The sequence below is a fragment of the Clarias gariepinus genome, chromosome 11 (assembly GCF_024256425.1).
Source record: "Clarias gariepinus isolate MV-2021 ecotype Netherlands chromosome 11, CGAR_prim_01v2, whole genome shotgun sequence".
NCBI lineage: Eukaryota > Metazoa > Chordata > Actinopteri > Siluriformes > Clariidae > Clarias > Clarias gariepinus.
The window spans coordinates 22,058,891-22,176,247 of NC_071110.1; the positions used below are offsets into that span (position 1 = coordinate 22,058,891).

Genomic DNA, 117,357 nt, shown 5'->3' on the forward strand with positions numbered 1-117,357 from the left:
TACCAGGCAGTCCACTCATGGCTCTGGCATACTTAGAAAACTTATTACCTTGATGGTATCCAAGCACTAGTTGAACACTAGGATAAGCGCATTTGTGTAGCAGACGATTATAAAGAGAAAATAATGGTATATTTTACTCTCATAACTGTGTTCTGTTATTATGCACAAAGTCCTGGTTTGACCCGAAAACCCCTTGTATTACATTGTCCTAATTTTGATGAATGGTGTATAATTATAACTAAGTGAGGTAATAAAACAAAAACTTTGGCTGCCTGTGTCTAAAATTTTACACAAATACAGTAGGTGTAAACTGTTAAGCAAAACCAAAGACATGAAGTATGAAGTATAAACATATATTAAAAAAAAAAAAAAGGTAAAATGAATAAAATAACAGGAAAAGAAGAATAAATTGATGGCAGACAATGACCTGACTTCCGGTCCTATCATTGCTTAAATTCTGTAATTGGCAGTGACTCAGGTGGAAAAAGTTTCAAAAAGCAGAATCAATTAGATTCGAATTTCAATGTGCAGTAGACTTGTTTTTTTACTTGAAGCTGGGGTTCAACATGCCAGTCAGAGATGTGGGACTGGATTTGCGCAGAAGTCTGATGGAAAGGATGAAGAAGCTCAGGCTCATCAGGCCCAACACTGCCACCCCAGCAATAAGAGCACTTGTCACCGTGTCCATTGATGAGGAGGGGTCGTTAGATGGAGCTATTAGTAAAACAGAGTGATTTAATAATAATAATAATAATAAAATGAATCACATTTTTTGTAACAAATGTCACTTGTAGCAGATTGTTGCAGCCTTTGTTCCTTGTTACACAATCACACTTAAAGCATATAAGGACTCCTAGTTCAGTTCACACACTCACTATAAAGTCAATGCTTTGTAGTATCCATCCATTGTATTATGTGGTTCTTACACTGCCTACCATCGTTTTTTCTGGTTCTCCGGGTTTTAATATCCTGTTTAATCTATTGTTTGCCAAGCTTCCTGACCATTGGGTGCTTTTTTTATATGAGTGTCACCATGCCGCATATATGACTGTGCTGTGTGTCTCGTCCCATGTAACCACTTTTACCATTTGCCCACTACAGAAACATGCGCCACGTGATGAATACATCAACAAAGCTTTGAAACAGGGATCTATTTACCCCTCAACCTTGTCAACAGGCTTGCATCGGCTATCCACTTTTTATGGCAATGAAAGGCGGCAGCCTGTGGCCATGCATAGGCTACCACAAGCACACCTTTTTGAGGCTATAACCTGAGACATTAATTGGGAGAAAGGGGACCCACCGAAGGTGAGAGTTCCTGCACAATGCCCAGCATTCGAGAAATAACTATCTTCTCACCTCTTGACACTGGATACCCTGGCACTCTTAGAACATTAAAACTTCAGTGTAAATTCTGGTTGCCCCTCTCCAGGACATCCACAAGTTTATCCTCAAATTTATAGTTGTGCTCTTTATGTGCCCAAGCCAAAGTACCCTGTGCCCATGAGAACATTGACTTTGTTCTTGATCTCCTCATATCTCAGAACGACACAGATGTTATGGTAATATGGTATATTTTCAAAGCTCCTTAACCTACTCCCTCTCACTGGACTTTGGAATCCTAGAGGACACTGTGATTGACCAGAGAGGCTAATTTATTTTTCAAGGATGGGAAAATTCATGGAAAAATTATTATCATCTAGGTTACTATCATAATAGCAACCTTTCTTCCCCAACCCAATGGCCAAGTGGATGAAGCCAACCAGGAGATCAGTTGACTTCTGGGGAAAATTATACTGTGCATCATTCATTCCATGGGCAGACTACACCCGAAAGTCTCCAGCACTCTGCTCTTAAGAGTGTCTCCAATGTGTCTTTGGCTATCAGGTCCCTATTTTTCCAATGAAAAGCCAACCTAACTCATCAAACTCATTGACTAATGATGTCAACAACATTACTGTACTTTACTGTAGTCCAGTTTTACAGTATCTGTTCCTTTTTTATTTTCAACGTTATCATGCTAGGTAAGATATGAGAAATTAGGAATAAACCTGTTGAAAAATTATTCTAAGATAAGGTAAAGTGCTCGCCCTATCATTCGGAGATTGCGAGTTCGATTCCCAGGTGATGCCATAACCTCTCACAGCCAGAGGTCTAGAGAGAGCTGATTGGCAGAGCTCTCTCAGAGGGGAGATGAGAGGTATTTAATGCTCCCACATTAATCATGGCTCTACAGCCAATCAGGGGCATCTGTGAGCTCACGCAAGCGGAAGGAGCGGATAGAGCTGTCCTCCGAGTGTGTTACGCCGCCCCCAACGGTCCGTGAGCAAGCAGTTCAAAAAAATGCGGTCGGCTGACGTCACGTGGTTCGGAGGAAACACGTGATAGTCTTCAGCCTTCCCAACTGAGTGGTAGAAGTAGCCCTAATGTGGAGCCCCCTAGTGACAGGGAGGAATTGGATATGACTAAATTAGGGAGAAAATCTGAGAAAAATCCTCCCCCAAAAAAAGAAATGTGGCCTTGCACTTTCAGACTTGAGTCCTACCTCTGGGGCTGTGTGCATGGAGTTTGCATATTCTCTCTCCGGTGTCCTTGCAAGACATGAAGAGTAGGCTAATCAGTGTTTGCAAATTGTACTGTGTAAGTAAGTGTGTGAGAGTGTGTGTGCTTGTGCCCTGTGATGGTTTGGCAACCAGATTAGTGCCCTGGGTCCCCTGGGATAGGCTCCAGGCCTCTCGTGACCCTGAGTGGGATAAGCTGTATAGGGAATGAGTGAGCGAAATAATGTATAACCATGTTTCGTGTGTTCTTGCGGACCAACAATTTACCATCTATACCTAAAATATGTTTGATTTGTCATAGACTTCCTTGTTTCTAAAACTGATCAGAGTAAGCAATTTGGGTTTTAGCATATGAATATGCACTTCATCTGGCAATTTTGGAAATTGTTGGGGAAGACAACAGAGTTGTTGCATGTGACAAAATTTGGTACATGTTAATAACATACAGTCAACAAAAAAGAAGAGCTTACCAAGCTGTGAGTTGGAGCTTGGGGTTTCATCTACAAAAGAAAGAGAAATTACTGTAATAGGTTATGTTAAAATGGACTATATACAGTATGCAAAGTCAGAAGGCAAAAATATTTGTCAAAAACTTTTTTAACAGATCAATTCTAGATGATATACTGTATGTACCATGTGCTATGCTCTACAGTGGCAGCACCTTAACTGCAAACATGGTTTGTCGTTATGCTTTCACTGTAAATTTTCTTTTTACACTACTCCCTTTTCCAGCCGCATGGTGGAGTAGTGGTAAGCACTGTGGCCTCACACCTCCAGGGTGGAGGGTTCGATTCTCGCCTCAGGTCTGTCTCGAAAGTTTGTATATTCTCCGAATGATTGGTGGGTTTCTACTAGATACTCCGGTTCCCTCCCACAGTCCAAAGACTGGCATTCCCAAATTGCCCATAGTGTGTTGTGTAAATGAGAAAAGTAATCCATTATTCTGACACTTTAGGCAGACAGTAATCATTGCAATCTGTTATTGTGTGTTTGTGTGTGAAAGTCGTCCCGCCCTCCTCTGTTATTCCTGCTGTTATACCCCTATCTCACCTATGCGGTTTGACTATGTGAGGACTGACGCACGGAAAGATGGAACCCTAATCACAGCACCAAAACTCGCGGTGAATCATGATTAACCGTACTTACAGCCACCGCGCAAAACCACGTAGGTGAGATTTGGTATTAGTAATTAACAGATTTTGGCCAAACTTCGCTGAGTGATGATGGTAGAATAATATTATAATTATAAAGGTCTTGACTAAAACAACATGCATGAGGAATCACAAAGGAGCTTTCATTTTCTGCAATGGAAAAGTACTCTAACTAGTTACTTTTATTAGAAAGTAACACTGTAATCATGATTACTTTTTAATGACAGTAATTTTGTAATGTAATTAGTTACTCTAAAAAAAGTAACGTCCCCAAAGACTGCTCAGTTGTGATCATGTGACAGTCTGTAAGCAAAGCGTATACATACTACAATACTCGTATAGCAATACCTTGCTCATTTAACAAGTTAAAATGTAATAACTTTTTTTTGTTTGTTTGCAAAATGCTTACAGACCAAGTCACTCGCAATCCAAGATTTCTCTGTAACTGAATAAGAAGAAATATTCTCTCACCACCTCTGGTGATTATAGGGCCTGCAGTTATAACAGCATCTTCAGTGGAGGCATGAGGAGCTGTATCGTCCTCTCTCCTTCTTCTTTTTCCACAAATCTGAGATAAAACAATAGTATTTAACATAGACATTAAGTATTAAAATGAGACCCTGCCCAAAATGTCTCAGTTAGTTGTCAAAATTGTACTGCAATAATCCTAACACCACTTAGACAAACAGAACACAAATTTACCGGCATCAACAGTGCACAATCATCTACCCGACACAACTTAGTGACACAGTGCAAGAAGACAGTGGACATCTTCTGGTTTTTGTGTTTCACAAACCGGAAAACTTCAAAGGCAAAGCGGCCCATCTGGCTTTTCCCATTCTCAAAAACTGTGGTCTGTGGGTCTTTGTGACATCTATTAGAGAAATGAAACTAAGAATCAGACTGAGTGCATGAACAAACACACAGACACACATACACAAAGACACACACAAAGATAAAGCATTCTGTAAAGAGCCATTGTGAGAGATTTGTATAGTGAGCGGTTGGTTTAAGCAGGTAATGACCTCTCTGCTGGTTAATGCGCACCGCTTAACGCACCACTTTAGATAATGTGAAATTACCCGAAGAAAAGATCGTAGCGTATCTCATCGTTGGGATTCCCAGAGGGAGTGGTGTAACAGTAATCCATCAGTATGTTCCACCTAGAAGGTGGGGGAAGGAGACAACCATTTGTGTTACTGAGGCCAACCAGATCTCTGACCTTAAACATTTTCAAACGAAATATATATGCTATACATTATTTCAATCGGATCATAATTTCTCTTGTAATATGAAACATAATAAATATGTAACTAATATATGTTTCATGTTTATCATGAAGTATTATGAAGTATAAATACCTCCTATCCAGATTAGTGGCCTTGACACCAGCAAACACTCTAGTCTTTAGAGCCAGACCAGCCATGGGAACTGACAACTGCTGACTGAAGGATGAATCCTGAGAGATTATTAAATTATAGATAAACATTTAGCAAAATGTAATTTACCCATTTAGAAAACAATTCCTATGGAAAAAGCATGCATAGCAAAACTAGGAAAAGGAGTGTGTAATGTGTGTAATGTTTAATTTTCATTAATTGCTATATATAATTATTTTTATTTTATTTTATTTTTTGATTGACTTAACTTTGCATCTTAAAGTTTTTACTTTAATCTAAGTTATAAAGACCGAACACAAAATCCCATAACATAATCCCAAACATACCAAACATACCATCCTTCATGGTAATTATTGACTGCATTAAGACAAATAACTGAATAATAAGAAATATTCTCTCGGAATTTTGACTTCTTATTTTTTTTGAGAAATAAGAAAATAATCAGAAATAATCTGAGATTAACGTTACATTAAAATCTTTGAGAAAGTCTGAGAAAAGTTTCTGAAAAAGAATATAATTCTAAGATGAAAGTCAGATTTCTGAGATGAAAGTTAGAATTCTAAGAAACAAGTCAGAATTCCAACATTATACAGTAACATTGTAGACAAAATTCTAACAATAAAGTCAGAAATCCGAGAAAGAAAAAGTCAGAGCTCAAATACATTTTAATAGTTGCCCTAAACTTATTACATAACGGTTAACACAAGCTTTATAAATATGATATGTAATTAAAATAAATGACTGTATATAATGCAAATATTTACATAGAGACTGCCCTCTCTCTCCCCATCTTTCTCTTCCTGATGCAAATGAACTATAATATCAACTTCACTCACATTGTATAGAATCAAGCTCAAGGTGCTCACAAAGGTGCCATTGTTTTCTTTTACTGCTATTGCTGCTGATGAGCTTGAAAAAGTGCAGACAAGATTGATCAAAGTTATAACACAGAGCATTAAGGTAATTCAAATGCTTTTAAAACACTGCTAGAAATGTATGCAATATTTAATTGATCTAAAATGATCTAAAAATATTTGTCATGGTGAACAAATAGTACACTTCTACTAGCACCTTTAACTCATTGGTGATTAACAATTATTTTAAAAAGGCGAACAAAGGAGAAGACTTACGATGCCAGCTGAGAGTTGTTAACCAGGTACTCTAAAGGATAACTGCAACTGAATTTATAAAGCAAGCCAGGCAGGTAGCTAATGATGGTTGGAGGGTCAGGAGTGTCGATGTAGCCTGACACGTTCCCTATCTGTACCAGAGATATATTCCCAAAAGCATTGCTGCCCTGAGTTGCAGAAACCTGGCAAAAGATGCATTTTTATAACAAGGATATAATGGTAATAACATAAAAAATATATCTAAATCTTTTTTTTTTTTTTTATCAAGCACACCAATACTAGGCACTCGTCCTGATCAAGCAGTCACATTAGTCTAACACAATTCAGTTTGTCTCACCACCAACATGTTTCCACAAGCCTCCAGTGTGCTAAGGCTGATACTGAACAGCACTGCTGTCGGGAAGGTGTTGTTGTTAATGAAGCCACGGCACTGAGGATCACCGTGATGGCCATTTAGAGCAAGGTCAGCATCAGTGTAGCCCGAATAGAGCACTGGACAGAAGTTGATCTTCAGTGTGATGGTCTGCACACCGCAGTACACAGTGATATCCCGCTCAGCTTTACATAAAGATAACATGAAGAAAAAAGGACAGCAAAGTTTTAAAAGCAGCACTTAGTCCAGAAAGAAAAACTGCAATGCTCAGTTGTTTGTATATCCTTACCTGGGAATCTACTGTGGAAGGTGGGATCACAGTTGTAGCCATTAAACTGGGTAAAAGCTAAAGGTGTTCCATGTATTAAAAAAAGAAAAAGGCATATAAGCTCCATTTCAGCACCTGGGAAGATGGACACATCCAAACCTCTCATTCAAAACAAAATAAACAGCTGAAATAAAAAAAAAAAGAATTTTTTATAATAAAGCCTGGTATTTTGTGTTTTAAGACACCCACAGATATCCACTAAAACAGATGAGTTTAGCAAAGCTCCATGAGCTCTGCCCTGCTGCCTGCAAGCGAATGGCTACAGCAAATAACTTCAAGAAGATGGCATCTGCAATCCAGCAGCCTGCTTGCGGCCAAGATACGGAGTCATTATCAGAACTCTTCGACAATTTGAGCTGCCCTGCACAACATGGGAAAATGCATCAAATTGGAGTGCCTTGAACAAATCTTTTCACAGGCCTGGAAACATGAAACTCTTTTACAATTTCCCACTCATATCCTCATACCTTGATCTGCTTCTGTCATCAGGCACTAATGTCTGCTCTCAGCAGGGGGCTAAATCAGGGAATTATGTTTTCATCAGTTACTGAGGGGACTAAACTGGCTTTTCTCTTGTACTGTCTATCAGGAAAGGATGGAAGGGCAAGCAGGTGACTTTGACGCATTGGGCCTCTGGTTCATGTTCTACATCAGGCCACTTATTTGCCGGCTAAATTGAGCTGGATGCTTACTTCAAACTTTTGTTTCTAATCATAAAGGGGTAACTCTAGGGATGAAACATATAGGGTTGTTTTTGTTGCCAAAGTGTGCCACTGCTATTGATCACTAGTAAATATAAATAAAAAGACTCTCATTCAAATTCAAAATAAGCTGGCCTTCCAGGAACTCCTTTAAATGGTCCAAACTAGTGGAAATCACTTGGTCAGGTCAGGATTTATAGAGATTCCCAGCCGAATTATTATAATTTTCAAGTGGTCCAATTTGCAGTATGAGGTCATGGCTTGTCCTACAAAACAGAACACCTTTAGTGATCAAACCAAGTATTTTTCGCCCAAGAGCGGTCTACTTGCTGAATGGTCAGGGGAACGATTGCAATGAGCCACCTTTACCATATCATCGTCATACACAGACATACGGGCTTTTTTAAAATGTTTGCACAATTCAAATATTTTACTGCGGCTAAGAGCCTTACATTGTACTGTCCTTTAATGTCAATCATGTTAAGGTCCTTACTGATGACAGTGTATAAGTGTATAGAGAGCAACACCAGGATAAAGGCTTTAACAAATATATTTTAACTTCAGTGTTTGGAAAGAAACTAACAGTATTGAATGTATGAAGACTGTTATGTTTGCATGATAGCAGAATTACAGCAGAAAATAACAGCAGAATTCAGACAAAGACTAATAGGATGTGGTGTGACTGTGGAGCAATGCACTGTGTGGCACTGGCTTGTGGAGCTGTGCACTGTGTTGTGGTTGGCTTGTGGAGCTGTGCTGGGGTGTGATTGGCTTATGGACCTGTGTACTTTGTTAAAACTAGATTGTGGGACTGTGTTGTGATTGACACTGTCCACTATACACTTCACATATTTTGATCTTTTTCTTTTGTTCTTCAGCTCACATCCTGTGTTCTGAACCCTTTCCCCATATAAGTTCTGTCATCTAGATCAGCATTGTTAAGTTGTTAGGCAGTAGTTACTGTATATTGTGATGAATAGTGTCTTTATTAAAATGGTCTTCTTTTTGTTTTCCTATCTTTTCTGCTCTTTTCTTGCCTGAGTTTTTTTTGGTTTGCAATGAATTATAGCTGTGTTAAAATAAACCAACTTGGGAAATCTGTACAATTACATCTTCATTCACAGAACATTTCATTACACTGGCTCCCAGACACTTTCAGCATGGATTTATAGCACTGCTACTGGTTTTGACAGCACAGAATGGATTAGCACATCATACATTATAGAGTGTCTTACCATATATACCGCAAAACAGAATGCTTTATCATCGCATATCAACCTCTTTATACACTATTACTCAATTTTACTATACTCCATTTTATTCTAAACACTGCCACTGTGGGATCAACATTATATTAAAAGCTCAGTGTGTCTGTCTGTGTGCATCCCGACATTACCTTAAAATTTAACTAGTGTTTTCCTTTTTTTTTTTAAGGTTTCTTGGGTGTTGTAGTCTAGTTGTGTACTTGTACTTTGGCTCGGCTTTCACAGATTCTGCAGCTATCCATGCAGCCAGCCTTACTCTGACTAGGCACAATGACATGTCTGTGTGTATCACAATGAGATACAGATACCCACATCAGAGTTAGTGACACTGCACATAGAAAATCCACAGTATATGTAATATTTTGTGTGATTGTGTGTGATTGTGTTTCTGATGTTACGCAGGTGATGGTATTAAATGCCTGATGCAGTGCTAGCATATTCAAACTTGTGAATCTGTACACTAGGTCTGTTTATCTGTAAAAGGCTCCCATTTGTTTCCGTTTTATTAGAATAAACATGCCAACATTAGTCGACGTGATGAGTTTCCAGAGGAAAATTTTCTTTCCCTTACTGATTAATCAAGTCTCTCCCATCTGTGTTATCTACTGGATCTTTGGCTGAGGAAGTGGCCCTGATTGGCTCAGCATTTCACACATAGTAGAGCATTTAATCAATCATAGATCAGACTACATTTTTGTAACCAATCATAATGCAAAAAGAGGAATATGCCAGAAAATAGGCGATGCCAGTCCTAACCTCAAAGTTTCCTACTTCTTTTCCTTCTTGTGTTATATTTCTGGCAGATTAAACTCATCACATAAAATAAAGGTATTTGGACAGATTATAAAAAGATCTAGGAAGCGTTGTCCGTATAAGTGGAGCTATTGTTTGTTTTTTATGGAATATTATATTTGGTGAAGGTTATAACTTAACAGTAATACATGTCAACATGTATGTAGGGAAACACTTACCTAAGTAGTGGGCTACTAGAAGGTGTTTAGCATATTGGTGTACTATATGGCATGCTGTTAGCATTCTAGCATCCCATTCCATATGTTACCACAAACAGGGATAAGAAACTAAAAAACTATGCTAGCAAAAAAACTATTGATAAAAAAATATATAATTGGTGTAAAATGCTAAGAGGAAGTGCTATTGTGTTAAATATTAGCACACCTGTGATGCAGTCATAAGCATGAGGGCACAGCTGTGCTGATATTCAATACAACAGCACAACCTTGAGTGTGATATTTATACAACAGTCCAACAAACACCATTTCTTATCAGCAGATTAGTTTTTTTTTTTTTTTTAACTACTTATTTTGATCCGCCAGCATATTAGCAACCGACAGTCACTGTCAGGGGTGAAAGTAGCTTTAAATTCTTACCGATACTATGTAGCCAAAAGATAAGAAGAATAAACCATGGAGGTGATGGACAGTCCTGAGGAACTTATAAGGTTTACTTTATATTTCCACTTATTCCTCTATAGATATATCCCAAATAGCATTAAAAAGTAAGTGTAACCTAGAATCCCTTGTTCCATACACCCAGTAGTGCCCTAGATCAGGGGTTAGACAGGGATTTGGGATTAAGGCTTGTGTTAGAAGCTAGTTGGGTTTGTATCTCTTGTTAGCTGTGAACAAAACAACATGGACAGTTCGGAGGCAGGCTTCTGTAAGAGGTTCTGGCCTCTTTTCAGTACTGAAGACCGTAGAGCCCTACTTTTACCCATGCTGATGACTGAGCGTTAGTGTGATTGTAAGAACATGTGACGTAATGTGATGCATGAAGTTAAACGTCCCAGTGCTGTTATACTCTATTATTACAACTCATGGAATGTCTCTTGTCCAATCAGGTTACTCAATCAGAGCTAATTGTTTTATTGTAATTTGTAATAGGTTACCATTTCTCTAATAATTAAAAAAAAATGGTGAGAACCTCATGTAGTTGCTCATAATTCACCTAAGAACATAGGTGCTTCACATACAGGTTCACTGCCTACATAAAAGTGTTTCAGCACCCTGTCTGAGTGTGTATGTAAGATAATGTAAGGCTTGTTGAAAGCAAACCACTGGAAGCGTTTTAGCTGTTCAAGCGTTTATACTCAGTTAGGATCACTGTAATGAATTCTACTGAGACAGCTCTAAATCACATCAAATAACAACCTCTTTTAAATGCTTGTGCCTCACATCTCAGACATCCGAAGGTTAAACTTGTTTTATCATATCCTGTCTCGACACCACAGTTATTTCAGTTTTGGAAAATAACTGGAATACTGTAATATTATTAGACATTCAGCTGTCAGTGAAGAAGTGGATTTAGGTATAGGTCAAAGATGACAGATTACCTTCAGCTGATGATGAGTGCAACTGTAGATTTAAGACCCAAACTGTCAGATTTTTCGTTTTTTACTTGACAAACTAAAAATGTAAATTAAATGTACTTTCTTTCAAGAAACTGTAGTTGAATTTATATTAAACATTATAGTAAAAAAAGAATAAAAACTCATATTAAAAACCTTAAATAAATACCCAAATAATACCCTTATAAAATAAAACAGATTTTACAGGCCTAATTTCACTATGAGCATTAAATATGTTAATTAAAATCTAACAACCTCCAGGGATTTATGCTTACCATAAATTTGAAGATGTTTTCTCGGGTAGAAATCTTTCACACTGTTAAAGGACACTGTTGTGTAACCTGGTGAAAAGTGTTTTTGTTTTGGTGGTCTCTCTTCTACCTTGTGTGTAATAGGAACAGTAATGTGTGTTGGTTTAAATCTTGCAATCATTTAAAATGCCAAATATATCTGACTGCATGTGAGTTCCAGAGAGCCGATGGGCATCTTCTGTATTTAGGATTCTAAAGGGTTCTCAGAGACACACAGCAGCTCCCCCTAGTTCCTTTTAGACTTTTAGGCAATTGAGACCCTCAACCCTCATACTGGCATTTTTTTGGGAAGTGGAAAGAAACCCGAGATCCCTAAAGAAACCAATGCAAACAATGTATTTATGTGTGTACCATAGCTTGCTACCAGGCCTGGTTTAAATGATCAACTTCACTGAAACTAGTAAATATTTCCTTATGACTTCCACTAACAAGAATAACAGCACTTCTGACAAAAATGCTGACATTGTGGATGGTCCAAAATTTATATTTTGTCTTCACATGACCTTAATACCTGATGACATAACACCTGAACACTTGAATATGAATTTATTAAAGTGCTAATTATGTTCTTTTTAAAAAGCTAATTTGAACGACTGATTATTATGATCTAAAAATTAACATGGGGTTTAAAATTAAGTTTGAAACGATATTCTGAATTGAAATTCTGTCTAGCTCTCCCATCTCCTCAGTTTCCAAAGCTTTAACTCTTATGTCAATATACCATCATCAATGCCATTACCCTTGCCAACTAAACAAACTGAGCTTTCATTTTTGAACTGCCTTTTCACCATGATGGGATGTGTCAGAGAGACATAATTTCAACTGTCATCAAACGTCCAAATGTTTGCTGGGCCTTATCATCTGATTTTAACTGGGCAGTTAAGGGCCTTTCCTAAGGGCCCGACAGGGGATGCCTTACCAGTGCAGGGCTTTGAAGTCTGATTTGAATCCCAACATCTTAACTACTGATCGAATCCCTACACTTGATCGAATGTAATAAACAGGGTGGTATAAAGGGCTACGTGGAAGGGTAATTGTTGAGCATGGCATGATGAGAAGGCATCGCCCTCTTGTGGATGTGGGGTTACATCAGGATGCTTAGGACTGTTTAATCAAGTCCCTTATGCATGTTTTTAGTTTGGTAGTGGAACCTGAGCAAGAATCACACAATCACACAAAGTCTGAGTTGGCTGTTGTTATTAATGAAATTCACTAATTACTTGCCTAGTAGCTATAGAGGCAACAGGTGGAAGAAAGCTATTAGGATTCAAAGACTTAATATATTTATAGTGTCAATAAAGAAACTTTGAAACCATCCTAATTAACATCACCAGCCTAATTTATGTTATGGGAGCTAAGTGAAACGTTTTCTGGACTGAAAGAAAGCCTGGGTCATATATTTTTCATGAACGATCAGAGCAAGTGCGTTAATGATTGCTTTCCTGGCCTAGGTGTGGAGCCTAGTTACGACGGGCAGAATCTCAACTCGCGTTCTTCAGGAAGTAGAGCTAACTATATAGGATGTGCGGGCCATTATTACACCGCCAATGTAGTGTGCCTACGCAGGGAAGAAGGAGTAGTTGGGATCGAGCCATCGCCTGATCCAGGATCAGCCTGTAGCGCAGTGTCCTATATTGGAGGAAGCCGCACAGGCCCGCCATTTCACTGAACGCCTTTCTGGTGCTTTTAACACGCCTGCAGGGTGGCGGAAAAAAGGAGGAGGGGAAGAAGACAGTGGGATTTGGGCAGAGAAAGGGATGAGAGATGAATCAAAGAAGCTGTGATTTTTTCCCCGGCACATGTTTATTTAACAATGTAACGATATAGTAACGTTAGCTGATATTAATCTCGCCTCGGTTCGGGATTTTTCGTCTCGGCGCGTGCGTGGACCAGAGCCCGGGCTTCGTTTCATCTCAGCCTGATAGACCTCTACCTCTGTTTCATTTCTTCTTCTTTTCTTCTTCTTCCACAACCACGGACTAAAAACAGACGCGCAGCACGACACATCAGTGCTGTCATTATTTTTTTTATTTTTTAACATTTTTTTTTTATATATAAAATCCGACATTTTTCCCCTTTAACCGCCTCGCCGCGCTGAAGATGTCGGGCCAGAGCATTACGGACAGGATCACGGCCGCTCAGCACAGCGTTACCGGCTCGGCCGTGTCCAAAACCGTGTGCAAGGCGACCACACACGAAATCATGGGTCCTAAAAAGAAACACTTGGATTGTGAGTATTTAATCGACCTGACAGGTTAAGATTTTGGCGCAGTACAGATGGAAAGATGCTCGAGATTCCCGCTTCGGCTTGTATTGTTATGGCGACGTTAACAGCAGCGACAATGGGCAGCTAAGCTAATAGTTATTATAATAGTTATAAATAAAGTTAAAGATTGATTTATCGTCCACGTTATTTTGAACGACATAAGATTTTTGCCTGTACATCTAGGGCCATATATTTGCACGTATGATATTGATGTAGGCCCAGGTGTAGCCTGTGTAGACAAAGATGAAAATAATCTCTTGAGGGTTTTACATTGCAGCGGCAGGAAACGGAATCAGCTCCACATCTGTTCAGAGAGCCGGGTTACATTAGTCTCAGGTAGTACTCTACCATGCTTTTCAGTCATCGCTCACTCAACACAAATTACGCAATCACCTGAGAAAATGTAGTTTTTGCTGTCACTTCAGTGTTAAAGTGATGCTGATGTGATTTCTGGACAGTTTGTGTAATATCCTAAAGAATGGTTTGCAATCTCATCACTGTCCTGTGCATCCCAGAGATTATTCATTCATTCACCAGATAATTTTTATGTTTTTAAATATAGATTCAGAACAACACAAGTGTGAAGAAGTTTAGAGTTTTTCTCAAGGGCTCAACATTGGCTGGGATTTGAACTCGTACCCTTCCAGTCACTAAAAGAGAATTGTTAACTTGAAGATGTACAGATGTACCTCGGCATACAAATTTAATCGAAATTTCGTGTTGCGAAACACATTTTCCCATAAGAAAATAATATAAATGCATATCCATTCCAGCCACCCTTAAATATTACCCATATTATCAATTTCCAACACTATAATTATATTTCTTCATATAAAAACAAGCAAAGCATTAAGAAAAGACATGCAAAAGAAGTAAAATATGAAATAAATAGATATTTAATCTCACTTATCTTTAACTTATAAATAAAACTTGGCATCTTTTTTCATTGCTAACAGTCTAGGGACCCATGGTGCTATGTCTTTACTAAATCTTACTAAATCTAAAAATCAAAACAAAACCACACACCAAAAAAATGTAACTCCCTTTGCTTGGCTTTCCACTGTCGCAGACAAGTTTTGAATGGTTATCGAAGTACGCACAACCGGATGTATTTTAGGTCTTACAGCGAGAATTTGCTAGGTGGGGGTGTTTGTATGCCAAGGGGCCACTGTATTTGACACTTACGCTTCAACATATTAAGGCTGAGAGTTTGACTCGTGTTAAACTTATAGTGGTTAGCATTGTGGCCTTGTACCTCCAGGGTCCAGGGGTCAAATCCTGCCTTGGGTCTGTGTGCATGTTCTCCTCGTGCTGGGTGGGTTTCCCCAAGGTACTCTGGTTTTCAGTGCAAAGACATGCAGATTAGGCTAATTGCCGTACCCAAGTTGCCTGTAGGGTGTGTGCCCTGTGATAGCTTGGCACCCTGTCCAAGGTATATGACACCTTGTGCCTAAAGTCTCCTGGGATAGGCTACAGGCCCCCCACTAATCACCTTTGAAGAGATGCAATCATTTTTCCTGAACAAAACTGAGATAATATACTTTAGGACAACAGTTGACAGTGATCGTTATTTCATATATTTTGCATAAAATTTAACAATTAGTAGTAGTAATCTGGGATTAGGCTAATTGGTGTTCCCAAATTTCCTGGAGTGTGCGCGCGAATGTGTGCCGTGAGACGGATTGGCACCCTGACCAGAGTGTATCCCACCTTGTGCCTAAATGTTTCTAGAATAAATTCCAGGCTTACTGCGACCCTGTATGGGATAAGCAGTATAGTATAGCAGTAGTTCTGATTTCGTGCAATATGTAATTCTTGTGCATTTTAAAAGAAAAGTATAACTTTTTACGTTTATTACCTTTACCTTTACTGTTACCTTTACGTGTCTCGGATTTCTTGCATGCAGAAATTCTTAAAGGATCAAAAAAATCAGTAAGACAGTCCATTTGTAAGGCTCTACTTCTCCAAGAGTTTTATATACTTTAATAAATCTGATCCAGCCTATGTATGGAGTTTGAAGCCTGTCATGTGCTGAATTAGGTCTTTAAAAGTATATGAGCATGGAAAATGCAAAACCATTCAAAGCATGTGGTTCACAGGAGTAGAAATAGCTATGACTTATTTGGTCCCAGGGATAAGCCTGCTCATGATGCCTGGAAATAACCAAGCAATTTCTTAAGTCTTAGTTGCATTGCAGGTATAAATACTTGTATTTGACTTAACCCGATCAGTCATAACATTAACTGCTGGCAAGCGAAGTGAAGAATTTTGATCTCATTACAATGGCACCTAGAAGTGTGGGAGGGTGGGGTATATTAGGCAGTTATAGATTATATTTGTCCCTATAAGTTGATTTGGGTGACTTCGACAAAGTCCAAATTGTTATGCTAGACAACTGAGTAGGAGCAACTCCCAAACTGGAGCTCTTGTGGGATGTTCCTCGTCTGCCGGGGGTTAGGACCTCCCAAAAGCAGTCCTAGGAAGGAAAATCGGTATACCAGTGACGGGGTCATGGGCAGCCATGGGCAGGGATTTGTTGGAAGAACAAGTCCAATTATCTAATGACGGCTCGATGTCAGATACTACAGCACACCTGTAGAGGTCTAGCGGAGTCCATATCTCAACAGGTCATGGCTGTTTTGGGGCCAAACGGAGGATCTCCTCAATATTATTGTCATATGGGTTACGGCTGATCAGTGTATGCATATGTGTGCAAGGTTGTGTGAATTGTGTGGTGGTGGACAGTGTGTATTCCCCTCTTTCAAAGCATTTCTTTAATGGCTGGACCACTAAGATGGTTTAAAGTTTTGTTTTGTCCAGTGCTGTCTGTACTATTTTTGTGTTTCTTAATTGCTGTAAAAGATCTATTACTGTACAACATAAGTTTGTTTTGGTCTATTTTAGTAGCTATAAGCCATGTATGGTGAAGGATTGCTTGTCCTCTGAGACAGTAGAGCATGAATCAAAGTTGGCAGCAGTTTCAAACCCGTCCTGGCAGACATATTATTAGAAGTCAGGCTTCCTTTTTCACTAAACTAAAAAAGACGTTTGCTGAATATCAGTCCCGTACAAGCCGTTTAACGTAGAAGATTTACCGTAAAGTGATTGTTGTTTTTCAGCTTTATTTAAAGGAGAGGTGAAATTCTTAATTCCGCTGCCTTTAATGTATAACTGTGACAGTCTCACATCACATAGATCCCTGTTACCTGAATACTAGTCCACCTCTGGGTCACCTGTTTCACATTGCACCTTCATTTATTTACTCACTCCAGGTAGTAGTGTATTTTTGAAAAGTCTCAGTTTTGAGCCTTAGACTTTGTGCTTGTATTTTAATATTCTGGATTGTTTATTTATATTTATCGTTTTCCTGATCCTCTCTCTCTTTAGTGATTGCTTGTCCTTTTGGTATTTAGTTTTTTGAATATGAAGTAAACCTTTCAACCTTCTCTCTGTGTTATTGCTACAGTACATTATATTGCCTAATAGTTACTATGTGGATGTCTTATATGGTCAGTTTAGTATGAATCTGTCATTTGTCATTGTGTACGACGTAGCGAGAAAAACACTGACTGAGTGTGTAGTATGAGCCTAGGAAAGCTTTAAGTGAGTCATGAGCAATAGTAGAGGAGTGGAGGACTTTTTTTTCTTATGTTTAGAGCCTGGAGTTGAAGATATGGGCGTAGAAATAAAGTTGGCCTAAAGTGAAATATGGATTATATATTTTGTTAATAGAATAGACACGAAAGATGAAGCCCTAAACACAGCATTATCAGTTTTAAAGTTAGGTAGATTTGGTTTTAAGTTAAGGCACATTTGTGATTCTTCTATTTCTCAAAAAAGAAACACACAAAAAGGTCAAAATATATCTTTTCTTACCCTGGGCTGAATAATCTTTTGCATTTTATCCTAAAGTAAAGCCAGCTGAAACTACTCTGTCTACTTTGAAACACAGATCACCGGTGCTTTATAGTAACTGAGTCAGTAAGGGAGCATCTGAAAGTGGGCAAGAATGTACTTCTCTACCAAGAGCATAATTGTGTACTCTGCAGGATATCTACATTTTGCAGAGTTGGCATACAGTTTGGCTAAAGGATTGTATTTACTCTTTATACCATATACTAACAACTACAGTAAGCTGCTTTAAAAAAAAGTATTTTCTATTTTTTCTGCAAACATAAAACTCTTTATGATTTGCAGTATATTACACTCTATTCTTTCTATCAAAAACAGATTGATTTTGAAAATAATCAAACAGTTGTAATGACATTACCTTGTACTTGGTTTATCTACTCACTAGGGCTGCAACAACGAATCAATAAAATCGATTACTAAAAGCATTGGCTTTTGAGCGTGGAGCGGAGTGAACACACTCGGTCTCGCACACTGATGCTAGCAGAGTTTGGCGCCTCACAGACAGGACGGAGCAAAATTTTGAAAAAACGAGCGGAAGGTAGAGAAAAGATACATAGCTGAGGCTGCTGGGTCTTAGTGCACGTCTCTTACTGGTATAATTAACATTTAGGCGCGCGTGTACAGTTTACTATAACAGTAAACCACGTGTGTGTGGGTAAAACATTTTATTTTGTGTCTGTATGTGTGTGTGTACAGCGTGCGTGTAAAATTTGGTTTACGAGTGATTTGGAATACGAGCCACTTCAGAAACTAATTATGCTCGTAACCTAGGATTCCACTGTATATATTTGGCAGATGTAAAGCTTAGAATTTTAGTTCTGTTTTTGAATGAAGGATTGGAAAACAATGCTTTTATTTGGTCTTCGGCTTTTATCCAATTAATCGAAGAAGAAGGGGGGTGGGGGTGGGGGGGATCGACAGGTTAATCGATTATTAAAATAATCGTTGTTTGCAACCCTACTACTCACCAAAATGTTTTCTAGGTACAGTAGCTTGTGTGCATTTTTTTTTATAATTTCAAGAATACAAGAGTATTAAATTTTGCCTAAAATTTAATTAAACAAAAACAATTGTACTGCGGAACCTTGGATTATGAATATAATTTGTTCCAGAAGCAAGCTCATAAATCAAAGCGAATTTTCCCATAAGAAATAATGAAAACCCAAATTATTTGTTTCACAGCCCAAAATAAAAATTAAATACATAAAAATAAATACATAAAAATAATCAATACAAAATATAAAGTAAAAATAAAACAAATTAACCTGCACTTTACCTTATAAATCCCGACTGAAAAGTGTTTTTGTGCTTTGCAAGGAACATTGCTAATAAGTCTCGCGTAAGCGCACGCTAACAGAATCACTGTAAAGTAAAAAAAAACAAATAACAAATTAACCTTCACTTTACCTTTGAAAAGAATCGCGACAGAGCAGTAATTTTTGTGTAAAGCAGAGTGTGTGTGTGCGCGTGCGTGTGCGCCTGCGTGTGTGTAAGAGAAAGCGAGAGGAGGAGGGGTGTGTGAAGAGGCACGGTGTCCAATGATGCGCACGCACACATAACTGCTGACACACTAATCTCTCTAACAAGACTTCTTTTGCTTTACACGTGCGCACACACGTTTGCTATAATAAACAGTACATGTTGATTATACCAGTGAGAGATGCGCACTAAGACCGAACAGGGGAGACAATTACCCACAATTCCACAGTGCAAGAGAGAGAGAAAACCATTGGCTCTGTTGTCAAAACGAGTAGCGCATGCGTGTTACATGATACTCTGCAATCGCGAACCAAGACTGATTTGTTTTCCAAGTCAAAATTGATAAAAAATCTTTGGTTGTCTTGAGGAACACTCACAAACCGAGTTACTCGCAATCCGAGGTTCCACTGTATATTGTTCCACAGCAGCATGTATCTCTGGTATGCCAATCACCATAAATGTTACTTCTAAACAAACTTTACTTCTGCTACATAGGATTTTGTGGTGCATGCCAGTGTATGTACAGTTTAGAGTGTGCCATCTCTAGGATTATAGACAATGATGGACATTTAAGAAGACTTTAAGCACAGTACAGTGAAAAGACTCTCAGCCACAGTAAAAACATTTGAATGGTACAATCGCATTAAAGATGTCGGTTCTGTATGGTGAATGACGATACCTAATTCATGTAAATTAAGTAACAATAACACTTGTTACTAGGAATAACACAAAGTTGTAAGGAATAACTTATAAAGATTATTTCCTGGGTATAACTATATAATTAAATTATAGCTATTGACTTAGTTTTCAAAAATAACAAAATGTACAACATTAATAGTAAATCGAAGTTCAAGAGGAGAACCTTCATTGATGTTAAAAAACTAAAAATTCTACATGCATTTTATTATTGCATTGAATAAATATCAATCCCCTGTCATGAAACATCTTTAGTATTGCTTATTCGACTCCTTGGTTAAAATGCTATGTGGTTCCAAACTACAGTATGCTTCCACCAATGTGTGGTTCTTTGGTTTACAGAGTAAAAAAACTCTTAGTGACTCATGCATTGATTTGTCTTCTTTCTAGATTTGATCCACTGTACCAACGAGATGAACGTGAACATTCCTCAGCTGGCTGACTCGCTGTTCGAGAGGACCACCAACACCAGCTGGGTGGTCGTCTTCAAATCCCTCATCACAACACACCACCTAATGGTTTACGGCAATGAGGTCAGTGCTGATGTCAACCATTTTTACTATTCAGGGTTATTTATATAAATGTTAATATACTAAGAAACACTATTATATTTGGTGTTGTTTTTCAGCGTTTTGTGCAGTATCTGGCCTCCAGGAATACTTTATTCAACCTCAGTAACTTTTTGGACAAAAGTGGACTACAAGGTACGATGCGTGAAAGTTCCAGGAATTAATTTTTTAAGTGTATATAAAGTGTATTGATTATTTTACTTCTGGTTTCTCATAGGTTATGACATGTCAACATTTATTCGGCGGTACAGCCGATATCTAAATGAAAAAGCAGTGTCATATCGACAGGTGGCTTTTGATTTTACAAAAGTAAAGCGTGGGTAAGACATTTCATAAAATACATATGTTCTTTTAGCTATCATATTTTAAAAAATATATAGATATACTGTCTATGAGTATAATTAAGCAATATCTCCCAAGAGGGAGTGCCGTTGTGATGAATATCAGCAGCCCTGTTGCTTTTATACAACAGTTCGGAATGACTTAGAAACAACTTCTAAGTAGAAAAAGTTGTTGACATAACATTATCAGATGTGTTTTCTTGCCCTAAAGTGTGTCTAAAGCCCGATTCGGACGGGACTAGTTTTACAGGGGGTCGTTAGAGAAATTTCTGTTTCACAGACGTACTTTGTGATTTTAATCCCGTTCGAATTTGCCATGTCTGTCTTTCTCTCACACGACCTCTGTAAAAATTCCAGAGCAAATTACATACTGTTTTTCAGGAAACTCAGAGGTCCTCTGAGAAATCTAATCCCGTCCAAATGTGAATGTCTGTTATTGCTGAATTTTTTTTTTCCAAAACGCGTTTTCCTTTGTGTTTTGGTCAACATGAATTACCGTACTATCTCTAGCGCGCCGGTATTCAAGTTTGTGCACCAATAATGGATGTAGATGTGGACATGTGATCTTGTGCAACGTCCACATGTAAAACACAGACACTCCTACCCCCATAATAAACACGGAGATGTTAGTCCCGTCCGAATGCATACATGAAATGACAGGCGTCGTCTGAGAAAAATTCTAATTCAAACTCAAACGTCGTTTGGAAAACTAGTCCCGTCCGAATAGGGCTTATGACTAGTGTTAAATGTGGGTTTTGGCATGTAGCTGCTCTCTCTCTTCTGTACCATCCTATTTGCACCCATGCTGCGACTGACAGTTAGTTTATTAAATCATGATCGAACTGTCCTTAGAACTTTTGGGAAGCCTCTCGTCCAATTAGATTCTTTGGTCGGAACTAACTGTTGTATAAAGCTCTAATCTCAGAATTATGAACATCAGATTGAGAGACCTAATTTTTAGGACAAACCACTGAAATAATGCGCAATAATGTTTTCCTTTAGGGTTGATGGAGTAATGAGAACCATGAATACAGAGAAGCTCCTCAAAACCATCCCGATCATCCAGAACCAAATGGACGCCCTATTAGACTTTAATGTAAGCTTTTGCACGATCCTAAATGTCATATTCTGGTCTAGATCTAGACCTGATGGAATTACTATTCATACAGAGTGAACCGCTTTCCATCAGATCTTTTTCTTAAGTGTGATAAAAGTTACTGTTTATCAGTAAATCTTTTTGTAAGGAAAATCTAATTATTTTTCTTTGTTCAGGTCAATGCCAATGAGCTCACCAACGGGGTCATTAATGCAGCCTTCATGCTCCTCTTCAAAGACTCAATCAGGCTTTTTGCTGCATACAACGAGGGGATCATCAACCTGCTGGGTAAAGCATGCCACACATCCATGTATGCTAGAAAGAATGTATTCAGTTTTCATGCATGTTCACAAAAGAGTTAACAGCTTCAGTTCATGGTGTACTTTTATAATAACGTCTTCGTTTTATTATTATCATTATTATTATTATTAGTAGTAGTAGTAGTATTTAATAACAATACTAATTAATTAAGCACAATTATTCGGGATATAAATTTTTATTTTGTAATAGTGTTGCAAACGTATACTATTTTCCTCCATGAATTTGTAGCTTTTTGATATTGTTGTTAAGTTGTCTTAAGTTCTTCCAGCCATGGCTGTTCTAATCCAGGCCTGGGGGTGCCAGTGTCCTGCACAGTTTGTTATTCGTCAACTTTTAATCCCGCCCATTGAGCATGGCAATTAACAGATAAGCTGAATCAGCTGAGATTGAGCAGAGAAATTCTCAAACTGTGCTGGAATTAAACAGCCCTACCGTAGACAATGCTTAATGAAAATAGTTATGACAAATACCCCAAGTTCCTTTAGACATTATTCTAAATTATTGCAAATACTGTAGCAGTGTTTAAAGGGCATTGGTGACTCAGTGGTAGCCTTCATAAGGCTGATTTATGCCTCTGTGTCAAGTCTACGCGTGTTCTAAGCAGTGCGAGCATTTACACTTGTGTGCTGGTGTGTCTGTGTCGCTTTGCAATTACACTGCCGAACCACTAGTTGGTGGTGGGGTTTTGTGTGCCATAAAAATGTATAGAAGAAGAAGCTGCGTCCTGGGAAATCAATCACAGTTGTTGCGGTCTGCCTCATCACAACGTTAGCTTGCGTTTCTGGGGAGGTGCACGTCAGGCTACACTGTAAGGAGGCATTAACTTGATGCAGGAATATAAATCATGCTTTAGCTGCCACCTGGGATGCCCAGGTTCAAATTCTAGCCAATGTCCCAAAAACCAGACACTAGATGCAAAGCATCCTTAGTACTGGTTCCAAGTCAGGGGAAAAATAGGAGGCTTGTGTCAGAAAAGACCTGCATAAAACCTATGCTAAGCTGCATGTGTGATTCGGATGGTCCTCTGTGGCATCCCCTTATCAGGACCAGTTGAGCGAACAACGAATGTAGCACAGTGTACAGTAACATTCATAATGCAGCTTTGTGCTTTGCAGAAAATGCTTAAATAGAACACCAATTCAGAACAAAACCATAAAAACTTGTATTAGCATGTATTACGCTCTTATTTTCATTAGTGATGAAATGATCCTGCATCCTTTCATGTTGTTAAAAAAAGGAGAATTCCTTTCACTGATACAGGACAGTCTTGAAAAAATAATTAAGAAAAAAGGCTAGAATCAATCAATGTATAAAAAATGTGTTCACCTCGCCGTGTTGAAACTGCAGGTAAAAAAACTACTTAATCACCCCTGATCTTTTTCTACCCTTTACTGTGATATACAGCCATGGCTAAAAGTTTTGGAAATTACACAAATATTATTTTTCACAAAATCTGCTGCTTCAGTGTTTTTAGATCTTTTTGTCAGATGTTGTGGTATACTAAAGTATAATTACAAGCATTTTATAAGTGGCTAAAAAGGCTTTTATTCACAATTACCTTAAGTTTATGCAAACAGTCAATATAGGTGTGGTGATTACCGTTCTTTACAAGACCTCTGCAATCCATCCTGGCATGATACATCCTGACTGATGGCAACCCATTCTTGCACAATTAATGCTTGGCGTGATTTTGTTTGTCCACCTGTCTCTTGAGGATTGATAAGTTTTCAATTGGATTATGGTCCAGGGAGTTTCCTGGCCATGGACCTAAAATTTCTATGTTCTGTTCCCCAAGCCGCGTAGTTCTCACCTTTGTCTACTGGCAAGGTGCTCCATCATGCTGGAAAAAGGCATTGACCATCACCAAACTGTTCTTGGATGGTTGGGAGAAGTTTCTCTAGGAGAATGCAACTTTGTACCTTTCTTTATTTATAACTGTGTTTTTAGGCAAAATTGTCATTGAGCCCACTCCCTTGGATGAGAAGCAGCCCCACACATGAATGGTCTCAGGGTGCTTTACTGTTGGCATGACACAGGACTGATGGTGGCGCTTTATCACAAATTGTGAGCAGCCTTTTTTATAGACCCCACGTTTGTAAACACAGAGACAGTTTTTTTGGGTGTAGCCTAGATTGAGGCAAAATAATGCCCAGAACACGTTAACTAACACTGGATAGTCAGTTTTGTCAGCTTGTATTTTAACGTTAAATAAAAAGTTTATCTGAATGCGTATGGTCACTCACTCTCTTAAAGCCATGAGGGTAAAAGCTTATTAACCTGTGGGAGCGAATCTGCCGACCCATATGGCTCACTGGATGATCGATATAGATTACTTACTGTGGAATCAGCAGACATTTAAACCTGAAATCTGATTATTAAACTCTGTCTGCAAACCTACAGCTCATCTCTTAAATCTTTGCATTTTCGCATGGTTGTACATGATCATTACCGCAGTGTTATAATACAATACATCTTAATTTATCCTAACGTTATTCCTGCTAGTTCCAAAATTTCTGATTAACATTTAGGAATTTATTCATGCCTACAACAAACAATACTTTATAAAGAAAGTGCGCTACAAACGTGGGCGTTTCTGATAACCGCCTTAGAAAGATCCTTTTTTCTTATTGTGTTTAACTAAAGTTTATATATATATATATATATATATATATATATATATATATGTATATAGACACTACCGTTCAAAGGTTTGGGGTCACTTGCAAATTTCTTTTTTTTTTTTTGTTTAGTGATTTATTTTCTACATTCTACAACAATACTGGGGATTTCAAAACTATAAAATAACACGTATTTTATTTATATATATTTATATACACACTTTATATAAACTCTGTCAGCTGCCGTTTGTAGAGTTTATATAAAGAGCTTTAAAAAGAGTTTTTACAAATAGTTAAAAGGTAAACGCTAAAAATAAGATGATCAGCTTTAATGTAATCAGTGATATTATTATTTCAGGATGAAGGTAGATCATTACATCTGGCACATGACTGTAATTTCTGTGTCTTCCTTATACTCTGTATTTACAGTAAACTGTTGCATTGATTGGCTCTGTTGAGGGACGTATATATCCCCCCCTACTTCGAGGGCAGAAGCACTGTATGCGTCTAATAAAAACGATGGCTACTGTGAGGTCATCTGGCACAAAACTGATATTAACGTCCCTTCTACTCAACAGTTTGATTTAATCTATGGCACAGAGTTAACTTCAGGCAAATGCAGAAGGACTGGCAAAGTTTCATTAAATTCTGTCGAACCAGTTTTGCTAAATGCCGTGACAAATTTGGCTGGACAGACATTTAAAATGCAAACATACAGACAAAAACATTACCAGGACTGGTTTAGCATCCTCCAATGTAGAAAAAGGAAAAGGTATAATTGAAAGGGCGAGTTTTGATCAATGTACAGACAAAACCTTTCTTTCATTTGTATTGTTACTGCTGTTACTGTTGTTTGGAAACCTCACTTGTTGTAATGCTATTTTAATCAGCTTGCGGAACAATGATTTATAACATACACTCCTCAGTCTGGCAGATTATTATGATGATCGCAGATGGTAAGAGAATACATATTTATGGATAGTTCCTGAGAATTTACATATCCTCTTCTGTTACCAAAGTCAGTTACAGTGAAACCTCGGATTGTGAGTAATGCGGTTTGCGAGTGTTTCGCAAGGCGAGCAAATATTTTTTTTAATAAATTTTGACTTGGAAAGCAAACAAGTCTTGGTTTACGAGTATCATGTATCAAGCGGCGCTTCTTGTTTTGACACTAAGCGCCACGTGATCACAACTGAGCCAACGGTTTTTCTCTCTCATGTGCTGCGGAATTGAGGGTAATCGCCTGCACGCATGTACTGTTTACTATAACACTGTGACCACGTATGTGCATAAAACATATTTTATTTTGTGTTTGTATGCGTGTGTGTACAGCGTGCATGTAAAGCAAAAGCAAGTCTCATTAGACAGGTTAAAAATCCATTTTCTTTCTCTTCACAGACACACACACGCACTCTTTCTCTCTGCTCTACACAGAAACACCGCTTTGTCGCGATTCTTTTCAAACGTAAAGTGCAGGTTAATTCGTTTTATTTTGACTTTACAGCAGTGATTCCGAGATTTCTTGTTTATTTTTCCGATAAAACAGTGTTCCGTGTGTGTGCGGCGTGTGAAAAGAGTGAAGGAAGTGTAACTGTGTAAGACGAGAAGGGGGAGAGGCGAGCTTACTTTAGCTTCACACACACACACACACACACAGTGCATGCGCGCACAAACGGAAACACTTATCTATCAGGATTTATTTTTACTCTTTAAAGGTAAAGTGCAGGTTAATTTGTTTTGTTTTTACGTTATATTTTGTGTTAATTGGTTTAATGTATTTATTTTTGGGGGCCGTGGAACGAATAATTTGAGTTTCCGTTTTTTCTTATGGAAAAATCTTATTTGGTTTACAAGTGTTTTGAAATACGAGCCCACTTCCCGAATTATGCTCGTAATCCAAGTTTTCACTTCTAAGCAGTTTCTGAGTACTAGGAGAAGACTTAAGCTAATCTATACTGCTTAATCCTTTTTAATGGGTTGCGGGGGGCCTGGAGCCCATCTCTAGAACTTTGAGCACAAGGCGGGGTGGACAAGGTGCCAATTCAATGTAGGGCACACACACACACACACACTCATTTACAGTGGGGCAAAAAAATATTTTTTGTAAAGACTTGCAGAAAACGTTTGACTTTTGTCATTGCCAACAAAAGGTATATAACAAAGTATTGAGATGAAATTTTGTTATTGATCAAATACTTATTTTTCACCATTATTTGCAGATAAATTCTTTAAAAATCCTACTATGTAATTTCCAGATTTTTTTTTCTTATTTTGTCTCTCTTAGTTGAGGTATATCTATGATGAAAATTACAGGCCTCTCTCATCTTTTTAAGTGGGAGAATTTGCACAATTGTTGGCTGACTAAATATTTTTTTTGCCCAACTGTATTTAGCAATTTGCAAATGCCAATTAGCCTAATCTGCATGTCTTTGGACTTTGGGAGGAAACCACAGTACCCGGTAAAAAATCCACCATGCACAGGGAAACATGCAAAAACTCATGCACACAGAGGCGGGAATTGAACCTGGCCAGGAATCGAACGCGGACCCTGGAGGTGCAGGGCGTCAGTACTAACTACTAAGCTACTCCGGAGAGCTAATCTATTATTTGTTAGGAGATGAACTTTCTATTTCTTTAAGTTATATTTTATGAAATGTAACAAACAAAACTGTTTCTCTATCCACAGAGAAGTATTTTGACATGAAGAAGATTCAGTGCAAAGAAGGACTGGACATTTACAAAAAATTCCTCACCAGAATGACCCGTATCTCTGAGTTCCTCAAAGTGGCCGAGGTGACTTTCTCTTGCTGTAGTAATGATAAAAACGTGTAAAAATTAATTGCTGTTTTAACACCCATGCTCTTGTCTTTTGACAGCAGGTGGGGATAGACCGAGGGGACATTCCCGATCTCTCTCAGGTAAAATCACACGTTTCTGTTGTGCACTAGCTCCTCAGAGAACATCTTGATCAGGGTGCCCAAACTCTAATTCGTTTCTGCTATTTTCCCCTGCAGTAACTTTATTTTGCTCTGTTAGAGACTGACCTTGTTATTCTTTAAACCCCCTTATTATAGTTTTCTTCACTGAGTAAAAAGAATGAAAAAATAATGCATGAATCTTCCTAAAGATCCGCATGTAACTGAAAAAAAAATCTTCACTTTGCTTTTCTAAACTTTCCACTACAGCAAATAAAGGTGTTCTGAGCACAGGGAATCACTAGGTGATTGGAAAATGATTCTATGTAAAATATTTGTTCCTTACATTACGGTGTAAAAGCAGCCATTATGTAGTTATAACAGTGCAATCAGTCTAATTCTAAAAACTGAGCCCAAGCAACACTTTAATGCTTTAAAATTAAATTTTTATGCTATGGACCTGATTTATAAATAAAACTAACAATAAACAGTATGTATATTAGCTGTTTTGAAGTGCAAAACAATTATCTCTGATCAATACCACCTTTATATTCTGTATCTATCCTTATGTTTCCACTTCCTGTCTACCTTCAGTTTACAGTATGTGTAAGTACTTCTTTCCTCACCTTTTCTGCACTTGTTTTTTGCTACGTTTCTTTTTTTTTTATAGGTGATTTAATGGGTTTTTTGTTTGTTAGTGACATGTCTTGTCTGGGTTGTGTTACCTGAGCACATGGCTGAACTGAATAATTGCTTGCTTTGCCTCAGGCACCCAGCAGTCTCCTGGATGCTTTGGAGCAGCACCTGGCCTCTTTGGAGGGCAAAAAGGTCAAGGACTCTACCGCGGCCAGCAGGTAGGCTCCACAGGCATGTTTTTTCAGAATCAGCATGCTTTATTAACCATTTTTTAACCCTTGATAAGAACCGGCTGTTATGAATTCTCTCAAATTTGTAATCCTGAGAATTTTACCAGAATAGACCATAACTTAAAGACAAGTTAGATAGATAAATGGATAGATAGACAGAACCTGAAGTGCAAATATAAGCATTACGCAACTCCTAAGTTAATAAAGAAATATGTCTTTTGATGGAGATGTGATATAGGTAGCAAGTTGCCTAATATTATTCTTTGTAGTTGTGAAATGCACATAGTTATATCCAGAAAGCTGAAATCTGCAGTAATGTTTTTGGGATTCACAGGGCAAGCACACTGTCCAACGCGGTATCGTCCCTCGCCAACACTGGCATGTCTTTCACCAAAGTAGACGAGAGAGAAAAACAGGCAGCGCTGGAGGAAGAGCAGGCACGTCTCAAAGCACTGAAGGTGACTAATCAGAACCTAGTTAAATATACAGGGGTGATATTAACGTATCAAATCATCCTGTATGTGTTATAATTGTTATATAATATATCATTACTAGGGGTTGAAAAATAGGCACTGGTGGCTCAGTGGTAGGTGTTTTGCCTGCCATGCGGAAGGCCCGAGTTCAATTCCCAGCCAGTGCCCAAACTCCAGCCACTGGATGCATTGCCGGTCCCAAGCCCGGATAAATTGGGAGGGTTGCATCGGGAAGGGCATCCGGCGTAAAACCTGTGCCAAGTTGTAGTGCGGACTGGATATTCCGCTGTGGCGACCCCTTGCCGGGAGCAGCCGAAAGACCAACGACGTTGCTAGGGGCTGAAAGTGGTTATTATTACCCTTATTATATCCCAAAAAGTGCAGATGGTTTTCCATAAATTCTCATCGTTCTAAGATTAAAAAGACTGTATCTAAAAAAAATGCAGCATTTTTGAGTTATGAGAATTCTTTTCTCCATAGGGCCTAGATATCTACTATGGATAAAAAAGAAAATTTGGGTAAATTGGCTAAATTGCTCCTGGCAGTGAATGAGTGTCAATAGACTAGGGTGTATTCCTGCCTTGCACCATAGCCCCCCTATACCTCCCCCTGACGAGGATCAAGTGTCTGCTGAAGATAATTGAATGATGAAAAGCAAATATAACCTCAGTAGAAATATTGTTTGTCTCATAAATTGGAATAATTCGTCAGTGTGAACTTCAACCATGACACAATGAAAAATGTATGTTTTGTTCAGTATGCCACACTTTTAATTTTTAGCATCGTTTTTTTTTTTTATATTTAAATGATTCTAATGAACATTTAAACATGTGCCTGGCCTAATGTGTGCCTCTCCAGGAACAGAGGTTGAAAGAGCTCTCTAAGAGGCCCTCGTTTGCCACTACAGACACATCTCCGGTGTCGACCACAGCAGCCAGCATCAGTACCGCTCCTGTCATTGACCTGTTCTCCACCCCAAGCTGCTCTAATGGGTAAATCTTTTAAACATTTTTGTCACCTTTTTAAAAAGACAGAATGTTTTCTTCAATTAGATGTTTTAGTATTAATTTAGCAGTCAACGTTTCACATTTAAGTGGCGAATGTGTATCATATATGTCAATACACACATAAGTAGAGATCTTGAGGTACACATACTGCAGGTACAAGATCATAGCTTGTCACATAGTGGCAAACGGTGTTCTATTTTGTAAAAGGTAGAGATGTACCAGTACCTGTGTCAGTCCAGTTCAATGCTTATACACTAGTACTCATAAATCTGTTCCAGTACTATTGCGGAGGCTGATGCAAAAAAGCCTCACCATGAACATGAACTACAGGAACAATGTGTGTTCTTTGTTTGATGTCAGCAAGTATGCAAAGTTCTACATGCAAAGCATTTTCGAGATTCTCACACTACCAAAGCCATAGAAGGTGCATTTGATATGATTCACACATGGGGCATTCCAAAAAAGCTCCGTTCACATTGGGACAATGGCAAACACTCCTATCAGTACTTTGTATTGGCGAGCACTCAAATGGAAGTATTTGTACTGACTCATGCTTGGACTGGCAAAAAGAGGTATCAGTTTATCCCTAGTAAAAAAATGTCTTTATAAAATAATTACTTTTTCTAACTAAAAATAGTGTGGCAGTACAGGGCTAAGCTGTGGCACAGAGCTAAACCATGCTCCCACCTGATACGTACACCCACCACTTAATCCAGGCCAGGGCTCATCAAGTTTAAAACAACTGATGCCAGTGTAGTGCAGCTGCTGCGGGCAAATGTGGTAACGAACCATAGAAGAATCATTAGATCCCCAGTGATGCAGTTCACCAGGCAGTCCTCACCCTCCAGCACCTGAAACAGGACAGTTCCAAGTCCACTGCCTGCCATGTCATTGACTCTGTATACAAAATAGATATAAAGTCCAGGGAATGAAGCAGGGTACCCTACTGGCACTGATCTGAGCATTAGCACCCCCCATCCTAGTGAGATCAATCAGCAAGCTAATGAGGTTTGAATAATTAGACACAAACCTACGATGATATCTCAACAGCCCCAGGAAGGATATCTCCAGGGTGGGGCCCATCCGTCCAGTCAACCTGCTGTGTATGTTCTTACAGCATACCAAGATCAATCATGAGCAAGTGAGCAGGTTTCTCAGTGACAGTAGTTCACTGTTTCCTTTAGATCTTATTAAAGAAGTGTGTAAGTTAGTTTGTACACAAGTAGTTTTGTGTAAGTTAGATGTACACAATGGTAAACTGGCATACAGTATGCATGTAATGCAAAAATTAGACACTAGGTGGCAGAAGATTCCACACCGCCGAGACATTTTCTATAGCTTTAAACAAACAGTATATTTACTCACCTTAGGCCAGTGTTTCTTTGAATAGTGTTGAATTCTACTTATTTCTGTCTTTACTAAATCTGAAATGAATGAAGTTATTGATTTAGTATTAATATAAAATTTAAATGCAAGAATTTTAACAACTATTATGAATTACCATAAGCAATAATAAAATTAGTACTAATGGATTGATCAATGTTTTATCACTTAACAAACATTTAGCTAATTATATTCAAGGTTATTTTGACCAGAGATTAATGTTTTTTAAAAAATATTTAAATAAAAATTATTGTTTCCAATTTTTTAGGAAATTCTTAATCCAATACCGTTTCTTTCCACTAATATCAAACTGCATTTAAAAACTTTTCCTTTATTCTCAGCACCTTAAAGATGGAGAGCGACCTCTTTGACCTGAAGAGCACTTTCCAGCCATCCGTGCAGGCCGGACCCTCACTGACCACACCATGGGGAGGTACTGTACATCTGACACCTCTGTGTGTTGGTGTCAGAGATTCTGCACGATATAGTCGTTTCTATGTTTTCATTCTGTTTGACTGTTCTGTTCTTTTCTTCCTCTTTTTCTGTCTCTTGCCTTTTGCCTGCTCAGATCCTTTTTCTTCTTCCGAAGCTGTCGAAGGCTCCATCCCAACCCTAAACCCTTTTCTAACCAAACATGTCGATCCTGCTCATCCACCTCCTGTGTCATCTGACGGTGTTAGTTTTCCCTCTAGGACATCAGGGCATGAGCTATTCGGTGGTAAACGCACTTTGCTTTCCTCCTCCTCCACAATATATTTGTGTTATAAGCACCGTATTACCAATAGCACCACATGGATGTGAGTTCTTGAAATATACGGGAGTAAACATATTTGTTTACTGCATATTACTTTTTACACATACAGTTCCTCAGCAGATGCCTGTGTTTATATAATAATACCCCTTTATATATTATAATCTGGTTTAAAGATGTAATTACTTTAAAGTTAAAAGTGGCTTTGTTTCCTTTTCCACTGTAGATCAGTACAATCCCTTTTTTGATTCAAGCTCATCCGTATCAGCCAATTACAAAAGAACAGTGCAGATAGAACACTTAATCTCAGGTAGTATGATATAAAAACCATCCCTACCTATGTTCTTCAAGAAACATAGGGCACTGAGTCCGTGCAAAAGGGATGATCTTTAGTACATTAGAAGCTTATCATCTCCACTGAATACCATTTGTCTTTTGAACAAACAAGGATACGTACTGTAGTGCTGGCTGGTACATCTGCTACATGCAAATATTGACCTTGGCTCTAGTGTTGACTCTTCAGACTAATATAAAATACATCACACCTCAAGTGCCTCTAATGTTCGAGATGCAATTTCTCCTTCTTTCCAATCTTGTGTTAGATTCTTTTGGTCAAGCGTCTATGATCCAGCATCTCACAAATCCCTCTCCCTTCCCGCCTGAGCCTTCCACTGTAGCAGGTCTGTTTCGAGGTAGGGGGCCTGTGACTGCAGCTTGCTTTACCTATAACTCTTTTTGGCTCCTTGTGTCTGCTCTCAGTCCTGTTCTGTGTCCTGTTCTCCTCTCCTGCTTCTTTTTCTAGTTTTGTCTGCTGTTCTTCTTGCCTGACTTGAACGTCTCTGCTTGTTTAAATTGAAATGACTTTTTTAAATAAAATAAAATAGTGAAATAATACATGAATAATGATTCTACTTCAGGTTTCCCAGTTTGTACTGACTGAGGAAAAGAGGTTGTAAGTTTATTAACACCGACACAAGACGAAAGCAAAAGAGCAAGGCAATAATCAAAAAACATGAAAAAGGCTGGGCAATGCGCTACAGGGCATAACCTACGCAAATTCAAAAGATTGAAAGCTAAATGAGATCAGTGTCAAAATCAATGGAACTGTTCTACAGTATCACAGAGAACGAATGATTCTGGAGCAAAGCTGCGTAAAGGTTTAATAAACAGTTTTTGAATTTATATAAATACATTAATTAAATAACAGGTGACATGGTCTAGTGGTGAGTTTGGTCAATTACAGGAAGCTCCAAAAGCATGCTCACTGAGTCAACTCTCATGGCAATGATCTGGACAACTAAAATTTGGAAAGTTGGGAAAGAAACTAGGATCTCTTGTACAATGAACCAGCAGCATTTCTTAGGATAACATACACCAATCAGACAGAACATTACAACACAAAACATTATTCATAATATTGTATAGGTTCGTCTTGTGGCACCTGGTCCCTTTAGGGCAAGATGCTTGTGGGTGTGCTGCGGTGTCTTGCACCAGGACATTGGCAGCAGATGCTTTGGGTGCTGTGGGATGTAGACCACAGCCTTGGGTGCCCATGATCCTGTTACCAGATTGCTAGTACAGTATATAATACTGGCAATTTTTCTTGTGTTAATGTTTTGTGGTGTTAATGGTATGGCTGAATGATGTATACCTCCTAGTCAATACTGGTGTCTTCCTTCATGACTGTAGGACTTAAGGATGGTCCTGACTATGTACAATATGCTGTTAGAGTTTATCCCTAATAGATTATCTTTTGGTCATTCGTAATCCCACTTGGTACCACATTCCCTTCAAACCATAAGCATTGGCTCAACATTATTTGGCATTCCTTTAGAAAAAAGTAATCAAGACTTTTATAAGGACTTTTTTGTGTTCTGGTGTTTCTGAACAGCTTAGTCACTCAGTACGTTTACATGACATTCTGTTAGTCCGACATTAAAGGAGGTTTTAAAAAAAATTGTAATCATGTAAGTCCGTCTGAAATTATACTAAGTCAGACTAGCACACTCAGATTGATGCGGGTGGTTCCCACCCCAGGCTTTCACCCACAAGTTGAGCAGAATATGTCAGTTAAAGGAGCCGCTAACAATATGGCGGTGGCATCTGCCTTTGGATAACGCCATAAGGGATCATGTAAATTTAATTTATAGAAAAAGAGTAAAGCATACAGCACATCAATCTGCTACCATTTTACCATTAACTTGTTTATCGATTGTTTTGTAAGGCAATAGCTTCACTGGGAATACAATACTGACAAGCTGACAGGGGGAATATCGCCACCTTTCGTAGTGCAGTCGAACCGACGTCTGTCAATAAATCGATTCTCATGCCATGGTAGTATAATTTGACGAGGACAATAGTCCAATTTAATGGCCTAGTCAAGCTGTAACCATGTCTCGACTTAACTGTGCATGTAAACGCACTGACTAGCAGTTTATTAAGTGCTGTAAATATAAATTCTGGAGATTTATGTCATGCTGAATTGCCTGCTCCAGATGCCTGTGGGCATTAAAATGATGTGAGCTGTGTTGCTGTTTTACTGACTGGATTTTGTGCAAATAAACCCAATGCCAAACTTCAAGAGGATCAGCAGAAAAAGTTTTCAAATGTTACCAGGGGTACCAGGGATAGTGCGGAATTGGAAGCTTGCTGGCAAGCGGAAATCCAAGAAGCATGGCTTGGGCACACATCTGTCATGATTTCCATAAGTGCTAAATGCAAGTATTTAATTTTGGCTGTAAAAAGTTATATTTGAAATGAAAGTTTTGTCTGATTGGCACAGACACATGCAGTCATAAAACAGGACATAAGTTTCTAGGACATTTTCTAACATCAATCAATATTACCAATAAAATTGTTAGCGTGACTTTTGCACAATACTGTTTGTTTCTTTGTGTGTAAGCATTTCCAGTTTATTCAAGTATATTTGCATTATGTTCAATTCTACAGCTTACTAGAATCTACGATTGAAGAAAAATATATATAAATAACAGTGTTTTTGTCTTTAACAGGATATGGGCCTCCACAGGTTCCTCCTCCACAGAGTACAGGGGAGCTGAATGTTGACTTTGAGTCTGTTTTCGGAAACAAAGCTGCATCCTCTAGTAACCTGGACACCAATGGTACTGTAAACTACACTTAACACTGTGTATCACACAAGTACTTAAGATTTCAGTTTCTTTGCCTGTGCTTTTCTAGCTCTCTTGATGAAAAATCAGCTGTTCTCTTTAGTCAGAATTAGTCCAATCACGCAAATGCAAATGTTTTATCTTTTAGGTGGCATTTTAAAGCCCACAATGGCCAGCTCCAATCAGCCTTCATCTCAGAACCCGGAAAAGCTCATGTCAAATGACCTAGACTCCTCCTTAGCAAATCTCGTTGGAAGTAAGTTTGTGTATAGAATTACTTAATAAATTACTACAAGTTATGCCTTTGTTGCAGACAATGTTCATGATGTATTAATTATCAATTAAATTTCAATTATTTCAGACTTGGGAATTGGAAATGGCACCACTAAAAAGTATGTTTTTTTAATTATTAAATGGTTAAAATAAATTCACTTTTTCAGCACTAACTGACTCTCTTAATGTGATGACAGTGATATCCACTGGAACCAGCCAGGAGAGAAGAAACTGACTGGTGGAATGAACTGGCAGCCCAAAGCAGCCCCTTCCACTACATGGAACCCAGTCTCAATGGTACATTTTGGAGTTTTTTTTTCATAAAAAGCTTGGCAAAGTAAATTGCTTATGTTTTCACCAGTGCCCAATTTGTCTTGTAGCCTCCGTCAGTTATGGCTTTCCCTGCAACAACTCCAACAGGCATGATGGGATATGGCCTGGTACGTATTTTGAGGTTTTGGGATTTCACCCTCTGGTAAAATAAACCCACTGCAAGGTTTTGCACCGTTACTCCATGCAGAGCTCACAGCTACCTCAGCACGCACCCACTGCAAAAAGTGAGATCATAGCAAATGAAAATGTATTCAAATTTAAATGACTGAATTTAGTCAAATACAGTGAAACCTCGGATTGCGAGTAACATGGTTTGCAAGTGTTCCGCAAGACAAGCAAAGATTTTTTAATAAATTTTGACTTGGAAAACGAACAAGTCTTGGTTTACTAGTACCGAGTATCATGTATTACGCATGCGCTACTTGTTTTGAGGCCGAGCGTCATATGATCACAACTGAGCCAACGGTTTTTATCTTTCTTGCACTGCGGAATTGTGGTTAAATCGTCTCCCCTGCTGGGTCTTACTGCGCGTCTCCTACTGGTACTGTATATGCAACATCCGTGCATGCGTGTACTGTTTACTACAACACTGTGACCACGTGTGTGTGCATATTGTAAAACATATTTTGTATCTGTATTCTTGTGTACAGAGCGCGTGTAAAGCAAAAGCAAGTCTTATTAGATAGGTTTACATTTAGGCATTTGGCAGACGCTCTTATCCAGAGCGACTTACATTTTTATCTCATTACACATCTGAGCAGTTGAGGGTTAAGGGCCTTGCTCAAGGGCCCAACAGTGGCAACTTGGCGGTTGAACCTGGGATCCTCTGAACCGTAGTCCGATGCCTTAACCACTGAGCTACCCCTGACCCCAGGTTAAAGATCCATTTTCTTTGTCTGGATCAGTCTGCGTGTGTCAGTGGACACCGTGCCCCCACCCCACACACACACACTTTTTCTCCCTGCTCTACACAGAAACACTGCTCTTTTTAAAGGTAAAGGGCAGGTTAATTTGTTTTATTTTCACTTTACATCAGTGATTCCGTTAGTGTGTCGCTCAATCGAGTGTCATTAGAGAGATTTCTTGTTTATTTTTCCGATAAAACAGTGTTTCCCTTGTGTGTGTGCGTGTGAGTGAAAAGTGTGGAGTAAGAGTAACTGTAAAACGAGAAGGGGGAGAGGGGGAGGGGTTCCTTACTTTAGCTTCACACCCACACACACACACACACACGCAAGTGCCTGCGGCACAAACGGGTACACTTATCTGTCAGGATTTATTTTACTTTTTAAAGGTAAAGTGCAGGTTAATTTTTTATTTTTTTTACTTTATATTTTGGGTTTAATTATTTTTATGTATTTATTTTTTGGTTTGTTGCAATCACATATTAAGAAATTTCTGACTAGAAAATTGCAGTGTTATCAGTTCCTAATAGTCTTTACTGTGCACAATGAGGTGCTTTTTTATTTAATAATAAATGTTATATGTAATAAAACAAATTAATTATCTATTACTTACTCACTGTCTACCTAATTTGTTCTTATCTCTAAGATTCTATATTATTCTTTATGTTTTTTCAAATCATGACTTTCTGTAGCCACCACAGTTGCCCTCAATGGCCATGATGACGCAGCCCACAATGATGTACACACAGCCTGTCATGAGGCCGTCCAATCCATTTGGAACAGTGTCCAGCGCACAGGTACGGTGCTTAGAGAGTGCAACTGGTCCACTAAGTTTATATTGGCCATAAGACCAAAAGATCTGACTTTCAGACAGCAGTCTGGCTCTAGATTTTCTCTTTTGTTTGTTCCTACCTTTACCTCTTTGAGCTCTTTCCTTCTGTGTTTCTCTCTTCGTATCATGGCGTCTGCTTTAGCCCTCTGCTGCCTCTAGTCCCTCCAGTCAGAGCCCTCTTCGTGCTCCAGGACAAGACCCCTTTGCACAGCTCTCTCTCAAGGATTTCTTGTAGAACCTCATCTCGTGTCTAGGTACTGCGTGCTCCCTGTGTTTTCAATCTAGGTTCTGCATGACCCCTGTCCTTTTGTCTAGGTACTGCATGACTTGTGGCATTGTCTAGACCTGTAAAACATTTTTTTGTTCTTTCCCAGCTACCATCCACCTTTTCGGTTTGGGTTGTTGGTAGCTAGTAGAGGTTGAAAATGGATTCTTAAATGGATCCTTAAGCCCCAATTATGAGTTTTTAGGTTAGCTTATTGTTTTCTAAATATGTTTTTAATATTTGTTGTACATTTAGTTAATAGATCATTTATCGTGTCCTGATTACTGTGTAAATTTTAGATATATTGTATGCAGTATACACCAATCAGCCATAATATTAACATCACAAAACATTAACAAATTAACATTGATAATCGATTATTAACTGGTACCAGGATCATGGCCACCCAAGTTTCCCACAGAATAGCCAATGCAAAAAGTTGCAAAAAAAAAGTTAATGCTGTTTATGATAGAAAGGCACCAGAACACCTAGTGCTCACAGAGGCCAAGACCCCCAACTTGGCTTCCAGAATACCCAGATCCCATTCAGGCATCCATGCAATGCACCAGACAAACATCTGATCCAAAAAAGCCCTAGCACACAGCACACCTCCATAGGCCCTGCAGAGCCATGCCTCGACGATCTTGAGCAGTTGTAATATTAGGGTTGATGATGTATGTGAGCATTTCATTTATTGGACTGATAATACATACATTCCTTTATATATAGTTAGTAACCACTGCATTTTGGTAAGTAATGCATTGTATTCAAGTAATGCATTGTACTAAAGTGTTACCCAACCTTAATAGAAATGTTAATACACACATTTAGTAATGTTCGTTTATGTAAAACAAACTAAAACCGTTTTCTTTGCGAAAAAATCATACTTAAAATGTTCAGTCCATAGCAGCAACTGCTTTCTGTTCCGTGTTGAATGAATTATCAGTACTCCTGTGCTTGCTGAAAGTCATGCACTGAATTAATGAATTAATTGATGCACTAAAATTAATATGTTTATATATAAATTATGCAACAAATTGCAGACGAAGTATTGGGCTAATCTGAATGCTCTTGAAATTGAACCACAGCCGAGTCTTACTTTGTATTGTACCAGTCAAACGTTTGGACACAATTTTGGATTTATATTTTTCTACATTCTACAACAATCCTGAAGAATTCAAAAGTATGTAATTGCACATGTGAAATTATTATCCATATTTAATTAAACCCCTCCCGTTTCCACCAGATCTCATAGAGACTATTCCAAGAAAGCAAGACCAAAAATGATCCATTATGAAGGCTTTACAGAGCCTAAGTAGCTGACTCATCTCAATATCAGCTGTTCAAAGGAGATTATTGTATATTTTGGCTGCCTTCAGCATTGTTTTGCAATGTAGAAAAAATAAAAAAATCAAGAAAAAACATAAAATCAGAAGGTGTGTCCAACTGTTTGACTGGTAGTGTTTATATTTCATTTGACTGCAGTAAAACTTTGAACATTGTTCTTGCAGATGCAGTTTATGTAATTCAAGCTGAATTCACTCCCTGAAGTCAAAGCATTGTCCAGCGCAGCTCTGTGGTCTGTGCTGTCCTGCTCTTCAGAGGAACCAAACATGTCTAAAAACATCAGCGGTGCAGGAACTGAAGGTGTAATAAGACTGAGAGCTTATTAGAATCATTTTGTAATTTGTCTGCGATATGAAGTGATGCTGCTGTTCTACCCTGATGGGGATTCCTCATGCATTTTATAATCTTTAAAGTTAGGTAAATGGGACTGAAAGAGTTTAACATTGTGTGAGAAAATCAATGTTAATATTCCCGGTTACTGTTCTTTTTTTGTTTGTTTGTTTATTTTTTTTTTGTTTCTAACCGGGGAGAGAGGCAGGAATCTCCCTATCTCAGTCAGAAACTCCAACAGTAACTAGGATACAGTGATGATATTTTACCACTTTGTTTAGTTTTGTCTTTTTAATTACGTTCACAAATAGACCTCACTTGTGTGTTTGTATTTATTTATGGTTTATACTCAAAAAAGAGACAAAATGTACGAATGTGTATGCATTGGAAAAACTTTAAATAATTTAACATTACACATGGGTGTTGGATTGTATAAGGCGATTAAAGCAATTAGAGATTTTAAACTAGCTATGTGAAAATTACACCTGTAAGTTAAATAATATAGAACACTACGTATTCTCTATGTTTCATGTCTAGAAATATGCTTTGTAGATCAAGCATTCACAACCCAGAAGTATTGGGCAGATAAGATTTAGAACCTGGTTTGCTAATGTGTATAGCCGGTAACCACGCCTAGGGTTTGTGAACTGATTTGGTGTTGCACTTGGGAAGAGATGTGTTTCTGCATTATGCATGGCATGCCATTGTCTCACATACACAGTTCAAGATGGCTGCCTCTCTGGATGTGAAGATTTGCCCTCATGTTTCAGATTTGAGAAAAAACAAGCCACTTCCCCCAGGACTACTAGCTGGGCCCACTTGCCTAATTTGATATCGTAATGGACAAAGGTCATATTTATCACTGTATATCTATCATGTAAAATACAAAAAGAATGTCTTGACCAAAACAAACATTGAGCGCTGTTGACCAGTGCGTTATGTATATACCGAATACTGAATACTGGGTGTTTAGCGAAGGATGGATTGAAATGTGAAAAGCAATTTGATTGAACCTGACTTTATTGACGTTCTGCTAAATATTGTTGTCCTCACAGATTGTTTTCTTTTGTTTACATATTTAAAAATGTAAGAAAACTAGTGTACTTTTTTTTCAAATAAAGTGCAGCTTCCACAACACATGCTGTCATCTTTATACTTACTAAGGCTGTAGTTTTCTTTTTTTTCAAGTAAAATTTAAATGTCTTTTCAACACAGGTGCATCCAGCACTCTTGAGAACCAAACAAGACAATACATGAGGTCTATGTAGGTCTATGCACAGGACTATATAAATAAAAACTATTATGACACACATGAGGTCAAACCACAGCATATACATATCTAGTAAAATACACTATGCTCATACAAATAACAGTTACCTATGACAGAAACATAAAATATAGATGAGTACAAATAATTTTCTGGTTATATATACCGAAAAAGACACCCGATAGCTAAATTTACTCATAGACTGAACATGTATATCAAAACCACCTAGGTGTTGGGGTTCCGGGGTGTCTCGGACCCCTTTGGTGTCTGCCACCAAAGCAATGGGAAGAGATCCTTTGGGTGCTGTGGGCCTCTGTGGATTGGACTTGTTTGCCCAGCACATTCCATGGTTGCTTAATTGGGCTGCAGTCTACAGAATGATGAGGTCGGGTACAAGTACTGCAGAAAGAGATACGTCTTGAGTCATTGTTTAAAGATAAAAACTAACATTCAGAGTGTGTGTATTTGTTGATGTAAGGTTATATTAATAAATTAAATGAGTTAATTGGCTTTTCTGATGTTTGTCCATGTACTTTGGCAAAGGGAAACTAATTTGCTATACTGACCATACATTTATTAACTTTATGAATAAGTACTGTACGTTTAGAAGTTTGCAGGAAATGTTGAGTATTTGCACTTTTATGCATTTATTATTTAAAAAAAAATAGTGTGTAGGGAATCCCTAATGTTTTAGTCCCATCATGACTTCTGTTTCAGTATGTTTAATTGCAACTACAAAACACATTCAGATCAAAACACAAATAGGTACAGGAACACAAGCTGTTCAGATTTAACACTGATTCTCAGAGCATTATATAGCCTATAAGTGCAAACTTTAGGATTGAAGTGAACATGAACTGTTTTGAATGGAGAAATGCGAGGCCCATATATATTGAAAAGGTATGGTGTTACATTATTTATAAATCAATTAGAACCCATAATTATAACACATTGTATATATGAATTTAGCTCATTGCCTTGAATGTTATAGCTAACAGAACCTGTGCCTGGACTTTGGTTAGGAGGAGACAGGCTAAAACAAGCACAGCTAAAGAAACAGTGGCGAATGCAGGCGTGAATGGTTAGTTCTTCCCTGACACACACACGCACACACACGGCGACTCTGTAAACCTACTACAGCAGGATCTTCTCACAGAGGGCTGAAGGTAAAAACAAGCTTTACTTCGAGTGAATAGCTGACAGGAAATATGATGCTGTGTGAATTTAGTGCAGAATTCGGGTTGGAGGTTTTTCCTCGGTAGCGTACAGCGTTCAGAGAAACGTTTAAAATAAGGTTACCTACAGGAGTGGTATTTCTATTGGACGTAAATGTACACCGTATGTGTGACTTTAACGGATTTTTTAAAACCTGTTGGCTTCGTATTTACTTTCAGAGCACCGAGGCTACATCTTTACAGTAAACACCTGAAGTGCTGAATCAACATGTAACCTGTTTATTTGTATGAGTTGGCGTTATTTACAAATGTAGTGTTTAGAATTAACGCTAAGTTAAGTAAGTTACACAGACAACAGAATATTAAACCTAATACAGTACATAATGTGGCTTATTTATATATTGAGTTAACTTTTCTTGTTATATATATATTTTTTTTACAAAAATGGTGGAATGTGCTGTCACTTTTGCAGATGAACAGACACAGTACAGTGGTATATGTTGTAAAAATATAGTATATACTTCATGAAACAATACAATGTATGTATGACTGTACAATCATGAAATACCTTTTCTCATTTTAATATTCAATATTCAATTGTAAAATTTGTTTTAAAGGCCAAGTTCAAGGAAATGTCTTGTCACTATGATCATACATGGAAGTGACCATATACTGTACTTTTCGTCTACAAACATTTTTAAATTAAATAAATCTGATTCACAATAACAGTCACAATAATCACATCTGATCTCTATTAAAAAAAAAAGGGTTTTGTCTGTACATTGGTCAGACCTTACTCTTTCAATGATATCTTTACGTTTCATTGCGTTAAAGGACCTGAAACCATTTCAAAAGATTTTGTCATAGCATCACGCAAAACCTGCTAGACAGAATTTAATGTAACTTTGCCAGTCTTTAGGTATTTGCCTTAAGTTAAACCTGCACCATAAATAAAAACAATATGATGAGTAATTGTGACATTATGAGCAGTTATGTGCCAGATTATAAACCACAAGTTTTGACAGCGTACTGTACATCCGTCAAATCGTGACGGATGCACAGTAAATCGACCGCTGGACAGAATTTAACCCTGGACAGAATTTAATGGAAATTTTTCACTACTTAGAGATCATCTTGAAATGTAACTTGCAACATAAGTGAAATCAAAATGGTGCGTAAAAGCAATGCTATGTACAGTAAGGTACCGGATTTAATAATCTACTTTAAAATAAGCTACTAATAAGCTACTTGCTTAATGTACCAATAGACTTTAATTAGAAGAGCTAAACTGAGATGGCTCATCTCTGATTCACTCACTGATTACTGAACAGGGAGTCTATTGAAAGAATGATGACAGAAGTACAGCTTAGTATAAACAAGGCGTAAAATACTTAACTTACCAAATTCTATTTCTTTGTATTAATCAGTTAGGCAGAGAGTTCTGCTGTACAAAAAGACAGGCAAACATATATGCGGGCTTCAACCTGAAATAATAATATCACTGATTACATCAAAGCTGATCAGCTTTTTAACTATTTCTACAAACTCTTTACTCATCAGCAAGGGGTATTTACACTAGTATATTTTAAAATAAGTCAAACTCAAATAATAATTGAATTTGACATACTTGAAACGCATGTGGACTTTCACATGGAAGACATTTTGTACGTAAATAGTTATGGTTTTTCACTAACAATGGTGTTACTGTCATTGGTGTTACCAGGAATAGAAGTAACACCAGTAATTAAATGTATTAAAAAAAAAATACAAATGCACTTAGCTCTACTTTTTGTGGATTTATAATGTTTAAAAGAAAGTTATTGCTACTGTGTGTGAGTAGAGGTGTGAAAGAAGAAATTAATTTCAGGAGATTTTTATGAACCAAATGCCATGTTTTCTGTAGAAGGACCCAGATATATTAAATAAGCAAATTCAGTGTTGTATTGTCACTTAAAGTTACAGTTTTAAAAAGGATAGCATTAAGATTAGATAGCAAAAGAGGAACATGATTAAAATAAATAAAAGTCCAGACTAAAGTGGTTTAAACAGTGTTTCTAGATAAATTATCGTACAGGGTCTGTAGATGTACCGTTACTTTTGTGTACTGCAAAGTCAGGATCTATGATTATTCTTTTCAGTGGTTGAGCTGTTTATTAATGTGGATGGTGGGATGTGTGTTTGACTCTTATCTGGCTGTGTGAGGCAGGATGATGGAGAGGATTGAATGAAAAGGAAATAGATCTTAATATTGCACAGATATGACAAGGACAATTATGTATTAATTTCAATTAGAAGGTAGAGGATTTCATTGGACATTCATAGACAAGTCAAGGAATGCTATCACAGGTCATGATTTCACTTTGTACTTATTATTAAACCATTTGGTTTATAAAAGTGCTCTATAAATATCAGATTTTTTGCCTGCTTCACTTTGTCAGAGTAGTAGACAGTAATTACGTCTAGGTGTGAAATTTAACTCAGCTTTCCAAAACATTTGGTAAATCATAGTTCATTCATGATTTAGTGGCGGTGGGGGGCCAGGTCGGTTTGAACAGCTTTTTTGTTAATAAATGAAATCATCATTTGATTAAAAAATGCATTTTGTATTTTCTTGGGTAATTGTGTAATATTAAAATGTATTAATGATCTGAATCAAGTGTGACAAATATGCAGTTTTACAGTACACAACCAGAATTCCACAAAAGTTTTAACATTTTTTAAATTTGATTAAAAGACTTCACATAAGCAAATATTTAATAAATTTTTTTATTACACTTTTATCCACTAAACTTTTTATCCATTTCAAATTTCATGCCTGCTACAGGTCGAAGACCTTTGTTGGATGCCTGTGGTCTTAGGTCCCTTGGACGACATTACATCACTTAATAGCATGATTGTGTTATTGATATTATTAAAAGGGTACAGGAATACTAAAAACAAAATCCACCTTGCCATCTGCAGATGCCAACTTAAGCTCTATCATGCAAAAAGGAAGCCATACCTGTATGTGAACATGGTCCAGAAGCACCATCATATCCTGTGGGCCAACACTCATTTAAAATAGACTGCATCAAAGTGGAAAAGTGTTCTTTGGTCAGACAAGTCCAAATTTGACTTTCTTGTTGAAAATCACAGATGCTGTGTCTTCCAGGCTAAAGAGGAGGGAGATCTATCAGCGTGTTATCAGCATTCAGTTTAAAACCCAGGATCTCTGATGGTATGGAAAGCAGTGGGAAGCATAGGTGCATATAGTGTGGTAAACTTGCATGTTTTTGAACAGATGAATGCTGAAAGGTATATAAAGATTTTTTTTAGATCTATTTCAGAGAAGGCCTTGTATATTTCAGCATGACAATGCAAAATCACATACTGCAGCTATTACAACAGCAGGGCTTCATAGTAGAAGAGTTTGGGTGCAAAATTGGCCTGTCCGCAGTCCAGATCTTTCACCTATGATGTTTCACCTATGCACCTAACAGGCATATTATTTAAACGAAAAAAAAAAAAGTCTAAGATGACCACAAACACTTTAGCAGCTGAAAACCTATATCAGGCAAGAATGGAACCAAATTCCAGCACCAAAACTCCAGAAATTCATAACCTCAATGCCCAGACGTGTTCACACTGTTGTGAAAAGAAGAGAAGATGCTAAACATGCCCCCGTCCCACCTTTTTTGAGACATGTAACAGGCATCAAATTTAAAATGAGCTTAGTTTGTGCATGGAATTGTAAAAATTCTCCATTTTAACATTTATGTCCTCAGTGTTTTATTGTGAGTAAAAAATGGCTCATGTGATTTGAAATTCACTATATATGGGAGCTTGTCTTTAAAAATTGCTTTGTACTGGTAAGTGCAGTAGAGTGTCCACCCAGGTCTGAAGTCTGCACATTCACACATGCTTGTATTCATTTACACCAAGTGGGAATTTAGAGTAGCCAATTCACCAATCAGCATATTTTTTGGGAGGTGAATGGAAACTTGGTAAATGGAGTGAAACCATGCAAAAACAATGAAAAAAAAAAAAAAAAAAAACGGCGCGCGCACACACACACACACACACACACACACACACACACACAAAGTAACCTGAGCCATAGCTGATATTTGAAGACTTTTGTAAAGACTGTTCTATAGATTTAGTTTACAGACATCTACACTGTGTGGCATTTAAACCTAATATATGGGTTACTTTGGATACAATTATTGCATATACATGTACAGAATGTAGTCCCTTTGGTGCCTTCCAGTATATTATTCTCTGTTTATACCATCCATCAAGATAAAAAAAAACAACTAAAGAACAAGTTAATATATCAGATTATATCTACTATTATTTAAAATTGTACTTTTGTTCGTATAGCAGGGACACTGCCATGATAGTGGCATGTAATACTGGTGTATCAGTAGCCCCAAGCCTACAAACCAAAATTATTATTTTTAAGAAAGGCAAAGCATGCTTAGCCTCAGTATTACAGTGGGTACAGAAAAGAATCATCCTATTAAAAAAAATAATAGGCACAAGTCAAGAGATATCAACAAATTCTAAGGCTTTATCACTGTCTAGGAGAACACTGAAGTCTGTTATTAGGAAGTGGAGGGTATTGGGTACAACAATCAGGACAACAAATCAGGTCGTCGCAACAAACTGGATAAAAGGATGAAAGACCCAGGAGGAAACTGTCACACGCCGACCTGCGTCAGCAGGCTAAAAGGACCCACAAGCAGACACAACAGATCAAATGGAAAAAAGTATTTAATTGGAAAATATGCTAGAAGCAGATAAAGGGAACATTAGGCAGTATATATATATATAGAGATAGATATAGATATATATAGATATATATAGATAGATAAATAGATATAGATATAGCTATGTATAATGTAGTTCTTTTATATTGAATATATATATATATATATATAGTTTACTCTAGAGGCGGTCAGGAGTAGGCAGCAGGGCAGGTTGGAAGTGGCTGTGGGCAGAGCTATAGCAGATGAGATTATGCTGAAAGTAGATACAGAGGAAAGTTAGGCAAAATATGTGGTTCACTCAAAATGCCACTAGGAATGGGCAGCAGGGGAGGTTAGAAGTGGCTGAAGGCAGAGGTCTAGAAGATGTGAGATCCAGAGCCCATACAACACGGGCGAGAGAGCAACAGTGAAAGATCAAAGGGCAGAGCGCTTGCCGTCTTAGACTCACTAAATAAGAGCAGCCAAAAGGAGTCAGGGTAGAGAGCAGAGGCACTGACCAACAACTGAATAAGGACAGCACACACCTGTAGTCCAAACTAGAATGATCCAGGGGGATCGAGACAAGCCGTAGTCGAAAGTGAAAGCAGAGAATCAAAGCCGGTAGAGCAGTCAGCGTAGCGAACGAGTTTAATCCGAGAGGCAAGAGCGTAATCCTGGGGAGCAGAAAAGAGAATCAACAACGTGAAAACAGGCAGATATACTTGACAAAAAGGCACGAGACAATAGAGCATTGGCACGCAATAATTCGGCAAGGGTTCGCTGCTTGAGGGAGAGTTATATAGAGTGGTGGTGATGAGGCGCAGGTGTGCGCCAGCATGAGTAACTCAGGCGGCAAAATGGAAGCCGCGGAATGGAGTGTGGAAGGGAGTTGCGGGAGATCAGGACTTGTCCCGAGAAGCGGGCATTACCCGGCGTACCGTGACAGTACCCCCCCCCCTATGGGCGACACTGGGCGTCCTAGCTGGTGCTTTTGGGTGTTGCCGGTGGAAGTCTGAAATTAGGGTTGGGTCGACAATGAACCTGGCGGGAACCCAACTTCTCTCCTCTGGGCCGTATCCCTCCCAATCGACAAGGTACTGTAGGCCACGCCCTCGGCGTCGAACCTTTAGTAGTTTACGCACTGTGAAAACTTCACCCCCGTCAATGAGTCGAGGAGGAGGAGGAGGATGGGGGGGTGGGTTTAACGAACTGTGTACTAGTCGTCTGAGTTGTGAGACATGAAAGGTCGGGTTGATGCGGCGCATAGTGAGTGGTAGGGAAAGCCTGACGGAGACAGGATTGATTACCTTGGTGATTGTGAATGGTCCGATGAATCTGGGTGACAGTTTGCTGGAGGTTGTCTTAATGGGGATATTTCGGGTGGACAGCATCACTCTCTGACCTACTCGGTATCTGGGGGCTGTTGTGCGGCCTCGGTCCGCTTGCCTCTTAAAGGTGCTAACGGTGTGTAGGAGACGAGTTCTGGCCTGGGACCAAATCTTCTTGCAGCGGCGTACAAAAGAACTGGTTGAGGGTACCATCACCTTTCTTTCTTGTGCTGGGAACAGGGGTGGCTGATAGCCAAAGCAGCACTGGAAGGGGGAGAGACCTGTGGAGGAGGTCGGTAATGAATTGTGCGCATACTCTATCCAGGGAAGCGCCTTGCTCCATGTAGTCGGATCACGAGACACCATGCACCTCAGGGCTTTCTCCAATTCCTGGTTGAGTCTCTCTGTCTGCCCGTTCGACTGGGGGTGATAGCCAGAAGATAGGCTGGGTGTCGCTCCAATTGATTTGCAGAAGTCCCTCCAGAACTCAGCCGAGAATTGGGGCCCACGGTCAGAGACAATGTCAGTTGGGAGGCCATGCAGACGGAAAACGTGGAGAATCATTAGTTCCGCCGTTTCCTTGGCTGACGGAAGTTTAGGCAAGGGAATAAAATGAGCAGACTTTGAGAAGCGATCCACCACAGTCAGGATGCAAGTGTTGCCATCAGAGTTGGGGAGACCAGTAACAAAGTCCAGGGCGATATGTGACCAAGGCCGACGTGGAACAGGGAGGGGTCTCAAGAGGCCGGTAGGGGGTTTATTGATTGACTTACTCCTAGCACAGGTGTCACAGGCTGCCACAAATCTCAGGACGTCATCCTTCATAGAGGGCCACCAGAATCGTTGCTGGAGTAGGTATAGGGTGCGGGCCCCCCCCGGGTGGCAGGCAACCCGAGAGCTATGTCCCCATTTTAACACTTGAGTTCGCACAGAGGCCGGGACGAAGAGACAATCGGGGGGCACGTTGCTAGGGCCTGGTTCCTGATTAAGTGCCTTCTTAACCTGCCTCTCGACATTCAGAAGTGCGGCTGCTACTAGGCAGCGGGAGGGCAGGATAGACTCACTCGTTGTTGGTTGTTGAGGTGTGGAGAACTGTCGAGACAGGGCGTCAGGTTTGGCATTTTTGGAGCCAGGGCGGTACGAGAGCATAAAATTAAAGCGTGAAAAGAATAAGCTCCACCTTGCCTGGCGGGCGTTGAGCCTCTTGGCTGATTTGAGGTACTCTAAGTTCTTGTGGTCAGTCCAGACTAAAAATGGGGTAGCAGTACCTTCCAGCCAATGTCTCCACTCCTCTAGAGCAAGCTTTACTGCCAACAGTTCTCGATCTCCTATGTCATAATTTCTTTCTGCTGAGGTGAGACGGCGGGAGAAGTACGAGCAGGGGTGTAGCTTTTTGTCCTTGGGTGATCGTTGTGATAAGATAGCCCCAACTCCGGACTCGGAGGCATCTACCTCCACCACAAACTGAAGGGAAGGATCTGGGATTGTTAGAATGGGCGCAGAAGTGAATCGGTGCTTGAGGTCAGAGAATGCATTCTCGGCCTGTTTGTTCCAACGGAAGGGGACTCTTGTGGAGGTTAGTGCTGTGAGGGGAGCTGCCACTGAACTATAATTCCTGATGAAACGCCTGTAAAAGTTGGCAAACCCGAGGAATCTTTGGAGGTCTCGCCTTGAATTGGGGGTCGGCCAGTTTGTGACGGCCGTTAGCTTGGACGGCTCCATCTGTAGGCTAGAGGGAGCAATAATGAACCCAAGAAAGGCCACAGAGCTGCGGTGAAATTCACATTTCTCTGCTTTTACGTACAGTTTGTTCTCCAGGAGTCTTTGCAGGACCTGTCGGACGTGCCGCTTATGCTCTTCCAAGGAACGAGAGAAAACCAGGATATCGTCTAGATAAACAAAGACAGAGATGTTCAAAAAGTCTCTCAGGACATCATTAACGAGGGCCTGGAAAACGGCAGGGGCATTAGTTAGTCCGAAAGGAACTACTAGGTACTCGTAGTGGCCTGTTGGTGTGTTAAAGGCGGTCTTCCACTCGTCCCCCTCCTTTATCCTTACCAGATGATATGCATTTCGTAAGTCCAACTTTGTGAAAACACACGCCCCTTGCAAGAGCTCGAAAGCAGTAGACATGAGAGGAAGGGGATAACGGTTCTTGATGGTAATGGCATTAAGCTCACGATAGTCAATGCAGGGGCGAAGGGACTTGTCCTTCTTATCCACAAAAAAGAAGCCGGCTCCTGCGGGCGAGGAGGAGGGTCGGATAATTCCTGCCGCCAGTGATTCGGTGATGTATTTGTTCATGGCTTCCCTCTCTGGAGCCGATAGGGAGTACAGACGTCCCTTAGGGGGGGTAGATCCTGGAAGGAGATCAATGGAGCAATCGTAGGGTCTGTGCGGTGGTAGAGAAAGAGCACGTGCCTTACTGAACACCTGTTGGAGGTCGCTGTATTCAGGTGGGACATTGGATAGGTCAGAGGGCTCAATAACCTCTTCAGTGGCAGAGAGCGACGAGTGGGTTCTAGCAGCATGAAGGCACGAGGAGAGACAGGCAGGACTCCAATCAAGGATAGTGCTCTTGGCCCAGTCAATGTTGGGGTTATGTCTAATTAGCCATGGGGTGCCAAGGACGACAGGGGCATGAGAATCCTCCATAATAAGGAAGGAGATGGTTTCAACGTGATTGCCAGAGATTCTAAGAGTGACTGGAGGTGTACGGTGAGTGATTGATGGAAGGAAACTTCCGTTGAGGGCCTGGACAGATAGGGGGTTATCTAGGGGTAAAGAAGGGATGTTCAATTTCCTGGCTGTTGCAGCACAGATCAAGTCCTGGTCTGATCCAGAGTCAATGAGGGCTTTTAGTGGTTGAGCCTTGTTACTCCAGATGATCATAACCGGTAGTAAGGGGCGTTGGCTTGGGAGGTTTGTGTGAGAAGGGCCCTCCAAGGCTCCCAGTTTCAATGTGGGCCCCCTCCTTTTACCGGGCATTGGAGGCGGAAATGACCTGTTTGTCCACAGTAGAAGCAGGCCTGTTTATCCCGCCGACGTTGGCGTTCCTCGGGAGAAATTCGGGCTCGGTCCACCTGCATAGGCTGGTCAGGTGAATCAGCAGTTTGTGGGGGGGACATTGGTCTGGTCCTTACCAGGGGTGGTGTGCGTTCTTTGCGCCTGAGCCGGAGACGTGCATCGACGCGCCCCGCTAAATCCATGAGCTCGTTTAGGCCAGAGGGGAGCTCTTGAGAGACCAGCTCATCCTTGACGGTTTCGCTTAGTCCATGAAAAAAAACATCAAACATGGCACACTCATTCCATCCACAGGAGGCCGCCAGGGTGCGAAACTCGATGGCATAATCATAGGCTGATCGTGTTCCCTGACGGAGTCTTAGCATCTGCCCAGCTGCCTCCCGGCCTGAAAGGGAACGGTCAAAGACCCTCCTCATTTCATTGGTAAACGCATTGTAGTTGGTGCAGCATGGGTCATCGGCATCCCACAGCGCTGTTCCCCACTCACGTGCCTTTCCCGAGAGGAGGGTAATAATATAAGCTATTTTAGAGCGTTCTGTGGGAAATGTTGAAGCCTGTAACTCTAGAGAAAGAGAACATTGCGAGAGGAAAGATCGGCAGGTGCCAGGTTCTCCATTGTATGACTGAGGAGGGGGCAGGCGAGGTTCCCGGGGAAGAGGGAGTGGAGCTGGAACTAAGGGAGATGGAGTCTGCAGTTGTTCGATACGAGAGGTGAGTGCACTGAGGGTGTCCGCCATAGACCTTAGATTCTGATTAACCTGCTGAATCTCCCCCTGGTGTGTACCGAGGAGGGAGCCCTGTGCCTCTACGGCGGTCCTAAGTTGTCCTAACGCTGCTGGGTCCATGCTTGGCCGAATTATTCTGTCACACGCCGACCTGCGTCAGCAGGCTAAAAGGACCCACAAGCAGACACAACAGATCAAATGGAAAAAAGTATTTAATTGGAAAATATGCTAGAAGCAGATAAAGGGAACATTAGGCAGTATATATATATATAGAGATAGATATAGATATATATAGATATATATAGATAGATAAATAGATATAGATATAGCTATGTATAATGTAGTTCTTTTATATTGAATATATATATATATATATATAGTTTACTCTAGAGGCGGTCAGGAGTAGGCAGCAGGGCAGGTTGGAAGTGGCTGTGGGCAGAGCTATAGCAGATGAGATTATGCTGAAAGTAGATACAGAGGAAAGTTAGGCAAAATATGTGGTTCACTCAAAATGCCACTAGGAATGGGCAGCAGGGGAGGTTAGAAGTGGCTGAAGGCAGAGGTCTAGAAGATGTGAGATCCAGAGCCCATACAACACGGGCGAGAGAGCAACAGTGAAAGATCAAAGGGCAGAGCGCTTGCCGTCTTAGACTCACTAAATAAGAGCAGCCAAAAGGAGTCAGGGTAGAGAGCAGAGGCACTGACCAACAACTGAATAAGGACAGCACACACCTGTAGTCCAAACTAGAATGATCCAGGGGGATCGAGACAAGCCGTAGTCGAAAGTGAAAGCAGAGAATCAAAGCCGGTAGAGCAGTCAGCGTAGCGAACGAGTTTAATCCGAGAGGCAAGAGCGTAATCCTGGGGAGCAGAAAAGAGAATCAACAACGTGAAAACAGGCAGATATACTTGACAAAAAGGCACGAGACAATAGAGCATTGGCACGCAATAATTCGGCAAGGGTTCGCTGCTTGAGGGAGAGTTATATAGAGTGGTGGTGATGAGGCGCAGGTGTGCGCCAGCATGAGTAACTCAGGCGGCAAAATGGAAGCCGCGGAATGGAGTGTGGAAGGGAGTTGCGGGAGATCAGGACTTGTCCCGAGAAGCGGGCATTACCCGGCGTACCGTGACAGAAACTGGTCAAAGAGACTACCAAGAGGCCTACAGCAACTGTAAAGCTCTTGCAGAAATTTATGTTAGGGTGCGCTCATTGTGTGCATTGACAATACGACAAATTCTCCACAAATGTATGAGAGGGTTGCAAAAAAAAAGCCCCTCCTCAAGAAAGGCCACATGTAGTCGTGACTGAGTTTTGCAGAAATACAGGTTGTCAGATAAGACTCAAATTTAACTATTTGGCCACAACACCACGATGTCTGGCGGAAATCCAATACAGCTCACCATCCAAATAACACCATTCCAACAGTGAAGCACGGAGGTGGTAATATCATGTTATAGGGTGTTTATCTGCATCAAGGACTGGATAGGATAGAAGTACCCCTGGGGCCAGGGGTAGCTCAGTGGTTAAGGCATTGGACTACGGTTCGGAAGATCCCAGGTTCAAACCCCACAACCACCAAGTTGCCACTGTTGGGCCCTTGAGCAAGGCCCTTAACCCTCAACTGCTCAGATGTATAATGAGATAAAAATGTAAGTCGCTCTGGATAAGAGCGTCTGCCAAATGCCTAAATGTAAATGTAAATGTAAGTAAAACAGTTGGGGCAAAATACCATTACATTCTTGAGGAAAATCTGCTGCCCTCTGCCCAGAAGTTTTCAATAAGAAGTAGGTTTACCTTCCAAAATGACAATGACCCAAAGAACACACATACAGTGGTTAAACGAGAAAAAAGTCAGAGATCAGACTTAAACCCCATTGAAAATCTGAGAAATTACTTGAAGATTGCAGTCCATGAATGGTCACCATCAAATTTAACTCCAGTTGAGCAGTTCTGCAAAGAAGAGTTGACAAATATTGCAAAGTCTAGATGTGCAAAGCTTTGTTTGCCATTGAGAAACTTATTAACTCACCTGATTGAGGGTAGGAGTCGCTTTTAGGAGGGGCTAATCCTTTTCCAAATTAGTGATTCTGTCAGCTGGATAAAACAAAAAATGTCTGTTGTTATTTCTGGCTGCAAAGCAACAAAATGTCATTATTTTGAAAGGGGAAGAAATTCTTTACTATACCCACTCTTATGGCCCTTTGAATTTCTATAATCCTCTAGCACTGAAAAGTTTTTATTTCTTTCTGAATACTGTATTCTGTGCACTTTTTGACATCTCTACTGCACAATGTTTGCACAAATATACTGTATATTACCATACATGTCCTATTTTTAATTCTGTAATGCACCTTCTGTACATAAGGTGCTTTAATCAAGTACTAAGTGAAAAATCTAAATATTTTGTAAATTAAATACTTCGGGCTTTATTATTTATTCAAAAATTTAAAAAACACACCAAACTACTTTTTTTTTACTTTGTCATTGTGGAGTATTCTGTGTAGAATAATAAAGAAAAAATGTAAAACATTTTAAGATAAAACATTTTTTGATGTATGAGACATGCCTGCTGTAAAAATGAGCCAACTGCATCCTTGATATCTTTGTACAAATATTTGCTCAGCTCTCAAGACACACCGTAGTTCTAAATGTTATGTGTTAGGTTGTGGCTTATAACTTTTTTTTATTTGGGACTGTAATACAATATGTGCCATTTTCACTTAATCCTAATTTTAAAGAAGGTAATAAATGTTAATGGTGAGAAGTCATTGAAAATAGAAGGTACGCCGTACACATCATAACTAATTTGGTCAAATGGTATTTTTAAAAAAATGATTTGTTATACCGTACATGTAAACATAGACACTCCTTAGTTCTACTTAGACTTTTGGGATGCTGTTTTCAATTGAATCTTGTCAAAGCCAAAGTACACACAGCAACTGTGTGCAGGCAAAAACATTTGTGACCCGTCACATCAAATCAAGTGTTATGTCACATTTTGGTGATTTAGGTTTTTGCATATTTTCAGATTTCTGGTTCAAAGAATTCCATTTTGGTAACCAGGTTTATTACTGTATAATGTCCTGGTGCTAAGATACTGTATGGCCAGCATTTTGAGTTTGTTTACAAGAAGGCCTGGGAAAATTGTTGAAATCTTATCGAATATGACACAGTAATAAAGCGGGAACTATCAGCCTTATTTTGACACAAGGATAGCCACCCCTATAACTTGAAAAAGTGGTAGAACAATAGTTGTCAATGGAAAATGCAGTAAAAAAATTGCATCATTCGCTTTCTGCCAAGCCAATAGGCTAAATGATCAACATTTATATCTGGTGTGAAAAAAGATGGTCAATTGAGGTACTGTGTTAAATCTTACAGTACCTAGTCTGACTGTGTGTTTTGTAGATGGTGTGATTCAGTACTGTGTGATGGAGGATTTTAAAGGCCAGAATTATAAACAAACTTCAGTGAAAGAACCAGTGCCTACCAAAGAGAACATCATCGCTTTCCACATAAGCTTCAAGAACATTAGGAAGATTTAGTGCCGAATTAATCATCATGATAGACCTCAGCTACCTGACTGAGGAGGAGCAGGAGGCAATTATGGCAGTGTTAAAAAGGGATGCAGAGCTGAAAAAGACAGAACAAGAACGAGTCAAGTAAGTTCCCCCAAATGATATTGAACATAAGTACTGTAGATCCTTATTCCGTATACTGTAAAACATGCTGCTCTCTCAAAACGCAACAAGCCACAGTGAAAATGTGATGTTTGTCTTGTAATGCAATAAAGCTTCGGCTGATCTCTACTTCTTATCACTCACAGGACTGCTTCAGGGTGAGTCGACTAATTACATTACCTTCAGCTTGAATGTGAAAAACATTCAGATGGTGCTAAAATGACCATATCAGGGAACCTGAAATGGTTCTTCACTTTGTTACTAAGTGTGAACCATATTGAACAGCCAGTACTAAACAGACTTGTAATGGAAGAATATGGACATAAAAGGAGGAATGCAAAAACTGGCCACAACTACTGTAGGTGATTTCTTTGCTTTATTCATGCTTTTATCCATGGATAAAAGGATTAAGTCTACCCTTGTGGAATAATTGCCCCACCCATTTCACATGACCAGCATAGTTTTCCTGAAATTGAGAATGTTTTGGACTGGCCATGTCCAGATGCACGATTTTAATTAAATTGCTTTTGTTTACTGCTAGAACACATAGTTTTGTGTTAGGACCTATGTAGATAAGTGAAAATCAGTTTTAATTAATTTAATTAAATTGTTTAATTAATTTTTTATTTATTTATATATGGCCTTGCTTTAATTTAAGAAAGTATTTTTTTTTTTTTTTACAATTAAATTAATCCTTAAAATGGGAAAAATTGTACCTTTGGGGCAAAAAGTTATAAAACTGTGTATTGTTACTTGTTTGACAAACTATTCTCTGTCCTTATTGAGCAAACATAATTGTCTCGAGACACAATTGTCAGTATTGTTAGTCATATTCCAAAGGTTTAAGAGCAGTCTGGTATTGCTTGTGATTAGCTTAGTGGAAATTGATGTTGCATTAAAGGCTAATGATTTCTCACTACACATATTTTTATTGTTATACACTGACATAGTAGAACTGGTGCTAACCAAGTGGCTAGGTGTAAAACTGTTTCCATATAATACATAGGCCATACTATTATTATTGCACTTTTTGCACCAGCAGGAACATGGCCCTCATTAGTCATTACTCAAATAAACCAGTCAGAGAGATAGGAAATAAATTGAGAGTGTCCAAACAATAGTTTGGAACATTCTTAAAAAGAATGAATAAACTAGCAAGCTCAGCAACAGTAAAAGCCTAGACGACAACTAAAGTGGATAATTGCAGATTTCTGTCCATGGTAAAAAAGAACCCCTTAACAACATCTGGCCATGTCAAGAACACACTTGAGGAGAAAGGTGCGTCATTGTCAAAGTCTACAGTCAAGAGACAGCTTTATGATGTACATACTGATGCAGAAAGTTCCACAAACAAGCAACAGGCCTGGCAAAGCATCTGAAGGCAGGAAACTTAACATTTGGTCATGACCATGGCCTTTAGGGTTCAGGTTTCTCATTGACTGCAAAGGATTTTCATCCATTTTCTCATGTTTGTAATTATGTTAGTTTCTTCCATAGATTATGACCACCACCAAATGTGTGTGTGTATGAAAATGGCTGTAACCAGAGAATTGAGTCTCCTGACTGCTCCCAAAAAATGTTCTAGCACTTATGATTTCCAAGATATCTGGGTAAAAAATACAGCACAGTCACTTTCCGATTAAAGGCAATGGAAGATATCAGGTTACAGGGAGAGCTGTGGCCAAGACAACCAGGCCAAACCATTCCCAAGGTAGTTGAATGGCCATACTGTATCTCTGGAACCTTATGGCCTACTTAGAAGCTGTTTTCACCAATTTGGCCAGGAATTGCCTCTAGTTTGATTTTGTCTTTGCAAATGTGTGAGACATTAATAGTATATAGTATTGGACTTTAAGCCTTTTTTCTGATATAAAGAGTCAAGATGTCATGGTCTTGACCTAACTATCAGTCAGAAGAGCTTGCTAGAGTTACATGCCCAATAGTAAACAAAGAAGCATACAGACTTCAGTGCATTACGCAAACACAATGATGAAAAAAAAATGCCTTAATTTCTATTTGCATATTAGGCATTTGCAAAAGCAAGGCCCTGAGGAGGGCAAACTGAAGTATATCACAGGGGAGTGGTTTTATGAGGTAAAGTCTCAGAGACACCAGGACAGAATTCATGGCTCGGATATTATCATGGCATCCATGAAACAGAAGAAACCCATGTCAGTAGGTGAGTTCCTTGGCATTAAATAAACTAAAATAAATGATGTGCTGGAAAAAACAGTAAAAAACAGACACAATAATTTACTTATCTGTGCTACCATGCTTGTCTTCTATTTAGAGTTTTTGGCACAGTCATGGAAAGAGCACCCGAATAAAACCAACAACGATCTCATGACACCACAACCAAAGTCAACAGACAGTCTAAAGGAGAGGTGATAAACATTATTTATTTTAACAGTTTTTCCTATTTCAATACTACAATATCTGCTTAACTCAACACTGTGTTTTTTACAAAAAATGTAAGAGTTTATTGTCATAGGGACGACAAATCTGTATAGTAGGTATGTAAATTTAGGTGGAACATAAAATTCTTCCCATGGCTCATACCAGAAAACATTGGGCAATGTACGAAATTGCTGTTTGACTAGCTCCCACTTCTTCTACTTTGTACATGTGTGTTTTTGAGGTGTGGAAATCTTATGATTCGAAGTACCGGGTGACTCAAACAAGAGTCAACAGAGGCGTTTGCATAACATGCTTTTAGTAGACCTTAGTCTAAAAGCCTTTATTATTGCTATGCATGTAAATATAACTTCATTGGCTCAGGATATTAGTGACAGGTAAAAAGATGGTTGAAGTCTTTAATGAATGAAGAACAAACAGAATTTCCTACAGCTGATTTATAATTACTTGAATGAATATTTTATGAGTCTTTAAAAAATTATTTTAAATGATATGGATATTTCTTGATTATATTGATATGTAATCTAAATGTTATTTTTAAATATGGCACTTATTTTACACATCCTATTCAAGATGAATCACCCCAATGTTGTAATACAGTAACCACCACTCTTCTGTGAGGCTTACCGTTAGATTTTAAAATGTGACTTTGGGGATTGGGAATTTGCCCATTCAGCTAGAAGAACTTTTGCTTTCTGTTTTTTATTTATTTATTTATTTATTTATTTATTTATTATTTATTTTTACAAATTTCCAAAAAAAAAAAAAAAAGAAAAAACCACGAAACAAAAAAAATCCCCTCTTTTCTCTTTGTATCCATAGCAGGAGAACAACAGAGACTCAGCAACAGCGTGTAAACAGGGTAGGCAAATTGCTTACTGTTCACTATGAAACTATATTTTTACCCTGACTTTAAAATCATTCAAAAGAAAATAAATGTTTTATTTATTATTGATTCAACAAATTAGATTTTTGTACTTCATTTGAAGATCGCCATGTTTTATAAAGAATATTTTGCTAATCTTAATTTTTATTTTATTTGTTTATTTGTTTCCAGCAAAGGCACAATCCATTTGATAATGTGCCTGTTGACCTAGACCTTGATGTACCAGACAGTGCCTCAGTGACTGTAGACATTACAAATCCACCAGGTACAGGTTACATTCCATATGTTTAGCAGTATATACAGTAATATATATAGCATATAGTAACAGTGTATAAGGTATACCCAACTAGTAGCCTGTATATTAATATTTCAGAATAGTATGACTTTGCCTAGGCATGGAAGATAGAAATGCTGGGTTGTGTAGGATTATTGTACCAACTACACTATATAAATAAAAGAAAGGTTTTGTCTGTAAATCAGGTTTTGTCTGAATTCGCTCTTTCAATAATATCTTCCATACATTGGAGAACCTGAAAGGAGTTTGTATTTTTCTGTCTGTATGTGTGCATGTCTGTATGTACAGAGTGTCCATTCTGTCAGATTTTCAAAACAGAGTCACTAATTTAACCGTCACTCAACAGAGCCAATCAACCTGATAGTTTACCATGTATAGATAGACTTTGCAGAACACAGAATTAATGGCAATGCACCTACAGGCAACTAAAATCCTTAAGAAATGAAAGCGCGACACAGCATGGCTAACCTTTAAAAAAATTCGAAAAAAAACGTATCCTTCAAAAATTTATGGACAGATTAATGTATGTTTTTTCTTCCTGCGGTAAGTACAAACACAGGTTGTCTCATATGTTCCGAAACCGTAGCACTAAGAAAAAGCAGCAATGTGAAGCGCCACTATGAGAAACACAGGTCATTAGAGCAAACATGTCTGCAGCAGTCTGAGGTGAGGGCGTGTAAAATACCTAAACTGAGAGCCCTGTGTTATGTGCTTAAATACCCCCTGGCACCGGATTGGCCTCTTACATATTCACCATTAATCTAAATACATTAAAGAAAGGTTTTGTCTGTCCATTGGCCAGAACTTACTCTTTTAATAAAATCTCTACATTTCATACATTGGAGGACTTAAAAGCAGTCTCAGAAAATTGTCTGTCTGTATGTTGGTTTTTCTGTCTGTCTAGTCATCAATCTGTGCATAAAAAAACACTCACAGTCTTAAATATGAAGGCACCATTACCTGACTATCACCAATGATAGATACATGAGCACTTACAGTAATCATTTGACCACAAGAAATATATCGACAATAGTCAAAAGGCATTTTTTTATTGTGAGGCATACAATATCATACCCTTTTAAGTAACCTTATCCAACACGTCACAAGTAATGAGCCAGAAGTGTGGCTGGTCCAATTATCAAATGACTACAATATTTATAAGACATACAGTACCATACATTTTGCATACAATTGCATTAATATAAATTGCACATATGGGCGAAATTGTTCTCGTTAAAGAAAAAAAAATGCACAATGGTCACTGAAATAACTGAAAACTTGCAAAAGTATTGTAAAGAACGATTTTAAAAAGCAAACTAATTAAACCGGCCAGGACAAAAATGATGGTACCCTTAACTTAATATTTTGTTGAACAATCTTTTGAGGCAATTACTGCATTTACTTACTTACTAGTTTACCGCTAATCTCTTCAGAAGTTGTTCTGGGCTCCTTGGTTTTATTTGTATTATCCGTTTCTTAAATTTGTTCTAATTTTTTTTATCTTAACTTTCTGCGGTCCATGTTTAATGCGGTACACTATACAGTACATCACAATACCAAACAGCACAGTGATTACTTTTTACCCTTTAGACAGGCTGCCTGAATACAAATTTGAAGAAACATAGTTTTGTTAAGGATATAACATGATGTTTGAGCAACATCCAAATCTCATAATGCCCTGTTTTAAAGAATGCATCATAGATGTTAAGCTGTGCATAGTTGTTATTTTTACAGCCATTGCAGTGACTACAGCAGTAAAGAGAGAGTAAACATTATTTCCTTGGCTTAAAAAAAAAACCTTTAGAACAAACCATTCACAGCAACTGCTGTTGGAGATTAACAGTTTTTTAAATATTCAACAACCATGTCATAGTCAAAAAAATCTAAAATGATATAATCATTACCAAAAGCTCTTTACCTAAATTGTTCCTAATAAAGTGTTCAGTGAGAAAATGTAAAGGTACTTGGTTAGAACCTGGTTTATAGATACAAGTTATTGAGTATATTTATTTAAGTTAAATTTTGTATTTAGGTACTGTTTCATAAATTAGTGTTTTACCTGTATACCTTCACTTCTTCTTTAGCTGAAGTGCTACCTTCACTTGAGACTCATGAAGAAATGGAAGTCAAGACGAAAGGCTTTAATATTTCACAAGAAACAATCCCTCGTCAAAAACCCGTGCCAAAGAAAAGAACTAAAATATTTAATCTCCAGAACTCAATTACAGACAGCACCAGCTCTACCTCCACTCAGAGTGTATCTACAAGTTCTGCTGTGTCCACCCAAAGTGTCTCTACAGACTTCAGCACCAAGTCCCCCGTGTCCACCCAGAGTATATCCACAAGCTCGGACAGCAGGTCTACTTTGTCAACTCAGAGCATGTCTACAAACTCAGAAATCAAGTCTATTCCACCAATACGCATCCTCAAACACAGTTTCAGCTGTAGCTCTAGTGACCCCAATTTTAAGAGCCAGCTACCTCAACCCCTTAAACCCCTTAGAATGGTTTCCACCAAGACTGGTCCTGAAAAAGTCATTAAAGAGAATACAATACCCCAAAAGCAGATAGAGCAACCATCCCTTAGTTTAAAAGATGAAGAGACAAAGGCCACTTCACCAGAGTCCTCTTCACTAAACTCTACCTTTCCAAAGTCACGACTGCCAGTCCGATCCTCATTGCTGTTAAGCAGTCCAACACAGACAGCTCAAGAGAAGCCAAAAATTCAGCCACGACTAAGTCTGAGTTCCAGCACACAGTCAAATGATGAACAAAAAGCAACAGACCAATTGCATGCGAAGCAAAAATGTGAAAATAGTTTAAATTTGTCGCTATCAGCGGAACCAAAAAAACAAAATATAGCTGAGGGTTTTATAAAAGAACCTCTTTCCACTCCTAAAACAAAAGTCATGTCCCCATTTGAATCCCTGTTAGTCAAACCATTAAATGATAGCACTGGCCCTCAGATCTCACCAAAGAGCACAGAGAAAGAAGAAAGTAACACATCCAAGAAGGAAAATAAAAATACACAAGAACAAGCAGGGCATCCTTTGAGCTTAACAGGTACGATCAACTTCATTGTTCTGGTTTCAACTATCTGTTATTCGATACTGCATGTCTTTACTGGTGTTAGATAAAAAACAACTGCAAGCAATGAGTCTTAGAAGCTTAATGACAAGCTACTTCCTTCAGTTTAATGACTTTTGTTACGTTTTTACTACACCATCATTAACAAGTTCAAATAATTAGGTCAACATTATTTTTAAATTAAACAAATTACAATGTGAAAATTATTTAATTCACACAAGGTCAATACTTAATCTAATTACGAGGAGCATTTAGGTCAAACCAGGACTTTCGATTGTGTGGAATAATAGAGCACAGACTAAGAGTAAAAACTACCTTTATATCTCTATATAACTGCTACACTAATGCATTTACCCAAGAGGTTTACTAGTGCTTGGACAAAATAAAGGTAGAAAGTTGCCTCATTACGTCTGAGCCGTGATCAGACTGCCTGCTTGTGGACATATGAAAATGGCTTGGAGCGAGGTTAGGACTGTACAGCAGATGTAGCAGTACAGTAACTCCCAACCAAGTTCCTGTGATGTGCAAGTGGTGTCTGTGAATGAGTGTCCCACAGACAGATCTCTTTCACAGATCTCTTCTGCAAGGTGGTGAAAAGTTATTTGTCAATTTTAAAATTGTCAGTTGTTCCACTCGCTGAACGATCACAGGAATGACTGCAGTGGGCTCTGAGCCACCTTGGCTAGGATCATCATTTACAGAAATACAGCCTTTTGAATGTTTGCACCATTCAGATGTTGAATTTTCTAAGAGACTCATCACTGTACTGTGCTTGTAGTCTTCTGTAAATATTAATCGGTTTAACCCCTTGGTTTATACCAGTTTGATTTAAGCTCGTTTCATATAATTAGTGTGGAATGAGCATTTCTGTGTGCACCATAGTATGGATTCTTTTAGTGATGAAAACAAGGCTATTAAACATCCATGCCCATATGTATTGATATATGATTAATTTTTGGTTTTAAACATATGCAAAGCAAAATGAGACATTTAAGAGTTTTAGTCAGGGTAACTCAAGGTAAATCACATAATCACATAAGGGTAAGAAGATTGTTATGTTTATTGTTGTTGATTAAATCTGGTATAAGATCAGAGGAGGAAACATTAGATCTTTAAGGAAGGCTGAAAATTTAGCTTTAAAAGGCTGAGAATGAGACCTACAACTGGATTCCAACCATTAAAGAATAATAAAGAAAAAGTAGAAGAAGAACTGGTTAGGTTATGAGGGTGATCACGAGCGATAGTATTGGGCAATTAATATTTTCTGTTACTGACAGCCAGTACAAAAGGACAACCAAAGATGTTAAACATTATTATCGTACTATACCCAATGTTGCAATTTAAATCCTAAATTCTATGCATTTTACTCTTAACTAGCAGGACAGTAATTGAACAGAGATCAGAGAAGTAATCCATTTGTAAATCGGCTCCTTTTTTTGGATGAATTAATTTACACCTAACTTAAGTAATGTTAACTTCTTCCTACTATTAATCTCTTTGGCATGTTAGTAAAATGCATCTACATTTTTATTTTGCTTTATAAAAAAGCTTCACGATAAAATGAAAACATCACAGTTGTCAAACTTTTTTTTATAGTACATTGTATTGTCGGTAGTTAATTTATCAAAAGTGTAGCTTGGCTATTTCAAAATAACAGTAGCATCCCCAACGCTGGTCTTCACACACAGTCTATGGTTAATTAGTTTATGTTCTATATATTTTTTAAAATATCTATTTTAAAATTCAATATTAATAACACAGTATTGTATTCCATTTTCTAGCTCAGCTTGTACATGAAGCCACCGACCCATCTAATAAGATTGATGCTTCCTTTGTGACACGTGAAAGTGAATACAGGCCACATCCATTCAATATGAAGATAACTAGAAGATCTACCATGAAAACACAAGACTCTGATCCTCTCATGGTGAATTCTCCGAAAGCATCTGAAGAGCAAGGAGACTCTATTGCTAAGGTCCTCGAATGGTTCAGCAGGAGCTCAGAGAGCAGTGGCAAACCTGACTGTGAGGACAATATACAAGACACAGAGGATGATATCAAGATTGAGGATATTGACTTTGAAGATGAGGTCACTTTCAGACCCATACCAGAGAACAATGTTTACTTGATCATTCCAAGACATAGTGACGAGGATGCTGTTCTGATGAATGATGCATTTCTAAAAGAGAGAAATATAGCAGTAGAGCCAAATTTGGATAAAGAAGAAACTTCAATGAGTCCACATGGAGTTCATGAACCGATTGGTCAGCCCTACCCATTGAGTTTGGGAGTATCCTTTGCTTCCACTGAACTCAGCCACAGATCACATCTGGATACAGCTAATACACTACAGGACCCTAAAAAACTGAGTCTAAAAGAGCCAGAGACAGCTAGCAAAAAAGGAGAAAGCAGAAATGCTGACAAGACAGGAGTTTTTAACAGTACACCCACTCAACATAAAGTGGAAGACCCTGAGGAGAGTAAGTCAGCAAAAAGTGCAGATTTGAGGGCACTGTTGGATATAGGTACTGCTGAGGCACCAAGGACGCTACTAAGCAAACCAAACATAAATTCTGAAAGGAAAAATTATGAACAAAACATTGTAGGCATGAATGTGCCTGAGCATAAAAAGGAACCAAACAAAGTTGATATAAGTCCAAAATACTTAGTATTTGAAAAAATGAATGATTTACCTGTACAGGACTTTAAACATATAGACAAGATGCAGTCCAATGGCATCACATATGAACCCTTAAATAAAAAAGAAGTCAACGACAAGGAAAAAGCAGAAGATATGCAAGCGCCAGTGAATAATATGAACGGAATGGAAGATATAATAGCTCTGAGTACCACCTCAGACAAAGATGTTGCCAAACCTTTGAGCAACAAATCCTTATCATTACAAGATTCTGGGTCCAAGATAGAAGACCTGAGCAAAGAAAATGTTGAAGGAAAGGTGTACCCTATTGACGAAGGACGCACGAAGGAGGTTGTTTGGAAAATAAAGACAGAGCTAAATGAATCACAGCAAAATTGTCCAACATCAGATGTTGACTCACGGCAACAAAATGCAGTTCCATTAAAGCAAGGCATACAGCAACAAGACAACAGAGCAGAAAGGATAAAAGAACTCAAATCATTCTGGGAGAGAGAGCAATTGCAACCAAATATATATATGAAAGCAACAGCAGCAAATGACACAAACTCATCTGCAGCATGTACAAAGCTGAATAAGAGGTTCACCAAATCAGAATATGATCTTAGATCCATTGGCACAGAATCAGAGGAACAGACTGCAAATTTCACTGTTATTCCTCTACGAGACAAACTAGAGACGACAGTCACAGCAGAACGTATGGACAGATTACAGTTCAAGATGCTTCGTGATTTCTGGGCAGGATCTAGCAAGCAATCACCCAATTTTGAAAACATAAATCAAAACCCATTACATCAGGAAGTTAAACATACAAAACTTCAGAAACAGGTGAGTCAGCCTGAAGTGGTGAATGAAAAGTATTCCTTGAACCAAAAGGATTCCCCAATCCAGTCAGACAAAGGGTTTGTAAATGAAAGTGGAAATGCACTGTCTCCAAAGACAGACAGAGGGCTCCAGTTCTCTTTACAAGAGAAAACTGCTATCAGACATCCGGATGCTGGTACCACAGCTACCTCTTCAACTGAATCAGACATGCAGACATCAGACCATTGTCCTCAGCAAAAAGATACAACATCCTCTAAAAGTGCATGGATGGCTAATAAAGAATCACAACTGCAGATTAGAACTAGTAAGAAAGGAACTATACATGGAAGAGGAAATTCACTTCGACGTGCTACCAGCATGTTTGCATTACACACAGAAGTTCCTGATAATGATTTACTCTTGCAATCCCAGGAAGTAACAACAGAAAGTACAATGTTACCATCCTCAAAAACACCAGAAGCTAATTTACAAGTAAAAAAGTCTCCAGAAATCACAGCAAGTATGCATAAAGCCAGTGAGAGAAGCACTCCCGAGGATTCTGATTCTCAACCACTTGCCAGGTCTCTTATTCCAGGAGACTACCAGGATTATCTGGATATCACAGGAAATAGAGGCAAGTTTAGTTCGCCCCAAGTCACAGAACAGAGAAGTGATATAGTCTGCACCCCATTTCAGGCAGGTGATAGTGGAAGGTGCTGTTATGAAAAAGCTGATACACTCCAAGACTCTGCAAAGCTTTTCACCAGGAGAGGGAGCTTGGAACTACAAGCCAGTGCACATGCTAATGAAGATGTCAACCCAAAGAGCGTATTAAACAGAGATAACTCCTTCTCTGGGACAAGTGCAAACTGTGAGATATTCTTATTTCTTGTTCGCAAAACTTGATGTTTAAAATTAAACACTAACTAAAATTTAATAATGATTTTTTACTGGGTTGATGATGGACTTGTGCAGAGAAATTTACATAAGTATGTAAATTTACATAAGTGTAAGTTTTACTACTACTACTACTAATAATCATTTACAAAAGACTTTTCATAAAGATAAAAGATCTCAAACAGGCAGTACTTTTTCCACAGTATGTGTAATACATGAGTTAGTTATTATTGTTATAATAGGGTCCATAATAAAATACAATGTTTTAGGACTGCACAATTTGATTTTAAAAAATGCTTAAATTAAATTTAAAAAATCCTTTTGTATTCAAACATACTGTATTTATCTAGACTAACACCAAATAATTGGACTAATTATCACTTGAAGATGATGCTTGCCAATATTTCAGCATCTGAAAATTATTTTAAAAAATTTAACTAGTATTCGAATTAAGGACAGACTCTTCATAAATTCTAACTATGAGTATATTACCTATAATTAATTGCACCCTATTACGGTTAAATAATTTAGGACCATATTACAGTTTCAGTTGATACAGTATGTGATTAATTGTGCAGCAATACAAGGTTTTAATGTTTGTAAGTTCATACAGAGTTTTTTTTTTTTTGGTGGAAATGTCTCATTTCTTTTCTGCAACATTTTTTATTTTTTATTTATTTATTTTTTTTATTCTGTTTCCCGTGTATGGCAGCCACTGAGGTGAGCCTAGTCCAGGAAGTGCTGAGACGAGCGGCCACTAGGCCTGTATACCATAAAAGCCTTGAAGACATTACTGCACTACCAAGTGAGTGCTATTTGTATTCAGTAGTGGCACAAAATACCATGAGTCATGTGGGATTTTCTTTTGTAGATGTAATTAAGCTGATCTGTTGAAATATATGCCAAAAGATTACAACACAGTCTATATATCTGTAATATCTTCTCACCAATCTGTAGCTACAAGTCTTCTTTTCATTGATATGACTCTGTAAATCTCCACCTTCAGTAATATTAAACCCTTTTGTCTGTATGGTGGGTAAAATGTCTCATTGTGCAGCACAGAATAAGCTTGACGTTTTAATATGTTTTGATGTGGTCTCTTCTTTTGTAGGACAAACTAGAAAAAGCAAACGCGTGGATGATTCCATGCCTAGCAGCTATGCAAGTATGAAGTTCTTTTCTTGAGAAAACATTTTGTCATTAGGCATTCATGACAAATATAAAAAACTAAGATAAGCATTTTTATATGTTTCTTTCTTTTATACGTACAGTCTCCAGTACGCCATCCCCATCCTCGTCTTCCTTCTCAGATAAGGAGCACTTGAGGAAGATCAGCAAATCGGTTCCTTCATTCCTGGAGAATGAGGTATAGTATGATCATATAGAATTAATTATTATTGCTAATAATGGATTCTTAACACTAAGAGCAATATGCCAAAATTGCTGAGGCTAGTTGCGAAGTTTCAAGCACACAATGAAATCTGAGATTTGTTCAAAATGTATGTATTTGTGCTTATTATGTAGAATGATGGAGATGTGAGTGACTCAGAGTGCAGCTCCCACAGTGGCAAGTACTGGAAATACAGCAGCCCGCAAACTAAACCAAGCAACATCTCACGCATGCCCACGGTGTCTTCGGTTTGTTTGCTTAATGTTTCAATAAACATTAGGTTTTACATGTGCTGTTGCTACGCTATCAATATATCCTAATGTTTTATTGATACTACTTATTTTCCTGGCCCTCAGTTTCTTCACGTGTTTATCCTCCACAGATGAGCTCGAGCATCCTGAGTCTTTCCAGTGTAGATTTTGCCAATGTTGATGTTCAAGGAACCATCCAATTTTCAATCAACTATGTTCAAAAGCTGAGGGAGTTCCACATCTTTGTGGTTCAGTGCCAAAATCTGGCCGCGGTAGATGTGAAGAGGAATCGATCTGACCCGTGCGTAGTCTGGAACGTTTGTACTGCCTCAGTGTCTCTGTTAAGAGTAATTTATAATAGCTTTAATATGAACTCTTATAGCCCTACGCATTCATGCAATTATCCAATCAGAAAATCATGTGATGTAGAGCAAAACAACACATCAGACATCGAGGACCATTAAAACTGGATAGATGAAGGTTAAATAGGACTACACAATCTTCATCAGTGTAGGTTAGGTAAGCCTGAACCCATTGCGGCCTTAGATCAAGTTTTTTGAAGACTGCGGTCTGTAGAACACTTAGTAGTAACCAGTCTCTGGCTGAAGTTGCTCCCTTGGTCGGAGAGCACAATGGGTGTTTTTCACTTTGCTACTCAGAATTGTATCTCCAAGAGATTGCATTGTTGCCATGTGATTGGCTTATTAGATACATGCATACTGTAAATAAAGAGATGTTTACCAGTGTTCGTAAAAAAATGGACAGTAAGTGTATACTCTATGTGAATCAAAAATAAATGCCTTCTTAAACTTGCTCTTGTTTTAGATATGTTAAAAGTTACCTTATTCCTGACACTGCCAATTTGGGAAAAAGGAAAACATCAGTGAAAAAGAAGACCTTGAACCCAACATATAATGAGATTTTAAGGGTAAAGATAATAAAATAACTTACAAATGTACATATATGGTACTGTAAAAAAGTCTTGAGCTATCCATTTACTTTATTCTTTATTAAATTCAATTATGCAACAACCTCAGCGGCAACCTCATTTTTACCTTTTGTCTGTTGCAACTCCATAGCATTCAGCATCAACAGTATACTAATCACTGGTCTGATCATCTGTCATCATTTCCACCTGGGTTTAGTTAGTTAAATGTGTTTTTTGTGCTTGAATGATTCCTAAGTTCCCTTTTAAACTGCTCAGGTATAAGGACTGGATTAAAAATGAGAGCCAATGACAACCTAGAGAACAATTCCTCAAGAGTACATTAAGAAATATATGAAAGTCTGGCTCTTTGGAAGTAAAGTGTGAAGAAATCAGGGGATGCTCAAGGCTTTTACACAGAACTGTACATTAACTGCACTTGGAAATTAATTTGTGGTGGAATTAAAGTGCACACAATACAAACAATAAAAACACAGCTACATATATTTTATACATAAAAACATAGTTATTAATTTTTAACCACAGTATTTTACTTTCTTATTTAACCTCATATAGTATAGAGTTCGAATGGAGTACTTAAAAACCCAGATGCTTAACCTGTCTGTTTGGCACAATGACACATTTGGCCGCAACAGTTTTCTGGGAGAAACAGAAATTGATCTTTCCAAGTGGGACTTTGAAAATCCTCAGATAAACTGTTTATCTCTCAAACCAAGGGTAAGATATAGGGTTTTTTTACCTTTTTAGGAAATTACTGTATAAATATATTTAAGCACTTTAAATAATTCTTTTCATAAGCATTTTTTCATCAAAAAAATCCCAAATATTAATTTTTTTAGAATTTGAATGAATGTTTGAATTTTAGATTGCATTGTATATTTTTCATTTTATTAAACAGATTTTGTAGATAAAATGGTTTTGTCTTATCTCAAGATTCCTTTATCCTTTCAGAACATAGGCAGTATCCTGTCAACAGATGATAGAGGAGAGATGAGACTGGCCATACGGTTCTTACCTCACTCTTACCTCTGTAAGAGCTGAACCCTTTCCAATACGTTTGTAACTCGTGACATATATAAATCATAAAATCCTTTTGTCTACTAAAGGGTTCCTGTGGACTATATAGCAACTGTCTAAAATTGATTAATTTATTTTACATTGATATAAAATTCAGTTTTATTTGTACAGTGTTTATCATAATAGTCACTGTCACAATACAGTTCAATAGAAGTGCCAAGCAGTTCTAAGTGTATTAAAAGAATGTTCACTATCGGTGTATTGTGACAGAGAGTTCTGGGAGGAGCTCATCACAGCAGCAGTCCTTTTACTGCCATGTGTGTATATGAATGTCAAATAAAGTAAATATAGTCATTAAAGTAAATAAACCCTCAGAAGTCCTCAGAATGGGAAGATTATTTTTGAGTGCTAATGTGTCTTTTAATTTATTTTTTTTTTTTATTGTCTCTATTTCAGCAAAGTCAGTCCTAGGATCAGGTGAAATTCACATCTGGGTCAAAGACTGCAAGAACCTTCCTTCTATCCGAGGTTCTGTAAACCCATATGTGAAATGGTAACGTCCTCAAAGAGCAGAAAATATTGCCTTATGGCACTGATGCTTTCATCCTCTCACTGTTCTGCTTTATTGTGTAATCATGACTACAGATTGATGTGTAATATTTGCAGTTATGCAGGGCCCTGCTAAATGTATTAGTGCGTAACAGATGTAAAATTTGCCAAAAAAAAGCTGTTTTGCAATCTGTTGCACATCTGCATACTGCAAGGGAATGAATTCCTCTGCAATATTGAGTGTGTGTGTTTATGTGTGCATGTGAGTGCATGTTTTCCAAGATTCATATTTGTGTAAGTGTGTCTCTGGGAGCATAGGACCAAACATTGTGCATCCTAATTTAAGCTAAAGTCTATCAAATCTAATGATTTCTTGAAGTGACCTTGAAGTGATCTAATGATTTCTTGAAGTGAACTTTTTTTTTTTGAAAAACGCACATTTGTTACTAATATAATTGATAAATTTGTTGTATTTAGTACGGATTTAAATCATGTGGCCTATTTATGGTAAAGTGCCCATTTTAGATGTTACATTTCGTTAAACAACTCAAAAACATTTTTAAATGTTATCTCAGTTCTATGTCAAGATTAATGCTAATATTAATCCTAAAGCACCCATCATGATTTGTGTTTGTTTTTATAGTTGTGTACTGCCAGACACCAGCAAAAAGAGCTGTCAGAAGACACGACTGGTAAAGAAGACAGCAAGTCCTGTGTTTAACCACACAATGGTCTATGATGGATTCAGGACAGAGGACCTGAAGGAGGCCTGTGTGGAGCTCGCAGTGTGGAATCACGACCGACTGGTTGATCATCTGGTTGGAGGACTGAGACTCGGCCTGGGAACAGGTACAGACATACAGTATCACTGGTTTATATAACTTGTTGTTTGATGTGAAGTTAGTTTATCGTAAGCCCTCATGGTCATTAGATTATTAGATTTACATCTGTTTTTAAATAACTAGATTTATTTTGTATGGTAAGATAAAGACTGGCTATGCTCCTATATCCACTGTGAATGTAAAGCATTTATTGAGGAAAATGTAATACACAAGAAATGTTTTCTACATAATATTGGCTTATCATGTGTAGTTAAGTACCTGCCTATTATTTTCATATTTGCAAGTCATATTTTCAGATTTTCTGATTTCTGGCTTCTTTTTTTGGTTTGTTTGCTTAAAATATGAATGCCTTCATGAAGTTTTAAGTAGCCTCACATCACCCATTTGAAGAAGTACTGCTCCTGGCTGAGATGTTATTATTTGCAAATATTAAAACTAGGAGTACTACACCATATACTGTTCTGATGTTGGCTGAATGTTCAAAACTAATAAGGTGACTCAAACCTTAGGCAGTTTGTATCATTTCAAGCCCAGTGACGGTATGCTTATTTAGAAATGCTGTGGATGATATTACAGCACATCTGAGGAACAACTGTGCTTGACAGCCTTGTTCTGTCTAAACAGGCCATACTTCCATTTATTAATCACAGCAAGAATTTTTTGGGTTGTCGAATGGTTGTGGCGATAATAATTTATTAATGTGCACTATATGTACATTATGTTTGGACACTGGGACAATATTAGTATTATTTAAGTTTTTGAAAGAATTACTTTAAAGAAATGCCTTCGGGAAAATGCTGTCTACATGCTAATGGGATAACAAATGCCCCTAACAATGTTGCAAAAATGATTTGATACTAAATTATTATTAATATTATTATATTATTATTGCTAAATTAATACAAAAATGATGGGATGAGGATGAACCACTAGGGAGCATGCTGATCAAGTTGCAAACATAACACTATATTATAGTTCAGTAATTTGGCAGCTAAGATGCACCTCACAATCTTTCGGGAAGAAAATCAAACAGATAACATTACAATACAAAGAGATTTGTGACATGACCTTTATGTGCTATGTACGAGAAGCTGTTGTCACAATGTCAGATTAAAATTTTAATCCAGGGAAAAACTGATCATTTTGATTTATACATATTTTCTCACACATTTCATACTCTTTTCTCTTATTTTCTTTTGGTCCTGTAAATCTGTTTTGTGACAATGATGACTGTATATAAATACAATTGAATTGAATTGTAAATTTAATTAAATCCTGTTAGAAATTTAGGTAGACCTTTAAAGTTGTATTTACAGTGTTGCATTTGGGTGATTCATTCAATGCTATTTCAACATTTTATTATTTTAGTTCTCAAAAACAACATTGTCCAAAAGCTGTCCTGTTTGCAACATCATTGCAAAGCCGTTAAAAATTAAAACGATCGTGAATTATCGTTCTGGGATGAGTCCCCAAAATGCCCTGGTGGTCCTACACACAAAACTGTATAATCAGTGATAAATATATAACTTCTGTTTCACTTTATTAATGATTTAGTGTTTCCACTTTCATAATACTATACTACTACTACCACTTCTACTAATAATAATAATAATCATCATTATCATCTGGAGTAACTTTAGTAAATCCAGAGTAGAGATTAGTAAGAATCCTTTTATTTTTATCTCTCTCACAGGGGAAAGTTATGGAAAAAAAGTGGATTGGATGGACTCTACTGCTACAGAGATTGCTTTATGGCAAAGGATGATGGATTCACCAAGTGAGTGGGTGGAGGATGTGTTGCCTTTAAGAATGGTGGCAACAGCTAAAAATACAAGGAAGTAACATTTGAAAATGTTTAAATACAAGTATGAATAGTGTTTGAATTATATTACTCAGATTCTAATCATATAGTAACATTAAATCAGTGAATAAACATTTCACATATTTAAAAGCATTGTATTGTATTCCTGTAGCTTAGGTTGTGGATAATATTTGAAAATATTCACAGCAGTGTGACTTACTTTGTCATCACACATATTGTTATTTTGATCAAAAGTGCACAAAATAAATTGTTGATTTATTGACTGTTTATTCATTGTATTCTACATGTTATGCTTCTGACAATAGATGGTGTCATGTTAACAGGGCAGATTTATTAATATAACTTTATCTTCACAGCAAGATAAAGTACTTTTACTCTAAGAGTTTCCTTCCTGTTTACAGGTTTTTTTTTGTAAGGGAAATCGAGGCCTACAAATAGTACAGTATAAATGGCAGAGGAGACAGACCCATCCACATATTTGCCATTACATGCTCCTTGTTTTAAAAAGCTGAGCTCACATAGATAATTTAGAAATTCATTAATCCTTAAGCAGGATTTTCTTTTTGTAAACTGTTGTCTGGTGTTTACTCCTCAATAGATTACATCACAATTATAACATTATGCACATAATCAGCACTTGGATGGGTTCAGAATCACAGACTTAATATATATGCTATCAAGCTTCCACAGTGTGACTTACACTTCTTAAAATGATGAATGATTATTTGTTGTGTATTTAAAAAGTTACAGTATTCCCAATATTTTTAATATAAGAGATTAAGAATTCTTTACATTGTTTCAATCTGTGATATTGCAAATTCCACTAACTATGATCCCACCTTTTCACAATCCAAATTTTGGGATTTAAAATTTATTGTATATCATATTTATATCCTTACGGTGATTACAAACCCATGGCTTGTTCAGTTCATTGTAAGGTGGTTTCCCCACGTCATAAGTGGATGCAGTTGCAAAATAGTGGTTTTATTGAAAGCAGTGGAGCACACAAAGGTGTCAAAAATGAGCAAATAGGTCAGGTATCAACAATATAGTAAACCAGGAAATCACAAAAACGACAGAATAATAGCTGGGTCAAAAGCCAGTATAACAATACAGGCTTGGCATATCCAAGGAGAAACCTCCGGTTCTGAAAAATGAAGCCAACACAAAAGTGTCAAAACATGCAGCTCCTTGAATAACCAGAAGGAACTGGCTCCAAAATTTTAAAATGCCCAACTTTACAATAAAAATAAACATGTTTACAGCCCTGTATAAATAGAAATAAATTAATTTTGGTCTCCATATGTAAAGTTCCCATTCATGAAACCCGAAAGGTTTGAATTGTTACATAACTCATCAGTTAAAATTATATTAATCAATAATTTTATACATAATTTGGGGTAAAAGGGTGGTGAGAAGGGCGTTGAAGAGGATGAAGAGTGGAAAGGCTGTTGGTCCTGATGACATACCTGTGGAGGTATGGAAGTGCTTAGGAGAGGTGGCAGTAGAGTTTCTAACTAGTTTTTTTAACAAGATCTTGGAGTGAGAGGATGCCAGAAGAATGGAGGAGAAGTGTATTGGTGCCGGTGTATTTTTAAAAACAAGGGAGATGTGCAGAGCTGTGGCAATTACAGAGCTGAGGCATAAAGCTAATGAGCCATACAATGAAGCTCTGTGAAAGAGTAGTGGAAGCTAGGTTAAGGGCAGAGGTGAGCGTTTGTGAGCAGCAATATGGTTTCGTGCGTAAAAAGAGTACATCAGATGCAGTATTTTTTTTGATGATGCTGGTGGAGAAGTACAGAGAAGGTAATGAAGAGTTGCATTGTGTCTTTGTAGATTTAGAGAAGGCGTACGACAGGGTGCCGAGAGAGGAGCTGTGGTGTTGTATGAGGAAGTCTGGAGTGGCAGAGAAGTATGTTAGAGTGGTGCAGGACATGTATGAGAGCTGTAAGACAGTGGTGAGATGTGCTGTAGGTGTGACAGAAGAGTTCAAGATGGAGGTGGGTCTGCATCAAGGATCTAAGCCCCTTTTTGTTTGCTCTGGTGATGAAAAGGGTGACAGATGAGGTTAGACAGGAGTCTCCATGAGACAGGAGTCTCACATTGTGCTTTGTAGTGAGAGCAGGAAACAGATGGAAGAAAATTTGGAGAGGTGGAGGTATGCTTTGGAAAGCAGAGGAATGAAGGTTAGCCGCATTAAGACGGAATACATGTGTGTGAATAAGGGGAACCCAAAATGAACGGAGCAAAAAAGGTAAAGAAGATGCCGGACTTTAAGTACTTAGGTTCAACGGTCCAGAGCAACGTAGAGTATGGAAAGGAGGTGAAGAGGCGGAAACAGGCAGGTTGGAATGGGTGAAGAAAAGTTTGAGGTGTGTTGTGCGATAAAAGATTATCAGCGAGAATATAAGGAAAGGTGTACAGGACAGTGGTGAGACCAGCGATGCTCTACGGCTTAAAGACAGTGGCACTGAAGAAAAGACAGGAGGCAGAGATGGAGGTAGCAGAGCTGAAGATGTTGAGGTACTCTTTGGGAGTGACAAGGATGGATAGGATTAAGAATGAGTTCATCAGAGGAACAACCCATGTTAGATGTTTTGGAGATAAAGTCAGAGAGGCCAGATTGAGGTGGTTTGGACATGTTCAGAGAAGAGATGGTAAATATATCGGTAGAAGGATGCTGAGGTTTGAACTGCGAGGCAGGAGGTCTAGAGGAAGACCAAAGAGGAGATTTATGGATGCAGTAAAAGAGGACATGAAGTTAGTTGGTGTAAGAGAAGAGGATGCAGAGGATAGGGTTAGATGGAGGCAGATGATTTGCTGTGGCGACCCCTGAAAGGGAACAGCCGAAAGACAAAGAAGAAGAAGATTATTATTAGTAGTAGTAGTAGTAGTATTAGTATTACATCGTTTTTTAAAAGAATATGGTTATGATCAATTGCCTTCAGCAGAATTTTTCTTCAGAAAAAGGGATTATGCATGTATTGTAAATATGATTGTGCAGAATTAGAAATACTGTATCTAAGTTGGACAGAAATTCCCGGCTGATCACGATGAAAACTGGTTAAATCTGGTTACTGGCGAATTTATTACTGGTTCCTGTGCACTTTAATGTTTTTCCTTGTTTTAAGGTTACAGTCATTTTTCAGCATCTCTTCCAGACTCAGTGTAATCGACTTCTGTGTGACCAAAGATACAAATCTTGTTCAAAATATATGTTTGGTTCAGAAGTGAGTATACACCTTGGCTGGATTCCTTGTAGATGGTAAAGTCTGCTGTAACTGATGACAAGGACAGGTTATAAGAATCTATGAGTACGAGGTTTGTTAAACAGGATATCAGTGTCAGAACAGACCAAATGTCTAGGCCAAAAAATACCAAAAGGGGCAAAGGAAGGTAAGATTAATAGACTTCCTATAATATCAAATCCCTGCCAATGTAATAGAAACTGCTATTATGTTCGTTGGAAATGTACTACGTTTTGATGGTTTTTATGTTTGTGGGCTGTTATTATGTTGGCAGGTGTTATGGGGTCTACAGTATGTGATTTATTGACATGACAAACAAAAAGCATATTTCAAATTTGTATTTGTATAATTTGAGTGTGTTTTCTCAGTACCATCTAATTCATTGTATCAATCACAAACTATCAGAAAAAAAATACAGATTGTTTGTATGATTTTAGCAACAGCCTTAGACATTTCTCTTTAACCAGATTATAAAGCTCTACTGCCTCATACTACTCTACTGATGAAAAGAGGCCTAAGCAACATTAAATGAGCTGTAGGAATTTCTGGCAAGTACTGGCTGTGTAGTAGTGTACATGTGACAGCAATGTTCATGTGTCGTTCTACACAGTAGCTCCCTCCCTCCTCCTCTCATCTTCAAACAAACACACACATATACAGTATGTCCACACCGATTACACTCACACACACACACACACACACACAGAGAAAAACCCCTTTGTCTGGATTCTTTTCAAAGGTAAAGTGCCGGTTTATTTGTTTTATTTTTTCTTTATATCTTGTATTAATTATTTTTATATTAATATTTTTCGGGTTGTGGAATAAATTGTCCAAGTTTTAATTGTATTAGTCAAAATTCAAGCTTCTGATAGAAAGCTGAAAATAAGGAGGAACTTTATCTTTCAGCATGACAATGATTCAAAGCATACATCCAAATAAACAAAAAGATGATTCACCAAAAAAAGATAAAACATTTAGAAACAGAAAATCTTTAAAATCTGTGAGGTGATCTAAAAAGGGTAGTGCACAGGAGATGCCCTTGCAATCTGACAGATTTGGAGCATTTTTGCAAAGAAGAATTGGGAAATATTGTCAAGTCAAAAGGTGCCATGCTAGTACGTAAAATTCCTACCCAAAAAGACTGTGCTGTAATAAAATCAAGTTTAAGGGTGTGCATATTTATGCAACTATATTATTTTATAAAAGTTTTTTTTTACTTTTGGTTGAAGGTGGAAAAAAGGTCTGAAATTATTTTATTGTGTGCTTGTGAAAACTCTAATTTGAGATTTTACTGGGCAAATCAGATTAATACCGGGGGATGTGCCCCGGTAAAAGGGGTCTAGCGGCAGCCCTGGGTTTCAGGAATATTCAATAAATATATAAAATATACAGTGTTTCGCCTTGCTTGGGACCAGCACTGGATCCAGTGGCCGGGGTTTGAGCACAAGCTGGAAATCAAACCCATATCTTCAGCAAGGCAGACAAAACACCTACCATTGAGCCACAAGTGTCCTATAAAACCACAAAGCCAATGGGCCACACATATTCTTCTTGTCAGTATTTTTTGTTATTGTCTCATTTCTTTTACAACACAATGTACAGTTTTTGTAAAGTTTCTTCACAGTAATTATTAACAAGCATTTAACAAAAATGTTCATTGCATAATTAATCAACTTCTCAGGTTCCAGAGCAAAAATTAAAGATATTGTCTTAATTACTCTTTTTTAAGTAGTTCTGTTTACTGGACTGGAAAAAAATCTGATCTAATACGAACATGTGCACCTCCCTCAGATCCAAATTTTCACCACCAGCCCAATACAGCAGACACTCAACAAGCATATGAGAATGGCGACCCCTGTCACCCAGGCTTTATAAACTGAGTGTGTTGATGTAGCTGGAGAAAGAAAATAATGTTGCAATGAATTAAATATAAATATTTGAAGATTTACTTAAGGTCACTTTGTTTAGGTTAACAAAAAGTGAATGATTCAAAAAATGTAAGTATCATGGAAATTTAAATCAAATTCCTTGTTTGGTTTAAACTGAACAACTGTTAGTGTCAAGTCAGATGTAATATTCACCATTAAAGTAAAAGTCAGCTGTCATACTCACTATTTTCAGTTCTGGTTTTGATTGGTCCTGAAGAAATTGTTTGCCCATTGCTTAAGTACTGACTCAGCTGAAGTGCCCTTCTTGCATTCTTTATACAGTTCTGCAAATAAACAAACATGCAGGTTTTTGAAAAACAAGTTGACATTTCATTGGGTTATGAAAATTAATATCTGGACATCAAGAACTTCACCTGTACTTATACAGAGCTGTTTCTCCCCAAATTTCATGAGAACAAGTATATGTATTTGATCATGAGCAGATTTAACAGGTTAAACTATTATGTACATAGGAAACAATTTCAAATGTGCAGTGATGCTTATTTATAGACTTCACATTACGTCACACTCATAATTATCACATAAACTCTTTTACAAAAATGCTTCCTGGACATTATCTGGACATTACCTGAACTTATCGTGGACAGCTGAACACCTGACCATCGCATCTATACATTCTGTGGACATACCCACACTGTCACAAAATTGCACACACGTCTTTAAATGATTTCATTTTAATGAACTGGAATGTATGGGCCTAGCCCAAGTTTGTTCCAGTAGGGTAATGAATTTGTGCATAAAGTGAGCATGAAATCTTGTGCATAAAGTCCATAAGTACATGGTCACCCTAGGTTGGTGTGGAAGAACTTGTGTTGACTTGAGAATCCTGAACATAACCCCAATGAAATAAAATGGCAGCTGCAAACCAGGCCCTCTTGCACAACATCAGTACCTGACCACACTATTGCTACCGTGGCCAGCTGTCCTTTTGCTTTTGGCCAAAAGTGTATATTACACATTTGATTGGGCATCAGTGCATCCTGTGCCAGTGATCTTTTCAACTTTAAAAAAAAAAAAAGAACCGGAATTGGCAATAAGTTGAGTTGGCCTCTGCAAAGAGGTCTACCTAAGCATTGCCAAAGATTTTCCAGATCTTGGACTCTACTTCCAACTTCTGGTAGACAGCATTCTCCTGGGAGAACATTCTGTCTCAGAATTTTTTATTACTTGGATGCAAGAACATTGCACCAAATACTTTTTTCTCCCTTGGGATGCTTTGCCTGGTCTTTGCCTTTAGTTGTTGCTTGTTTGTGGGTCTTTTAGCCTTCATTTTTTTTAAACAAAAGGTGAAAAGCAGGCTTAAATAGAGTTGAGGTCAGGTGACTAGCTCTAAATTTCCTTGCCTTGTGTTGTGTTTGCATTATGTTAAGAGCTATTATCTATCTGTAATGTAAAAAGCTGTCATAAGCATTTAATCTGTCCCTTTCTTTAACTCTAACCAGTGGTTACCCAGTGGTAACCTCTGTATTTACATTCATTAAGAATCGTCTTGGTTGAAGAGCCTCGACAATGATACGCCTACCTCCTACACAGTGTTCCTGGCTAGATGTTGTGAATTATTTTTTTTTTTTTTTGGGAGAATTTTCTTTTAGTTATCTTACATGTTCTTGCAGGCCTTCTTGGTCCTTCTTGACCATGTTTAAGTTTCTGCTATCTGTATTTTTCCCCCACCCCAACGTCCTTTCTTCACTAGCATCAGTACCTCATTGGACTTAATATTGAGAATTCCAATGATCAACTACAAAATGCTAGGGCCCAAGCGCTAAAGGACCCTCTTGACTAAGATATAGTTCTTTTTTTTTTTTTTTGTATTTGTCTGAGCATTGAACAGTCTGACTTTGGGGTGAATGTTCTGGGGAGTCTGTTCCTGAGAAGATTAGCAACTGTCTTGTATACTTTCCATACTTTCCATATTAGGATCAACATTTAAGATTGTGAATAATCTTTCTCACTGTAGAACCTTATATATAGAACATGTGTATGAATAATGCCTGTACGCCAAAATGATGTCTAGCAAAATGCTGTCCTAAATGAGAGCCACATTACATCTGTTTATTCTGTTGTCAAATTGCACAACATTTCCCTGTGTGAGCTAATCTCTATAAGGTTTGGTGTGCAAACACACACATTTTTTATTTTTTATTTTGTTGAAACTTTTTAGAAGGAGCTAAGAACTCCCTAATACCATTTAAAATTGAACTGTATTTTCAAAACTACGGTAACACCCCTGGGATTTAAACTTAAAACCATCCATTCACTAACCCAGAAAAAATACCCACTAATCCACCACTGTCCCAGTTTATTGAATGTAATTAAAACCTCACACAAAACTCAGATGTTTCCACAGCCACAGGGGTGGAACATGGTGTTAATATAGTTACCGGGAGCATGGAGGGACAGGTGGAATTCTCACAGAGTCGGGTGACACAATGCAGATAGAATGTAGAGACTGTCACATTCTGGTGCTCCACAAAGTGGAAAGCCTCAAAGGAAAAGCGTGCTTCTTGGGATTCCCCATTTAAATACACCACTGTCTGCCCATCACGTTTGCACCTGCAGTGAAAAGAAACTGCCCTTACAATGCTGTTATAAAATCTTCTAGAAAGGTGATTTTTTTTCATTTATATCAAACTCACCCAACAAAAAGATCATAATAAACTGTGCTTGTTGGATAAGGGCTTGTTGTGGAAAAGCAGCGATCAAGCAGGACATTAAACCTTTACAAATTTTGTTGACAGAAAAAAAAGACACAAAAATAAAGTCAACTTTTGCATTTTTTACACGGTCGATTGTTTTATTGAATATAAAAAAAAATACCTTTTAGTGAGATTTGTTGCCTTAACTTGGACATATATCCGAGTTTTTAGTGGTAGCCCCTTTTCGGGTATTTTTAGAGGTTGTGTATATTGCCTATTCTTAAAAATAAAAACAAAACCATATCTATAACAGTCTCCTGCAGTCGTGCATGCTAATGAAGAATGCAGAATAAATTAAACAGCAGTCTTACAGTGAAAAGATTTACATGCAATGCATTGATAAAACTTCCTCTGTTCTCTCGGGCAGCTCTGTTCATGCCTGACCTGCACACAATCACATGACAGGATCAATATTCATTTGTATATCTATAGGTTAATTTACAATACACATAAATTATACCAGTCAGTCGCTACTTACGGATTTTCTTTAGTGATGCTGACCAAATACTGCAGCAGGTAGCAGCAGGAGAATTGATATATAAGCTTTGGTTGGTATGTAAATGGACCTCTGACTGGGTTCCAAGAAACAATGCTTCCAGAAATGTTCACAAACTGAACTCTGGAGTCAGAGAATTCGCCTGTGACAATTTCATCTGTAAGCTAAAAACACTTATGTTCATTTAAAAACATTCTGTAAAATAAAACTTTATTAAAAAATAACAAATTCATTAATAAACATGAAAATAAGCAATAATAAAAATTAGAAGAATATACTGTAATCTTTATTGCATATGTCTTTTTTTTAAATCTTGTAACTGATATGTAAAATTAAAAGTTGATCTGGTTCCACTTTAACAGCCTTTTTTTCCCAGTGTAAGATGTATGGGCAAAAGATTATAATTATAGTTCATACCTCATGAGAATTGTCACAAAGGGACATTTGCTCTGCAGATATTGAGAAATTAAACTTCAGGAGAGGGGTACTGGCTTTCAAGTCTACAATTCCACAGCAGGCTGGAATGTTAAATTTTCCATTGAGGGCTATGAGAGATTCATTATAGCCAGCATAGTAGACTGGACACAGCAGGATGCTTAGATAGATACTATCAGTTCCACATATTACTGTGATGTCCCAGTCAGCTAAGAAAAAGAGACAATTATTCATAATATGTCTGAATGTCTGGAGTGTTTTACGACCAGGCGTAATTCCTAACTGATCCAGTGGTAGAAATATACTACGGAGTTCAAGTCAATCGTTCAAGTCAAACCGGGACTTTTTGTTGTTGAGAGGACACAGTTATGAAAAGAAAATTACCTTTATTTATTTATAAAATCCCCTGCTATAATAAAGCACTTATTGTTAGCATTGAAATAGTCTTTGGATACCATCAAGATAGAAAGTTACTGATTGATTAAAAGTTAATAAAAATATAATTTAAAAAAGTATATATTATGATTATGTTGGTAAAAATCTATAATAAAGGGTGCACTGTTTAAGGACAAAGATTCGAAAAAGTTTGAGGAACCTTTAACTGGAGGGACAGAAATTATTTCTGGACCATATGTAAAATATGAATGCAATTCAAACTGTATTAACAAAACTTGAGCCTTATAAGGCATGACATAAAAGTTACACATGACATACAGTACAAGTTACAGCACATGACATACAAGTACAAACACTGTATGCATTTAAATTTTCAGTGAGAAAGCCTATTACACAGGTGACACCCTGTATACTGTACATTACAAGTCCCAGTTATTTATTCTATCCTACTATTTTCAATAAAATACAAAAATGTGAAACAAACAGTAAAGCTTGATACTAACCTGCTTGTCTAAAGGTAGTGTGATTACTGCATATAGCAGAGCCTGTCTGAGCCTTAGAGTGTACAGTTAGTGTAGTCACACACATCAGCAATGCTTGCCACATTATCCTGAAAACACATGTTTTTTTCATGATGGTCATTAGTTAATCAACCATATTAATAAACCAGTCTTGAGGGGAACTACAGCAGATGTGTTACCAGTTCTCTTTAGTTGAGCCAGTATGGTCAGGGCAATAAATATGTTTAAAACACTTCTAAAAAATCTAATCATTTAATAATAATAATAATAATAATAATAAAAAACAGAAAGTGCATTTGCTAGTTTTCTATGCTATACCATGTAAAAATATTTAGAGCATGTCAATATCTTACCTTAAATTCTTTTAGACATATGGCTGTTAGTTTCACCTTTGCTTTATAGCTGTTTTCCACCTACAGAGTGAGCCTATTTATTAACACTGCCTTTGAGGTGAAGGGTGTGAAAACACAAAAGCAAGTGCAATATGAAACCTTTCAGTGATGCCCTCTAAAGCAGGACCCATATTTAAACTGTACAGGGAAAACCTATGGCATTCAACGTTTTACCAGAATTATCTTTAAGCTTGTCTGCACTAATTACATTATTGCATTGGACTGTAATTAAGGTTCATCATTACGATCCTCTGAAAAGTTCAATCAATGTGTGGTGTGCTATCATTCCTCCAGTGCATATTTGGTCTGTACTGGCTTGGGAAGTTTTGCTCTATGTTGCCTGTCTCCATCTTGTGGCACTAGATATTTCTTGAGCAGCCACTTGTACTTTTTCCAAGACATAGACTACAAACCATACACAACTTTTTTAACTTACATTTTATTATACACAGTAAAGTCATGGTACATTTAGCACCATTCTAAAAATAGAATATTGTAATAAGAACAGCACAAAATTCCAGCAAAAATGTAATATCAAGTATATCATGTTTTAGTAACTATTAATACTTACTGTAGGCTTACACCTAAAATACCTACACTACCACTCAAAAGATTGGGATCGCTTTCAAATTTCTTTGTTTTTGTTTAGTGATTTATTTGATTTTATTTATATGTTCTGAAACAATACTGGGGATTTAAAAACTATGAAACAACAGTATTAGAGTATTAGGTAATTATGTAACAACAAAAACAACAGTCAGTTGTTATTTCAAGACAATGGGCAGCCTTTCTGGAATAATTCTTACAAGAACAGTATTGTCAAGTGCATTTGCAAAACCCAACACGCACTCTGATGAAACTGGCTTTCATGGAGACCTTCCCAGGAGAGCAAGACCAAAACTTATCACTACTGCAGATGAGATGTTAATTTAGAGTTACCAGCCTTAAAAATCACCAATTAACAGCACCTTGCATTAGAGCGGTTATGAAGGTTTTACAGATTATGAGAAGCAGATGCATCTTAACATCAACTGTTAGATTGTTGCATATTTTGGACGCCTTCAGAATTGCTTTACAATGTAGAAAAAAATAAAAACAGGAATGACCATCGAGTTAGAAAGTGATCCCAAACCATTTGTTATTATTTTATTAATTCATTGGTTCATTCAAATATCCAATTAAATTAAATTCAATTTTATTTATATAGCGCTTTTAACAATGGTCATTGTCTCAAAGCAGCTTCCCAAAGATGAAAGAATTTTTTTTTTTTTTATAAAATATTTGGAAGTGTGTATGTGTGAGAAAAATGTGTCTAGATAATAATGAGATGAATAAATGATGAATAAAATGTCTCTGATAAGCAAGCCAAGGGTGACGGCGATAGTGGCAAGGAAAAACTCCCTGAGATGGCAATAGTAGGAAACCTTGAGAGGAACCAGACTCAATCAGGGAACCCATCCTTATTTGGGTGATAACAGATAGAAATTATATAACATCATGTGTGTTATGCAGGTTCAATATAACAACAAGTTCCCCGAACACTGTCTGGTAGACTATTCCGAAGCTTTGGTGCTAAATATGAAAAAGCCCTACCCACATTTGTAGATTTTGAAATTCTGGGAATTACCAGGAGTCCAGAGTTTTGTGATCTTAAGGACATAGTGGATTTGTAGCGTATCAGAAGACTGGTTAGGTATGTGGGAGCTAAACCATTTAAAGCCTTGTATGTAAGTAATACTATTTTGTAATTAATTCTAAACTGAACAGGTAGCCAGTTCAGGGATGATAACATTGGGTTTATATGATTGTATTTTCTGGATCTAGTGAGAACCCTGGTGGCTGCATTTTGGACTAACTGAAGCTTGTTTATAGAGGATGCAGGACAACCACCTAGTAATGCATTACAATAGTCTAGTCTGGAGGTCATGAATGCATGAACTAGCTTTTTTGCATCAGATACGGATAAGATGCTCCTAAGCTTGACAATATTTCTAAGATGGAAAAAGGCTGTTTTTGCGATATTGGAAATATGATTTTTAAAGGACAAGTTACTGTCTAATATTACACCCAGGTCTTTTACCTTCGAGCTAGCAGTAACAGTACATCCTTCTAAACGCAGGCTGAATTGTAAAAGCTGTTGTGTACTGGTTTTTGGGCCAATAAGTTATACCTCTGTCTTATCTGAATTTAGTAAAAGAAAGTTATTGGTCATCCAATCTTTTATGTCCTGAACACACTTAGTTAGTCTAGACAACTTAGGTATTTCATCTGGTTGGGGAATATACAATAAAATACTGTATAAAATAAACACACAAACAATTCTAGTATCTAAATATTGCTGTTTTTTTTTCTATTGTTCACATACTGTACCTCCAGGCATACCAAAATAAAGCTATTATATGCAACAACATATTCATAACAACTTGTTCAAAGCCACATTACTGTGAACAGGAGTATATGTTGTCTGTATAGCTTTTCTTTAATTCATCACTCCCGCTAAACAAAGCATATACCTCTTTTGTGAGAAAGCAGGCCTGTTCCTGGATATACTTTCCACTGTCCCAAGGGATATTTATGGTGTCCTGTTTTGGCTTTAATGTATGTTGACAGATGTGTGAGTATGTTCTAAGCAGTGAATGGGAATGTTGATCTCATTTTGTGCTTTGGATTCCATAACCAAATTCTTACTCTTAATCATTTGCAGGTAAGATTAAGTGGTATTTTAGTTGAAATAATTAGACAATGACTTATACTTCAATATCATTCAACTTGATCTTTGAATGCCCTGTGAGTGATCCATGTCCACTACATCCTTTCAGTGACAACAACTGACAACAAGAACAATCCAGCAAAAAAAGGGGAGTATTCAGATATCAGCCTGGGGAATATTCCAAGAAAGCAGGTTTTATTTTCCTACTTCTAACAACCCGAGGTAGTTGTAGTTGTAGTAGTATGTTTTGCAATAGTTCTTACAAGAACTATTCCAGAACATCTGACCTTCGTATATTAAAATAACAACTAATTGTGGTTGTTGTTTTTGTTAAATAGTTACCTAATGCAATACTAGTTAAAATTCTTTTGACTGTTAGTGTACATGTAATGAATCTAGAATGTATTATTGTCACTTTTTAAATAAAAAATCAATGTATTCAGGGGTGTGGTCCTGGTCAAGACAATATCCTGAACTCCAAACTGAATGTCAGAATGGGAAAGAAATGTGATTTAAGCAATTTTAAGCATGGCATGGTTGATGGTGCCAGACGGGCCGAACTGAGTATTTTACAATCTGCTCAGTTACTGGGATTTTCACGCACAACCATTTCTAGGGTTTACAAAGAATGGAGTGAAATGGGAAAAACATCCAGTATGCGTGAGTCCTGTGGGCGAAAATGCCTTGTTAATGCTAGAGGTCAGAGGAGAATGGGCCGACTAATTCAAGCTAATAGAGGAGCAACTTTGACTGAAATAACCACTCGTTACAACCGAGGTACAGTATGCAGCAAAGCATTTGTGAAACCACAACACGTACAACCTTGAGGGCGGCTGGGCTACAACAGCAGAACACCCCACCGGGTACCACTCTTCTCCACATATAGGAAAAAGAGGCTACAGTTTGCACGAGCTCACCAAAATTGGACAGTTGAAGACTGGAACAATGGTCTGATGAGTCTAGATTTCTGTTGAGACATTTAAATGGTAGAGTCAGAATTTGGCGTAAACAGAATGAGAACATGTATCCATCATGCCTTGTTACCACTGTGCAGGCTGCTGGTGGTGGTGTAATAGTGTGGGGGATGTTTTCTTGGCACACTTTAGGCCCCTTAGTGCCAATTGGGCATCATTTAAATGCCAAGCTACCTGAGCATTGTTTCTGACCAAGTCCATCCCTTTATATCCTCTGATGGCTACTTCCAGCAGGATAATGCAACCATGTCACAAAGCTCGAATCATTTCAAATTGGTTTCTTGAACATGACAATGAGTTCACTGTACTAAAATGCCCCCCACAGTCACCAGATCTCAACCCAATAGAGCATCTTTGGGATGTGGTGGAACAGGAGCTTCGTGCCCTGAATGTGCATCCCACAAATCTCCATCAACTGCAAGATGCTATCCTATCAATATGGGCCAACATTTCTAAAGAATGCTTTCAGCATCTTGTTAAATCAATGCCACGTAGAATTAAGGCAGTTCTGAAGGCGAAAGGGGGTCAAACACCATATTAGTATGGTGTTCCTAATAATCCTTTAGGTGAGTGTATATACAGGCCCTCTAAGAGCTATGGAATGGCAAGGCAAAATATTTTGTTTTTGCTATACAGTAAAGACATTCAATAATTGTAAGATAAAAGATAATAAAATAATGTTAGCTTTTGTCTCCTGATTTTCACATCTAATTGTAAAACAAATGTAGAACATCATTAATACTATAGATCATTAATTAGATCATTGATATTGGAAAATATGACAAATCGGTGTTTCTTGACAGTTGACAGTTAAAGATTGATTAAACTGATAGATTGATTGCTTATATATGCGCCCCAAAACAAACAAGGATTTTGTAGCGCGTTGACAGTGTGGGCAGAACTGTGTGGACTTGCATTGTCATGCATTGGATAGCAGTCCTCTGGGTTTATTCCGAAGTTCAGTTTTTCAATAAGCATCCACTGTAACTGTGGATATCAGAGCTAGGAAAGCTTTGATAAGATCAATAGTGTTACTGTTAGTTAGTTTAAAATTATGTTTAATTTATGATAATTTTTTACTTACTCTTGTATAAAGCTGAGAAAAAAAATCTTCATTCTCTAATCAAAAAGACATTCCCACCTGCAGAACTTTTTTGTTTGTTCGTTTTTCATAACAGTTTTTGTAAACTCTAGACATGCTTAAAATCAGCAGTTTCTGAAATACTTAATAAAAGTCTTAAAAGTTATTTACTTGTGTCTGCATAACCTCAAGCAGTGTATTGCTGTCATATAACTGTCTAACTGGATAACTGCATGATTGAGCAGGTGTACAGATGCTCCTATTAAAGTGGCCAATTTTATAAAACAGGGTTAATTGCATGCATGGTAGTAGATAGAGCCTAGTACAGCCTGTTATTCAGTACAGTAGCGTCTATTTTTAGTCAGCCTCTTAGCTTGCCTTGTTACTTCTCATTGTGGAGTTCTAGACAGTTCTTCCCATTCTTATCCAAACAGCAGACAGGGAGTGTTTCAAGAACTTGGCTCACAGCCTGAATTAATATTCGACATGCTCCTGTAGCTTTTAAGAAATAAAGAGTTTGCTGTAAGACACACTGTACTATTATATTCACGTTATTATAAGAACACATTTGAATTGTGTTTGCATGGAAGCAGTAACAGAAGTGGTAAAGTCATACAGTAATTTACCACCAAAACATATACACTGATATTGCGGAGTGGTTTAAAATGTATTGAAACCATTTTTTTCTACTTTTAAATGTTTATTTCGATATTGGTAGAGCCTTAATGAAATAGTCTTAAATATAACGTGAGGTCACTTCTAGAAGAAGTTCACTGTTTCTTCCGTTTGTGGTATGAAGTGAGCGTAATGAAGACCCGCGTTTCTGATTGGCCGGTGGAGTTTTGGGTTCTCGATTCTGATTGGCTGCATCCCACCCTCCATGTTCTGGACTGTTCTATGGGCGTTAGTAACGGAATCCAGCAGGCGGTATAAAAGATACGGCTGCGCGCGCCGTCAGTAAATTTGCTGAAGCCGTCGTGCATCGCAGTGACAGCGGGAACAAGTACCTGACAAGAGGAGGACTCTGAAGCGTATTATCAGGCAAGGACAGCTGTCAGTTAATCCTTAAAAAATTGCCTCTAACTAGGTTTGTGAAACCGAATGGTCTGCTCATGTGTACGTTAATAAGTAAATACTTTTAAATTAGGGTAGTTTGTATGAGTTTAAACTTTATAGAGATGTACGTCTTACATTCATAAGAATTTTCTAGAACTTGTTTTTTCATGACTGAAGTGTTGGATAGTTTTGCACTGGGAGTATTGAGTCGGCGTGAGTTTGTGCCAAAACATGCAGAATGTTCTAGCAGGCATTCATGATTGTTTCGAAATCTGCCCATACAAGGCTTACAGGACACTCCCATATGCTGTTATGTAACTTAATGTTTGCAGAAATGATTCTCGTCGGTGCTAAAGAAGGACTTTAGAAAAGGAACAGTCTTTTTACTTCGAAGTGAAACTGTGCCAATGTGGCAGCAGGAAAATAGTTTGTTTTGTTAATTTCCTTCTTATCCCTGTTATCAGCGTCATCGTCAACTTTTATGACATACTGTGAGGTAATAATAAATCTTCATTTGATTACAAGATAATCATTAAGTGGATGTTCGCGAATAACCTCTTTTTTATTATAAGAAACTACAGCCTATACATAGCCTTTTCAACTCTGGCCTTTGTGTATGAAAAATAAAGATTAATTATTTCTGTGACTGCTGAAGACTCTTTAGGCCACACAGACAGCTGAGGTCTGTTAAGAGATCAACTGAACAGGTGCTGGATAATGAAAGTAGGAACAAGTGCCAGTGAATGAAAAAAGACCATTAGATCACTCTCTCTGACACTCTACAGTGAGAAGGGGGGAGCAAGTCTGATTAAGAGAAGAAAAATACATATTGAACCAATTAGTAAATGGTACACTTTTTAAAATATTTGCAGGAAGCAGAAACCATGTCAAAGGGACCAGCAGTTGGGATTGACCTTGGCACCACATACTCCTGTGTCGGTGTGTTTCAGCATGGCAAAGTTGAAATCATTGCCAATGACCAGGGTAATCGGACCACGCCCAGTTATGTTGCCTTCACCGACACAGAACGACTAATTGGAGATGCCGCCAAAAATCAAGTTGCTCTGAATCCTACCAACACAGTGTTTGGTAAGTTTGTAATTTTGTCACAAATTTTATAAGGGACGTCAAGTGCCAGTCAAACTAGAACAATTAATTGTGCAGAACACAGTTATGAGAGTAAAACAGATCATCTATCTATCTATGCGGAGTCAGCCATACATGTATACACACTTCAGGTAAAGAAAAATAGTATGATTTATATTATATTAATATAAAAAAATGTATCATATTATAATGTCATGCATCAATATTATGGACTGTATGCTGCACATTTGAAATGCAGGCCTCCCTAAATAACTCCTTTAGTGGACCAAACGGGTAGAAACGAATCAGTTATTGCCATGTCAGGAATGTATGAGGGATGTGTTAACTCACAGCCAATTTCCTGTAATATACAAGATACCTGTGGAAACTTAAAAAAAAGGATAATTGCAATAGTGTAGCAGGAGATAATATAGAGATGGTTGTGGGAGGAGAACAGCTGTGTTCTGTTATTCTGCACAAGCAAACATCCCAGTTTCACTTGAATGCCCCTTGTATGTGTGAATTGACACTTCATTTGGACCTTGTGTACCTTGTACCTGTATCTTCATCCTGGGTTCCATGTGCAGATGCAAAAAGGCTGATTGGACGACGATTTGATGATTCGGTTGTTCAGTCTGATATGAAACACTGGCCCTTCAAAGTAATCAACGATGCCTCACGCCCTAAAGTTCAAGTTGAATACAAAGGAGAGATCAAATCATTTTTTCCAGAGGAGATCTCCTCAATGGTGCTTGTAAAGATGAAAGAAATTGCAGAAGCTTATCTTGGAAAGGTGAGAATGAACTATTCTTTGTTATTACTTTTGCTTTGGTTATAAACATGTTTAAGTGTTCTAGATGTATCTTCCCTTTCTTTATTGGCTTAGGGTCACATTGCATGTACTGGAGTTGTTAGCCTGTGTGTATCATGTAAACATTAGCAGTGCATACACTTGTTTTGACTGTACATGAAACATTTGTCCTTGACTGGAAAGTTTTAGATAAGATTGTTTTAACTGCTCCAATATTTTCCCTCATAGCCCGTCACAAATGCAGTCATTACAGTACCTGCATATTTCAATGACTCTCAGAGACAAGCTACAAAAGATGCGGGGACCATTTCTGGATTAAACATTCTTCGGATCATCAATGAACCAACTGCAGCCGCCATCGCTTATGGCCTGGACAAAAAAGTGAGTCTGCTGGCAATACATCATGGCAGTAATGCAAAACTGTCTTCTGACTAATGCATAATGCCTCTTTCGCAGGTTGGAGTAGAAAGAAATGTCCTGATCTTTGATCTCGGTGGTGGAACTTTTGATGTGTCCATCCTTACCATTGAAGATGGTATTTTTGAGGTGAAGTCCACAGCTGGTGACACCCATCTAGGTGGCGAGGATTTCGACAATCGTATGGTCAATCATTTTATCACTGAGTTTAAGCGCAAACACAAAAAGGACATCAGCGACAACAAGAGGGCTGTACGACGACTGCGTACTGCTTGCGAACGAGCGAAGCGCACTCTGTCCTCTAGTACTCAGGCCAGTATTGAGATTGACTCCCTCTATGAGGGTGTTGACTTCTATACCTCAATAACCAGAGCTCGCTTTGAAGAGCTGAACGCTGACCTGTTCCGTGGTACCCTGGACCCTGTTGAAAAAGCTCTTCGTGATGCTAAGTTGGACAAAGCTCAAGTCCATGACATTGTCCTGGTTGGAGGTTCCACTCGAATCCCAAAGATTCAGAAGCTCTTACAGGACTTTTTTAATGGGAAGGAACTCAACAAGAGCATCAATCCTGATGAGGCTGTTGCTTACGGTGCAGGTACAGTAGAATAATTATTTTGTTCTTTGTCATGTTGAGTTGCACACAACCTACTGATACTGATTTATTTTGCTCCACAGCTGTTCAGGCAGCCATCTTATCAGGAGACAAGTCAGAAAATGTTCAGGATCTGCTTCTGTTGGACGTCACTCCACTGTCACTGGGTATTGAGACAGCTGGTGGAGTAATGACTGTTCTAATCAAACGTAACACTACCATCCCCACCAAGCAAACGCAGACATTCACCACTTATTCAGACAATCAACCTGGTGTGCTCATTCAGGTGAAAATGTCTAACTAGTAATCAGACTGATCTTAAACCAGTGGAAAAATCTGTACTAAAGGTTCTTTCTTGTTGCTTGCAGGTGTACGAGGGTGAAAGAGCCATGACTAAGGACAACAACCTGCTTGGAAAGTTTGAGTTGACGGGCATTCCTCCTGCACCACGGGGTGTTCCTCAGATTGAGGTTACCTTTGACATTGACGCCAACGGTATTATGAATGTTTCTGCAGTGGACAAGAGCACGGGCAAGGAGAACAAGATTACCATCACAAATGACAAAGGTAGCATAATTGTCATGAGACGAACACGCACACCAGTGCATCACAATAAATTAAAATATAATTGAAAGTTGATTTATTTCTTTAATTCAATTTTAAAAAAGTGAAACTTGTATGAATTTATTATACACACTGATGTATTTCAATAGTTTATTTCGTTTCCATTTGATTATGGCTTAAATCCAGTATTCAGAAAAATATTGAAAAAGTTAAATATTGGAGACTCATGGGGTCACACTCAAATCAGCTAATTAACTCAAAACACCTGAAGTTTTCTGAGCCTTGAGAGGATTGAGAATGTGGCAGATATTTACAAGAAGTGGACTGCAGCCGGAATCAGTGCTTCAAGAGCCACCATGCACAGTTGTATCCAGGACATTGGCTACAACTGGTAAATTTCTTGTGTCAAGCCACTCCTGAGCCACAGACAACTTTTCTGTGGTCCAACATTTCTGTGTTTTTCTGAGATACTGAATTTTGGGTTTTCAGTAGCTGTAAGCCATAATCATCAAAATGAAAGGAAAAACACTTATTTATGTACTACAACATTCTCTTTTTTTTATCCATGAACATAAGATTCACTTTTTAAATTGAATTACTGAAATAAACTTTTCAATGATGTTCCACTATATAATGTATGTGTAATATATATATTTTTAATTAGTTTTTTTAAATAGTCGATTAAAATTTCCATAAATTTGTTTTCAGGACGACTCAGCAAGGAGGACATTGAGCGAATGGTTCAAGAAGCAGAGAAATACAAAGCAGAGGATGATGTCCAGCGAGACAAAGTTTCCGCGAAGAATGGCCTTGAGTCTTACGCCTTCAACATGAAGTCCACTGTTGAGGATGAGAAACTGAAAGGAAAAATCAGTGATGAGGACAAGCAGAAGATCCTGGATAAGTGCAATGAGGTTATCAGCTGGCTGGACAAGAACCAGGTACAGGAAACCTTACATTCTGACTTGCTTTACAATTCTAGTGTGTAATTGATGAACATTAATAGTTTAATAATTGTTGTATATCATCGCTATTCTTAAAATATGACCATGTTGAAATGGATGATTGTAATGTTTCTAATTGATGCCACTGATAAATGATGCAGTTGTTAAAATGTATTGATTATATCCTAGGTCTAGTGCAAAAATTCATGAATCTAAGTAGTAGTGGTCCTTGTGCTGCTTTTTAATTTGTTACTCTCGCCATCTTTGTAGACTGCTGAGAAGGAAGAGTTTGAACATCAGCAAAAGGAGCTGGAGAAGATGTGCAACCCCATTATCACCAAGCTGTACCAGGGTGCAGGTGGCATGCCGGGTGGGATGCCTGGGGGATTCCCTGGGAGCGGTGCTGCAGGTGCTGGAGGAGGGTCTTCAGGACCAACTATTGAGGAAGTTGACTAAACTAACTTTTCCAATTTCAGCTTAATGCAGTTTTTCCTTTGGTGGCATGTTTCCAAACACGTTTACCTCTGTTTGTTTAAGATTTTCTTAAACTTATTTCTAATAACCAATCCACCTGTCAGTTCACGTATGTTTATGCATATTTGTTCTGTATGTTGCACATTTAAATGAAACTTACCAATAAATAACTAAATTCTGACTAGTTCTGACCTATTACCTGTATTTGTCTAAGTGTTGATTCTTGAATTTCTTTTGTTTATATTTGGGAATTTTTAACCTAATTTGTAAATGAATCCATAATATGACCAGGCCAAAGTACTAGTTCTAAGATTGTTTCATTGTGAATTCAAGTAGTACAAGTTGTTTTTGTCCCAACCACTTGTTTATTATTAATCATGAGGTAAACAAAGCAATTAAAATGTAAGCATCCTGGACCACATTGTGGATTAACAGTCAGTCTGGATGATGAGCAGATCTAGGATGACTCAGCGTGACATGGGGCCTATTGGTGCATGCATCCGGTAAGCACACATGTAGAATATACCTGCAAAAGAAGGACAAGATACATTTCTAGCAACTTTTTTATTATATCTGTCCAAACATATTTAGAATATTTATTAAATATGCTATACCTGAAAAGAAAGTAAGCACCACTGACACCCAACCCAATATATATGACCAGGCGAATCTCCAGTTTCCGTATCTCTTCCCATAGTAATTCACAGTCACCCCAGTGTATATAGCCATTGCCAGAAGCACAAAAAAGGCTAAAAAACAGTTATGAATGAATATACAAGCTTATATGCATGTGTTAAAAGCAGACTAGACATGCTTTAATCTATGGAAGTACGATAATGCATGCATATGCATGAAGGCACACTCACATGACATGAAATAAAGAATTCCAGCAGCAAATGTTTTGTCAAAACCTCCAAAAGAAGTGTAGTTAATGAAAGCCATGATGCCTATAATCAGGCCAAAGAAGCATGCCAAGACGGCCAGGATCATGAATGCACGGGTGGCATCCCAGTAAGCTGTATAAGAGAAACAAACATGTAGAGGTGTTGTACTATGCGGATGAACATCTTAAATAACTGCTACGTACTGTAAGTCTCACCAATGCTATCAGTGTGCATCATGCATTTTCCAGGCACGCAGTAGCGCCACAGGCCTTGGTGCATGTAACTGCTGGCCTGGCGATACTGCATCCAGTAATCTGTAGCTGTGGAGACTACCAGCAGTATATTTCCAACCCCAGCACAGAGCAATCCACCTCCCATAAAGCTGTACATTGTCCTCCTGTAGATGATATGATTAAATGTTTTTTATGGATAAGTCCTACCTCTTTTTTATGTATGCAAATGGACCCGTATATTCAATCAATTTCACTTAGCAAATATTTAATATTTCTGAATCATTCAGTACTGAATATATAATACATGATTTACACATTAGCAATTTGAGAAAAAACTTACCTTTTTGTATTCCCGATGTACTTTGTTAAATTCAATACTTTAAGGTTCAGTAAAACCAGGACAGACAGCTCTCGCACTAACATAGACAGATGTGTTTCCGTCCTGTTCAGGCACCAGGGATCACAGCACTGAAGGACAATAGAGCTGCCAGAGATGCAGACAATTGCTGAAGGGAATTTGCTGAAAATACAAAACCATTTATCATGAGATACAGAGGCCCACACTAATACTGATGACAAAGTACTTTAATTGACAATTTTAAAACATGGTTGTTGTATTTAATTAGTTTCAGTAAAGCTATGAACTGGTGGAACTGTAAAATGTAATAAAATTAGCAACATTAAATGTCAGTCATTCTGTAACTCACCCTTTTCTCATTTTCAGTGATCATGCGGGCTTTTATATTTACAGTACTGGGCAAAAGTCTTGAGCCAACCCTCAATTCTTCATATTTTGCTTCCAAAGAGCCAGATTTTCCTGTATTTTAATGTAGACTTGAGGAATAATTCTCCAGGGTAACTGAACTTTTTTGGGGTTTCATTTTTTTCCAAGTTTTTGTCTCTCATTTTCAGTTCGGTTCCTGTACCTGACCAGTTTCAAAGGAATGTTTTTTGTTAAGCTACACGTAGACCATTGAATAATTCAAGCATAAAAAACATCTAACCTAAAGCATGAACCAGTGAGAAACAGGTGCAGTTGATGACAGATGATCACGCTAGTGATTGGTATACTGGTGAGGCAGCGAGGTTGGAACAGGCAAGAGGGAAAATGAACGAGCTGATAAATTTTATTACACTCCCACCCTCCCCAAATTTGATGATAATTTTTATTCATTAATAGATCTTCTATACCGCTTATCCTGTACTTATCCTATCCCAGGAGACTAGAGGTGGAGTACAGGCTTCTAATACATTGCAGGGCACACACACACTACAACCTAATCTGCATGTCTTTGTACTGTACTGTGGGAGGAAATCAGAGCACCCAGAGAACTCCAAATACTCCATACTGTAAACTCCATCCACACAGACCCAAAGTGGAAATTGAACCCTCAACCCTGGAGGTAGGAGGCCACACTGCTAACCACTGACACCGTGCCACCATAATAATTTCTCTAAAAACTTCAGATAGTAATAACTTAGTGATATTTTTTTCCATGACATTGTAACTCACTTAAAGACATTAATTTGCATTACTAGACCAAATGGTAAGGTGGCAACAAACACAGAAACATTCAACTGTGTAATTGCTCCACATTTCAGATCCAAGAAGGTGGTGTGTTAGCATGCAGTGCTCACTTTGGGACCACAAGTAAAGTATAGAGCATGTTACGTATAGTCTACTGTACAAAGATTGGTAAAAGCTTTCCATCAAGTTGTGCATGAGGAGTACAGATCATCATGTCTATCAACACCATCACTTACTAAACACTGGCAAACAAGCCTCAGCAGAAATAAACTATGGAAGAGTTACACAACCTCGGGCCGCTACTGTACGCGAATCGGGCCCTGTGACCACATTTTGCCTGAAGCTACCAGCCAGGATAAAGGGCACCAGAAATTATGTTGTCATCAATGGAAATGCGGTAAGCAAGCAGGAATCTGTGCTAAGCTACAGTAAAAGCTAACTCTAGCTGTCCAGCTATACAATTAATTCTCCTCTCCAGTGATTGTGTCTTTAACTAGAGTTCACTCGACTAGCTTATTATGCTGTGGTTTCATTTTTATAGAAACATTGCTCAAGCACAGACTTCCAGACAGCAATTCAGCTAGCCGGGCTAACTGGACATCATGCCGTCATGATAGCAGCATTGTTTGGTAAGATTCATGGCAGTGGTCTGTGTGTTTCCACAAATACGAAACGGGGCATAAATGCTGTTGTGCTCACATAATACTGTTCATTGCTGATGCTGGCCATTTTATCTTCCCAGGGAGTAAACTACATGTTCATTGTCATGGTGTGCATTCCACCTGGCACTAACACAATGTAAGCACGAAGTTAACTCTATGAGGCTTTTAGTAACTTACAGGCAGCACAGTTGTTTTATTGTTGCTAGGAGCTTCAACAACGGAAACTGGAAATCAGTGCTGCCAAAATTCCACCAGCATGTAGATCTTATGACCTGTGGAACAAACACTTTGAACCCTATTTACATGAACGTTCACAGTGCTTACAAGGCTGCACTACCACGTCGACTGCTCAGATCACATCTCTGTTATGCTAATTCCAGCACACAGACTACTTTTGAAAAATGCCAAACTGGTTCTAGGTGAGGATCTGGTCTGAGAACGTCATGTCAGCAACTTTGGGACAAATTTTTTGCAACCGGACTGGAATATTTTCATAGAGGCTGCTACAGTACATACCACAATACCAAAGCTATGGAAAAATACACAGCATAAGTGCATAAATCAAGTGACTTCCTTAAAGACAATCACCACGCATGCAAAGCAGTAACTGTGGATGATAGCTAGTCAACTACTTACAACTACTGTACAGAGTAATAATCCATGATCACTTTCTACACAGTAAGGGCAAGTGATAAATGGCTAAGCATGATGGGTGATTCCTTGTACCCAGATGCATTGAATAATTTCTCCATATCCATCAAAGAAAATAACGACTTTGCCAGTAGTGAAGACCACCCCAAATTCCTCCGTCTGTCTGCAGTATGCAAGAAGAGTTAACCCACAGAAAGCTGCATGTCCTCACAACCTATTTGGATAAATGCTCAAGGAATGTACCAAGCCATCCCTGACATCCTTATGCCTCAACATGACAACCATCATACTTGTGCTAAAAAAAAAAGCATCTGTGTAGACATGTCTGACTACATACATTTCAGTGCTTCAGTACTTTGAGAAGCTAATGATGAAAGATAAAAAGCACTCTTCTGACCACACTGGACCTGGTTCAGTATCCCGATTATCCCATCAATTCAACAGAGGATGCCACATCATCCATCTTTCTCTGATCCATGTGGAAAAAGAAGAGTTACGAAAAGATGCTGTTCATAGACATAGACTACAACATATAACATCAAAGCTGAGTATACTGGGTTTAAATATCCCTCTGCATCCAGATCATGGACTTTCTGACCAGGAGACACCAGTCTGTTAAGAAAAACATGGGTTTTAGCACCACCACACTGAACACCGGTGCACCTCATGGCTCTGTGCTTAATCCACTCCTGTTTACCCTGAAGACTTATAACTGATGCAAATTACAGCCAAATCACATTATCAAGTTTACTGACAATTGTACAATAATGAGACAGTGAACAGAAACGGGTCATGAACCAGCTCACAGAATAGTGTAGAGATAATAATCTGTCGATTCTATTTGGATATGTGTGGAGTTTGCTAAATGGGTTTCCGCCAGGTACTCTCATTTCCTCCTACAGTCCAAAATGCAAACAGATTAGGCTAATGGCGTTTCCAAACTGCCAATATTTTGTGAATGAGTCTGTGTCCCTATGTGCTCTTTAATGGATTGATACCCTGTCCAGGGGGTACCCTGCCTTGTGCCCCAAGGCCCCTGGGATAGGCTTCTGAAAACCCTGTACATAAGTGGTAAAGAAAATAAATGAGACGAAAATGAGATGTTTCTTGGCTCTTTGTCATAGATCATATAATTGTCATAGATCATAGATCTAACTGGTCGACTGATTACATGCTGGTCATGATATGACAAATGCAAAGTTTAGTAAATTTCAAAACATTGTTGAAACATCTATCTATCTATCTATCTATCTATCTATCTATCTATCTATCTATCTATCTATCTATCTAAAAACATGCCCATCTATATGTGGAAAATAATTGCTATTTGAGTAGTTTTATAGCTTACACGAGAATGGCAATCAGTATAATGTACGTATTTTATCAATAGCAAAACAGTTGATTGTGTGGAAACACACCTCAAACCTCAAAACATTATGCTTAAAATTATATGGGTTCCCCATGTTCCCCCAAAACCCGTCAGGCCATTGTCTCCACAAGACCTCTGAGTGTGTGCTGTGGTGTGTGGCACCAGGACATGAGCAGCAGATCTTGTTGCTGTTTCACTGTAAGTTGCTAGGTGGGGCTTCCATGGATCAGACATGTTTGTCTGGTGCATTCCAGGGATGCTTGATGGAGTGAGATCTGGGGAATTTGGAGGCTGGATCAACAATGCAAGATCAAGCTTAAACAACGCTACACATTGTTAACACAAGTAAACTGTATTAATGCAGCATTGTGTTTACAATCTGCTTAGATGTGATATGCATCTTTATGTTAACTTGCCTTTTCATACATGTCTGTGTCTGGTCTTCTAATGTCTCATTTGTTGTGTTTTTCCCACTGATTTTTTTAACCTAAGCTTTACACTTTGGTCAGGTGTTAACATCGTCAGCGAAAATAAAGACAAAAAATATTCAATGACATATTTGACGAAGACAAGACTATGAAAATGAAGCTTTAAAAACTATGACTATCATGAAATTTTTCATTGTTTTTATTAACAAATAAAAATTGAATGATAATGCCTTGGAACTGGAACTAAAACTGACAAAAGATCAGTAGGAAAAACACAACAAATGAGTCATTAGAATACCAGACACAGAAATGTATGAAAAGGCAAGTTAACATAAAGATTTATATCACATCTAAGCAAATTGTAATCACAATGTTGCATTAATACAATTTACTTTTAAATGTGTAGCATTGTTTAAGCTTGATCTTGCGTAGTTATGTTGTCGACTGTATCTATCTGCATCTAACATCAGTTTAATGTTATACAGTGTTTTTGTTTACCCTCGCTAATGTTAAACCAGAGAGGCATCACAGTTTAAATTGAAATATAATTAAAATGCAATTCTAACATCCTTTATAGCATCAGAAATACTACTACTTTGCAGACTGCGTTTACTAGCCGAAGTAAGCTAACAGCAAAAATTAATGTCAGTTGTGTGAAGCCACTTCAAGCAGGAATGATTAAAGTATTATAATTGTACCTTCAGCATTTATCTGCGATTCACAGCTGTTTTTTTTAATAAAAGGAGAGGAATTTGCAGGGCTTTGTTATTTAAAGTCTTGTATCTCCTTTTTAACAATGCTCCAACAGCACTGTAGCCTCTTATTGTTCTTGTGACACTTTTTTACAGTTGCATTAGTTATAAGCAGAGTACTCTACAGTCATAGTGAAACCCTGTTGTGTTCAATGCATTGTACCTGTTTATTAGACAAATCAAGTCATATCAGTGAAATTGTCACTTGAAAATTAAATATTAGAATTAAAGATATGACCTAACAGTATGTGATTTAATTATTGCACTATTACACGCAAAATTAATTTTAGATTGTTGTTTAGGATTTTTTTTGTCGACTGAAAACAGACTACAACTAAAAATATTTAAAAGATTAAAATGTAATAAAACTAATGTGACAAAGACCTAAACTAAATCAAAATAAGCTGCCAAAATGACCACTGCTTTGGTCCCCACAGGCATAAAAGATCCCTGTGTGCTCAGTTGACCAGTAACAGAATATAATTGATCATAATTGTTAATCTTATTTGGTGTTGATGTTATGTTTAAACAATGTTCTTAAACAAGGTGCGACTTTAGCCATAGAAATTATCTTAGTCAAAATCAGTCAAAACTTTAATAATGTCTTGTAATAGTAGACATAGTTTCCTATAAGTGTTTTAGCCCTAAATTTTTTTTTGCACATATTCATTTGTATTATAGTACCTGTTAGTAATATTGTAATATATTAGTCAAAAGTGTTAAAACGGTTCCTATTTGATTTTGAACATCACAAGAAAATGTGTGGAAGGCACATAAAATACTCTAAAAAATATATGCTAAAGAAAGAATCAGTCCCACCCTAACTGGTCCATTTAACAAGCTGCACTAATGTGCAGAATAAATAATGACTTCTATGTTTAAATACCTGGAGCTACCTTTATACTTACTGATCAGTGCCTGTTTCCATCTTCATCATTCTCCTTACATCAAATTGATCAACTGCTTTGCATTAAAAGGACAATAAATAAAGTGGGAAAGTAAAGTTGACATTATGATCCTTTTCATAAGTTAGTGAGCCCACAATGTATGCATTTTTGCTTTTGTGCATTTTTTATTACCACCAGCAGAGGGAGACAACGTTATACTATCTAAGTCTCTCTTAGTCTTACTCCACTACCAGTTGAAAGGATATATATATATATATATATATATATATATATATATATATATATATATATATATATATATATATATAAGAAAGAATACATTGTATATAAATTTTTGTATTAATTAAATTTATATCTTTTATTTCATAACGGTGATCTATATTGATAGTTGTAGTGATATTGATAGCAAAATGGTTATAAATCAGCATAGGATATGTATGGTATAAAGATCTACAGCAAAATAATGATAGTCATGTTAGGAGCTGCTAACTGACTAGCTACAATGATTTTACAATGACACTGAATGATTTATGTGGCAAGGGCAGTATGTTGACCTCAAAGCCATCAATCAATAACGCCACATATTTAAAAATTAACTACATGTTCTCTTGGCTCTTACTGCTTTGCTCTGCTGGGGGTCACACACAGACTCTGTAGAACTGCTCTGAAAAAGTAAGAGAGAAAAAGAGAAATCACATACATGTGCACAAAAGTGATCAGTGTGCAGCATTAATTTGTCATTAACTGCTCAGCGTGTGTTCAAACACCTCTTTTACAGTGCAGACTCATGCTAACCTCCATCTGCTAAATAACCCCACCACCCAGCCCAAACAAAGGCTGTAATGAAACATGCCAAAAATAATTTGGCACTGGCAACCTTTACACTTGAAATGGTTTGTGTTATCAAGGCACTGGTCGTCTTCTGACTCAAGTCTTATTTAACAGATCGTTATCAGGTTGTAGGTGTAAATCGTGGGTTCTCTGTGCATGCTCAAGTAAAATTTGGTGCTTCATAAGGCTCTGTTGTAGACCCTGTGTGTGCAATGTACATCTCCCGGATCAGTTACAACCTGATGCACCACTTTGATCAAATCACTCTGGATGTGTATGTTCTTCTTGTTTAGCCCAAAGTATGCAATTGCATAAACGTTTTTTCTCTCACATTTCCATTACTGAACAGTTAATAACTTTTTCGATATAAAAACTTTAAACACCGATAATGCTTACAGTTAACAACCTTTACCATACTTAGCATCATTTGACTTTTACACAGGTGTAGAAGTGAAATGTCTTTAATCACACTATTGTGAACAAATTGGGTTGTGGGTGGGTTGCAACTGCAGTATAAATACAATTACATTTTCATTCAGGCACATGGTACAAGCTCTTATTAATATTAATAGTCAGTTTCTGATTCTGAATTTAAGCTCTATGCTATATTTACCACTGTTTTAAGGACAGTGAACTGAACAACTGAAAGAAACCCTAATAATAAAATAATAGTTATTATTACCAGCAATATATTCATATCAAGCCACTACATGATTCTCTTTAGAGATCCAAAGACCCAATCTTAAAATTCTAAAATAATCCCTGCAATGTACAGTAGGACCATAGAATGTATTAATTGAAATTTAGATTCCATAATTTGAATAAACCAAGTCCAAGTCAGTTTTGCCTTGGACTCCAACAGCAAGGGAATCTGCAAATAGCTCTTGGTCAAATCCAGGGCTGAATACAAAACAAGACATGTTCAGCCATTCCAGGACTTTATCAGTAAGAGGCAGTGGATAAGCGAATGCTAATCAGACTTTCGGAGCATCATTCTTCTTGTGGAAATGCACCCAGAAATCCTTGGGCATGAGCACAATGGAGCCGTTCCAGATACTGTGGACTATTCTCTAACTCCCATGCTAATAATTTCTCCAATTTTTTTCCTGAGGTGTTTTTTCATTTGTCCTCAGGCAAGAGAGTTGGCTGCATACAACACATCATAAAGTTCAGCTTGAACTGCTTGGACTAAACAAAAATAAGCATTCCAACCATTTATTCCAATTTTGTTTATGACTGTGCATGAACTTTCAATTTATATTCGTAAAACCTATGCGTCTGGTAGTGGTACAAGCTCACAGTATATCACCTAAATTCCTAGCAGTTCATAAAGTTTATGGCATGGATATGAAATAAATACAGAGGATCGTATTTGGGATCCTCACTTACTCAGACTATATTCGCCCATACTCTTCACTGAAACATTTGTCAACTTATTGATGTTCCAATTCAACTAATTGTCAACTAATTGATATTCTTATGCTGACAGGTTGGGTGGCCTTATACGTTTATATACAGTATATTTACATTTAAGGCAATCTCAGTTTGGCCAAATGGTGCAACTACATGATTGGGGTTGCTGGTGGATTGACAGCTGCATTTTATGGTAAGACAAGTTCCAAACATGTACATAACTTTATATGCAAGCAACAAACATGGGCCATTAACTGGTGTGGTGTTCATTCACCCTAAGGTGGCCAACCTTTGAATTATATTTTTTGGGACCAGCAACTGGTCTACAGTTTCTCCTATTTTAAGGTCCTCACCACTCATCCGACCCAGGTACCACGCCTGTTGCCAAGGCTGTGCAAATTGCACAAGAGAATACTTGCCAAAACACTAAGTCTTAAGTCAGTAGATGAAACAAATCCCAGCCAAAATTACCAGCATTAGACACTACTGTATCACAATTGTTTTAAGCAAATTCAGCTCATGTACGATTTTGAATGACACATACTGTATGGATATTTGTGAACATCTCCATGAGCATACTTCAACTTCTCAACACTTTTCCAATAATTTATCTTAAATAAATCTTTTATGGCTTAGAAACTATAATCTGACTGACTACACCAGTACTGTCTTGAGCACCGACTACCGCTTGCTTCCAAAGTAGAAACTGTTTTGCTTATACACTGTACCTGTACTCTGTGGTACCAGCTGTATCTGTCACCCTTAAATAGATCACCAAATATGCAGTACATTAGGGTTCCCCCAATTCCTCACAGTCCAAATTTGCTCTACTTAATCCAATTTAAGGCATATACTACATAACATACTGTATACACTGTAAACTTCTCTAAGTCATTTTCTTGAAAAAAGGATCACAAGATAAACTTTTTAATGTAACTTTTGAGCAATAATAAGAAAAAAACTTATCACTATTTCAGTTTCTTTCCCTTAACAGAAATGAGGCAAGATCTGGTCATTATAGTCATAATAAGTGTACTTTTTGTCAATTATCAGCACAAAGCCACAAATGCCCATGGCCTTGCAAGAATATTATTAAATTCACAAATTTTATCCATCCCAAGAGTGGCTATTTAACACTGGTACAAAAAATGCCATTAAAAAATAAAAAAGGTTACAGAGTTACCATATTTTGAATACAGTCAAATTTGTCTGCAATTTCTTGGTGTAAGATTACAAACAGAAACAAATCAGATTATTCAATCTATTTCTAGACAAGTTGTGACATACTTAATCTAAAACCAATTTTCTTTCATAGATTTTCTGCCAGGTAATTTGACTGATTCTAAGCATATTTAAGGGGCAGTAAAGTGAAACTGATGGTGCAGAATAATATAACACAGTAATGAAAGTAAAAACTACCTTTATTTCTTTATATAATCCCCTGCTACACTAATGCACTTATCGCAGCATTTCACCAGAGATTGCATACCTTCAAGGTAGAAAATTTTCTTAGTACGCTGCAGCCATGAGTGGATTGTCTGCTTCATGTCTGAAACCCTGGCCTCCCAGGAGCTCCTTCAATGGCCCAAACATTTAAGATTAAGGTTAAAAACACTTAGATTAAGGTTAGGACTCTATTACGGTTGTGGCAATAACTCCTAGTTAAGTTCATGAATTATTGTGTATACAGTTCCACAGAATAATGTGTCTCTTCTGCAGTGGGGACAAATTATTCATTTATTTTCAAGAATCAGGCATTCCACTTGCTGAATGTTCATGGGAATGACTGTAGTGGGCTCTGAGCTCTACATTTCACTGATGTAGATTTGATCCCGAGCCTGGGTTACCTCAAGGTCTGGTTTTCTCCCATTTTGTAAAAACATGCCAGTAGCTGGACTGGCTGAGATAAATTACTGGTGTGTGTGAATGCATGTATGCATGGTGCCCTGAAACATACTGGCATCATATTCAGGGTCTATTTCCACATGAAATCCCTTATTCTCATTCTATGTTGTGCTGTGCTGAGCAGATTTTTAATGCAGTAATTCCTAAGTCTTACACTAGATGGCATAAACTATTTACTTTAATTGAAAACTGGTCCTTGATAATAGAACTGACTCTATTATATACAATATAACCCGCTTTAAAATATTGCTAATGATAGTAATGGTAAAGTTTTAATTCACATTATTTCCTTGGGTATAAAGTTTTAAGATATGTTACTTGCAGCACACCACTGTGCTTTCTTAGACTCATCTTTGGATTGCTTTGTTAATTCAGCAAAGTGTTTAAGTTAGATTAAAATGTGGCTGCCTAACTTTTGAAATAATAGTTATAATTTCAGATAATTAAAGGTGGATCCTGGAAACATGATATAAATTACCGCATAAATAAGCATCAGACAGCACTATAGTGCACTGGGCTCTGTATTCAGTTCTTCTTGTCTTTTACTGTGTTATCAATGGCAGATTGGCTATGCCAAATTGTCACTGTGTGTGTGTGTGTGTGTGTCTGTGCCCAGAATTCCCAGGATAGACACTAGATCCACCATGACCTTGATCAGGATTCAGGATAAAGTGGTTACTGAAGCTAAACTAGCATGAATATCAATATCGTAAATAATAAATAATGCTACATTTGTCTTACTTATATTACATCACTTAACTTTGCAATCACAGATAAAGATGTACTTGTTCCTGCTTCCTAAAATTTGAAAAAAACTAGTAGCCTAATTTCAAGCTATCCCACAAGTCAGTTACAAAGGGCATTGGATGCTATAAATGCACCGCACAATGACTCTCATTAATAAATGTGTCCATTCTTTGGCCCATGAGATTCAAATTCTCACTCATGCTTTCATGAATGTTACAACAATCTCATGTGAATTCTTTTTTCCCTATCTCATGGGAGCTATTAATAAGCTACTAATTAATTATGTGTTCATTATTGATTTGTTCCATATTTTTATCTGCAACCTAATGATCTCCGATCACATGCCTGCTATAAGAGGGATGGTGGGGCACACAGATGCTTATTCTGAACCACAGGGCACCTTAACACACTTGGAGGAAAGTACTACTGTAACTCCCTTATGCATAAGCTTAGAGATGCCCATAATTGCACAGCCTCACTTGATTAACAGGAAGTGTATGACATCTGACATGCCCACGAATGGTTGTGGGATTGCCAGAATTTTTACCCAGAATCTCCAGAACACAGGGAAAATACTCCTCTGTTGTGCCACTGTTGTGTTGTAGGATGGGCTTCTACTTTCTTCTATTGTTTAATTAAACAATCATCTTTATATCGTTGTGCATTATGTTTATAGTATGTGCCATTGTGCATTATGTTTTCTTATTTATGAAATAATTTTGCAACCCATAAGAGTGGAAATAATTCTGGAATGTATTGCATTTCTGTCTATTAAGCTGTCTAGTGAATATTATGTATACACATGCGGGATGCTGTATATACTTTCCATTGGGAGGATCATTTTAATTGCCTTTCATCATCCTAGTAAGATCCAGCCTGACTCTCTGCAGTCATTCTGAGCTAATCTAAAGTGGCATGCAGGGAAAGGCAATTGATTCATGACAAGCAATTCTCAAAGCCTCTTTGCTCTTATCCTGGTGCCATAGGACCGTAAGTCACTGCATATGCCTCTCAAACTAAAACATTCTAAACAATAATCGTTAAATAACAATTTATGTGCTAGGAGCATTTGCTATAAATGTTTAAGATAAACACATACACATACCTCTGGGCCAAACACTGCAGCACCTTGTTGCTCATTCAATGCACAACCTGGATCAATACAAGCAAATCCCACATTGCAACAAATGGTCCATTTAGTTCAAGGACTGATTATAATGAATCAGTTAATCAACTCTCCTGTACTGCAGTGCCGTATATGCATTTACTGCAATGCCATCTTTCATCTGCAATGCAACAGAAAAGCCATTAAGATTAATATATCAAAACATTCGATTTAATATAGGCTACTCTGTCGGCATAGAAATTTATTAACACATATAATGCATTTGTTTCTGCGCAGACAAAAATATCTGTCCCATCGTCATCATAGATTTCGATGTTAAAATGAACTCAAACCATAGTGAACCAGACTATTTACTCACTTTGATGATCCAATGTTACTGCATACACTTTTCCAGCAGATTTTTTTGTAACCTCAGCTGATCTCACGGGTGTTTTAAACACTTTGAGTAAGCCTATTGATTTTCCCTGTTGTTCATGGTGTATCACACTGAGCAGGATGTGAATTGGCTTAAATGCAAAAGTACTGTGGAAACTGCCTGTGTGGTTTGTGAATAGTTTGCTGAGGCTGACTGTGTGCACTATAATGCAATGAGTCTTTTACACACTTCTCTTTTCTTTTCTTATTTTTGTCCCTTTGACCTTTAAGGTATTTGAAAAGCTCCAAGTATGGTCTAAGTCCCCAGTTTTTTAGCTGGCATTTTTTTTAGTTCAGTGTGTCTAGTTTTTGTAAAATTATAAAGCCTTATAGTATATTAGTTGAAAATTAGAGCTGTTTTCTTTTTCTGTGATAATTATATTGTGTTTCTACAGTATAATGACCTTGAATGGGTAACTGTCATGTAACAAAGACTGTTTAATGCAAAGTTTAATTTGTTTTTTTAATAATAATAATAATAATAATAATAATAATAAAGAATAATAGTATTAATTATTATAAACTGGGTAATAAGCTAATTAATAAATCAAAATAACTAAACATATAAACAAATGGCTTGCGAGTCAGTCATAAGACCAGAGCAGTTACTTTGCAAATTGTTTCGGTGAGGGTGGTTGTTTAATATTGTGTGGAAGTGATTGAGTTCAGTTAAGTGTGATTAGCAATCAGGTACCTACGTATGAACAGAATTCAAAAACAGTATTTGTGAGGGCTGGATAGTGTTGTCTTCAGGGTCTGTATTTTTTAGACCATGTTGTGTGCTGAGAAATCAATGTCTGCAGGCAAATGTGTTGTCCAGTGTTTCTGGTGTTGTTAGGGGGAATGGCAGTGACTGGATGTCCAGCTATTCCAGGATTTTAAAGTTGACACATGGAAGAAGGATGCTATCTGGCAGTGCTGTAGTAAATTGAGTCTACGGGTGACTCTGGTAATCTGTCCAAGGATTATGTATTGGCCAGGGTACCTGGGGTTCAATTTTTAAAAGGCCAGAGTACTCTTTTATCAAGTTGGTGTTGTGGTTTTTCCTCTTAATGTCTATACACAATTACCTTGTTTGGGCCAATTGTACAAATTATCTGTGTATGTTCTACACCATTTCACTCTTTAGAAACTACTCATTCCCACTAGTGGTGAGTCAGTGGGATTGCCAGTCCAGAGGAATGGGGGTGGGCTGGTGTCCAAGCATGCATTGGATTGGAGTCGGGTAGCTGAGTGGCATATACAGTAGGTCAGGGTCCTTGAGGACCCCCTGCCTTAAAAAAAAAATAAAATTGTGTTTTATTTAATTAAACTAATAATTTTTAAATTCTAAAGTTAGGAAAAATAAAATGTTCAGGACAGGGTGCTCCCATTAGTCTGTGGATTGTATCATGATACAGGCTGATTGTCAAAACCTATCAAAATCTACAGTATGTGCCTTGTACTCCAGGAATCCAGTGAAGCCGAACATGTGGTTGTGCTGCTTGAAAGGCACTGGCTAAACAGGGCACAGAAATAAGGTGTCATAATAAATGGTGTTATAGAACATGATATAGAATAGGGTCAAGGGTTGAATTATTTTTTTCTGTTTTGCAATATTCTATACTCATGTGGTCAGTGAAGTCAGTGACATAATATTTCGCTCCCCCTAATCAGTGATGACATTACTTTATTTTCATCTTAATTGTATCAGTCCTTGGTTCCTGGTATCATAAAACTGCTTGGCTAGAAGTAGCTTATTAGAGAACAATGCAACTGTATGAAGTTTTGATTTGTCCCTTAATTGCTGCTCTCACTCCCGTTTTAAAAGCACCAACTTTCACCGACCACTGAGTTTGAGTGCTTAAGTATAGGGGCTATGGTAAATGCTTCCCTCAACTTATTGAAAGCTTCTTTGGCTGCATGGCTCCACTATGTAAAAAAAACATAGCTCCCTTTGTGAGAAGAAAGCTACAGGTATGTGTCTTACATAGAGCCAAATGGAGGAGAGGGTGCATCACTGGAAGAAGTTTGTGAAGCCAAAAATGCACTGAAGATCATTAACGTCTTGGGAGTACGGCAGGTTGTGGTGGTGAACACCTTGTTCTGTTCCAAATCAGATTGTAATCCAGGAAGGAGATTTAGTAAACATGAAATTAATATTCTTTCCGCTTTCTACAAATATTTGATTCTTGGGAAATCTTGTGAGAGCTTACCAAACATGGAGGATGTGAGTATTACAGTATGGGGAGTAAATTAAGATTTCCTCAAAATAGACATTGATGAAATGTTCAAGCATGCCCCCTATGATGTGATTGATAAAAACTAGATACACAGATGGGCTTTAGAAGAGCCAATATGGCATGATGCCATATATGTAGTGGCCAGAGGTGGTTCTTAAAGGCAAATTAAATGTGCTTATTAGATAAACCTTAAAGATTTTTGTGGAGAGGAGCTGTTTCGGTGCTGAAGTACTAACAGCAGGAGATACCAGTACTTCACTGCGATTTGATTTAGTCCCCTGGAGTAAATGCAGTGGCAAAGATCAACCTCTTATTTCTCCACAAAAGTGCTCAATGGTGCAATCATATAGAGAAAGTTGTGGCTGGCAGCTTTCCTTGGTTTTGCTGAACACATCCTTAATGTCTTGGTATTCAGTGGGGACTGTGACTGGTGCTCTGGCATGGTTGAATGCTACATGCTGTAGAGTGAGGAGACAATAATGGTGGCAGTGGGATTAAAAATGAGTGCTCTCCCTTCCAGATCAGGGTATCTGTGGGTTGTTCAAATGTGTCCATGGGAACCCCAGGATGATTTGATGCTTGGTGATTACAGTGACAAGGAATGTGTAGAGGCAAGTGGAAGTGCTGACACCCTCCTTGAAATCTGCCTTGATGGGAGGCTGTGCATCTGTCCCAATGGCATTTCTTGAAAACTCTGGTTGTGCTCAGTGTGGTTCACCTACTTCAGTATGGTGGCCGGTTTTATAGTAGATGATCCAGCTAAATATGCATGGTGTAGCAGCAGTAGCTAGAACCTACAAAATCATGTTTAGTTTGGCATGTGTCTTTATAGTTATTACATTACAACCTGTCATGTAATGAAAATTGGAGCAGATGCAAATGCAGTGTATAGCATTTTTAATAAATGTGCAAGCAGACAAATCAAACACAGTGTTTAATAATTATAGTCCAGATAGAAAAAAATTAGGGCAAAGGCAGAAAGTCAGATGAACAGTTAATCATGAGGCTGAACAGATCTCATAACAGGGTAATGAGCAAAGTTGGTTTGGTAAAGTCATGCACAAGCACACTGCATATTTACTTCACAGTATGTAGGTGATTGGAGTTCTTTTATAGTGTGTGCAGTTGATTGTGTTCAGGTATGTGTGATGAATAATTAAGTGACAGAACTCATGACAATACTTTTTGAATGTTGGGAAATTTAGTCATCAGTGGCCTTTTTACGTGTAAGACCACATTGTGGGCTGGGAAACCTCTAGCCAAATCTTTTGTTTCTGTGACACTTTGATTGCTTTCAAACACTTCACCTTTTAAGGACTTTATATAAGCACACAGTAACTTTCTCAACACTTTCATCCTTTCCAGTCAGACGAACCATGGATAATACACTAAACCATAAAACATTTTTTTGTCAAGTCTCTATTCAACTGCATAACACTTCTGTTTCTTCCTTTCAAATTGCAAGAAAAGACAAGGTTGCCATCTGGCTTATTGTTCAGTCTGATGCATTGATGCATGCTGACAGCATCTTTGCACAGCCATTAACTAAACAATCACTTAAAGTTTTTCCACCTCATCATTCAAAATCTTGATCTGTATTGCCTGCATCGGAACAGTCCTGACATGGTTTTATATTAAAAATTATATCTTGATTTGTAGCTATATAACAAACAGTAATGGCTAGTGATAAGATATAATCTGCTAACTAAATATGTAATTTAATGGGAAAGATATGATCTGACCGCTGTCAATAGCTCAACACCTAAACTATTCAGACTGTCTATTACTTTACAGAGCTGATGGAAACGTTTATGCTTCACAATCATCTTAAAATGTATTAAAATCCTCATAATCACAATACTCAAATTGAATTACGTAAAATCAAGTGTTTGGACTTAATTTATAATAATAAATTAAGTTAATTTATAAAAAATAAAAAAAAAGAGACTGAAATATTCCTATAATCAGTATAATCCTTGTTATTACACTTAGGAATTTGGTATATCCTACTATTAATGGTCCTTAAGTTGCCTGAAGCCCACCTGTGCCTTCACTGGACATAATTAGGAATGGCACACACTCTGTCTTTCTATATAAGGTCTCTTAGTAGATGGTGTATGCCAGAGTAAAAACAAAGCCATTCGGTCGAGAGAATTATCTTTAAGCCTATAAGACAGGATTGTGTTAAGGCACAGATCTGGGGAAATACACCTAAAACTTTCTGCAGCAATGAAAGTGTACAAATTAGAACTGTATTACTGTTGGAGCCTATTTAGTTGAACCAGTTATAAGATTTAAGTCTTGTTCTCAAAACTGTTCCTGTTTGTGCATCTACGAATTCCAGTTCTAGAATTTCCCCACCTGAATAGGTGTTGTGACTGTATTGCACACTCACCAGCTTAATCACTGCTGAGCACAAATAGAGAGCACCTCTAGGGGTTTTATGACTCTGTGAAATCCCCTGACATGATTGTCACAAATAGACTCCATGAATCTACAGTGTTGGCTAAGAATCTGCCCCTGAAATCAACCCCTGGTTTGCTTCCTCATGTGTACATTTCCCTATAATCCATATAAACAATGTATTCTATACAAAGGTTCCACAAAAGTTTACAATAATCTGTCTTAAGATATTTGTTAATCTTTTAATAATCATGGCTTGTCTCGAGAAGTGGGCATTACCTGGCATACCGTAACATTTACCCCTAGGTGGCAATGATTGTGAGAAATTTTAGCATGAATGGTAAAAACACTAAATGATTTTTATTCAAATTTCCATTATTTCACATGTGCTAAAGTGTGTAGGGTCATTGGGGCCTGGTGGCTGTCTGGTGTACCACACTAGTACAACATTTAAGGTGAAAAACAGGTAATAAATTTTTTTTACAGTCTGTGAGTGAGCCTCTGACAATGACAATTCCATATCTTGGTTGAAACAAGTGGAACCTCATATGGTGTTCTTCTGTCATAACCCATCCATGTCAAGCTTTAATGTTTTGTACATGTTGCGATGCTTTTTAGCTCACCACAGATATAAAGAGTGATTATACAGTATGTGGTTAAATAGATTCTAAAGTAAACTCTAGAATCATCAGTTTCTGAAATACTCAACTCAGCACATCTGGCATCAACAACCATGCGATGCCATGTGTACAGTTAAAGAGATTACACTGTTTCATTGAACAATAATTGAAGTTCATAGATGTATCTGCTTGATTTTTGCACTACACTGCTGCCACATGATTTGCTGATTTTACATGAACATGCAGGTGTATGACTCTATACTGTATAATATTTTATATAATATCATCATTAATATGTTTAATTTGGGAAAAAAACTGCTTATTTAGTCCTGCAAAAATTTTGTAGCCATAACTGGAATGTACCTTCCTTAACATTCATATCATTTAACACATCATAGGAAAATGAATAATTCTTTTACATTATTCAGAACTCTCCTAAGTGAGCACAGGAGATCATTTCGGATTCTTTAGATCCAGGCTCTCATCATTTTTCAGTGTTTTCCTTCTGGAACCCAGCAGACAAGCAATTAATAACTAAGAATTTCACTTTTAAGTTAGATTCCTATAAAATATACACTTTAGATGATGTATTACTGGAAACTGGTTCTTTGCAGTCAATTTATAAGAGTTAATTTGTAAATTTCTAACATTCATCCTATTTGGTTTGTGCTATCTTGAATTGTAGTGTGCATTCATAAGACGTTTCACTGTGTTGTGCTATAAACAATAGACAAAGCAGACCCATGTGTACTTGTTGAACATTCCATTATGGAGTTAGTCCCTGGTTTACTGTTTTAATTGCATCTGTTCTTCTAGCATAGCTTTCCATTAGATTTTAGAGTGTGGTCGTGGGGATGTGTGTCAATTTAGCCACAAGAGCAATTATAAAGTCATGCACTGATGTTGGTTTAGAAGCCCTGATCATCAGACCAGGTTTCAGTTGTGCACTTACAGCGGTGCTTAAATTTTGGAAAGAACCATATAAGGGTAATAATGGTCAGCTGTGCAAATACTTTTGCCTATATAGTGTATAATTCCATTATTAAAGTGATGAAGCAAAAATATTTTTTACCAGAGCCTTGATTCCTTGATTGCTAATATCTGAAGAGAAAATGCATCCTCAGGTAGAAAAAAGAAAGTATCTCTGTGTGTGTGTTTGGGGGGGGGCAACATAACCTTGACATCGGAGTTTGAGTGATGACATTTGACTTACCACCAGTGTTGGAGGACATTACTTTTTAAAGTAACTAATTACATTACAAATTTACTGTCTTTAAAAAGTAATCAGTTACATTACAGCGTTACTTTCTGATAAAAGTAACTAGTTAGAGTACTTCTCCACTGCAAAAAATGAAAACTCCTTTTTGATTCCTCATGCATGTTGTTTTAGTCAAGAACTTAATATATATTCTGCCATCATCAGAGAAGTTTGGCCCATATGTAGGACGACTTTTAAACACACACACACACACACACACCCTAATGGATTGGGAATGACTGCTGTCTGACTCACGGATAAAAAACAAACAAAAACTAAATAACGGAATACTTAAATGGCAGACCTAACGCATTAGATTACTCGTTACATCAAAAAAGTAACCCAAGTACTCTAACACGTTACTTTGCAACGTGTTACACCCAACACGGCTTACCACTAATAGACTAAAACTAATATAAACACTATTGGAGTTCACTTATAAATTTTTATATAGATTTTTATTGATAAAAACATTCATCTGACTGACAAAAACTAACAACTATATATTTTTCTTTATTGTCACTGGATTTGTTTTAGTACGAGTGTAAAGACGCTTGAATACAATTATGTCCAATTTTTGGTAGCTTGGTGGTTAGCACTGTCGCCTTGCACCTCCAGGTCCTGGGTTCGATTTCCGCATCGGGTCTGTGTAGATGTACAGTAGTTTGCATGTTCTCCCCGTGCTCATCCATTAGACTACAGAGGTTCCTAAATTAATTAATAGATGGATTAAAACTATACACAGATGAACCACTAATGCACATATTGATTGGAGCTTCATTTCCTATCCACTGGCAATATAGCATCTTAGATATATCATAAAATAAAAAAAATTTAATGAACCAATAGATATATATAATCAGGTTTAAAACAGTGTGTTAACTTGCATAAAACAGTCCCATATGTTTGTGGTTATTTATTGAGAATATTTGTTCAGAAATATGAGATATTAACAATAGATCGGTCAATCAGGGAAACTAGCACAAAATCCTTTGAAGCACAAAGTTTGCATGTTTAGCAAGAAATATGGCAAGTAGCAAGCAGAAAATGAACTCTTAATATTTTTTTTTTAGAAAGTTAGATCACAGTCTGTGTGGTTCTGTATTGTTTGTTTATTTGGCACATTATAGCAACTAGCCTGGTGCTAATAGGTTTGTTAGTGACACCGCATACACATCTCATGTGTGAACCGGCTACATGGTTTTTGCTTTATGTGTGTGTGTGTGTTTTTAGCCCGGTAGTTGTGACATTCACATTGTAGTCCCCCTTCATAAAAACACAAGCCTTCTTTGTGGTCTGAAAAGTTCTTGTGCTGTTGCCAATTGTGTCTTCACTTAAAATTAGATCACTTTTTACACTGGTGTTATTCATCACACACTAGACATTTTCCCATGGTCCTAGGGTGGTCTATTCTCATCGATTTAGAGATATGGGGATATCATATAAATAAATAAATCATCACTGGAATTATTTGTATCAGTAATTAAATTTTTTGGACATGTCCCTCAATTTACTGTCCACTATGTTATTCCTGACTGCTGTCTCTTTAAAAACATAAGGCACCATTTTGTGAATCGACATCAGTTTCTTAAGCTCACAATCTTTTTGGAGGGAAAACACCTGTGGAAGGTGCATAACCATATCCTTAATTTAGTGTCTATTATTTCTCTTTTTATCCAGTCAGTCTGTGAAGTTCAATCATAATTTATCCACTCTGCTATGAAAAATACTATAATAAAGTGAGAAAATGTCATAAATTTTAAATATTTATATTTAAAAGAAAAAAAGTTGTCTGATTTTACTTTATAGTAATGGCTAACCTCAACTTTAAAGTATATGCTGTTATTGTCCAGCCTGTTATCACTGCATTCCTAACAGGATGGACATCCTGAATCATGGAAATCATCAAAATTGTTAAATATAAGGCACATTTTTTACATTTAAGCGCATCAAATATTTTATTAGGTTTGAAATGTTTATCATATTCCTTTTATATTAATAATTTTTTAAAGAGAGGTTCAAAAAACCCCCCACACAGCAATGACCCATATATCAAGAGTTCTTGATATTTATTGACACATTACTGAATCTATTTATACCTAAATGTACAAAAAGTAAAGTGCTCTTGTGGAATACAAATGCTTCTTTGAACAAGATTTTCATGCAAACAAATTCAAATTGAATTTATTTATTTGTGGTGGTCGCTTATCTCAGTTCATGACTAGCACCCATCCATGCTAATGCGTTTTTTCCCCGTATACAGGTAAACTCCTTATTAAAATCTTCGTAACCACTTTTGCTGTGAACTGATCCTTGATAGTTGCATCCGAGATGTCTGTTCTTATAATCAAGTATAACGCATGTTGTAGTAATGGATTCATTTGTTTTTAGGAAGGAACTGAATGAACTGGCCTATACAGTACTGTATGTGTTGAAGTGAGTGGGTACAGGCCAGTAGCAAACATTCACAAAATGGTCTGGTTAGAAATGGGAAAAGACCTTTAACTCTAAGCTTGAAGTCAGGAAAACATCCCTAAATCCCAAGAGGGGTCTTGAAAGGCAATGATGCATAGACCTATTTGGACAAAAATAGGTTTAAACACCCCACTGTGTTGGCAGAGTTTGAATGCAACATTCCTTTTTGTGCCACTTGATCAGCTTTAGTAAAGGATCATAATAGCAAAAGG

General features: G+C 37.7%; 6 protein-coding genes across 17 annotated transcripts; 3 read left to right on the forward strand and 3 right to left on the reverse strand.

The window, feature by feature from the left end:
* Positions 1 to 423: 423 nt before the first annotated feature.
* On the reverse strand, positions 424 to 7,010 carry zpld1b (zona pellucida-like domain containing 1b). The gene is made up of 10 exons (XM_053507867.1): positions 6,905 to 7,010; positions 6,580 to 6,800; positions 6,243 to 6,424; positions 5,949 to 6,021; positions 5,074 to 5,171; positions 4,795 to 4,875; positions 4,415 to 4,586; positions 4,184 to 4,280; positions 3,032 to 3,061; positions 424 to 714 (listed from the first exon to the last, which is right to left on the reverse strand). Exons 1-10 carry the CDS (start codon positions 7,008 to 7,010, stop codon positions 545 to 547), a joined length of 1,230 nt encoding a protein of 409 aa, XP_053363842.1. The 3' UTR covers positions 424 to 544.
* A 6,611-nt stretch (positions 7,011 to 13,621) lies between these two features.
* Positions 13,622 to 40,823, forward strand: picalmb (phosphatidylinositol binding clathrin assembly protein b). Of its 7 annotated transcripts, XM_053507389.1 has the most exons (23): positions 13,622 to 13,815; positions 20,329 to 20,471; positions 20,567 to 20,642; positions 20,725 to 20,827; positions 21,851 to 21,944; positions 22,121 to 22,232; positions 27,570 to 27,676; positions 27,760 to 27,801; positions 28,567 to 28,652; positions 28,999 to 29,122; positions 29,996 to 30,129; positions 31,869 to 31,960; positions 32,096 to 32,245; positions 32,505 to 32,588; positions 32,881 to 32,970; positions 35,290 to 35,400; positions 35,555 to 35,662; positions 35,768 to 35,798; positions 35,877 to 35,976; positions 36,060 to 36,119; positions 37,607 to 37,711; positions 37,889 to 38,000; positions 39,523 to 40,823. In XM_053507389.1, exons 1-22 carry the CDS (start codon positions 13,686 to 13,688, stop codon positions 37,979 to 37,981), a joined length of 2,175 nt encoding a protein of 724 aa, XP_053363364.1. In that variant the 5' UTR covers positions 13,622 to 13,685; the 3' UTR covers positions 37,982 to 38,000; positions 39,523 to 40,823. The 7 variants fall into 7 exon arrangements, with proteins under 7 accessions (XP_053363364.1, XP_053363358.1, XP_053363360.1 ...); XM_053507383.1 differs by lacking the exon at positions 32,505 to 32,588; XM_053507385.1 differs by lacking the exon at positions 32,505 to 32,588 and having other exon boundaries at positions 30,002 to 30,129.
* Positions 40,824 to 42,048: 1,225 nt separating this feature from the next.
* Positions 42,049 to 73,706, forward strand: sytl2b (synaptotagmin-like 2b). 5 transcript variants are annotated; one of them, XM_053507472.1, is made up of 19 exons: positions 42,049 to 42,121; positions 55,347 to 55,600; positions 57,646 to 57,797; positions 57,909 to 58,002; positions 58,856 to 58,895; positions 59,091 to 59,184; positions 61,299 to 62,276; positions 64,082 to 66,631; positions 67,370 to 67,462; positions 67,769 to 67,822; positions 67,929 to 68,023; positions 68,182 to 68,295; positions 68,430 to 68,599; positions 69,124 to 69,226; positions 69,800 to 69,961; positions 70,196 to 70,274; positions 70,718 to 70,814; positions 71,454 to 71,659; positions 73,346 to 73,706. In XM_053507472.1, the coding sequence occupies exons 2-19, from the start codon at positions 55,500 to 55,502 to the stop codon at positions 73,492 to 73,494; spliced, it is 5,331 nt and encodes a 1,776-aa protein (XP_053363447.1). In that variant the 5' UTR covers positions 42,049 to 42,121; positions 55,347 to 55,499; the 3' UTR covers positions 73,495 to 73,706. The 5 variants fall into 5 exon arrangements, with proteins under 5 accessions (XP_053363447.1, XP_053363449.1, XP_053363451.1 ...); XM_053507474.1 differs by having other exon boundaries at positions 58,859 to 58,895; XM_053507473.1 differs by having other exon boundaries at positions 42,090 to 42,121; positions 55,327 to 55,600.
* Positions 73,707 to 78,509: 4,803 nt separating this feature from the next.
* Positions 78,510 to 83,300, reverse strand: si:dkey-4p15.5 (zona pellucida-like domain-containing protein 1). Its single transcript, XM_053506907.1, has 9 exons — positions 83,198 to 83,300; positions 82,281 to 82,507; positions 81,846 to 82,027; positions 81,679 to 81,751; positions 81,489 to 81,586; positions 81,308 to 81,388; positions 81,053 to 81,224; positions 78,835 to 78,934; positions 78,510 to 78,616 (listed from the first exon to the last, which is right to left on the reverse strand). Exons 1-9 carry the CDS (start codon positions 83,298 to 83,300, stop codon positions 78,510 to 78,512), a joined length of 1,143 nt encoding a protein of 380 aa, XP_053362882.1.
* A 5,982-nt stretch (positions 83,301 to 89,282) lies between these two features.
* Positions 89,283 to 94,514, forward strand: hspa8b (heat shock protein family A (Hsp70) member 8b). 2 transcript variants are annotated; one of them, XM_053507325.1, is made up of 9 exons: positions 89,283 to 89,413; positions 90,301 to 90,517; positions 91,102 to 91,307; positions 91,554 to 91,706; positions 91,782 to 92,337; positions 92,418 to 92,620; positions 92,703 to 92,901; positions 93,607 to 93,839; positions 94,113 to 94,514. In XM_053507325.1, exons 2-9 carry the CDS (start codon positions 90,313 to 90,315, stop codon positions 94,296 to 94,298), a joined length of 1,941 nt encoding a protein of 646 aa, XP_053363300.1. In that variant the 5' UTR covers positions 89,283 to 89,413; positions 90,301 to 90,312; the 3' UTR covers positions 94,299 to 94,514. The 2 variants fall into 2 exon arrangements, with proteins under 2 accessions (XP_053363300.1, XP_053363299.1); XM_053507324.1 differs by lacking the exon at positions 89,283 to 89,413 and adding an exon at positions 89,774 to 89,924.
* Positions 94,515 to 94,583: 69 nt separating this feature from the next.
* lim2.3 (lens intrinsic membrane protein 2.3) lies at positions 94,584 to 95,854 on the reverse strand. Its single transcript, XM_053507326.1, has 5 exons — positions 95,774 to 95,854; positions 95,416 to 95,597; positions 95,183 to 95,332; positions 94,931 to 95,065; positions 94,584 to 94,842 (listed from the first exon to the last, which is right to left on the reverse strand). Exons 2-5 carry the CDS (start codon positions 95,588 to 95,590, stop codon positions 94,784 to 94,786), a joined length of 519 nt encoding a protein of 172 aa, XP_053363301.1. The 5' UTR covers positions 95,591 to 95,597; positions 95,774 to 95,854; the 3' UTR covers positions 94,584 to 94,783.
* Positions 95,855 to 117,357: the final 21,503 nt, after the last annotated feature.

What these genes read in the sequence shown, in the direction of transcription:
- lim2.3 (XM_053507326.1), bottom strand. Translation starts at nt 95,590, where the DNA reads ATGTACAGCTTTATGGGAGGTGGATTGCTCTGTGCTGGGGTTGGAAAT. An exon ending in GATGCACACTGATAGCATTG is followed by an intron (nt 95,333 to 95,415) that starts GTGAGACTTACA and finishes TCTCTTATACAG; the next exon opens with CTTACTGGGATGCCACCCGT. An exon ending in GGTGCTTACTTTCTTTTCAG is followed by an intron (nt 94,843 to 94,930) that starts GTATAGCATATT and finishes CTTCTTTTGCAG; the next exon opens with GTATATTCTACATGTGTGCT.
- si:dkey-4p15.5 (XM_053506907.1), bottom strand. Translation starts at nt 83,300, where the DNA reads ATGTGGCAAGCATTGCTGATGTGTGTGACTACACTAACTGTACACTCT. An exon ending in CACTACCTTTAGACAAGCAG is followed by an intron (nt 82,508 to 83,197) that starts GTTAGTATCAAG and finishes TCTTTTTCTTAG; the next exon opens with CTGACTGGGACATCACAGTA. An exon ending in TGCATGTAAATCTTTTCACT is followed by an intron (nt 81,587 to 81,678) that starts GTAAGACTGCTG and finishes TTTATTTTTAAG; the next exon opens with AATAGGCAATATACACAACC.
- zpld1b (XM_053507867.1), bottom strand. Translation starts at nt 7,010, where the DNA reads ATGGAGCTTATATGCCTTTTTCTTTTTTTAATACATGGAACACCTTTA. An exon ending in CTTCCACAGTAGATTCCCAG is followed by an intron (nt 6,801 to 6,904) that starts GTAAGGATATAC and finishes CTTTATGTAAAG; the next exon opens with CTGAGCGGGATATCACTGTG. An exon ending in AAGCTCCAACTCACAGCTTG is followed by an intron (nt 715 to 3,031) that starts GTAAGCTCTTCT and finishes TTTTACTAATAG; the next exon opens with CTCCATCTAACGACCCCTCC.
- hspa8b (XM_053507324.1), top strand. An exon ending in GGCTGTTGCTTACGGTGCAG is followed by an intron (nt 92,338 to 92,417) that starts GTACAGTAGAAT and finishes TTTGCTCCACAG; the next exon opens with CTGTTCAGGCAGCCATCTTA. An exon ending in AACCTGGTGTGCTCATTCAG is followed by an intron (nt 92,621 to 92,702) that starts GTGAAAATGTCT and finishes TGTTGCTTGCAG; the next exon opens with GTGTACGAGGGTGAAAGAGC.
- sytl2b (XM_053507472.1), top strand. Translation starts at nt 55,500, where the DNA reads ATGATAGACCTCAGCTACCTGACTGAGGAGGAGCAGGAGGCAATTATG. An exon ending in AGACATTACAAATCCACCAG is followed by an intron (nt 59,185 to 61,298) that starts GTACAGGTTACA and finishes CTTCTTCTTTAG; the next exon opens with CTGAAGTGCTACCTTCACTT. An exon ending in GCATGCCCACGGTGTCTTCG is followed by an intron (nt 68,296 to 68,429) that starts GTTTGTTTGCTT and finishes TATCCTCCACAG; the next exon opens with ATGAGCTCGAGCATCCTGAG.
- picalmb (XM_053507389.1), top strand. Translation starts at nt 13,686, where the DNA reads ATGTCGGGCCAGAGCATTACGGACAGGATCACGGCCGCTCAGCACAGC. An exon ending in TTTACAAAAGTAAAGCGTGG is followed by an intron (nt 20,828 to 21,850) that starts GTAAGACATTTC and finishes GTTTTCCTTTAG; the next exon opens with GGTTGATGGAGTAATGAGAA. An exon ending in CTTAGCAAATCTCGTTGGAA is followed by an intron (nt 35,663 to 35,767) that starts GTAAGTTTGTGT and finishes CAATTATTTCAG; the next exon opens with ACTTGGGAATTGGAAATGGC.